Source organism: Phocoena phocoena, chromosome 2 (assembly GCF_963924675.1).
Source record: "Phocoena phocoena chromosome 2, mPhoPho1.1, whole genome shotgun sequence".
Classification (NCBI taxonomy): Eukaryota; Metazoa; Chordata; class Mammalia; order Artiodactyla; family Phocoenidae; genus Phocoena; species Phocoena phocoena.
The window spans coordinates 25,205,222-25,346,078 of record NC_089220.1 but is presented as its reverse complement, the minus strand read 5'-3'; the positions used below and the strand labels follow the sequence as shown (position 1 = coordinate 25,346,078).

General features: G+C 51.1%; 4 protein-coding genes across 6 annotated transcripts; 2 read left to right on the top strand and 2 right to left on the bottom strand.

Moving 5' to 3' along the window:
- The first annotated feature begins 24,537 nt into the window (after positions 1-24,537).
- Positions 24,538-56,420, top strand: TMEM63C (transmembrane protein 63C). Its single transcript, XM_065871877.1, has 22 exons — positions 24,538-24,687; positions 25,237-25,316; positions 25,728-25,809; positions 29,196-29,233; positions 33,639-33,781; positions 35,183-35,231; positions 37,037-37,145; positions 38,547-38,620; positions 39,230-39,310; positions 39,423-39,546; positions 40,300-40,433; positions 41,888-42,010; positions 42,462-42,615; positions 44,038-44,144; positions 45,175-45,261; positions 45,833-45,898; positions 48,598-48,760; positions 48,997-49,102; positions 49,449-49,616; positions 51,858-51,967; positions 53,285-53,353; positions 56,220-56,420. The coding sequence occupies exons 1-22, from the start codon at positions 24,538-24,540 to the stop codon at positions 56,418-56,420; spliced, it is 2,418 nt and encodes an 805-aa protein (XP_065727949.1).
- An 8,316-nt stretch (positions 56,421-64,736) lies between these two features.
- NGB (neuroglobin) lies at positions 64,737-69,879 on the bottom strand. Its single transcript, XM_065871620.1, has 4 exons — positions 69,717-69,879; positions 68,048-68,159; positions 67,306-67,425; positions 64,737-65,906 (listed from the first exon to the last, which is right to left on the bottom strand). The coding sequence occupies exons 1-4, from the start codon at positions 69,803-69,805 to the stop codon at positions 65,772-65,774; spliced, it is 456 nt and encodes a 151-aa protein (XP_065727692.1). The 5' UTR covers positions 69,806-69,879; the 3' UTR covers positions 64,737-65,771.
- Positions 69,880-76,944: 7,065 nt separating this feature from the next.
- POMT2 (protein O-mannosyltransferase 2) lies at positions 76,945-121,198 on the bottom strand. Its single transcript, XM_065871955.1, has 21 exons — positions 120,951-121,198; positions 113,102-113,186; positions 108,568-108,672; positions 106,700-106,808; positions 104,414-104,522; positions 102,787-102,946; positions 101,309-101,415; positions 100,425-100,507; positions 98,138-98,247; positions 93,922-93,988; positions 87,106-87,175; positions 85,326-85,404; positions 83,794-83,945; positions 83,257-83,348; positions 82,269-82,345; positions 79,708-79,779; positions 79,366-79,425; positions 79,169-79,274; positions 78,189-78,329; positions 77,900-78,014; positions 76,945-77,050 (listed from the first exon to the last, which is right to left on the bottom strand). The coding sequence occupies exons 1-21, from the start codon at positions 121,196-121,198 to the stop codon at positions 76,945-76,947; spliced, it is 2,253 nt and encodes a 750-aa protein (XP_065728027.1).
- Positions 121,199-121,680: 482 nt separating this feature from the next.
- GSTZ1 (glutathione S-transferase zeta 1) lies at positions 121,681-130,972 on the top strand. 3 transcript variants are annotated; one of them, XM_065872066.1, is made up of 9 exons: positions 121,681-121,695; positions 124,486-124,537; positions 126,358-126,425; positions 126,972-127,052; positions 127,423-127,548; positions 128,498-128,576; positions 129,125-129,177; positions 129,962-130,011; positions 130,782-130,908. In XM_065872066.1, exons 1-9 carry the CDS (start codon positions 121,681-121,683, stop codon positions 130,906-130,908), a joined length of 651 nt encoding a protein of 216 aa, XP_065728138.1. The 3 variants fall into 3 exon arrangements, with proteins under 3 accessions (XP_065728138.1, XP_065728139.1, XP_065728137.1); XM_065872065.1 differs by lacking the exon at positions 121,681-121,695 and adding an exon at positions 124,133-124,182 and having other exon boundaries at positions 130,782-130,972; XM_065872067.1 differs by lacking the exon at positions 127,423-127,548.
- Positions 130,973-140,857: the final 9,885 nt, after the last annotated feature.

Sequence of the window (140,857 nt, the reverse complement as noted above, 5' to 3'; positions counted from 1 at the left end):
TGGAACAGAGGTCTGGAATAGCAGGGAGACTTTTCATTCTGCATTATTTTGAATGGTTTGGTTTGTCCCACCGTAAGTATGTTATTTTCAGAATTCAAAAAGTGAATTTAGGAAAAACTATTTATACAGGGAGAATACTACTTAAAATGCTCCCTGAACTTTCTTTTTAAATTTACTTCTCAGTGGGTTCACCTCTCCTTACATTCATAATTTCACACCTGAAAGGGCCCAAGAGGTCATCTCCAATCTGCATTTTGTCCACGAGGAAAATGAGACCCAGAGGGGTTTTCAGGGGCTGCCCAGGGCCCCTGACTGGTCTGCTGCAGAGACTGGGCTCCTATGATGCTGCTTTTAGGGGAGGGACTGATGACCCCGTCATGCGTATGATCAAAGTTTCATCCTTGGACTTGTAGACCCTTTCCCAGCACATAGTGCAGCGAGTCCTAGTTCATTCGCACTCACGTGGGGAACCTGTTAAAATGCATGTTCCCAGGCACCTTCCTGGAGATGGGCTAGGATAGGGCCCTTAAACCTGCAGTTTAACAAGACCTCCACCCCAAGATGATCCTGGTCTTACTTGAAGTCACCTGATGGTTATGGGTCTCTCTGATCTCCCCAGCTCAGCCCTGCAGGCAGTGTCTGTGTATCTAGCTGAAGCCTCCACCCCACCGAGGGAAAGTGGGAGTGTTCTAGCTCACCAGGGGGAAGTAGCAGAGCAGACCTAGGTGCCAGGACTCCAGTGCAGTGTTCCGTCCATGGTCCCCCTCCCTTTGGGCCCTTGCCCATCTGCGGTGAAGGATGGCTCCCTGGCTCAGCCATCCCAGGGCTGGGCAGCTGGATGTGGAGGTGGGGGGCAGACTGGGGGTCATGGCTGCATCCGGGGTGCAGAGCTCCCCTGAGTCAGGCCTTGTGGGAACATGCTGACAAGCATGTTGGATCTGGGAGGGGCCTGGCCTGCTTGGGCTCGGGGAGGAGCCACAGGGAGGCTCAGGGAGGACTGGAATCCATGCCCGCCTGCCCTGAGAGCGCTTCTTTGTCCCTTTGCCACAGAGCCTTGGAGGACCCATCTTTGTGGTCAGGAATTAAGCAGGGACGCAGCCGGGACGCTTGGAAGCACCTGAGGACTGATTAAGAGGAGGGAGGGCCAGTGACAGCCCATCTCCCGAGTCCCCGACCTCACCTGCTGCTCCAGGTAGGTGCTGTTGCCATCACCCTGCCCAGCAGGGCAAAGCCCCTACCACCAGCTCCTTCCTCAAGCCCATGGCCCGTGGCTGTCTAGTCAACGCTTGAGCAAAGGCCCTCCCCAGCCCTCCTAAATCCATAGCCTAACCGGAGAGGCCAGGAAGGACACTGTCCCAGGTGACCCTGGCTCCTGAGACCTGGGAAAGGGGCCAAAGACTCTCTGGCCCTGGTTAGGGTGCCCCCAGCCCGAGCTGCTAGCTGAGTCCCGAGTGGCTCCTGCCCAGCTGACTCCAGTTTGGGAACGGGCCTAGTCCCAGCCTGACCAGGCTCTTCTGAGAGTTCCCTGCCTCTTGACAATTTTTCCTTGGGAAAAGGTTAAGACAGATGGTATCTTCATAGACTGTTGGAGCTGGAAGGACTCAGTGATATGTTCCAATCTCAGTTTCTTTTAACTTCTCAAGCATTACTTATATGAATAGTGTCATTTAAAATGGTGTAGGCGAACATCTCAGAGGAATCAAGCGTAATCTTGTTAAAACAGCACAGGAAGCCCTGGGTCTCAGGGCCCTTCCTGGGTGCAGCTGCCTCCCCCCCACACGGCCTCAGCCACCCTGAGCCCCTGCTCCCTCCCTCTCCTTCCATCTACTTGGTGGCTCCCAGAAACTCATCCTCCTTTTCGAAAAGGATGCTGGTGGTGATCAGACCTCCAAAGCTAGAAGGTGTTAAAGCCAGGTTAGCATCAAAGTGAGGCTTTCTCTCCTATTTAAGTAAATAAGTTAATACATAAAACCAAGAAAGGATTGGATAGTCAAGGGAGGCTATAACTGTGATAAGATTTCTTTGTCTGAGAGTCTCTAAAATTTCTTTTCCATGAAAGAAGTTATCCTGTATGGGCTCTTGGCCAAGAACATTGTGATTGTTGCTATTATCAATAAAAGTGATCTGAGCTATAGTTCTTTTCAGTTCAGATCAAAGCGCTTGATGGTCACATCTCCCTTATACTCTCCTGGTCTGGCCTTGTGAGAGCCCTCCAAGGCAAGGAGTCTAAACCGCAGGCCGTGTTTCACTTCTCTTCCTTTGGCCCTGCCCACTGCCCAGACCATGCTGGACCCTTGTTCCCCCAAGCCAGATCACTGTGAGAGGCAGCATCAAATAACGGTAAAGAAGGCAGGCTTGGGAGCCAGGTGAGTTCAGCTCCCAGCTCCACCACCTACTAGCCTTGTAATTTCTCTACACATCAGTCTTCTCATCTGTAAAATGGGAATAACAACGTACTACCCCCTAGGGTTACTATGAAGAGAAAAGTTGATATCTGTGAAGCACTTGAAACAACTCTAGCACTCAGTGAGTGAGTGTTTAACACGTTAGCTCGGATCATTACGAAAGCCTGTTCTCCCCCAACCATGATTTGCTGCCTGGTTCAACCTCCCTAAACCACCGCGCAGTCATCTCACTCCCCTTCTCTAAAATCATCCATGGCTCCCCATTGCCTATCTAGTGACTGCTGAATGTTTGCTGAGAGAGAGTTTCTACCCTCCAGGCAGGTTAACTGCGTTCCTCGGCTGGGAACCCACAGCTGGGGTTTTGATCCAAGCTCTTTGGCCTCCCCACTGGTGGGGAGCTAGATCTGTTGGGCGCTAGATCTGTACACAGGGGTAGGTTTGGTTTCCCTGCATCTGCTGGGGCCGCAAAGGCAGGGAGCCCTCTTTTGGACTCCGGCTCTCATGGTGCACACCGGAGTGAGGAGAGGACGCCTGGCCACGGGCCAGAACAGGCAGTGTTCACACCCTGATGAGCTCAGGCCAAGTGGCAGGTGTGACGTCATTGTCCTCGTTCATCATTGGGACGTGGCCAAAACTTCAGCTTCCATAGCTCAGGTGGGAAGCCCGAGGCCAACAGAGACCACCCATGATGTGGCACCTTGGACAGAGAACTCAGCAAGCTCCGCTCCACGCATCTCGGCTGCTTCTCTGGCAGAAGAGAGGCCGTGTGCCGTGGAGCAGCAAGCACTGGGTTGGAGGAGGATAGATCCATCTTCAAAATGGGGCTCCTCATCTGGTGGGAAGAACTCGGCCTTATCCATTAGCTTCTCTGAGCCTCTATTTTTCCATCTGTAACATGGGAGGATAATACCCACTCCATAGGGTTGATGGGAGGTCAGAATGGAACAAAATGCCTAGAGCCCCTGTATAGTGCACGCAGTGGTGGAAGCTCGTTAATGTGCTTATTCTGATGAGTCCATCAGAGTTGTTCTTCCAGGCTACTGAGTGGGGTTGCCTCAGTCCTGCAAGCTTCTTGCTTCCCTTAACTGAAATTTTCCTCGACTGGCCCCCACTCCAAGATGAAGGGAAGTGGTGGCGTTTTGGGCAGCATAAGGAAGAAGGAACAGTCCAAATCTTCTCAGGCTCCTGGCAAGGGTGAGAGGCGCAGCAGGGAAGAAGCAGAATTCTGTCTGATTTTCTCAGAGATTTTTCCACTCAGGCACTGCCAAGCTTAGGAAGCCAGGAGCGAAGTGACAGGGAGGAAACAAACCAGACTGTGCTGGTTCATGCAGGGTGGTATTTTTCTCTTGATTCATTCCACACATGAATGGACTTTTTGGGATTCCAGGCACTATGCTAGGCACTGGAGCATTCAACAGCAAGTAAAACAGACGTGGACCCTGCCCTCAAGAGGCCTCCATTCTAATGAGGGTGGGGCAGACAATAAACAGCATAAACCATGGATGAAGTATGTTAGAAGGCAATGAATGTGATGGGAAAACAAAGAAGGAAAAGGGGATGGGGAGTGCCGGGGAAATTGAGTTATTAAATAAGGTCATCAGGATAGGCATCACCAAAAAGGTGACATTTGAGACACCTGTTGTCTGCTCCCCTTGGGAACCCCTGAGAAGTCTGTGGACTCAGAATCAGGGCCGGCTGCCTTTCGGGAGCTCCTAGCAGAGGAGCAAAATCTAGAATCCCTTCCAATCTCAGCCCAGATAATGTCATGCTCTTCCTCCAAAACCTTCAATAGCTCCCTACTGCCTGCACAATTAAGTGCAAATCATTCAGCCTGAAATTCAGGACCTCATGGTCCCCAACCTGCCTGTTATCTTACAAGATTCTTCTCACCTCACTTCTGCAGCCAAGCCAGTCTACCTGCTATTTCTGGAATATTCCATGCTATGCTTCCCTTCTCCACTCGTTTGTCCCCTCTGCTTGAACTGCTCCTGCCCCCACTGGTTTCTGCCAGCCTAGAAACCCCACGTGCCTTTCTCTGAAGCCTTCCCTGGCCCCAAGGCTGTGGTCTTTCAGCCCCATCACCTTGGCTTGTACCTTTCTCGTTGCGTGGTCCTTAGGCTGCCTTGGGTGTGGGCATTGGTTTAACTGTCTGATCTCCCACCTGACAGGCAGAGCCCAGCAGATACAGGGCTGAGTGAACGAGTGTGCCCAGGCTCAAAGGCCCCCAGCAACCCTGAGACAAGCTGAGAGAGCCTTTGCCTACTCAGACAAAGAAGGCAGAAATGGGAGGTGAGCAGGAAAGGAGAGAAGGAACTAAAATGTAGGTAAGATTTGATGGAGAAGCTAGTGAAGGAAGGGGAGAGATAACTCCCCACCATATTTTTCCCAGACAGGCGGACTGTCAAAGACACAAGGTTAGGCCCCTCTTCTTCCCCAGAAGAAGGTCTCTCTTCTCTCATGAGCATCTTAGGCCTGGTTTCTAACTAGAATACCTCTTGCTGCGGCTGGAGCTCATTTCCTCTGGCTCCATCCTCTGGATTCAGGTCACTATTTGAGTACTCATTTAGCATGGCTCAGAGTGGCTTTCCTTACCCCTCACCCAAGGGGCAGGAGGCTGGCCCCTGGCCTGGGGGCTTGTGCTCTACTTGAGGAGGTCAGGGACCCCTAGAGCCACACAGAGACTGCCTGGGGGCCACGCGAAGTCATGGAGGTTGTGCCAGCCAGTCACCCCTCAGCCTGTCTTCAGGGCTAAACTTCATCACAAACAAGTCTGTACATAGGGGGCCGCACCCCTGCAGCACTGGGAGTCTCAGGCCCCTGTGTCCCCACTTCGGCCCCGGCCAAGTGAAGCCATGTGAGGCAGACCTGCAGCCTCTGCCATCAGGCTCCCACCCTTCGCTGGAGGAGCTGCACTCAGAGAGAGAGCACCCTCCCTCTGCCTCTCTCCAGCTCCTGCCCAAGGCAGCAAGGCAGCCAGCGGGCTGTCCCTCCCTAGTCTGCTGCCCCAAGGGAGGGGTGGTGCTTTTCCAGCGGGAAAGCCTGGACACAATCTGAGCCCACCACCCTCTCTGCAGGGATGCACACGTGGTCTCCTCCTGGAATGTCCTGCCCTGGCCTCCACACCACAGCTCCTCTTTCAGGTCGGGATCCCCATAGATGCTCGAGGCTGGGAATGAGGCTGCAGATTGGACTCAGATCTCCCTTCAGTGACAATAGTTCCCATTCTGGGATTGTTGTGAGGATTGAAAGAGCTCATGCTTGCAAAGTCTTAGCACAGTACCTGGCAGTAAGCTTTCAATTAGTGTAGCTACTGCTGTTCTTCCCTTAAGAGCTGCCTTGGCTGAAACCTGCCCCAGGCAGCCTTTCCAGATTGCCCCAGGCTCAGTCAAGGGCTCCTCCTCAATGCTCCTAGCATCCCTTCAGCAGGCCTCCTGAGTCCACTTGTGCAGACGTGTCGTGGTTTCTTTGGGGGTCTGTGTGCCCACCAGAATCTTGTGCCTAGAGTGTAAGTGCCTTGAGTGCGGGGAGCAGAGCCCATTATTTTGCTGAATAAATGATTTCCTGAGTGACAGGTGGGTAACTGTGAGAGACAGACTGTGAGAATAGGATTAAGCCTGCCAGCCCTGACTTGTCCAGGGCCTGTCCGAAAAGAGCTGGAAGCCTGCTGCAAGGCCTACGCAAGGGAGAAGAGGAACCCCATCCCCTGTTGTATGGTCTAACGCAGTGATTCTCAAAACGAGGTCCCAGGTCCAGCAGTGTCGGCATCACCCAAGAATTTATTCGAGACGCAAATTCTCAGGTTCCACCCCAGACCTAGTGCATCAGACACTCTGGGGTGGGGCCCAACCATCTGTGGTGTAACAGGCCCTCCAGGTGATGCTGACGTACCAAAGTTTGAGAACCACTGCTCTAATGTTTCAAAGTAACTCAGATTCACGGCAGGGGGTCTCTCTCTCTCTGTTCTGTTCTGCCGAAGGCTTCCAAGAAGGCTGTCAGGCTAGGCCCCCAGCGTACGGCTCCTGCTAGACCCACATCCTGACCTTGAAACCCTTAGGCCGACAGGACAGGTGCAATGGAGGACACTCTCCCCACGGACCTCCCCTTTCCCAGGTGGCTCTAGGCCAGACGGGGTGCTGCTCCAACCTAGCCTGAAGCTAGTGCCTCTCCACAGCCACTGGCCTGCATCCTCTGGAGGCCAGCCTCTACAGCAGGGGCCCCAGGGCAGGCTTCTGGAATGTTAGGGCTGAGCGAGACCCTAGAGATAGATCATTGGCTGTATACACATATGCCCGCAAACACACCAAAACACACATACACACATACATAAACGCACACACATAACTACACATATATGAACACATAAACACGCATGCACCCCAAAACGCACACAAGCACCCAAAATTCAAATTACAGTCATAAACACTTTCCCAAGCACATCCAAATACCCCCCAAAACATACACAGATACACACACATTCAAAACCCATTGATACACACACCTCAAAATACACAAACACAAATGCGTAGACCTATTGTATTCATTTCCTAGGGCAGCTGTAACAAATTACCATAAACAGGGTGACTTAACAGACATCTGTTCTCTCGTAGTTCTGGAGGCTGTAAGTCCAAAATCTAGCTGTTGGAAGGGCCACGCTCCCTCTGCAGGCTCTAGGGAAGAATCCTTCCTTGCCTCTTCCAGCTTCTGGTGGTTGCTGACAACCCTGGGTGTTCCTTTGCTTGTCTCTTCCTCTGTCTTCACATGGTTTTCTTCTCTGTGTGTCTCCATGTAGCCTTATTGTAAGGACACCAGTCACTGAATTTAGGGCCCACCCTAATCTAGTATGGCTTCATTTTAACTATCTCTGCAGAGATCCTATTTTTAAATAAGGGTGTATTCTTTCTCTTTAGTTGAGGTATAATTTTTTTTAATAAATTTATTTATTTTATTTGTTTATTTTTGGCTGTGTTGGGTCTTCGTTGCTGCGTGCGGGCTCTCTCTAGTTGTGGCGAGCGGGGGCTACTCTTCATTGCAGTGCGCAGGCTTCTTGTTATGGTGGCTTCTCTTGTTGCAGAGCACGGGCTCTAGGTGCACGGGCTTCAGTATTTGTCTCACCGCGGGCTTCAGTAGTTGTGGCTCACGTACTCTAGAGCGCAGGCTCAGTAGTTGTGGCGCATGGGCTTAGTTGCTCCATGGCATGTGGGATCTTCCCGGACCAGGGCTCAAACCCGTGTCCCCTGCATTGGCAGGCGGATTCTTAACCACTGAGCCACCAGGGAAGTCCCAGTTGTTGAGGTATAATTGATAACATTATATGAGTTTCGGATATACTACATAATGATTGGATATTTGCTTATATTGCAAAATGATCACCACAGTAAGTCCAGTTAGCCTCCGGTTAACATCCATCACCATATACACTTACATAAAAAAGGTCATATTCTGTGGTTCCAGGTGGACATGAACTTTGGAGGGACACTATTCAACCCAGTAGGTCCACACATCCCGAACACACAGGTACAGAGACAGACCCACACAGATACACACACACACCCCTTGCAGATGAGAACTCTGAGTCCCTTGATGTCAGAGCTGCCGGTTCCTCCTCCCCGAGCCGAGCACAAAGTTCACACCCTATTGTAGTACCTGTCACGTGGTGCTTTTCATCTTTGTTTTGCTTTTTTTGGTTTGGTTTGGTTCGATGTGAACTTAGTACAAAATTCAAAAATTAAAATGAAAATATCATGAAAAGAAAGCCTTCCTCTCCCTGCCTCGGCCTCCACCCCCCAGGTGGTATTCCTCTCCCAGGAGACAACCACTGTCCAGAGTTCCTTGAGTCTCCTTCTGGAGAAAGTCCAGACGCAGGCAGGTGCATGGGAGGTGGCACCTGCATCTTGCTTTCCTCACTGAACAGAGCACCTGTTCCTCTTTGTTCCGATTGTGTGCTCTCGCCTGACTGTGAACTCACCGAGGGCAGGTCCGTCTGCTATGTGTCTTTCCTCCCCACTTCCTAGTCCAGTGCCGGGCACAGAGCAGGTGTTCAGTTAAGGCTGGCTCTGTCTGCACACCAGCGAATCATCAACAGCTGGTTGGTCTGCATGGACTAGGGCTCAGCCTCCCGGCTGCAGAGCCTTGGGTCTCTCTGTCTCCCCCAGCATGTGGCACCATCCACCAGAGCCCATGTGGCAGCAGACACAGCTGGGGTAGGACAGCACCCAGTAGCGTCCTGCGTATTTGCTTCTGCTGCAGGCGCCTTCATCCGGCTCTAACTGGGGCTGACTCTGGGATGGACTGGGGCCTCTGCTGTGGCTGCATCTCCCCTGCCCTCCTCTCTCAGTCCACTCAGGACTCCTGCAGAGGAATCCATCAGGGAAGAGGCTGAAGAGAGAACGACACTGCTGGCATCTTAGGCTGGGGGATGGGGTCTTGCTGCAGACAAGCCTTTTGCCCAGTCTCCGCTAGCTGAAGGCTTAGTCTGGACTTGTTACCACGGAGACGGGAATTACGGCAATAACTCAGGTTGAATGGAAGCCTGCAGCTTCACAAGGCTGTGGTGGGCATGTATTTTTTTCCACAACCCTCAGATATGAGATGACGTGCCACTTTTTTTCCCCTAAATCGCTAGAAATGGACGCCTCAGTCCGAGATTTCACCATGCCCTCAATCCACTGAGGGAGCAGAACGCAGGGGGAGAGGGAGCTGGGCAGGAGACCTGTGAGACTGGAAGCCAGGGAAATGTTAGCCAGCAGCAACCTTCGCTCATCTGGGGAAGGAGGGGCTTAGGTTAGAGGATTTGTGAGAGCCTCTCCAGCCAAAACACTCTTGAGTTTGAGATCCTGGGGCCAAATGAGACCCGCCCTAGCCCCACTGCCAATCTGTTCCTTTCTTCAACAAATATTTGTAAAGCACTATGCTCTACCCAGCACAGCAGAGAAAATAATGAGCAAATAAAGCCCTGGGCTGTGTCATCAAGGAGCTTGCCATCCACTGGGGGAGTCAGCCATTTGCTGTGTCATCCCATAAATAAAATCAGAGGTACTAGGTGCTCACCAGGAAATAACACTTCACTGTATTGAGGCATGGCTATGTGCTAGGCACTGTTCTGAGTGTTTTCACGTGAATTGGTTCATGGACTCCTCACATCCACCCAGTAAGTAGATGCTATTAACATTCTCATTTTACAAATAAGGAAACTGAGGCCCGGGAGGTTAAGACACTCACCTCAAGATATGAAGCTAGTAAACAGCAGAGGCAGGATTTGGACCCAAGGAGTCTAGCTCTCCCTAGGGACCCACATCTAAATGCCCCCTATGTCTGTCTCCCAGGATGGAATGTGTAGGCTTGACCTGGTCTGGAGTTCTTCCCTAAGGAAGCAAAAATTGAGCTGAGATCAACTAGTGGGAGAACGAGTTAACTCATGGGAAGGGGAACATTCCAGGTAGGAGGACGAGCATATGCAAAGGCCCTGTGGCAAGAGGGAAGGTGGCATGCTGCAGGCATTGAGGGACAGGCAAAGGGACCAGAGGATGGAAATGAGGGGAGAGTTGGGTGAGATGAAGCTAGAGCCATAGGCAGGCCTTGTTGGCCAAGTTAAGGAGAGCTACAGAGAGCCCTTCCAGCAGAGTCCATCATGACCTGCAGGACAACTTAGGCTCCCCTGATCCTGGAAGGGTCCCTAGACACTCCAGATTGGGCTCAGCTCCCCTCACGGTGAGTCCTGCCCCTGTGGCAGCCCTTTTTACACACTGTATATTATAATTGCCTCTTAGCCAAGCAAGGCCTTTGTCACGTCCCTTCTAGAATGAGGTTGGCAAAGCGAGAGACACATCTCATTCTCTTTAGCACCTACTACCCTTAGAGAACTCAAGAAAGGATAAGTGAGGCCTCTAAGAGTCGAGGGGAGGATGAGATTGCTGAGACCCAGGGCGCCTGGAGGAAGCGGAGCTGAGCTGGCTCGACGGTGGAGCATCCTGTTGTGGGGAGGCTCACGAGGCCTTTGCACAAAGCGGAAGAACGGAGGGAGCAGAGGAAGCCAAGGCCTGTGAGGGACAGGGGTCTGTCCACCTGCTGGAGCTGAGGCTTCTTAGAGGCCTTTCCACAGAGCGGAAGAACGGAGGGAGCAGAGGAAGCCAAGGCCTGTGAGGCACAGGGCTCTGTCCATCTGCTGGAGCTGAGGCTTCTTAGAGGCCTTTCCACAAAGCGGAAGAACGGAGGGAGCAGAGGAAGCCAAGGCCGTTGAGGGACAGGGGTCTACCCATCTGCTGGAGCTGAGGCTTCTTAGAGGCCTTTCCACAAAGTGGAAGAACGGAGGGAGCAGAGGAAGCCAAGGCCTTTGAGGGACAGGGGTCTACCCATCTGCTGGAGCTGAGGCTTCTTAGAGGCCTTTGCACAGAGCGGAAGAATGGAGGGAGCAGAGAAAGCCAAGGCCTGTGAGGGACAGGGGTCTGTCCACCTGCTGGAGCTGAGGCTTCTTAGAGGGAGATGGGGGAGTTAACACTGGAGGAGTCCCTGGGGCCAAGGGGGCCTCGCCCTGGAGCAGGCCAGGAGTCAAGAGCTCAGATATCAGAAGGAGCAGTGAGCTGTGGAAAAGCTCAGGCGCTGGCTTCAGACCCCCACCTCCATCTGCTTTACCACTGCTGGCTGTGGGACCCTGGGCAGGCTCCTCACCCTCTCTGGGCCTCAGCATCCTCATTGGTAAGATGGGGACAGTCATCACTCCTGCCCCCACAGGGCTGTTGGGGGTCAGGTGGGATGATGGCTGTAAACACATTTCATAACCTGGAAGGGAGTGTGCACCAGAGCCTGTCAGGCACCTCAGAGAGAGTCCAGAGGTCAGGCCCAGCCCAAGAGGCTCCTCTTTCTCTTTTGTTCCCTTTCCCACGGGAATCTAGGTTCAGACCACCCCCCAAGTGGTCCCCATCTTCCACTGATTGATTGGGGTGGGCTGGGGAAGAAGGAAGGGGCAGAGCGGGGGCAGGGCAGGCTGGCCCCCGCCTGCCCAGGTGAGAACTGTGCTGGGGAGCCACGGAGCCCCCTCCCTGATCACTGCACCTGGGTCTTCACGCTGCGGTCAGCACCGCAGCTGCCAGAGGAGCTACTGAGCTGTCTTGGCTTCCAGGCTGACCCCCAGGGGCCTGGCGGCTACCTTGGCCCACGTGGTGCAAGGTCAAGCCTTGACCTTCCTGCACCTGGCCAAGCCAGGCCCTGTGCTTGGAGGGAGGAGAAGGTGGCCTCAGATTCAGGCCTTGAATCTTCTTTCTGAGCAGGCAGCCTGCACAGGAACCCCTGGACCACTTATCACCCCGAGGGCCAGGCCCCTGCACCCCGCACTACCCCCTCGACCCCCCTGACAAGCTTGAGTGGTAGCTGGTCAAAATGTGGGCACTTGAGAGGGGAAGAAGAAGGATTTGATGCCGAAGGATGAAGGGAAGCTGATTGTAGGTAGGCTTAGAAATATCAAGCCTGCCTTTTAAAATACGATTTTTTCTAATGATAAATAATAATTCATGCTCATATTCAATAGTTTTTCAAATTCAGAAAAATTTTTTAAAGACCAGTGAAAGAACATAGTCTCATCACCCAGGGATAGCTGGTCTTTTTTTCTACAGGCATTATTTTGGTTTTTTATTCTCCCCCCATCCCCCGCCTTTCGTTTAGAATTGAAATCATCTAGTTTAACATCATTATATCCTGCTGTTTTTACTTCCTACTTTGTCTTTTTGGCACAAGTAGGCAGTTGCCCCTCCATCTCCCAGTGTCCCCCTGTCACTGCCCAGCTCCCAGGGGCTGGTGTCGAACACATCCCCACCACTGCCTCGCCCCTGCCCCCAGCCCCATTTGGACATGATCATGGCTGCTCACCGACTTGGGGGCCATAGGCAAAAAGGCATGAGCCCTGGGTTGGGGTGCAGGGTCTGGATTGCAAGGGAAGGAACCTTCCCAGCAAGAAGAGGGCCTCCTATGGAGGTCCCAGAGGTAAGACGGGTGAGGGGGAAGCTGGCGCACTCAGCCTCCAGCCTGGGTCCAAATGGCTACCATCTCCCCTGGCTGTGCTGCAGCTCTCTCTGCCCACCTCAGCCTTTCCTTCCTGTTAGTGGAGAGTCCCTTGGATGTAGTACAGATGTGGGGGGGGGGGGGCCTGTCTTCCTGTACCCCAGGAATACAGCCCTCCTGGAATGGGCAAAGCAGCTCTCTCCCCAGTTGTGCCTTCAGAGGTCACATGATGTAGTAGAACCAGACCCTTAGATTGCAATCCTGCCTCTGTCTCTCTCCAGCTGTGTAGCTTTAGGCCCATTACTTGACCTCTCTGAGCATCAGTTTCTCTACCTGTAAAATGGGGATATACTGATGATACCTACCTTTTAGGCTGCTACCTCTTTTTTGTTTTTTTTTGTGGTACGCGGGCCTCTCACTGTTGTGGCCTCTCCCATTGCGGAGCACAGGCTCCGGATGCGCAGGCTCAGCGGCCATGGCTCACGGGCCCAGCCGCTCCGCGGCATGTGGGATCTTCCCGGACCAGGGCACGAACCCATGTCCCCTGCATCGGCAGGCAGACTCTCAACCACTGTGCCACCAGGGAAGCCCTAGGCTGCTACCTCTTAGCTTGCTCGTGAGGTGTGAGTGATGGTCAGTGGGATAAACATACGAAGGCACCAGTGCCATGCCTGGCCCTTCACAAACATCTGTGTCGTCTCCTTCCCCTTCTTCTTCTGAGGATTTGTCATGAGCTGTGTCCACTCGGGCCTGGAGTTCGTTTCCAGAATTCTCTGTCATCTTTTTCTTTTCTCCATTTAGCTTCTGTATTTAGCCTGGGGGCTTTATTCCTGTTTGCTGGGATGTTTGCTAGTGTTCTCTGCCTTGGGGGTGGCGCACAGCAAAATAATTAGGACGGGGCTGGGTGGGTGGATGTCCTGGGCTCAGGTCCCACTGCTCACGGGCTGCCTGAACTAGGCTAGTCACTTAACCTCTCTGTGCCCAAGATGGGATAATAATAGTACCTATCTGTTGTTAGTACAGGAAGCAAAAACCACTTTTAAGAACTTTAAGCAAATAGAATTTAAACCAGAGAATTACATGCTCATAAAATCACCAGAAGAGTTAGAACCTGAGTCTTTAAAACAGAACAGAACTGACCCACTAGACAAACTGCTCCTCAGCCACAGCCAGGATGGGACTACTGGAGCCATGAATTCACATCCTCTCACCTGCAAGCCAGGACCAGGGAGCCTCTGCAGCCTGCACCACAGTTTCTTCTTGCCCTCCCTTCCCCGGGAGCCAAAGACTGGGCATTGATCTGCTGCAGACAGCTCCTTCCCCTCCTCAACATTGCTTGTCAGCTGAGCACAGCAAGAACAGCAAGAAGATGGCCTCCGCCCCACTGCTGCCTTATAAATCTACCTCCAGTGCATCTAGCCGACTGAACCTGATCTGTATTCAGAACCTCAGCTGCAAGGGGGTGTTGTAAATGTAGTTTTCAGCTTCCCAGCTTCTGCAATAGAGGAAGGCGCACTAGAAAGAGGTGGGGCTGGATGCCGAAGGCCATCGACCGTATCCAACAGGCAATCCGATAGGTTTGTTAACCCAGATGATGCATCAAGAGACTTGGCACAGTGCCTGGCACATAGAACTCATTCAATAGCTGTTACCTGGCCTTCTTGTTATTGGGCCAGGGGTATCAGCAAGCACTGCCCACAGAGCCCCGGCAGAGAGCAGCAGCAGCGGAAATGAGTTGCTCTGTGTGGTGCTGTCCGTGGTGCTGAGTGCCTTTCTGATTTTAGCTGGAGTGATGGCAAAATGGAACACCAACCCGCTCACCCCGTGCTGGGGCTGGCCACAAGGGTGATTGAGGGGATCATTTAGGGGCTATCCTCAATCCTAGGAAGAGGATAGCAGAGGCAGCCACCCATATTTGGGGTACTTATAGTTTATAAAAATGTCTCCACTTACTATCTCCTTTAAGCAATCTTCATAACACCCTGGTATAGGCAGGATGGACATAATTATGTCCATTTTATAAAAGAGAAAACTGAGCAGCAAGAGGTTGAGTAACAGTTAGCAAATAATAGAGCCAGATCCACACCCGATCTCCTGACCCCAAATCGTACGTTCCCTTTCCTCTGTGCTGTGACATGAGGCGCAAGTCTTGTTAACCAACTATGTGCTGTGGAGAGGTGAAAATGAGTGACTCAGGTACTCTCTGCACAGTATGCAAGCATTTGCAAGTCACCCACATTTTATTTCCTGCCCCAAATGTGGCCCTGGATAAAGACCCGTCTATTTCATTGAGCCCCATAAATGTTGGTCATGGTGGGGGAACCGCAATGACATAGGCCCTGCCATCAAGAATCCCACAGAGGGCTTCCCTGGTGGCGCAGTGGTTGAGAGTCCGCCTGCCGAGGCAGGGGACACGGGTTCGTGCCCCGGTCCGGGAAGATCCCACATGCCGCGGAGCGGCTGGGCCTGTGAGCCATGGCCGCTGAGCCTGCGCGTCCGGAGCCTGTGCTCCGCAACGGGAGAGGCCACAACAGTGAGAGGCCTGCGTACCGCAAAAAAGGAAAAAAAAAAAAAAGTTGGGAAGGGGAGGGGAGCTCTCCGGAGAGAGGAATATAAGGACCGGTCTCATGAGCTGCCCCACGGTGGCACGATTTAAGGGGCACTGAGCTTCCATCCTTTATCCCCAAATCTCCTCATCCTCCCTGCTTATTTAGGGGGTGTCAGAAAACCTTTTGGATCTTCAAGAACTCCTTATCTAGATGCAAATAACCCTAGAAATCTTAAGCTGGTGTTTCTCTTTCTTGGCTGTGTATAAGAATTGAGTGGAGATCCTCATGCCTAAAGTCTGGAGTGGGGCGTGAGTATCTGGATGTACTAAACACCTTCCAGGTAATTCCAGTGTCCCCGACTCCAGGCTGAGGATCACAGGTCCAAGCCCAAGAGTGCTGAATGGGGAACCAGAAAACCCAAGTTCTGATCCCAAATCTACCACTTTTCCCAGCCTTCTGCAGATCTCTTTGCCTGCTGGTGACCCAGTTTCTTCATGTGTAAAGTTGGGCAAACCATTCTGTGAAGATATGAGGAGACCCGAGAGCAGTTTAGAGCAAGGAAGGGCTTACTGACACTTGGGGAAGAGTCATGGCCAGCTTGCATGGCGGGTGGGGAAAGACATTAACCAGAACCTCACGGCGGTTACACCCGCTTCCCTCCTCCCTGTCCTCAAAGCCACTGCCCCCTAGTGGTGAGAGCGAACCTGAGCCCCTGAGCTTTTGTCCTGGAAAGCATCGGGGTGGGAGCAGATCTGAGAGCAGAGGGTATGCAAAGGGGATTTAAGGAAAGACCCAGAGAGGAAAGGGAGATGGGAGGGGTGCCCATGGCCAGGAACGCTATTTTTTTAAGGTCCAGAACCATGGGAAATAATCTTTCTTGTTAACAAGAGGTGGTGAATTATTGAAGAGACTGAGAAGGCCAGATGGCAGGGGGTGCAGGGCAGGTGCTATAGCTTTGTGTACTCTGTGGGGGGGAGACCTGGGGGGGAATCAGGGTGACTTCCCGCCCACAGCTGCTTCTCCTAGGACGTGGCTTGTGACTACAGTGATTTGCTTCTCCAAATCAAAATGTGGGCCCTGTGGACCAGTTCCTGAGAGCTCATGGGGATGGTGGAGCAGAGTCGGCTCTGGCCAGTGCCGGGAATGCAGGCCGTGTGGCTGTAGGCTGTGTCTCTGGGACACCTGGAATCCTGGCTCCAGCCTGGACCTCGGAAGCCTCCTACAAAAACCCCAGCCCAGAGAAGGGAAGGCACCTGCCCAAGGTCACACAGGTGGCCTAGAGCCCAGCTCTCCTGGGATCCCTCAGTCCACAGTACCCTCCACTGCACCACCCTGAGAGGCTGGGAAAGGTTCTATCCCTGGACTAGGGCTTGAGCGAGGTCATCCCCTCCCTCTGACTCCTGCCCAGCAGTGCCAGCCCAGCAGAGGCCCAGAGGCTCTAGAGCAGAGGGTTATAAACTGCCCAGTTCAAGGCCCAGCTCTGCCACTTACCAGCACTGTGACTTTGGGCAAGTTATTTAACCTCTGTGAGCCTTACTTTTCTTTTTCATCTAGGGGAGATTCTAGTACCCTAGGGTACTTCTGAGGATTAAATGAGCTAGTACTTCAATAGGAAATATTTTCCTATAATAAATGCTCAATAAAGTGTTAGGGGTTAATAAGATTGGCCGCTTCTAGGGCTTCCTGGACCACCTAAACTCTGGGATTTGGACTTGGCCTTGAGATGGCCAAGTGGGGAGGAGAAGTGGGGAGCAAAGTGCTGGCCTGTCTAGTTAGGACGGCAGTAGCTGAAACCAGGCCAGATCTGGAAGCCTGGAAGTGAACGATGGACCAGAGGAGTAATAAGGGCAAAGCCAGTTCTTTCTGAAGCCTTTGCCCAGTTTCTGAGGGAAACTTTGGCCAGGCCTAGGACTGCTGAGCCTCCAGCTTGTGCCGCAGGAGACAGATGGGGCAGAAATGGGAGGGGAGGAAGGCCTCGCACTTCCTTATCAGATAAGATGTGCAACTGAAGGGACCTGAGAATCCTGACTCACCAATCACCCTTAACACCATCCCCCCTCCTTGGCCCGAAAAGCAAGGCTGACATTTGCTTTCCACATACAGGAAGGGCAGGAGCAGCCCAGCCACAGGCTGCAGGTTGAGGATATTGTAAGGTCCTTCCCATGCTCTGCATCTCTCCTTTTGCCTGTTCCAGAGAGAGTAGGGGGAAGGATGCTAGGAATGGTCCCGTCTGGGCCCCTCGCTACCGTCTCACAAAGAAGCTAATGGCAGTGATGACAGTGCTGGCTAATTTTGAACACATGTATTTCCAAGCACCATGTGAAGGGCTTTATGTGAATTATCTTACTTCATCTTCACAATAACCCTGAGAGGCAGTACTGTTGTTATCCCCACTTTCGAGATGTGGAAACTGAGGCTCAGAGAGGTGAAGTCACTGTCCATGCTCACACAGCTAGCAAGGGTGGATCTGGGACTTAATCTCAGACACTCTGGGTCCAGAGAGCCTACTTTTCCCTGATGCTCTGAACAGCCTCCCTGTGCTCTGCTGTGAAATTCATGCCCAGGCAGGTTGGTGTCCCTGCTCTGTGTTCCTTTAGTACCCTCCAAATTTCGAGTTTTATTATTTCCAGGGCCGATACTCTGGTCTCCAGAAAGCTTTCTGTCATCTTCTTCACACACAAGAGCTAGTTCCACCTCCAGAAAGCTCTCCTTCCGGAAAGAAGAGAGAAGGAAGGTCAAGGCATGGTTTAGGGGTGAGGAGAAAAGGCTGGGTGCTGCTCTGTGTTTCCATGGCAACGCGGCAGCCTTCCTCATTACTGCTTCGTTTGCTGCTGAGAAACCTGAAGAGGGTGGTGAGGTGGGGGTGAGGCTCTCTCTTCTTTTCTTTCCTTTCCTTCCTCACCACCCCTTCAGGCTGGGCAGCCAGGTGAGCTGAAAGCCTGCACCTGACACAACCTTGCTGGCTGGATTCCACCGGACTCCAAGCTTAGAGGCTGGGACCTTGTAGCTGGAGTCCTCCTGGGCAGAATGGCAGGCTGGGCCAGGCCTCTCAACAGCATTCCCCTCCCCAGATCCCAAAGGCTGTGGACTCCCTAAAGAGGACCGCATGTTTGTACTTCCAGGGTCTCCACAGGGCCTGGCAAGAGTAGACACTCGATGGATTCTTATTGAATGAATGAATGAACAAATGAAAGAACAAACCAGCAATCCATCCTATACTAGAGCTACGAGTATTCATTTTCACCTTCCCAAACCTCCATGCCCTGTCTCCCTTCTGGGTCTTTGCCAGTACGGTTCCCTCTGCCCACGCTTCCCCGCTGCGCTGTGCTGACTCTGACACCTCACGTCTCAGCTTGGAGGTCACGTGCCCACAGAAGGGTTCTGTGGCTGCTTGATGGTGGGCCCTCCCCATGGCCCCTGGGCTATGGGAGCGTGCTGGAGTACAGAGGCACGTGCCTTGTGTGCTTGCGTGTCTCCCCAGTGGGTCTGGGAGCCTCGTGCAGGTGGGAACCATGTCTGCCAGGCCCCTAGATCCTGACATGAGGCCTGGCCCATAGTAAGCATGCAGCTCTTCTTTGTGAAAGGTCAGGAAGGATGGGGTGGTTCTTTTGGAATAAGAGAGAATGAGAGAGTGGGAGTTGGTGAGTGAAAAGAACAGCATACAGAACCCAGACCTCCTTAGAGTCGGATGGAAGCCAGAGCTCTTCACAGCCCAGGACCCCTCCCCTGCCCTCATCATGGATAGTGTTAACCAAATAATAGCAACAGTCCCAAGTCCTTGTGGCTGTGCAGCAGCCCACCAAACCCTTTCACGTCCTTGGCCTGGTTCCAGTCCCCAGACAGCCTTGAGGAGAGGGCCTTATGAATTGTTCCTCTCTTTTTTTTTTTTTTGCGGTACGCGGGCCTCTCACTGTTGTGGCCTCTCCTGTTGCGGAGCACAGGCTCCGGACGCGCAGGCTCAGCGGCCACGGGCCCAGCCGCTCCGCGGCATGTGGGATCTTCCCGGACCGGGGCACGAACCCGTGTCCCCTGCATCGGCAGGCGGACTCCCAACCACTGCGCCACCAGGGAAGCCCCTGTTCCCCTCATTTTAAGGTGCTGGGCAACTGGATAGCCACATGCCCAAAGATGAACTTAGACCCTTACCTCACACCATATGCAAAAATTAACTCAAAATGGATCATCAACTTTACTGTAAGAGCTAAAACTATAAGGTTTTTAGAAACATTGAAGAAAATCTTTAAGACTTTGGGTTAGGCAGAGACTTCTTAGATACAATACCAAAAACATGGTCCATAAAAGAAAATTTGATAAATTGGACTGTCAAAATTTATAACTTCGGTTATAACTTTGGTTTCAAAAGACACCACGAAGAGAATGAAAAGATAAGCAAAAAAACTATTGGCAAAACACACACATGATCAAGGAAGAGCATTCCAAGCTTAAAGATGACGAAAGGGGCCCTGAGGGATGATGCCTCCAGCAAAGACAGTCTGGGTTCCTAAGTCTCGTGGACTCTTCACTGCATTTGTTCTTTTCCAGCAGCCCTGTAGCTGAGTGGGGCCTCCAGGCCTGACTGGGACTCTCGCTGGAGAACTGACTCAGGTAGGAAAAGGCTCTCCCAAGGCCTGCAGACTTACCAGATGCACCTTCCTCCTTTTTCCACCTGCTTCCGCAACAAGGGCTCCCCTGAGTGGCCACCAGCAGAACTGTAGGTTCCTGCCACAGCTGACCCAGAGCCTGGGATGGCTGAGATGCCTGTTCCATCTGCCAAGAGACCCCAGGAATGCCATCGCTGCTACTCTGACTCTCTGGCAGATGGCTTACTGTTAAAATGTACTGTGTTCAACGTAAACTATTACACTTTTACGTTTGGCTAAACATGTCAGTGTAAATGCGTGGAAACCAGTGACCTGGGATAACTAAACAACATGTAAGTGTAAATGCGTGGAAACCAGTGACCTGGGATAATTAAACTGTGGGCAACCTAGGCAGAAAGAGAGGGGAGCAGAAAGTAGGGAAACTTAAGAAGGTAGGCAAGAGGCTCGCTGCTCCCGTCAGATGCTGATCCGGAGGCGGGTGTTGTCCTCCTTCCTTTTTCCAGGACTAATCTCATTACACCCTTTTCCCCTATTTTTGTGAGTTAGCACAGGGAATCCAGACTCCCGGGCCACCTCTTGTCTCCTGTACTCCAGTCCGTTTACCTTTATTCCCTTCTCCATCCCCAGCACCCAACCATCCCTAGTACCTAGAACCATTCCAATGTGTCCCCTGGGACTCTGTGTCCACTTTTCACTTTACAGATATCTATGTGATACTTCCTGTGTTCCAGGCATTTTTCTCCATGACTGATAAACCTTAATCCACATATCCCTCTTAACAGCACTGTGAAGTGGGTACTAATTGATAGCACCATCCCCATTTTACAGATGAGTAAATGAGGCATGGATAAAGAGCTTGCTCCAGGTCGCTTGGCAAGTAGGAGTTGGAACTGGGTTTCAGTGCCAGAGCCCACGGTGCCCAGAAACACCCCCCAGATCCTCAGAGCGTCACCTTTTCACTGGGAACTGAAACCCAAGACTCCCCAGGACCCTTACCACCCTCTCCGGGAGTGGTTTCTGTTTCTCTCCCAATACCATGGACCTGGGGATGGGAGAGATGTCTTTCTTGCTCTTCTTTGTAACTTTCAGACTATTCTTCCCTCCTCCCTGCAAAAGCCCCCGTCTTGTACCCACGGGTGTCAGCCTAGATGTCCTGCTCCCCCTCTGTGTCATAGGCATCTACACCCCCCAACCCGGGTCACACCCCTCCTTCCTGGAAGAGTTCAGTTCCTGCCTCAATGTCATGACACTACTGCTCCTGTCTTCATTCTTGCTGATTTCAGTATCCACATATCCACAGAGATGGTCTAACAGTCTAGCCCCATGGTTCTTTGACACTACTCAACCTCTCACTCCATGGAAATGCCCTAGACCTTAACACTACCAATAACTGCAATCCCTTCTTAATCTCAACATCACCCAGATCATTTTCCAACAGCCAGTTCCTATCTGTCAACTCACACCCTCTAGGACTCAAAAATTCTTCTACCCACTGGAGCTCCAACAGCTTTCACCGTTCCTCGCCCTTCTCATGTTTCATTTCTCTCCTTACGTGCCTTAAATTCCACGGCCAGTCATTAAAATTACTCCTTTGCACCTTCAGTCCTCTTGTTTCATTCTCATACTTGCTTGGGAAAACCTCTACCCTGGTTAAAACTGCCTGTGTGACTCTTTCACACCTGTAAGCACACAGATGGATACAGTTGAGGGAAATGCACAGTAAGTCTGGCTGCTCTTGTTGGAAATTCAAGACCGTGAACCTCAGCGGGCCCCTAGAGCTGCCCGTCAGTCCTGCTACATTCCCCTAACCCATTCACTCCTCTGGATTTCTGCTTCTACCTTTCTTCCTGTTCTCAAACAGCCCACGTCTGCCTACCACCAGCATCACACACTCACCTGAGACCTTGTTCCCTCTCTTACTGAGAAAATAGAAACTGTAAGGAAAGCATGTCCACAATCTCCACCAGCACTCCTGCTACCGCGGGTCAGCTATCCGCCCTCAGCTCTCAGCAGAGGCCAACTTCTCTCCTTGGGCACTAGTTCCCAACCCCTCCTACATCCTCACTTTGCTCTGGTGATCCTGCATCTCTTACATCACCAGATTTTTATTTTCTATTGGATCGCTCCCATCAGCATACCATGCGCAGCTATTTCTCCCTTCCTAACCACTTCCACCTCTCCATGCTCTTCGAAAGAGTTGCTGACGCCCCTGGCTCCAAATCCTCTCCTATCATTCTCTCTTGCGGCTCTTCTAGTCTGGCCACCGATAACCTCCACGTTGCTTCAACTATGGCTCCTCCTCAGTTCTACTCTTCCTTGACCACATCAGCACAACTGGTCCCTCCCTTCTCCGGGAAGCATTTTCTTTACCTGGCTTCCAGGACAGCACCGTTTCCTGCTGTTCCTCCACCCTCACTGCCTGCTCGTCTCAGTCTCTTTTTCTGCTTCCTCCTCATTTGACCAACTTGTATATATTAGAGCAGCATTGCAAGGCTCAGAACTTGACCCTCACTCTCCACTCCAGTGATCCAGTCCTACGCCTCGAACCGTCATCTGTCTCCATGCTGGCGACTCCCATGTTGTGTGTCCAGTCTCTCCTCTGAACCGCAGACGCATATCCAGCCGCCTGCCTGGCATGTCCACAACCCAGCTCCCGGTCCCCCCCGCCGTCCTGCACTTCCCATCCAGCACTTCCTGTCTTTTTCATCCAATGGCAGCACCTCCAGTTGCTCAGTCCACAAGCCTTAGTCATCCTGGATTCCTCTCTTTCACGCTCCCCGTTCAATCTATCAGCAAATCTGGTTGGCTCCACCTTCAAAATATTGCCAAAATCTGACCACCTCCCAGCTCTCTTCGCAGTCCAGGCTACCACTATCTCTCTCTCTCTCTTTTTTTTTTGCGGTACGCGGGCCTCTCACTGTTGCGGCCTCTCCCGTTGCGGAGCACAGGCTCCGGACGCGCAGGCTCAGTGGCCATGGCTCACGGGCCCAGCCGCTCCGCGGCACGTGGGATCCTCCCGGACCAGGGCACGAACCCGCGTCCCCTGCATCGGCAGGCGGACTCTCAACCACTGCGCCACCAGGGAAGCCCGAGGCTACCGCTATCTCTTGCCTGGGTTGCCACAGAGTCCTCCCAAATGACCTCTCTGCTTGCCCTCACCCCCATTTATTCTCAGTGCCAGGGTCAAAGTGACCCCTTTAAAACATGAGTCACTTCATGTCACTCCTTTGCTCAGGTACCCCCCCATGCCCTTGACTCTCCCCTGTCCAGCCACGCCGGCCCATTAGCTTTTCCTCTGCTCCAGGCAAGCTTGCACCACCACTACTACTGCCCCCAGGCTTTTGCTCTGCCTGCAGTGTCTTTCCCCCACGGCTGCATGGTCTGCTCCCCTCTCTTCAAGTCTTCACTCAGATGTCATCCTCTCAGCGAAGCCTTCCGCAATCACCCTCTTTACAATCCTAATCTCACCCTGACCCCTGCACTGTTTCTCCCCACTAGAATCCCACGAGGGAGGGATTTTTTAATCTCGTTCACTGATATACCACCAGCATCAGTCTAGCACAAAGCAGTCGTTCACCAAATATTTGTCGAATGAACAAGCCTACTTCTCTTGAATGGGAGTGAAGAATTTCTAGGATGTGATGCAGTCTGGAGCCAAAACAAATGATCTTTTAAAATCAGAGCAACCTTGCAGATAAGTCCCAGCAGCTGCTGGTCACATCCAGCTTTTGCTCGTACTTTCCGCTCTTACCCAGGCCTGAAGAATACGGATGCCCGTGACCACGAGCTCTGCATCTGAGTCTCTGACTCACTGTATTGGCTCACGACCGTGAACAGGTGTTGATCTCCCCGGTTCAAGTTCTAGGTGAAACAGGGAGTCATTGCCGTGTGTCAGGCACTCTGCCTCCTTTCCTTACTTAGTCTTGGGAGCTATTGCCTTTCTTGGAAAGTAGATGAGAGAATCGTAAGACGTTAAAGATGATCGTCAGTGGCCCTATCTGCGCGGCACCCCGTGATGCAGTGGTTCCACCCTCTAAACTGAATCTTTCCTCTCTGAGACCTTTGTGAGGCTTGTTCATTTATATACAAGAAAAGCTTCACAAAGGTAGAAGTAGGAAGGCCCATTGGAACGACTGCTTTGTGTATTTTACAAGTGGTACAAAATAAATACTCTCCCAGGGAATCTGGGCTCTTCTGTCATCTTGGCCCTGGGTTTGAGGAAGTGGCGTCTTACGGCAGCAGTCCGCAACCTATTTGTCACACGGGACCGGCTTCATGGAAGACAATTTTTTCGTGGACTGGGGGCGGGGGTAGGGCATGGTTTGGGGATGATTCAAGCACATACGTTTATCGTGCACTTTATTTCTGTTATTATTACATTGTAATATGTAATGAAACAATTATACAACTCACCGTAATGCAGAATCAGTGGGAGCCCTGAGCTCGTTGTCACTTGCCACCCACTGATGGGGTTTTGATATGAGTCTGCCAGCGACTGATTTATTATGGTCTTTGTGCAGTCAGACCTCTCTGCTAATGATAATTTGTAGTTGCAGCCGCCCCCCAGCGCTAGCGTCACCGCCTCAGCTCCACCTCAGATCATCAGGCGTTAGATTCACAGAAGGAACGCGCAACCTAGATCCCTCGCATGCGCAGTTCACAGTAGGGCTCCCGCTCCTATGAGAATCTAATGCTGCCCCCATCTGACAGGAGGCGGAGCTCAGGCGGTAATGCGAGCGAAGGGAGCGGCTGTAATTGCTGGCCCGCTGTTCATCTCCTGCTGTGTGATGTCCCACCAGGGGGTTGGGGACCCCTGTCTTAAAGGACAGGGCTGCATGCCATCTCAGGGCTGAGCCTCCTGCCTTGATCATTTATAAGCTCAGCGCACCCCTCCCAGCTCCCCGGCAGGCTTCTGCGTGTTGCATAATGGGGGAGGGGGTGGGGCTCATGTTTGACCTGGAAACCCCTCTGTTCACCAGGGAGCCTCCCAGGATGACTGTCTTGCCGGGCAACCTGAATATGGTGGAAAAGTCCCGGAACTTCTCGGCTGACGACTGCTTCCACTCTCGGAGCACTGTCCTGCAGGGGCAGCCCTTTGGGGGTATCCCCACTGTGCTGTTCCTCAACGTTATCTTGTGGGTGGTGAGTTCTGGGCAGTGCAGTGGGCAGACAGAGAGGTCTCACCCAGGGTGGATGGTCCAGCTTTCACAAGTGATACAAGGGGCCCCAGCTGTCCGTGGATGCCAGCCACAGTGGTGGGAACTCTCTGAATGTCAGTCCTGCCCAGGGAGGCCCAGGGTGGGTGGGCTTGGAGAAGAGGAGGCTGCAGGAGCAGTGGAATCCCTGATTCTCTTCCTTGCACCCTTGTCCAAAGGTCCCCCTGGCCAGTGCCCTTGAGCCTCCCATCTGTCCCCTGGATGATTTATTCAACGAGTGCTCTGTCCACTGTTCTAAACATGCCACCAGCGCCTTCATTCAACCACTCTGAGCATCCACTCTGTGCTAGGATGCTGCTGGGCACTGGGAATCTAGAGTTGCAGAAGGCATGACCCCTACCCGGACAGAGCTGGCCACCTAGGGGGGAGCCCCTGGGGACCTCAGGGACAGTCTTCCCCATGGGAATTCAGGGGTCAGTCGAGGGGAAGGCATCCATGAGCTCTCTTGCGCCATATTGCTTTTCCTGACCTATAGGTCATCGTCTTGGTTTACTCCTTCCTCCGGAAAGCCGCATGGGACTACGGACGCCTGGCTTTGCTGATACACAACGACAGGTGAGGAGAGGCTGGGAGTCGGGAGTGAGCTGCTTGCTTCATTGGGGGTGTGCTGCCATGACCAGGACACGGCTCTGACCAGTGCCCAAACTGCACAGGTGTCTCGTCAGCAGGTGGCATCTCATTACCACCCCTGCCTGTGTTCTAGCCCTCCCTGCATTAGGGTGACTTGGAGAGCAGCCACCTCTGGGCACGAGGCCACTTTTTTCTCAGATCTCAGCCTTTCTGGATCTCATGGCTCCCAAGATGCATTGGCCACCTGTCTGTGCCCAGAGCTGTGTGCTCAGCAAACACGTTGAGGCGTGTCTGCTACTGGGCAGGAGGGGACCACAGCCCTCAGCCCAGGGAGCAAGGCTGGCACCTAAGAACTTTCTCCTTTTCCACCTCCGCACTACCCTTCCTGGCCGACAGCCTGACCTCGCTGATCTATGGGGAGCAGAGCGAGAAGACGTCTCCCTCGGATATTTCCCTGGAGATGGAACACAGGGACAAGGTGGGTGCTGGGGTGGTCCTGGGCCTGGTGAGGGCAGGGGCAGGGGTCCGGGCATCTGCAGGAAGGAGCGGGTTCATCAGCTGGGGCTTTGCAATCAGCCACCCAACCACTCCTAGCAACGTGACCTTGGACAAATGCCTCCACCTTGCCAAGCCTGTCTCCCCATCGGAAATATGGAGACACTGACTGTACTTGCCTCCTAGGGTGCCGAGAAGGTGGTGGCAGTAAGTGCACGAAGGAGAAAGGGAGCAAGGAAGGCCCTCCAGAGCGATGGAGTGGAGCTAAAGCGCTCTAGATGGTGCTCGGGGCTGGTCCGAGCTGAACTCCAGAAGAGAGGTCTGGCTTGCTGTCTCCACATCCTCACCTCCCTCTCACCCTCAACCCCTCACACGTGGCTCCCACCCAGACAGCCCCAGGGCCACCAACGGTCCCATGCGATGAAATCCAATGGGCTTTCCTCAGTTCTCATCTCTCAGAAACACCTGAGCCAGCGGATCATCTTCCCTCCCTTTTTTTTTTTTTTTTTTTTTTTTTTTTGCAGTACGCGGGCCTCTCACTGTTGTGGCCTCTCCCGTTGCGGAGCACAGGCTCCGGACGTGCAGGCTTAGCGGCCATGGCTCACGGGCCCAGCCGCTGCGCGACATGTGGGATCTTCCCGGACCGGGGCACGAACCCGTGTCCCCTGCCTCAGCAGGCGGACTGTCAACCACTGCGCCACCAGGGAAGCCCTCTTTTTAAGTTTTTTAGATAGCGTATATTTTATTTTAAAAAAATATTTATTTATTTATTGGCTGCGTCGGGTCTTAGTTGCGGCACACAGGATCTTTCGTGGCAGCGAGTGGGCTTCTCTCTATTTGTGGCCTGCAGGCTTAGTTGCCCCGCGGCATGTAGGATCTTAGTTCCCTGACCAGGAATCAAACCGGCATCCCCTGCATTGCAAGACCGATTCTCAACCACTGGACCACCAGTGAAGTCCCTGCATTCCTTTTCTTCAGCACTCTTAACCCAGTCTGTGATGATTCCTCATCTACACAGTTAATCTAGTGTGCCCACTTCCCCCACTGAGAGCTATACCGGTCCTACTCCCCACTGTCCCAGCACCTGGTCCAGCCTGTCATGTAATTAGTATCTGATATGTGTTTGTTGGAAGCAAATTTTCATCCCTCCAAGAGACCTGGTCCCTTTACCTGCCAAGACCTGCCCCTGACAAGAATGGGAGCCTCAGACAGGTTCACGTCCTGGAGGTTTCCTCTGTCGAATAAGGACAGTAACACCTACCTTGCAAAGCAATTCTCAGATTTAGCTTTAGAAACATCACTTCAGGTTTGTGTGGTTTTTTTTTCTGTACAACGACATTTTATTTTAAAAATATCTAGAAGATAAATCATGATGGCAGCAGTGGGGTAGTCACACAGAAGAGGGTAGGAATTAGACACGGAGGAAGAGTGCGCTGAGGTAGCCCCTGCAGGGCCCCAGGCAGATGGCGAGGCCTCAGCCAGGCTGAGTGGAGTGGGTGAAGTGAACAGGTCTCCTCATAGCACCCTCAGCAAGTCAGGGCAGATGTGGCGGGAGTGGGGACGATGGAGCCACCGAGGTGGGTGCAGTGAACTGACCGCTGTCACTCAGGCTTGTCAGCTGAGCTGGCTCCTGGGAGCCTGTGGCCATTTCCACGGGGTGGGGAGAAAAGGAGAGATGTGTCTGCTTCTCAGGCCCACTGTTCGGCTGCCAAGTTTTCTGAATGGTTTATGCCTTTCAGAGGTACAAGATGTATGCAGGGGAGTGTGTGTGTGCGTGTGTGTGTGTGTGTGTGCACGTGTGTGTGTGAGAGAGAGAGGGAGAGAGAAAGAGAGAATATGGGTCCATACCTGGTCACTCACACATCTGTGTCCATGTGCCTTTCATGGGTACATAGGCCACACTTCTACTCACTACCTCTGTCCTCCCACTGATACTCCTCCACTCTGCATATCCACTAGGGCCCGTCAGCAAACCTGCTTGCTCCCTTAATGAATTGCATGTTGGCCCAGAGGTGGGAGGTTAGGAAAGACTCCCCATGTAGGGAAGGGGTGGCCAGACTCTCAGCCCAAGTCTTGTCTAGCAATTCACCCCCTCCCTGGGACTTTCCCAGTCGCCACTGCCACCATCATGCCATTTCCCGTCATCGCTCTGCCTCATACCCGGGCTTTTATCCCTACTTTAGTTCCCTAGGATATAGCTGGGGAAATGGTCCCCCCACAGTGGACATTCCGGATGGGCATTCCCACTGTCAACCCACCCAGCACAGGGAGGAGGCCTAGAAGGTGGGCCTCACACCTAAGGGAGCAAGGAACCTCCTTCTGTTCCATGTTTGCCTGCCCCTCATTTTTTCCTTTTGGGAAATATGCCTTCCCCAATCCATGTGGTTCTGGGGGACTATCAACCAAGTGGGCCTGCCTGGGTCGCTGATGGGCTCGTGACCCAATCAAGAGCTGCAGCCTTTTCCAAGGTTTTGCCAAACCCCCTGGGATCCCAGAAGGAAGCATGCACCAGGGTAACTGAAGCAGCTACCACATCTGGCAGCTTTCAGAGCTGTGGCCCTCTGCCTACCCTATGCATACAGTTCCCGAGCTGACTGCCTCTCTAGCCCCTCCCAGCCCCCGGCTGAGGCCACCTTTTCCCACCACCCGGAAACTCCAGACAGCAAGACCCTGAGAGAAATGTATAATCTACAGGACCCCCAGATGCAGAAGAAGAAACCCAGCTCAAGTTAGCATTATAACAAAAGGGTGATGTGTGGCCTGAGTGCGGGGAAATCTAAGGGAAGCAGCTGCTTCAGGTACAGCTAGATCCAGGAAGTCCAGCATTGCCACCAGGATCCCCTCTGTGGTCCTCTCTCCTCTGAGCAGCCTTTTTATCTCAGACAGGCTCCTGCATGTGGCATCAAAGACTCACCAAGCCCCGCCAGGATGCCTGGTGTTGACCGAGATGCAAGAACTCAGAGGAAGACCCTTCTCCCAACACCCATATCAGTCCCCTTAAGAGCATTTTGCTTGGCCCCTCTTGGGTCATGTTCCCGTTGGTCAACTGACCACTGGTAGCAGACACCTTCTTGACGGACAGTCCACCGGGCCACATGCATAGGGGAGGGGCATTTCCCAGAAGGAAGCAACGAGGGACAGACAGAAAGCAATTGACGTCCACCCCGAAGTCCCTTCTCTCCCTCCAGTCTGAGGCCCACCCTCTAAGCCACCACTCGCTGTAACAGGATGCCCGACTTCTGAAAAGACATCTCCCTCAGCACCGATTCCAGTCCAGACCTTGCCGGGGGAGGAAGCCCCGGACACTGCCTCACTGCCTCAGATGCCCCAGCGCTGGGTTTTCTCACACTTTCTCTCCTTTTTCCCCAGGGCTTCTATTCCTGGTTTTTCAACACCATCACCATGAAGTAAGTGCCTGAGCTTCCTGAGCCTTATCTGGGGGAGGGTGGGGACAGGGTCTCCTGCCCTGCAGGACCAGGCCTTGGGCCTAAATTCTGTGCCCCAACGTCCACTCCCCGCTCCCCCTGCCCACCGCAGCCCAGCCCTGGCAGGGGACGCTTTCTGGTGTTCCATGCTTTTATGAAGCCCACACGAGGAAAAAGAAATCCTTCTCAGGTACTCTTTGCTTTACTTCCATGAACATCATTCCTCATATTTGCCTAGATGGAAAAAACAAAAACCACCAGGCGGAAGGGCAGGCTTCCTCTCCCAGCCTCCATGCCCATTACGGAGGGACAGCCCCTGGCCCACCACACCTTCTGGATCTCTTTAATGTGAGACCCCACTTGGCAAGGAGAGAGACCCCGAGTCATCTGTCATCTCCCGATGGCCTCATACCAGCCAGACGCCTCCGCAGAGCAGACACCTGTCAGAGCTCCATGCCTCCACACACATGCACACACACGTGCATACACACTTACATGTGTGCACACAGCTGTCTCCACCTCAGAGCGCTGTGTGTTCCTGGGCTCTCCCTAAATATCCCCCAGCTGGCCTGCCCTGCCTGTCCTTCGAACCCCTCGTCCAGGGTCCGTCCTTTCCTGGTGATGCCTGCCTTAGGGTGCAGCCTCAGTGCTCCCCAGAGGCCGCCTGCACCAGGGGCCTGCCTGGACCTGCACATCTGCTGCTTTGCCAAGGCCCTTAGGGTTTCTTCCTTCATGTACCTCCATGCCCACACCATTCAAGGGCCGTGCTGGGAGCATTCAGACATTGCCGCAAGATCCCATCCACCCACATGAGCTACACCAGGGCACCTGTCTTTCCCCAGACCTGTTGAAGGGCCTGGGACCCTTTGGGGGCACAAGATACCATGACTGGGCCTTGGGAATCCAGAGCTGGGCTTGGGACCAGCAGCCTCTGGGGTTTGAGCCCCAGCTCCACTGGTGGAGGACTCCCCATGGCCTTGGCCTCTCGTCTTCGTTCATCGTTCACCAGAGTCCCGAGGAAGTGATACAGCTAGTTTGTGCGTGGGTGGGAATCCTAGCCACATGTTGGGGGAGTGGAGGGGAGACTTTTATTTCTTGACACCTTCTCTGGTTTTGCTTTGTTAATTTTTAAAACGTGCACAAGCTTGCATAAATACATTTTTATTAAGAGAAACCTATACCTCCAGTCTCTCATGCCCCTCTTCATGACCGCCCTTTCCTGCAGAAGCCAAAGTCCCAGTGCACAAAGCCCACTCAGTCTAGTTAGAAAAACATGGGTTGACAAGACCTGCTACACATGATTGATAATGGGGAGAGCATAACTGCTGGGCAAAGGGCATTTGGGAGAGCGAGAAATTAATTCCAATTTGGGGGTTCAGAAGAAGCATAGTTTTGAGCGAGGCCTTGAGGAATGGGAAGAATTTTGACCGTTGTGATGTGGAGGGCCCATCAGAAATTAAGGACTGCATGAGCAAAGGTTTGGGGCAGAGATGGGCAGGGAGTGTCCAGAAATGGTAAATCTTCTGGTGTGGCTAGAAACAAGAGTACATAGCAAGAGAGGGGATGAAAGATTGGGCCGGAAGGATCAGCTGGGATCTTGACTACCATACCGAGAACCTTGGCTTTTGATTTAGAGGCAGCAGGGAGCCAGTGACTACTTTTGAGCGGGACACTCAGGTGATGTCTGTTTGTAGGCAGGGGCATGAGGGGTGAATGGCAGTAGAAAGAGTCCAAAGGCAACGTGAGCAGCTAAGAAGGTTTTTCCAGTGTCCAGGTGAGAGGTGGTGGTGACCAGGGAAACAACGCGGAGGAGACGTGGGGAGGGAGATGATGGGGTAACAACAGTCAATGGGTTGTTTCCACCTGGCTTCCACCTGGTTAGGAAAAAGGGAGAAATCGAGGTCTGGTTTCTGCGGAGGGTAATAATACCACCAGTTGGGAGATGAGGAGATATGATGAGTTGGGAAATTAATGACATAGGGCCAGGGTGAGCATGTGAGTTGACCGCAGGCTGTTGCAAAACAGGATTAAAGCTTAGGAGAAGGGTCGGAGCTAGAGATTTAGACTTGGGATATGGGTGCACAGAGGTCGTAGTTGAAGTCATGGGAGCAGACGGGACACCCAAGGGAAAGGGCCCAAGGAAGAGACCGGTTGGGACAAGAGGAAAAGGTGGCAACCTCTAGGGCACGGGCTCACTGAAGCCAGGCAGGCGCGAGGTCCAGACAGGGTGTGGTCAGCAGCCTCCAGCCCTACAAGGTTGAGTAGCATGAGCACTCAGCAGAGGATGTCGGCTTTGGAGATGCGAATCTCCACTGGGAGCGCAGTTCCAGGACGAGGAGATGTCCAGGAAGTAGAGGCAGAGAATGGAAGCCATCTTTTTCAAGAGGTGGGTGGGAGCAGGGAAGGAAGGATATTGGATGGAACTTGAAGGGAAACTGGTGAAGGAGTGGATGCTTAAGGAGTTTCTTGGGGTTTTGTTTTTTAAGAGCAGCAAATGAGCACTTGAACCTGGCTGTAGTTGAAAGGGAAGGAGTGTGAGCATCTGTAGAGACAGATGGATGTTAATTTAAAGATGAGACAGGTAGAGCAAGTCTCCAGCAAGAGGTAGAGGAGAGGAAGTGATTAGAGCAGAGATGAGCATTAATTGTGAGTAGGAGAAAGAGTGATGCCTGGAATGTCATGGGGCCGGCACTTTAAAGAGTGGCAGGAAGAGAACAGAATTGAGTAGAGGAATATGTATAGGCAGACTCAAAAATTCAGGCTTCCCTCAGAACTGTAAGATAGGCTGCTGAGTATAACCTGCGCTTCCGCTTCCGGTGCAGATGGAGCAATGGGCCCAGTGGGGAGGCGGGAATTGTCAGCCCAGAAAGGAGATTCTTGTGTTCTTCGTCCCGTCCAGCCCTCTGCTCCCTCCACCTGGTTGGAGGCTCTCACCCTGCCTCTGGCACACTGTTTCTATCAGGTGAGCAGATCTTGGCACCCCAAGCCTGCAGGGGGACATTCCCCCATTCTCCCTTCTCACCAGTTCTCATCCACCCCATTCTTGGGATTTAATTCTCAAGTCCAAGGCAGGAAGTATTTTAACTGCTTGAAGTTAAAAAAAGGTTGAGAGCTCTAAATAATTACCTAAATGGTGATACTGAAAGCCTTGAAGATATGCTCTTTGTAATATTGTTGAAAAATAAATCTGAATCCTGGACTGAATGCTAGAAGTTGCATGCAACCTTCAGGTCTGATCAGAGGGCAAGGGTGAGTAAACTATGGCACACGTACAGAAAAGTGCACAAAAAAGGTGTCCAGCTCAGTCATCACAAGCAAAGCCTATACAAGCACCATCCCGATAAAGAATTAGAACATTGCCAAGACCCCAGAAGCCCTCCTCCTTCTCCCTCCCAGTCTCCTATCACCTCCCGCCCCTCCAAAGGTAACCAGTATCCTGACTTCTAACTCTGTAGTTCAATATTGCCTATTTTAGAACTTTGTATATGAAATGATATGGTATGTATTGTTTGTGCCTGGCATCTTTCACTCAACGTTGCATTTGTGGGGTTCAGCTATGGTCATTCACTTTTATCTCTGTATGGTATTTCATTACATACATATAATGTGATATATATAGCTCACTATATATATATATATATATTTCACTACATATATATTTCAATTCTTGTGTCCATTCTACCTTTGATAGACAATTAGGTTGTTTCCAGTTTGGGGCTGTTACAAATAACGCGTCTGTGACATTCTTATACATGTCTCTTGGTGCCCATGTGCATGTATTTCTGTTGGGTATAAACCTAGGACTGGAATTGCTAGGTCATAGGGTATACTTATAGTCAACTTCTGTAGATAATGTCCACTCTTATCCAAAGCTGAGTAAGTGCCCATGAGTGTGAGAGAGCTCCCGGCATCCCACACCCTTGCCAGCACTTTCTCACCAACACTTTCCTCACCGACTTTCCAACTTTGGCCATTCTGGGAGTGTGGAGTGATACCTCACTGTGGCTTTAAGTACCCCTTTTTAATTTAAGGAACAACTTTTTGAAAAATAGGATGAATCCTGTTATCACTAATGGTTTATTCAGTGCCTGCGCTATAGGAAGCATTCAAAATGTTTGAAGAAGCAATGAAAGAGGAAATAAATGCCTGATTTAAGAGGGCTTCCGGATTCCCAGGAGTGTATCTGTAGCCTCTATCTTTGATATGCCTGTGAAATTCAGTGAAATACATTTCAGGCATAACAAGTTTTGAGAAGGGTGATATCTCTAAAGATTAAAAACTCGGGGGGAGGGTGGTCATCTTCTCTCCCTTTCCTCTATCTACCTCCGACTTCCGTTGTAGCCACACTGGCTCCTGAGCAATGTCCTTGTCTCTGTGTCTCTTCCAGGAACGAAGATCTGATTAGCAAGTGTGGAGACGATGCCCGTATCTACATCATGTTCCAGTATCATCTCATCATCCTTGTGCTTATCCTCTGCATCCCCTCCTTGGGCATCATTTTGCCCATCAACTACACTGGAAATGTTCTGGGTAGGCAGAGCTCAGCAGGTCCCGGGCCCGGCCCACTAGACCTAAGAGGCAGCCCGGTAGGCAGGACAGAGCTTGGGTCTTGAGCGTCTAGGAATCTAAATTTTAATTGCACTTCTCAAAATTAGTTATGTGACCTTAGGCAACCCACGCTTCGGTTCTCTCACATGGAAACCGGAGATGATACCTCTTTTGGTATAAATTTGGCCCAGGGCCTGGCACACAGAAGGCAGATAGTAGTAATTCAGTCTAAAACTGAATGTTTGTTTATGACCCCACACTGCACCTGTCCAGGTGTTCCTGGAGGCCTTGTTATGACATGTGACCCACTACAAAGATCTCTGGACCTGATCTCTCTCTGTACCCACTCTGATGGACACAGCATGCAGAATTTCTCACAGGGATTCTATCCACACTCCTTATAACAGGGTAAATTTTCACACAATAATGTGGTGGGTGAGGGCTTGGACTTCAAAGACAGAAAAATCATGGTTCCCCAACTTTTACCCACGTCTGCTTCCCAGAGAATTATTTCATCTTATACAGTGTCCTCAGGCCTCAGTTTCCTCAACTGTCATAGGGATAGAGAGACAATGTGTGTCAAGTGGTTGGCACAGTGCCTGATAGTGGGCACTTTGAATAACAGCCAGGGTTTCACTAGGAAATGCAAACATAGAGCTGTATGAGGCCCATACAACTAGGTGGTACAAGATAGCACCTTAAGTGCCCAGGTGGCAGCCAGGTGTACCCTGATTGCTCAAGTTTCCACCTATTTCTCCTCGGCCGGAGGTAGACCTCAGTTACTTCAAGGTAGCATCCATTTCTCATGCTACCAAATACCACCAACCAGAGTAAATAACTACTGAGCCCTGCCTTCCCAGATTCTCATCGTAAGAGCTAGTATGTTGGCAATGATAGTACGGCAACGATAGTATGATTTCATAAAACTTGGAGATGTCTAAACCAGCATACTGATACACTCAGCCAGAAGGATTTACTCTGTTTGAATGAGGCAGCAATGCATTTTCAGAAGTTCTGGGTTTTGTGATTGTTGCCAGCAGTAACAGTGTTGCTAATTTCATCATTCCGCTCATGGTGGGGCTGCCGGGTCCCTCCCACAAGCATTCACCGGTGTCTACCCTGAGTCAGTCATGCTCTGGGGTTGCCGCACCAATGCTCGGTCTTGCTTCACAGCCGAGGAGCCCCAGTCAGCAGTCCCAGGGAGGAGAGGAGGCTTCTGATGGGGCTGTTTGGAAGCTGAGGACAAGCTCTGGGGAGCTAGAAGGAAGACCAGGACGTAGACAAGCATCTCTAGACCCCGGGCATTCACTCAGGAATCCTGAAGTCTGGCACCCAACCAGTCAAGGTGCCAGGCTTGAGGTCAGCAACTTTCTTCTCTTTCAGACTGGAATAGTCACTTTGGTCGGACCACCATTGTCAATGTCTCCACAGAGTAGGTACCTGATCCTCTTACCTCCCATTCTACTGGCTTGGGGGCTGGGTGTTAGCGTGGAGAGATGGTCCAATGCGTGGGTCCGGAGCATGAGCCCCACTCTGCTGATAAGAAAGGCCTGGTTTCCTTGGGAGCCCAGGTTCCAATTGGGATGCCAGAAGTTGCATCCTCTTGGTAAGGAGGTATTCTTGGTGCCTCAGTGTCCCCATCTCTGTAATGGATGGAACTGCCTAAACCGGTCACTCCTGAAGATTTGCAAAGATGGTCCTATTTGCTCAGTATGTCCAGCTCCCAGCAGTAAGCAGAGGTTTAAGGTATTGCTTCCCTGCCCACAAAATGGTTCAGGTCAACCCTCATATAACCGAGTGAAGCTCAGACCTGACTCCCACAGCAGCGAGACTAAGGAACCACAGGAGCTGGGTTCATGTCCCGGCTTTGCCATTAGCCGGCCCTGGGTCTGGGGCAGTGCACCCTCCCGCTCTGAGCTTCATCCATAGTTCATGGCGGGGGAAGAGCTGTTGGACATGACCTCTAAGCCACCTCCAGCCCTCATGGTCCGGGAACCTGTGGATTTTAACATCAGCCAACCCAGTTGGTGACCAGATCAATCTGTACTGAGCCAGATGCGGCCCTGCCGGTCCAGGCTGAGACATCAGTCCTCCCCTAGATCTCATGGCCAGGCTTGGCCGACTTCCTGACAAAGCTGAAGCGCTACTTCCAGTACCTGAAGCAGGTGTGAGTGGGGTTTGCACGCTCCTGCCCCACCTCCCCTTGCCCCACCCCTGGTCCCCTGCCCCTGCACCCCTGCAAACTCCATCAAATTCCAGATCCATCAAAGTCCAAACTCAGCAGAATGGTTGGGCACCCTCTCGCCTCCACCTTCAACCAACTCTTTCCCGGGTACTGGCAACACCGGAGCGGAGCTTACCAGCCTCTCCCAGGCCGGCCACTGTTGTAGGTGTGGCACCTACAACTTCCCAACTAGAAGTGAATTTTAATAGGGCAGCGAAGAGCCTTCAACGTTTGTAAATCCATACTGGCAGAGAGCTGGAATGTCCCTTAGGGACCGTGTCACCTTGCCCCCTCTGAGAACACTGAGGAGAGAAACATGTAACTAGATGGGGAAGGTTAGGTGAAATGCCAGTGCGGGGACAGTGGTGAGGAGATATTTTGAAGCAAGGCAGCCTTTCTCTCGTCCAACTGCACCAAATAAGGCGGGCCCTATTTCCGAGCAGTCATCCTGGCTGGATGCCTTGGGACAGCATCACGTGAGCACAGAGCCCAAGGGCCAGCCCTCTTCCTACCCCAGGGAGGCGGGCCGAATCTGCAGGCCTGTGTGTGACCCCGGAGTCCCTTACCAGAGAGGCCGGGTGGCCCCTCCTGCTGTCCTCACGGTCGGCGGGGGCGGCCTGAGCCACAGCTGCCGGCAGCACGACACGGCGTGAAGAGTGTAAGTGCTTCTGCAGCTCCGGGCTCACCTCCCGGCACTGCCACAGCTAGGAGTGACCTCAAGCGGTCACTCTAGCCCTTGTTTCCCTACGGGTAAAATGAAGACATTCACAGTACCACCTTTACGAGGTACAAGAGTCTAGTGAGAAGATGTCCACAAAGCATCTAGTCCCACCCTGGGCCTGACGTATAGTAAACACTCAATTAATGTGAGCCTCTATTAATTGGAGTGGACATCCCTTTCTCCATTCCCTTCCAAGGTGCCTGAGGGTCTGGAGGCACGAGAGGGTGGCACTGGGGAGACCGTGTTGGGTGGAAGTGGGGGTCTCACGCCTCCTGTGTCTTGTTCTTGGCAGGAGTAAGTTCCTGTGGCTGCACAGCTTCTTCGCTTTCTTATACTTTGTCACCAACTTCCTCTTCATGACTCATCACTGTTTAGGGCTTGTGCCCAAGAAGAGCTACAAGGTGAGTAAGTGAAAAGAGCTACTAGAACAACACCCTCTCGGCTAGAGGCTCTCCCCAGCTGGACACCATCCCACTCCCATACTTCGGAGGCATCCCAGCTTGGTGTGTTCTGCATACCTGGGGGGGGGGGGCAGTCTCACCTGAGTAGGGCAAGCCTCCTCTGCTTATCCCTGGGAATCGTCACCTGGCACATCTGTCTGGGCTGTTAAACCACTAATACACTTCCAAACCAATTGGTAAATAGCTGCTCCCAGGTGCCTCCTCCCCCTGCACCCCTGCTGCCCTGGACCCTCTCCAAGGACCCCTGGACCTCCCCACCATCAGAAAACTAAAGGCTTAACTAAGCCCTGAACCTGCAGGGGGCCTCCATCTTCAGCGGCCAGTGCCCCTTGCTGACCCTCTGGGTAGATATTTTGACTTGCTGTGCCCAAGCTCCTTGCCCTTCCACCATCTCCCTGAGGTCAGAGACCCCATGTCCTGCCCCAGTGTTGTCCCCACTGTCTTGGTTTGTGTGTCCCCCATCCTACCTCCCAAGCAGACCCTGAGACAGGGATTTGAGTAGCGTTCACTTATTTGGGAGGTGATCCCAGGAAGGACCACTAGGTGGGTAGGGTCTTCTGCGGTGGACGGTGGCAGGTAAAAGCGAGATCAGCTCCTGCAAGCTGTCCATCCTAAAGGACGGATTCACTTTACCCCACCCCAGAATGCAAACGCACATACCCCTGAAAGGTAATCCCGAATGTTTCAGCCTGAGGCTTGGGCACCCCTGACCAGTCTGGACTCGGCCACTTCAGCTTTCCTTCTTGCCACCAGAAGCTTCTTCTGCCCAGACTCCCCTCTCTTGCAGCACAGTTTACCAGACTGTCGCCTTGAGGCGATGGCTCAGGAAGACATTTCCCACTCACAGAATAAAATGTGGACTTTGAGGGGCTTCCACATTCCCTCCCCAGAGTCCAGTTCACCTCCTAACTCCCCGGCGCAGTCTGATGAGAGAGACGACCCAGCGAGGTGGGACGTCACTTGGAGCAGCGGAGGTGCGGGGAGATTGTAAATCAGCAAAACAGTATGAGCAGAGCCCTTGCAGGGCGTGGGCTGTGGTCCTTCCCCAGGCCCTGTCTGCAGCCTCTGGCTCTTCCGCCCTCCATCACAGCCGTCTACGGCAAGGGGTCCACGGGGGGCACAGAGATTAACAGAGGTGTGGCTTCCCTGGCTGCAGCTTCCCACGGCCTGCTGACCTCAGGGACACAGGCTGGGGAAGCTGACACTTGGCTTACCCAGCAAGGAGGTGGCCTGATGTGAGTAGAAAACCGACTCCAGGTGGTTCTGGGCCACCTGAAGACCCAGACTCCAGGAGTCCTGTGTGAGCACAGGCTTCTTTCTCCATTGACCTTCCCCACCTAGGTCACAAGGACACTAATGATCACCTATGTCCCCACGGACATCCAAGACCCGGAGATCATCATTAAGCATTTCCAGTAAGTGGGTCGGGGGGGCTGAGGCATGGACTGCATCCTCCTGGTAACCCTGCCTGGGTCCTCATGTGGGTAGTGATGCACAGGACGGTGGAGTGGGGCTGTGGGTCACCCTAGATTCAGCTCAGGATCAACCTTTAAGAATGGGGAGGCCCTGGTTGGGGCCGGAGCAGGGTTTCTGAAGTCAGGGAATTTCTGCATGACGTGGGTGTGATGGGGGATGCCTTTCCCTTGTACCTCCAACTGTGGAGCCCAGCGAGCTGCCAGACCGCAGTTATCTAGAGCGGGTCATCTTGAGGCAACTTTTGTGACCCAAGTTCCTAGCCACTGGAGCCAGTTATCTCTCCGTGAGCAGCAGTTTCCAGCTCTGCTCCCTGGCCCTGTTCTGTGTCACCTGGGGAAGATGTGGCAACTCTCAGATTAACAGGGATCAACCCTGACATCCAGCCTTAGGAGCAAGGGGTGGATTCTACCATCCAAGCACCAGGAACCATGGGTATAGCTGAGCCCCCTAGCCCTGTAGGCTGTAGCTCTGGGTAGGGGGTGGGGGGTGGGGAGGGGGGAGGTCCCCAGCCCTACAGAATGGCTCAACCTCCATGTTTGTGGCTTCAGTGAGGCCTATCCAGGGTGCGTCGTGACCAGAGTCCACTTCTGCTACGACGTCAGGACCCTGATTGACTTGGACGATCAGAGGTGAGGCTGTAGCGGGACCTGTCTGAATCTGGGGTGGGGAGAGAAGGAGAGGTTGTGGCTCTGCTGGCACCCTGACCACAAGATCCTTCTCCCGTTGCCCATTGGCTGACAGGCGCCATGCAATGCGGGGCCGGCTCTATTATACTGCCAAGGCCAAGAAGAAGGGGAAGGTGATGATCAAGATCCACCCCTGCTCCCGGCTGTGCTTCTGCAAGTGCTGGGCTTGCTTTAAAGAGGTAACTGGCAAGGGCATCGGGGGACACAGTGGAGGGGCTAGGGCACCGGGTCTCCAGGCTTTGTCCAGGGCTCTGGGCAGCGCCCCTTGCCCGCACCCTGGGGCCACAGGCCTCATTCAGGTCTGCTCCGTGCTGCGGCACCTGGCTCCCGCTTTCCTTTCCACCCGTCCTATCTCGCTGTTGAGAGGAGTCTTCCTTGGGGCCCCCTCCAGAGCGATCCAGGGATGCTTGTTCTTGGCCCCCCCTGGGCTTGGATGGGAGGACCAGCGAGGACACAGCAGGCTGCTATAGGCTCCCAGGCCTCAGGCTTTCAGAGAGCTAGGACAGGAATATTTAAAAGCAGTGGATTCAGTCTTACCGCCCAACCACCGTGGCTAGAAGGAGGTCTTGGCAGGACTGAACTCCAGCGAGTCCAGAAAAAGAATCATCTCCTTTCCTGAAAATGCTACAGACACATTCTATCACTCCTCTGGAGGCTACTCGGAGTCCAAAGGCACCCCCTTAGCCCCAGCGATGCCTCGCTTTCGCTAGATCTAAGAGCAGGGAGCTAATCTCAGAGTCATAGCCTCTTCCTCTTCTAGAGCTGGGATCTTGGAGCCCACCTGGGGTCCTGAGCTTTTTGCCGGGCTTCCAAGGGAGCCGGGGATGGAACCAAGGCCTCGGGCCTGCCGCCTGAGTGGAGAGAGGCCTCACGTCCGGGCGTGAGGCCGGAGCTCTGGCTGCTCCAGCTCTGAGGGCCGCATCTCACCCCAGGTAGATGCAGAGCAGTATTATAGTGAGCTGGAGGAGCAGCTGACTGATGCGTTCAACGCCGAGCTCAACCGCGTTCGGCTGAAGCGTCTGGACCTGACCTTTGTCACCTTCCAGGACTCCAGGATGACAAAGCAGTGAGTGCCGGGGCCAGCTGCTTGCTGTGCCCAGCCCAGCCCTGACAGCGGGCCTCTGCTTCTCTGAAACCATCCTCTTTCACCCCCATTCCAGCCAAGGGGAGGAGGAGAGAGAGCCTCCCTCCAGTTCGCCATATTCTGCCCTCCCCTCGACCCCTCCATGCTCCTCATGGGCATGGCAGCCGCCATCTTGCTTTCTAGAGCATGGCCACATCCGTCTTCCCCCAGCTGCCAGGCTCAGCTTGTCTCCAGAGATGCCCAGGCCCTGGGCTCTTCACTCCCATATGTTCTTGCTCCAGCACAGAAGTGGTCAGAGTAGCTGTTGACCTCTTGGTTCCTCCTCCGGGCCTTGACAAGAATGGCACCCAGTTCTCCCTCATTGCACATCACCCCTCCCCTCACCACGAGTGACAGAGTCAGGGTAGAGAAGCCCTGCTTGCCATTTCTCCTCTCCTGCTGCAAGCCCCCCCTGATTCATAGCCCTACTGCCTCTTCTCTCCTCCACGCCAGCCTCTGGCAGCCCCACCTTGATAGGGAGTGGATGAGGGCCACTCTGGAATGTTCTGGAAGGAACCTTAGGACTGGGTCAAATAGATGAGAGCCTCAGAATCAGTCTTTTGAGGATTATGGGGCCCTCCTCTCCCCGAGGGAGCCTGATCACTCACAACATTTGTCCTCACCCACCCCAGCCCTACCAAGGAACAGTGGCACAGGCTAGAGTTTAGTCGCAAAAAAATTGTGTACAATTTTGCAAGTCACTTACACCCTCAAATTTCTTACCTATCAAATTTGATTACTTATATCTTCCCTGTCCTCCTCCCAGAGGGTTAAGAAGGGATATGTGTTCTAGTTAGTGTATGTGTTATATAAAACAATACACCTACATAGGACAGTAACTCTCTGAGAACACTCTCCGTAGAGAGCATCTAAGGTTAAATTACAGCAGATGTGTGAGTTAGAAAACCAAAGGTGAGGCTCCAGTGCCGGCACCCGCCCCTCTTTGGCTGTGTCTTCAGTAACCTGTGCGATTAAGACGATGTTAATCACCGATTAGCACAGTGTCATGCACTGTGTAGAACTCAATAGTCGGTAGCTACGGACACGAAGACGGGGCTGAAATGAGTACCTCTCCCGTCAACCTCACAGAAAGAGCGCGTCTTTGTGCTGTCACTACTGTTAAGGGGAAAAGACATGAACCGAGAACTGTGTGGCCCCCTTTTTTCCTGAACAGGCCCTCCCTCTAATGCCCCTTTCGTCCAGTGACTAGGCCTTGGGGACTGCCCACTTACAAGGTCGAGAGAGACATAGCCAAGTCTCCAAGAATTCCCAGGAAGTGGATGAGCCTCTACCTGTGGGACGGCCACAGCGGCCCCAGGCCCCTGGCATGAGCCCTCCCCCCGCCGCGGGCCATCGTCCTCACCCCCGGACCTCTGTCTGCTCCCGCATCTCCGCAGCATCCTGGAGGATTACAAGTTCATCCAGTGCGGTGTGTCGGCCCAACAGTCCTCGGTGACCACTGTCGTCAAATCCGACCGCTGGAGGGTTGTCCTTGCCCCACACCCCAAAGACATCATTTGGTAAGCCCTCTCTGTCCCTCCCCTCTCCTTTGAGCTCCTCTGGGACTGAAGAAGGCCGTAGGACGGGGAAGGGAATCAGGGCCTGTCCTTCTGCTTCACTGCCCACACACGGCCCCCACTGGGCTGTTTCTCTCGTGGGCATCACAGCCTCCTCCCACGCCCAAGCCCACCCCACCACAAGCGTGGAAGGCACCCAGCCTTTGGGGAAAGAGTTTTTTCCTGCAGAAAGAATTCAGATCGTTTTTTTGGCTCGCCTATGGGATATATTCAGAGGCTTTACAAGTGGTGTGACTGAGGGGAAGGCCCAGGGTTGTCTCATGCAGGTGTGGGTGGGCCCACGGGCTTGAATTAGACCAGGGCAGCCCGGTCCACACACAGGAAACAGCACGGGCTGTGTCTGAGGGCTGAGACCCGGGGTCCTAAGTGCGTCTCCCTCCTCCGTCCCGCCCAGGAAACACCTGTCTGTCCGCCGCTTCCATTGGTGGGCCCGCTTCATCGCAATCAACACCTTCCTCTTCTTCCTCTTCTTCTTCCTCACCACGCCTGCCATCATCATCAACACCATCGACATGTACAACGTCACCCGCCCCATCGAGAAGCTGAAGGTGCCTCCTCTGCTCAGGCCAGGCGCGGGGGCCCCAGGGAGATGAAGGAAGAACTCAGGCGAGGAGGGGGTGGGAGGCCCACTGGGACGTGACTCCGATGCCCGCACACTTGTGGCAGTGGCAGCGGTGTAAATGGTGGCACAGCGCTTCCTGTGCTCTAAAGGGCATGAATGTGGGTCGTTGCCCATCTTAGGGACCGGGGCTGAAGAGTGGGGGAGCCCCAGGCAAGTTCTGGGATGAGTTTGGGGGGTGGGCTTGGAGGGCTGCTTTACATTGGGCCAAGCTAGAGGTACAAAAGGGGCAGCAGAAGGTGTGGCGAGCGTGACAGCTCTGTTCTCCCCACGTTCTCTAGAGCTGGGCTCCCTGCTCTGAAGACAGGGTTGAGGGCGGGGCAGGCAGAGGTTAGGTCCAAGGCAGCCCTTCTAGAGGAGAAGGCCCTCCAGCTCTGTCTCCACTTCCCGCACTTCCAGACACACCCACACCTGGCTGGGCGTGTGCGCGGCTCACAGGAGTCATCCCTGGAGGGAAGGGCTGCTTCATATGGACAGAGGTGTTCCGAGGAACTGGACTGGCTCGTTTCCAAGTTCTATCGCCTCAAGGCTGTCGTAGTGATCCCAGAAGGCCCCTCCTTTCCTGTTATCCCTGTGCCTGTTCCAGCAAAACACACGCACCCACGCGTGCACGCAGCCAAGCCAAGCACTTCTGCTGCTGCTGCCTACCTTTGCCTCCTTTGTCGGCTTCACAATAGGCCCCAGGCAAGGGGACCACAGCTCTCCCTGGGAATTCTTGCTCCATACCCTCCCCCTCTTCGCCACTTCTCACACAACATCACAACAAAAGCAGCGTCTCCGGGGGCTTCCCTGGTGGCGCAGTGGTTGGGAGTCTGCCTGCCGATGCAGGGGACATGGGTTCGTGCCCCGGTCCAGGAGGATCCCACATGCCGCGGAGCGGCTGCGCCCGTGAGCCATGGCCACTGGGCCTGCGCATCTGGAGCCTGTGCTCCGCAACGGGAGAGGCCACAACAGTGAGAGGCCTGTGTACCACAAAAAAAAAAAAAAGCAGTGTCTCCCCCCTGAGGTCTGAGACATGAGTGACAGCAGCTGGCTGTGGCCTTAGGGCCAAGTCACTAGGGGCAGCCTAGGGCACCCCTCCAGTGACCTCAGCGTCGAAGGCCTGCACTCCTTGGGGATGTCACTTGACCTTGGGGTGTCAGCCTCCGGCCGCCCCAGCCGGTCAGACCCCTGACCAGGAAGGCGGGTCAGAAAGGCCAGACGCACTGTGCAGCCTCGGGGACACCAGGCCTGCTCTGGGACTGAGCTGGAGAAGAGGCCAGGGATGTGGGAGGAGGCGAGGGAAGACTGCAAGGAGAATGGAGCTTCTTGCATTGATGTCTCTCTGCCCTCCTCCGCTCCACCCCTACAGAGCCCCATCGTGACCCAGTTCTTCCCCTCCCTGTTGCTCTGGGCCTTTACGGTGATAATGCCTCTGATCGTCTACCTGTCCGCCTTCCTTGAAGCCCACTGGACCAGGTGAGCTGGGGCCTCCCCTCCTAGCCCTGCTCTTGGCAACTGCTTCTTCCTCTGCCCCCGCGAACCCCACCAGCTTAGTACTCTGGCTTCCTGTCTGGCCTCAGGAATGGAATAGATATGGGGTGGCTTCGATGCCTGAAACCATCCCAAAACACTAACGATATTTTTTTCTTTGGGAAGAGGGGACGGGTTTGCCTCTGGGCCTCTGGGCTCAGGGATGCTGAGATAGGGCCACCATACCAGGCATGTGGGGTCAAAACCCAGCCCTCCTCGGACTGCTCCCTCAGCCTCCAGCCACGCGCTGAGGGTCTGGAGCTGCGGGCAGAGATAGGCAGTGCCAGGAATTCCAGGCAGAGGGCAGAGGATGAGAATGAGAGAGCAGGACCTGTTTAGAAAATGTCAGAAGAGCTCCTAGGGCCATAGCAGAGGAGCCCCTGCACTCAATCTGACTGTAGACCCACGTAGCCTACACAGTGCCCACATCTTAAACAATTAAGAGCTATTTCCTATTTATTAGCACTAATAGTTCTATGGTAGGAGCTAATTAGTTAGAAAGGATTTACCGTATGCTGGGGCAGGTGGACCTGCTTTGGCCTGAAGGCTGCGTGGGTCTCAAAAGTTATTCCCTGCACCAAAAGTTTCTATCACCCTATCAGGCAGTGAGCCAGGAGGTTTATCTTAACAGAAGTCCTTACTGGTCTTTCCTCTGGCCAAGAACAGGGCTCATGTTGCTTATTGAAACTCTGCAAGAATTCTGAGTATCATTAGTAATGTCCCTTGAACAGAGATGTCAAGTATATGGTATGTGTGTGCCTTCCCTTCCTTTTCTTATGCCCAAGGCAGACATCACTACTTGATCGTGCTATTCTTTCCTGCTGCTCCCAGCCACAGCACAGCTCACAGTGCTCCGTGGAGATGGCACTGGTATGCACTGTGAAACCATTCTCTAGCCCAGGTGGCCGTCTCTCTCTCTCTTCATTCTGTAGTAAGGCGTTTGGTTCTTATCATGTCTCTCTTTGTTTCCTTCTAGATCAACTCAGAATCTGATCATAGTGCACAAGTGCTACATCTTTCTGGTGTTTATGGTGGTCATTCTGCCCTCTATGGGACTGACCAGGTACCTCACCTCCAATTCTCTCTCCTCTGTCAGCCAGGCTCACCCTAGAGTTGGAACCTCCTCTTTCAGACACTGTAGGCCCACCTCTGGTTGCTGCAAATCCATTCCTCACATGACAGTCCAGTGCCTGTCCTGAGCTTAGCATGAGTCAGGTATCATGTGAACTCTAGGCTGTCAGCCATGAACTCTGCCCTCAAAGGGCTTATCCTCCAGCTGGGGAAACAAGCCGTACCTGTCAGCTAACTGACAGCCCAAGGTGGGAAGAACGTGCAGTAGAAATTCAGAAGAGGGAGAGAACACTGTGGGAGCAATGGCTGGCGAAGGTTTGCTAGAGGGGAGGCCTTGAGCTGAAAGGCCAAAGGGTTAGGGCCCATCATTAAGAAGAGAGGCAGTGTGGATTGGCCAGCTAGAATATTAAGATGCAAGAGTCTTTGGGGATTGGGCAAGGGAGGTTGAAAGGAAGGAGGCCAGCCCAAGAGGAACTGAACCCCAGGCCTTAGGTCATAGATTCATTAACTGAAGGGTCTGCTTTATTCTTGTCCTTTTTCTTGTGCTTTATTCTTTATTCTAGTTTGGACGTCTTTTTCCGCTGGCTCTTTGACATCTACTATCTGGAACAGGCATCCATCAGGTTCCAGTGAGTACTAGAGTGCATGTTTCAGGTGTACTCCCAATGTGCATTGGGGCTTCACACCAGGTGGATATGTGTATCCTCTATTTGCTCATACAGGTAGAGATGAATGCATGTTAACACTCTCATTAGGCAGCCTCTTAACATTTCCTGTGCCATGGACCCCTTTGGGGGTAAAGCCCAGGGACTCCTTCTCTGAATGAAGTTTTTGAACTAATTGTAGATTCAAGGGAAATTGCCCCCCAAAATGTCCTATGTACCTTTTTTTTTTTTTTTTGCGGTACGCGGGCCTCTCACTGCCGCGGCCTCTCCCATTGTGGAGCACAGGCTCCGGACGTGCAGGCTCAGCGGCCATGGCTCACGGGCCCAGCTGCTCCGCGGCACGTGGGATCTTCCTGGACCGGGGCACGAACCCGTGTCCCCTGCATCGGCAGGCGGACTCTCAACCACTGCGCCACCAGGGAAGCCCCCTATGTACCCTTTATCCAGTTTCCCCCAATGGCAACATCTTGCATAACTATAGTACAATATCACAACCAGGAAATTGATGTTGAAACAATCCACAGAGCTTGTTCAGATTTTGCCAGTTTTACATGTACTCTGAGTAGATTTCTTTAAACGTACAAAATACCTGGGTTATAACAAAAACCAATTATGCTGAAACATAGTTATCAAAATATTTTAAAATTCAAATTTGTAATGCAATCTCTATTAACACATTTAATAATAGGCCGATGCATTCTAAAGGTAGGCAAGCAAAAGTTACATTTTATTGTTTTAAAGGCATCGGTGTGAAAGGTGATGTTACTTACCTAGAAGAAGAATATTAAATTGGGCAGGGGAGTGGATTTTTGACAAGGCAACATGCATGTCGTGTTAGATATCCAGCCACTTTCTTTCTTGTTTTGTTTAGGTTTTAGGGTTCCAAATGTTGAAAGTCCCAATTTTCAAAGGGATATTATTGCAAATGACATGCAAGCTTTCATAGCTTGCTTTATAGGGCAAGGACCAGAATTCTCCAAGCTTTCTACAATTAAACTATAACTGTAATAAGTTGATTTTTTCCCAAGATGAGTGAGTTCATGTTTGGCTAGGTCATTATCTTCAATACAGTTTGTATATGAGAAAGAAAAGAATTGTGAGTTCATGACTCAACTCTGATGCCCTCAAGAAAGAATAGTTTTTGAAGGAGTTATGAAATATGTCCAGGGGCTTACAGATTTCTCTTTTCAAGGAAGGTGACAGAATTGTGTAGATGGAGACACTGGAAAGCAACAGAGATGCCTGGGTCACCAACGTGAGAACAGGCAGTGTGACCATCCATTCAGGTGGCTGAATGACTACTAGTTGAAGTCGGCCAGCTAGCTATGTCAAACACACATGTGCAGACAGAAAAATCTCAATCATGTGAATTTAGCATGTCTAATTTAGCGGCCTAATAACTAGCATGATTTTGAAATGATGATGAGCACAAATGGTATCGTAAGAGCTCAGCAATAAGTACAACACGATATGAAAATACCTCATTTCAGCTGGTGACAGACTCATGGCTATGGCTGACATCGCTGTGATTTGTTGCCCATGCTCTTAATGGAAGGAGGTGCTAAATCGGAGAAAGTAAAGACGTAATCTTTTCCCTATTCAAGGTCACAGAGCTGCAAAATTCTACTTATGGACTCTCCAGGGTCTGTGGGTCCAAGTCCAACAGTCCTTCTTTATTATTTGTTTTGAATTTTATTTTAATTTATTTTTTATACAGCAGGTTCTATTAGTTATTTATTTTATACATATTAGTGTATATATGTCAATCCCAATCTCCCAATTCATCCCACCACTACCACCCGCCCCCCGCTTCCCCCACTTGGTGTCTATACGTTTGTTCTCTACATCTGTGTCTCTATTTCTGCCTTGCAAACCGGCTCACCTGTACCATATTTCTAGATTCCACATATATGTGTTAATATACGATTTTTTTTCTCTCTCTGACTTACTTCACTCTGTATGACAGTCTCTAGGTCCATCCACGTCACTACAAATGACCCAATTTCGTTCCTTTTCATGGCTGAGTAATGTTCCTTTGTATACATGTACCACATCTTCTTTATCCATTCGTCAAACAGCCCTTCTTTAGAGCAAGCCAGTGCATGTATCTCCTAACCCATCCACAAATGCCATAGACCACCCCCAGCCCTGCTCAGAAGGGCCCTTGTTAACTTAAACTGGTCTGAGAACACATGTATACAGTCAGCCCTCCATATCCACATCTTCGGATTTGACCTACTGCAGATCAAAAATATTCAGGAAAAGAATTCCAGAAAGTTCCCAAAAGCAAAACTTGAATTTGCTGTGTGCAGGCAGCTACTTGCACAGCATGTACGTTGTATCTACAGCTGTTTACATTGTGTTAGGCATTATAGGTGATCTAGAGATGATTTAGAGTATACAGGAGGATGTGCCTAGGTTATATGCAAATATTATGCCAGTTCATATAAGGGACTTGAGCATCCCTGGATTTGGTATCCGCAGGGGCTCCTAGAGCCAATCCCTCACAGATACCGAGGGATGACTGTATTTGAAAGCTATTCTCCTCATCTCTACCTCCACCCCATCCCCACTTCCTCAATTCGTTTCCTCTCTCTCCTCCTTCCTCCCAATACCTCTGCCCTTTCTCTCTTCCCCGGCTTCTGTGGCTGTCTTCCACCCAGGTGTGTGTTCCTGCCAGACAATGGCGCCTTCTTTGTCAACTACGTGATCACGTCAGCTTTGATTGGCACAGGCATGGAGCTGTTGCGCCTGGGGTCACTCTTTCTGTACACCACCCGCCTCTTCTTCTCTAGGTCGGAGCCAGAGAGAGTCCACATCAGAATGGTGAGGGCCAGGCCCTTCCCTGAGCACAGCCCTCAGAGTTTCCCTTGGGCGGGTGTCAGGAAGGGGGCCTGTTAGAAGCACGGAGGGACCGGAGGTGGGAGGCATGGTGAGGTGGGGCGAGGTGCTTCTCGGCCACCAGGGTTGGAAGGGAGGTTGCCATCCCAGACAAGGAGCACAGAAGCAGCCAAGCCAAGTGGACCAGGCCACCTGAGGAGGACCCCTGCCTTCTGCCCCAGAACCAGGCCATGGACTTCCAGTATGGGCGCGAGTACGCGTGGACGTTGAACGTCTTCAGCGTGGTGATGGCGTACAGCATCACCTGCCCCATCATTGTTCCTTTTGGTGAGTCATCCCTGAAACTCCCTGGGGACTGCACACCCTCGGACTGGGAGCCCTCCAGCATCCAGCTCCCTCCTAGATCAGGAGGGACAGCCTGTCGGAAGGGTGGGAGGGACCAGGTCAGAGCCAAGCCAGTCAGGGGTTGGGTGGCTGTTTACATAGGATGTTTGTTGACAGAATAGGTTCTAGGGGCTCAAGGGAAGCTGCCGGTCCCAGAGGTCAGCGCCATGGAGCTCCCACAGCCTGTTCTTGGCCCTTGCCACCCTGACAGACCTGAATCTAGCATCTCAGGCCTGGGTGGGGAGCCTTGGGACGGCCGCTGAGTGTGCGTCCATCTCCCGGCCCCCAGGGCTACTCTACCTGTGCATGAAGCACGTCACGGACCGCTATAACATGTACTACTCCTATGCACCCACCAAACTCAACGAGCAGATCCACGTGGCTGCCGTCCACCAGGCCGTCTTCGCACCACTCCTGGGTCTGCTCTGGATGCTCTTCTTCTCCATCCTGCGGTTAGGTAGGTACCCAGCCCGCCCCAGCATCCCGCCTCTGCCTGTTCCCCATGGCTCCGTCACCCCTCAGCAACAACTCTGGAGGAGCAGAAAAAGCCTGGGAAGAGCAAGGTGTTACTCGTGGAACAGGGCAAAGCCCAGTGCCTTCTCTAGGCCTTGAGGGCTCGTGTTAGAGTCCCGGCAGACCCTGGAAGCTAAGCGGAGGACCAGCGTGGTCCAAATCATATACATTTTGGTTTACAACTTTCAGGGCAAAACCAAAGCAAAACAAACAAACAAACAAACAAAAAATCCTATTCCTTCATTCTAACTCAAGACTGGCAGGAAATAAAATATTAGCTATCAGGCTCCATTCGCGAGACATTCCCTCTGGGATCCTAGAAGATGCCTGGTCTTATGTGTTGTCAAAAACCTAGAGGAGGATTCAGAGCCTGCCCCAGCAGCCAGCTTGGCTACACAAAGCTGCTGACCCCACCCAGCTGAGCTCAGAGACACCCTCACAGAGAGAGGCCCCACAGGCCACAGACTGGAACCCCCCGGCTCTCTGCCCTCAGAGCCACCCGTGCCCTAGGCAGCAGTCTCTGCCAGCCCCTTCCCAGTCTCAGAAAAGGCTCATGCTGACCTCCCCGTCCTCCTTCTTCCCCCTACCCCACACTTGCCTTCCCTCAAGACACTTGACCTTAACCTTCTCAGTGGTGTGGAGAAGGGAAAGTCCATGTTTTTTCACTGCCTGTCACAGGGGTGTCAGGCAACATTCAGCTCATGGTTACTTATATGCATTGTCCATTTGTTGTCGCCCCCGAAGACTTTCCTGCCCCAGCAGACTTCATTTTTTTAATAATGCTTTTTTTCTAAGTATGAAGAACTACATGTTTATTATCAAAAATAGAGAAAATTGAAAGATCAAAATTTGAATGACCTACCAGCTCCCCTACAGCCTCATGTCTACCGCTCCCACACCTCACTCTGTGCGTACGTTTTGGGGGACAGGGCAAAGTGGAGGGAGTTTATTGGCTTACTCTTACTTTACAAAATTGTGATATCTACTTTATACTATTCAGACTTGTATCCTGAGTTTCTTCACTGAACATTATGTTCTGAGCAATTTCTTGCATTATCAAAGTACTGTTGAGTACATGCCTTTTAACGTCTGCATGAAATTCTGTCACTTTTAGTCAGTTCTCCATGGTTGGGATATTGACGTTGTTTATCATTTTTTGCTTTTATAAAAACACAACAATAAACATCGTTATGCAATAACTTCTGACTGTAAAGACTGATTGTCAATATTCATGTAGTTAGAAAACTGCTACCATAAAAAAGTTACCAAACGTTCCCCAAACAAAAATTCTGAATTCCTTTTCCAGGCCGTTAGCACGCGTAACCGAGCACACTCACTCCAGAAGGGCTTACAAGGGCCAGACAGAGAGAGACAAATATCATATGATATCGCTTATATGTGGAATCTCAAAAAAAAAAAAAAAGATAACAAATGAACACATCTACAAAACAGAAACAGACTCACAGACTTAGAGAATGCACTTACGGTTACCAGGGCAGAAGGCGGGGAGGGATAGATTGGGAGTTTGGAATTGACATGTACACACGGCTATATTTAAAACAGATAACCAACAAGGACCCACTGTATAGCACAGGGAACGCTGCTCAATATCCTGTGATAACCTAAATGGGAAAAGAACTTGAAACAAGAATAGATACGTGTATATGTATAACTGAGTCACCTTGCTGTACACCTGAAACTAACACAGCATTGTTAATCAACTATACTCCAGTATAAAATTAAAAAAAAAATTCTTTTAAAAAGGGCTTACAAGAAAAGGTGTTGGTCTGAGACTGACTGTAGTTTGGGGCAGTGGCATAAATGAGTGACTCAGAGATACTTCCCAGGGACCGTGAGGTGGAAGGTAACTGACATCAAGGAGGACGTTTATTGGGCAGCTAAGTGGATATTTAAGTCAATTAATTTTTTTTCATGGAATCCACTGGATGCCAAATCCTAAACTGGCCAAATAGCACAGAGGGTTGATGTCCCTGTGTCAGGCTCATTGATCAAGTTGTTAAGGGGAGAACTGGGCAGGGACATCTCTGGCCCAGGCTCCAAACTCCTACAGGGGTGCTGAGCTGGGCCCCAGGCATCTGTCAGCCCGGGCGGCATCTCAGCCGGCACCCCTGCCCACAGCTCTGGTCCTCAAGCGCCACGCCCATGCCTTTCCTTCTCCTTGCAGGGCCGCTACACGCCATCACCTTCTTTTCCCTCTCCACGCTTATCGTTTCCATGATACTGGCCTGCGTTGGCACTTTTCTGGGGAAGCTTCGGAAAGCGTCTGACTATGAGGTGAGTCGCCAGCCTGGCTTTCCTCCGCAGGTTCTCCCGGTCCCAGGGCACACAGCTCCTGGACGCCCACCCGAAGCAGCACGATGACGAGAGGCTCTTGCCTTCCTCTCTGATGACGTGATGTGCAGACTCAGTGCCGGGTGTACGTGCTGCATGTGTCCTTGCGCTGGCCCCGGAATCACGCCTCCCAGGGCAGGGAGATCCAGAAGACAGCTGTCCTCTCCTCTTCTCCCCTCTTTCATCTCCTCCGAACCACAGGCTGCTGGCCCATCCCTCCTACGATGTGAGCCTATTCAGCCACTGAGCCGCGAGGGCCGTTCCAAGGCACGGAGGCTTGAGAGAGAGGATGGAGTGGAGTGAAAGAGGGGGTGATAAAGGAGGATAACCTGGGGAAAGGAGTCAGTCATCTCACTTTTAAGAATCTCAGGATATTGAACTTGTCTGGAAGGGAGGCCTGGCTCCCTGGGCCCATGAGTCTTTCAGCTCTTTGCCAGTGGGGCCGAGCCAATTATTAGAGAAGGGATCTAATCCATGCCAACAGGACTGTGTGCTCTAGATCAGCACTTCCTAAAGTGGAGTGACCGTAGAGGTGTACGGGAATGATTTCCAGTGGACTAAAACATTTTATATTTTTCATGGTCACACATTTATTTTTCTACTTAACCTTGCTTAAGGCAACTGACACAGGATTTCTGTTCATAAGAGCGAATTGTTTCCTTTTCAAATGAATTTAAATAAGAAAGAAAGTTGATTTAAAGTACTAGTTGATTTAAAGTACTAGTGCCTGCTGCCCTTTCTACCTGGACCCTCCTCCATCCCCTGGCCCGAGTCCACGCTAGTGAAGGACCAGAGCGAACGACGCCTCTGGCTCTGTCTTCCCAATACAACGGGATCTGGGATCTGGTTACTCAAGGGTCCATTGTAGAGACAGAAGGTGACAGGGGACCTAACCCCTCATCTCATTACAGAGATAGAGGGGAAATTCTGGCAGGAGAAAAGGTATTATGGAAGTCAAGGCTTCTCCCAGAGTCAAAGCAGTCTCATCTTTGAACCGCAGCCTCCACTCTGCTTACCCTCTCCCACTGTGGTCCTTGCGAATGGAATATTTCAGAAGCGTCTCCCCAGCTTCCCAGTATACTCTCTGTCCCCCTAGGCTTCAGCCCTGCCAGATGGACTGCGGGTCTGGAAAAATAGAAGATGAGTTGAGTTTAAGGGGAGCAGCAGGCCCCTTAAGCCTGAGTTTAAGGTCCAGGCTTCTCCGGACGTGGGGAGGGCGGGGGCACCCCGTGACCCTCCTTGTCTCTTCCGCCGCTGCAGCCCGAGGAGGAGATGGAGACCGTGTTTGACCTGGAGCCCAGCAGCACCTCCTCCACACCAACTTCCCTTGTGAGTCAGTGCCTTCGCCCTGGGACGTGTCGGAGGCGGGTGCTTGCGGGGGTGGGCTACTCCAGCAGCATTGCGGGGATACCAGCAGTTAGTGGCCACCCTGGGTACTGGGGAGGAGCCGGGCGTCCCTGGACCCCCTTCTCTGATGCAGCAGGACTTGGCCCAGGTCAGATTGCTGCCGTGGCCCTGGCTGAAGAGCCTTCAGAAAGATAGAAGATCCTGGATTTACTCCAGGACATTCTCTAGAAGGAGCTCAGAGAGGACAAGAACAGTCAGGGCGAACCCAGCCACAGGGAGCTCAGTCGTGTAGACGCAGGGCCGTGCTGGGGCTCAGCCTCAGGACCGAAGGCTGCCTCCAAGGGCACAGGGGCCAGGCAGAGTGGCGCAGATAGAGCCGCAGCGAGCTATTGGAAGTCTGCACCGCATGGTAAGGCAGGGGCCGCGCCGGATGAGTGAGTCCGTCAGCTTGTGAAGAGACGAGGCCGGACTCAGAGTGCAGGGGGTCCAGCAGGCTGGGCGTTGGCTCCCACACTGTGGCTCAGCCTGGAGGGGCGTGAGCGCTCTCCCGCAGCCCGGCCACAAGTGTGGCTGCAGGGCCACTGATGCATGCACTGAGCAGGGTACCGGGTCAGCCCGTGCCCCGATGCCAGGGTGCCTTGGGGAGCACTGAAGAAGGGTACCAGCCAGCCTGGGCACTCAGGGAAGGCTTCCCGGAGGAGGGAACATCTAATCCGACCCCAGGAATGGGAGAGTAGGGGTTACCAGGTGGAAGAGTGTGTGGGGGAAGAGCATTCAAGGAAGAGGATCAGCCTGTGCAAAGACCCCGAAGAGAGAATCTGGAGCACCAGGGAACCTAAGACAGTTGGTGCAAGCGCAGAGTGGGCGGCAGGGACCGGTGCGAGGGGAGGCCCTTTAGTCACGGCAGCGTTGGGTGAAAGCTCACAGACGCAACAGTGGGCGGATGTGCCCACGCCAGGTGCATAGAACTACAGGTCTGCCTCACTCTGAAACGAACCCTACAGATAGGGCCCGATGAGCTCTGGGAGGTGGCAGGCAAGGAGGAGCTCCAGTACCAGAGAGACAACAAAGGTTTCGAAGCAGGAAAGTCTCTCTTCACATAGCATCTCCCCTGGGGCCCTTCCAAGATGACCCCTCTGGAATATTGTAAGCAATCGGTTATTGAAACCTTACAAACTAGACGCTTCACCATTCTCGCTCTTGATCTTTATGATAAACCTGCACAGTAGGGGGTTTTTATCCTCATTTTACAGATGGGGAAACTGAGACTCACAGAGGTGAATTAGTTTAGACCCTAGAGCACCACTATGCAAGGAAGTGGCGGAGCAAGGTTTGAACCAGGTCTGTCAGACTCTAGAGTTTGAGCTTTAAAAAAAAAATTACTGGAATTGATTTTTTAAAAACCTTTCATTATTATAACAGAGGGGTCTGAGCGTTGTAGATAATTATGGGGAAAAAACAGAGAAGCAAAAATAAGAAAATTTAAAGTCCATGTTTCTACCACCTAGAGATGACCACTGATACCTTAATGTATATTTTTTCAGATATATAGATATTTTTTAAATGACATAATACTGTACACTATTTTATAACCTGCATTTTAAGTTAACAATCTCTGTCTTTCTACATATATGCACTTTTACCTCTTCAAATACCCAGTCATATTCAACTTGCCCTACATGTTCCAGAAATATCTTTTTCAGCTTGTCCAGACCAAGATCCAATCCAGTCTCTGTGCTAGATTAACCTGGCACCTGTGCATGTCCCTTTTATTTTAGCACCGTCTCTGTTTTATGACTTGTTGGAGAGACCAAGCCAGGAGTCCTGCAGAATGTCCCAACTTCTGGCTTTTTCTGGCTGTTTCTTCATGGTATCTTACAGGAGGTTACACTATCTCTTGTATTTCCTGAAAACTAGAAGTTAGATCCACAGGCTTGATAGATTCAAGTTCGACACTAGGGGCTAGATAGAACACATTACAGGCAGTGCTGTGAGTCACACCAGGCAATATATAATATCCCATTTATTGCCGTTAATGATGCTGAAGTGACTCCCTGATTCAGGGATGACTGCTGGCTTCTTCCATTGTTCAGTTACCATTTTTCCCCTAGGACCCAAAAGTCATCTATGGGGTTTATTTTGGCCTTATGAAAATACCTCAGTTCTTCTGTAGAAAGAGTGTTCTCTCATCAACTAGGGCTGTTTAGTTTCACTGAAATAAATTCCCACAGGAAAGGTTTAATTCTACCCAATAATTACCTATTTTCAAAATAAGGAGTTGGTTTAAAGTCCCTTCAAAGGGTGACAAACAGCTCTGACCCTAGTACTTCTTGTATTTTTCTGGTCTGCTGCCATCCCAGGCATTCCTGGGCCCATGCCTGGATTTCACAGGTCACATGACCAAGACCTCAGCTAGCAGCCTCAGTTTCAAATCCTGGCCAACCAATGACACAGCCCGAGGGAGTTGGATGCACCTCTGAAGCTGTGTTAGAAAATGCGCTAGCTCAGGAATGGGGGGGTCCCTCCAGACCCCAGTGTAAGGGAGACTCATGTCATCACCCACTGGGTTCAGCCTGACCTGGAACCAAGAACGAATGGCACGTGTGCTGAACGAAGAGTAGACTAGGAAACTCACACTAACCAGCCCAGGGAGCACGTAGATGCTCGATAAATGATCGAGAGCAGCTGGGCAGGCGGGATGGCCAGGACTTGGGCTGCGGGGGAAGAAGGGAGGAGCCACGGCTTAGAGGGGCAGAGGCTCTGCGTGTAAAGCGTGAGGGGGAAGCGTGTGCCCAGGGCCTTGCCCCAGATGTGACCTCACCCCATCTCCCCTCTCTGTCCCGAGCAGCTGTATGTGGCCACCGTGCTGCAAGAGCCGGAGATGAACCTGACCCCAGCCTCCTCCCCAGCCCGGCACACCTACGGCACCATGAACGGACAGCCGGAAGAGGGAGAAGAGGAGAGTGGTGTGAGGGGCTTTGCAAGGGAGCTGGACTCGGCCCAGTTCCAGGAAGGGCTGGAACTGGAGGGCCAGAGCCAGTACCACTGACCAGGACCCAAGGCCTCCACCTGGCGACGCCAGCCGGGAGTGGCGGCCAGGGGAGAGCCCAGCAGGGGGAGGCAAGGAGGGTGGCCTGGACCACCGCCCCACTACCTCCTGCAGACTTTGGGAAGGCCCCAACGGAGCCCCGGCTATCTGTCGGCCACGTGGAGGCCCCGACCTGCTGACCAGCTAGAACGGGAGATGACAGGCAGTGTCGAGGGACCCCAGGATGGGATGGAGGTTACTGGCGAGCACCATGTCTTGGGAGCAGGGGCTGGAGCCCTGAGCACAGAGACTGAAGGCTGGGGGACTTCCTGGGGTCATGGTGGAGAAGGTTCGCATCAGGGAAGAGGCAGGAGGAAGCCCACTGAAGACTCTCTGGGGTCTTCGCCACCCTTCCACCAGCTGCCCTGCCCAAGGAGCTTCTGCTGCTGTCCTACCCTAACCCTCACTCCCAGCCCACTCCTCTCCTGCAGTCTGAGGAAGCAAAGGTATGTATGCTGGGCCTCGCCAGCAAGACACAGACGGTCACCTCCTCCGGGTTTCCCTGCACGGGGATCTGTAAAGAGAAAGTCTCTGCACCCACCCGCAGGAAGGGGCAGCTGAGACCATAGACTTAAAGGAGGCGACTGAGCCCCTTCCTATTCCTCTGCCCCTCATCAGATGTCCCCAGGAGCAGCAGGGTAGAGAGCCTTCTCCTTTCTATTCCTGCAGGAGTAGCTGGGATGTGGTCACGCAGGGCTCATTAAATGGGACCTGTGTGCATTTTGATGAAGGCTGCTGGTTACTGTAAGTTGGGCGGGGCAGAGGCAGAATTCATGGAAGGAGGTCTTCTCCCAAAAAGCTGAGTGATGAGAAACCCGATATACCTCCCCAAGCCCCGGGGCCTAATGAGAGGACCCCCAAGGTCGAGGTTGTGGCCACTGAGAGCTGCTCCGGCCGCATACCCACCTGAGTGCCTAGGCCCCCAGGGTGACCAAGGTGGGGGGTAGCTGAGGGTGAGAAGCCCTTGCGGAAAACTGAAGGCACTGGCCTCTCCCCGGCCTCCGAGCAGGACCCTTCCTCTCCTCTCGGGGCCGCCCTGCGCTCTGCACTGAAGAGCAGTCCAGTGGCCTCCAGTGTGGTCCTGGCTCAGACACTGCGGATGCCCTGCGGGGGATTGAGGGGCGCAGGCGGGAGCTGCGTCCTCCACGGACAGGCAGAGTAAGGCTGCCCTCCCGGGGCGGCCCCCCCACGAGGCCTGGAGGAGCCGAATCCTGAGTGGGAACGACGCTGGTGCCACCACTGCTGCAGGCCGGGGGTGTGCAGGCCTCTGGGGACAGGCCCCCATCAGGACCACCAGGCAGCCAGCTGGGGAGACACGAAGAAGGGCTGGCCAGGGCCTGGGTGCGCCAGAATGAACCAAGTCAAATGGGATCTGCACGCTGTAGAGCTCTCCTGAGCGCCCTCCTCCAAAGATCTGGGCCCCTGCAGCCAACCTACTGAAGGTGGGCGTCCAGGTTCACCTCACCTGGGTGTTTCCCACCGGCTGCCGGGCACACACGTGCTCCTGAGCTCAGATCACCTGAGCCTCACTTCTGCTCCACCCGTGCCCACATCCTGGCTCCAGAAGCTCCAAGCTTGACCCCAGAGGAGAAATAGCACTTGAGGGGCAAATACTGCTCTCCCCCGAGAGCTCAGCCCAGACCTTGGCGTGAGGGATCTTTCCAGAGAGCCTGGCTCATCTGGGAGAAGGCTGTCTCTCCTCGTCCAGGTAGGAATAAGGAGGAAATACCCAGCTGGTCCCTCGTAAACCCAGGCCCCGCAGGGCTATCTCCCCCAAGCATTTCACCAGCCAACAGGGGGAAGTGGTCCTTTCCAGGACAGTCCAGCACGGAGCCCTGCCCACCATGGGGAGGTGGCAGCTCCAGGCCCTGCCCCACGCCCAGGTGTGTGGCGAGGGCCATCCTGCCAGAAGCTGGCCTGAGGGCTCTCCTTCACTTGGCACTACTTGCTGGCATCCGCCCCGGCCTCCGCAGCCCCTGCGGGACTGTTCCTGCTGCTTGTCTCGTCTCCCACTGCCCTGCTGGCAGCCTGTGGAAGCTACATATGGAAAGGTCCCAGCAGATGCTATGGCAGCATGGCTGGGGCTTCCCCCTCTGAATCTGGGTCAAGTGCAGTCTGGTTCTGAGAGAAGACGGTGAGGATGTTGGGAAAGTTGCTGCATCTACTGGCTTCTCTACTCTTCCCGGAGACCCTGGCCACAGCCGCTCGACCTCCCGTGGTCACTGCTGTGGGTGTGGGCGTACTTTGGCTCCTTACACGCCACATCCAGGCCCTCCTCAAGCATCTCCCCTCCAACCTGCTCTCTCGGCCCACACGCTTCTCACCCACGGGCCTCCACCTACCACCATCCACCCCATCCCACTGCCCACTTCCCAGCCGCCCCTGCCCCATCTGTTCCCCCAAGCCCCGCCTCTCAGACCTGATCCTCTCTGGAGGGGGCTGCCTCGGGGGACCAGGTATTGCCTAGAGCCTTTGAGAAATGCCCCTCCCGGGGCCTAGGGCAGCTCCATGCTTGCCTGCCTCTTCCTCAGACACTTCTGGAAGCAAAGTGCCTATCAGCAGCATTGCATCCTCTGGGGACCCCGGTGGGGAGTGTGGACTTGCCTTGGCCATCACCACTAAAGCAATGTGTCAGAACGCCGAACCTTCTTGTTACTAACGCTATGACCGTGCCTTGAATAAACAAGTCCTCCCAACCTCTGCTGGCCTGTGCCTCTGCATCTGAACCAGCCCAGCGGGGCTTTCCCTCCATCCAGAAGGAGCCAGAGCTCCCTGAGGTGGCCAGGCTGGAGCACCACATCTTGCTTTGTGGCTTTGGCCCCTGGGGCCAGAGCTGCCACTCTGGGACCCTTGACCCCTGAGGCCTTCCCTGGCCCCTGTCCTCACGGGGGAAGGCCTGGCAAATGCTACCTCATCTGCTGGAGAAACAGGAAGTGAATCTGCCTCTTTCCACTGTGGATGCTCTGAGAGTCCCCTGAGCAGTAGGGGAGAACTTTCCGGTCCATGAGCTACCCAGGAAGCCACCAGGGCAGCCTTTCCTGGGCAGCAGAAGCCCTGGGGTGAGTGCTGGGCCCTGAGAGTGGGCCCCCGGCCAGATGAGCAGCCGGACTGGACAAGACGAAGATTTCAGGTGGGAGCCCCCAGGGAGCAGCAGGCTGGGCCCAGGTCTGCACCAGCCTCCACCAGCAGCACGAGGGCAGGGGGAGGTCAGGGAGAGGTTGGGCATTAGGCGGGTATGTGGGGCTGTCACAGCAGGCCTGCACAGGAGAAGAAAACCCTCTAGCAAAGGGTAGTTATGTCTGCTGTCACACCTGTGGCAAGGTGGGTAAATTCCCTGCCCTGGGGGACGTGTACTGGCCCTTCCTCTAGCTAGCTCGCTGACCCTAGGCTGGTCACCTCATCCTGAAAGCAGGAGGACGGGAGGCTGACCACTCTGTCTCATTACTGAATAGAGCAGATTCAGCCGCAGGGACAGAGGGAACAGGGTGTGGAGGGGGGCTTCCTCCACCGCCGCTCCCTGTGAGGACAGAGGCCACTCTCGGGGCACAGTGCCCAAGGAATGCTCCTGAGCCCCCCTCGCTGGACCTTCTCCTCAAGCTTCCATAGTCCACCCATGAGCAAAGGCTCAAAGCCCCCCATGGTGTGAACCTGGGCAGGGGGCCAGGGCCCATCCCCTTGACCCCTCTCCCCTCAAAGCAATTATCTTCCAAGTTGAGTCAGATGAAACCCACAAGAGATGCTTCAGTGGAGAAAGGAGTAGGAAGACCACCCTGGCCGGGTGGGAGGGGCTAGGTCCTGCTGCCTGGGAATGGGGATCAGGGGGTTAAGGAGGTGGGGAGTGGGCAGATGGCCAAGAGGGAGGCCTGGTGCCAGGGAGGTCCAGGATGCCAGCTCCATGGGGCTCCGCCCAAGAGGGCATTGGTGCACCAGACTGAGCGCCAGGTTGGGCTCTGTGGGACTGGGGAGGAAGCAGAAGGGCCCTGGGCTCCAGGAGGCTGTGCCTGGAGGCCAAGCTTGGGGCAGCTCCCCGCCACCCTCCCAAAGCCGTCATGCTCGGGAAGCTCCATGCTGGAAGACTCTGGGTTTCTGAGCTCGCTCTGTGAAGGGCCCGGGGAAGCGTGGTGGAGCCTGGCTTACGGGAAGACAGTTCACAGGTGTTTTCAACAGAGGCTGTTTTTTGAACATCTGAGGTCCCACCTTGACAACCAGCAGCCCAGCATCTCTGAAGCTTCAAGTGCTGGGTCTCTAGCCCAGCTGCAAATTGGAGTATTCTGGGAGATTTTAAACATCCAGGCCCCCTCCGTGAACGAGCCAGAGTTACTGGGGAGGGGCCCGGACATTTCTATTTTACGAAACCCCCCCGGTGACTCTGGTGTGTAGGAGGGTTGAGTGAGCAAGGCTCTCGTGGAGCCGTAAGGAACCATCCCAGCCTCACGGCCCTGGAACTGGGCAAGCTGCTCTCAGCACCTCACACAGCCTCTCACCTCGGGGAGGGGGTGGCCCTGTAGCTTGTGCGTAGTTACAAATCCATAGGCTGGGAAACCTCTCCTCCCTTCACTCTGCCTCCGGAGAGCTCAGAAGGCAGGTGCCTGGTAGGTAAAGATTAGGCCCAAACAAGCATTTTCCTTTGGGCTTACAAGCAGTTAATGCCCAGCGTGGGCACAACTTCTGTTGTAATCATCTAAGTTTGCATTAAGTACTACTGTTGGGCCAGAGACACACACACCAGCTTCAGGGGTCACTTCTGCCTGTCTGGTCACCTGCAGCAATGGTTTGAAGCCTCTCCTCTTCTATCCAAACATAGAGCCCAAAGTGGCTTTCCTGACAGCCTTCCCATGTGGAATGCAATAGATTATAAGTACAGTAAACAAATTTACATAGTGGGAGGTCAGGATAGGTGCTTTGAAGAAAAAATAAAGCAGGATGGGGGGGGCTGTCTAGAGATGGGGAGGATGGGGGACGAGCTCTGTGGGAACACGACATGAGACACGTGAGCCAGTGGAGGCTGCATGAAGGGAGTGGGGACTAAATGCGGGCCTGAGGACCAGCGAGGAGGCCAGAGTGGCCAGAGCAGAGTGAGCGAGGGGAAGAGAGGAAGGAGGCGAGGTCTGAGGGGACCATGGGGCTCTGTGGGCTAAGCTACTGGAGGGTTCTGAGCAGGGCAGAGACATCTCCTTACTAGCCACTGGGTGGGGACAAGACGGAAGCAGAAAGCCCCGCTGGGGACTCGAGGCATCCAGGGGGCGACAGTACAGTAGCTCAGCCAAGGACAGGGCAGTGAAAGAGGAGACAGGTAGTGAAATTCGGAATAGGGCCTGGGGATCCCTGGATAGATTCGATGGGGGGGTCTGAGAGAAAGCAAGGAGGTAAGGATGACTCCTAGTTCTTCAGCCTAAACAACTGGGTAAGCTGGTTTACCAAAGCAGAGAACGCTGGGAAGGAGCAGTTCTGGGAAAAAGACCTAGTGTTCCGTTTTGGTTGTGTACGTCTGTGATGGTGCCTTGTGTGGACGTTGGGCAGGTGGCTGGATACAGAGTCTGGAGTAAGGGCGAGTTGGGCTGGAGGTGTAAACTCCAGAGTCATCAGCATCCGGATGGTGTTGAAAGCATGGGACTGGCTGCGACCTCTACAGGCGCAAGCGTAGGTCGGAGAGAGATGGGAAGGAAAATCTGCAAGGGAGACTGAAAAGGAGTGGCAGAGGGGAAGGAGGGAAACCAGGAAAGCCTGGTGTCCCGGAAGCCAAGGGAAGAAAGGGACTCAAAGGGGAAGGGGGACCCCAGCTCTAATCACACTTGACAACAAATACGGGGCAGAGAGGAATGAGCTCAAAGACGCCACCGAGAAGCAAAAGGCAAGTCAAATGCTGGACATGCCACTGAACAAATAAGCAGGTTTCACCCACAGATCAATAGCCTGGGGGAGGAGGCGAGAGGCTGGTAGAGAATGGGAGGTTTAGGAGACGCAACCAGATACAGTGTGTGGCCCTTGATTGCATCTTGAATTGAACAAACCAGCTGCAGAAAGACATCTTTGAGATACCAGGGAAATTTGAACATGAATTGGGTGTTCTTAGGTGATGTTGAGGAGATAACTGTTCATCTTGGTAGGTATGTTGATAGCATGAGTTAAAAGGTAAAAAAAAAATCAGCTAGAAATTCATGTGGAAGACGTTACGAGTGAAAGAACATGATGTCTGGGATTAGCTTTGAAACTGTCCAGCAAAAGAAAAGGGCAGGGGGAGGTCTTGAGTTGCTTCACTGCTGATTCTGGGTGAAGGGTACATGGAGATCTGTTAGGCTCTGACTTTTGTGTATGTTAACACGTCTCCGTGCTAAAAAGTTTAAAGATAGAAGAAGGGGTGATCAACACTTCCGGTGGTGCTGAGCAGAAGAGGAAGACGAACACGGAGACGCGGCCCCTGAGTTTGGCAGGATAGAGACTGTTGGTGACCTTGACGGTAAGATTGGTGGGTGGATGAAAGCCTGGTTGAAATGGGTTACCATCCTCTCACAGGAGTGAGGACGTGAGAATGGCGAGGAAAGACAACTCTTCTGAAGAGTTTTGCTATCAAAGGAAGTAAAGAAATAGGGTGGTAGCTGAAGAGGGAAAAGGGCAGTGAGGGAGGGGAGGTTCTTTGTGTAGAACGCGAGATATGGGCTGATGGAATGAGGAGAAGAGAGAGAGGATTCCAGGGTTGAGACCTGGAATGGAGGAGGAAGGAACTACCCGCCCCGCACACACACACACACACACACACACACACACACACACAGGCACATACATGCAGACATGCACAAGTGGAAGAGAGGCCTTCAAGAGAGGTGAAAGCACCCATGCTTAGGATGGCTTAAGACACATCAGAGGAGGCTGTTTGGCCTCTCCAGAGGCAGGTCACCCCAGTCTCCTGGGTGGCTGTCAAACATTCAGGAGCCCTAGGCCAGGCTTGGCCGCCAGATCCTGAGCCGCTGTTTGGTCACACAGCAGAGGAGGCCTCCTCACTGGAGCCTGTGTGGGCACAAGAAAAAGATACTTTTGATGCCCCAGTGGGAAAAGCACTCCTAACACGCTCCAGACCCAACATCTGCAGTCCCACAGCCTGGCAGGCCTGGACCCCTGAGCGCAACAAAAATGAGGCCCCAGCTGGAGCTAGGCAGGCTCTGCTGGTGCCAGTGGCATTGGTCTGGGCTGAGAAAACCGGACCTCGGGGTGTGGGTAGCTGGCCTGGGTGCAGTCCCTCCAGCCATTCACAGCCCAGCTCCAGGACCCCACCCCTAGGAGGCCAGGAGTACATGGCGGGTTAAGCCCAAGCCTGCTTGGAGGAAGCCCACTCTTAAAGTCACTCGCTCCCCGTGCCCCTGGCTATGTCTCTACCGTTGTCTGCATGTTCCTCATAACCACACACCCACACACACACTCACACTCACACCTGCTCTTCAACTCCAATGTGCACCCCGGGTTATCACGTTTAGTCTCCTTAAAAAGACCTCCCTGGGATTGGCACATACCTCTGCCAAGAGGATCTAGAAACTTTCCTCGGAAACACTGCAAGATTTGGTGCTGCTGTCCTGGCACCTAATCCATTCAATCCCGGGCCTCACCTTGTCCACCAGTAGGTGGGCTCCCAGACCCCTGAGCAGTGAACTGCTTCAGACTCTGGACTAGTGTGGGTATATGTTGTAACAAACCAACCCCCAAATGTACAATGGCACAAACACAGTAGAAGTTTATGTCTCTTTCCTGTAAAATTCAAAATCGGTGAGCCCCTGCTCTACATACTGGAGAAGTACTTGGACCCTGCAAGGCACTTCCGATTAGTGGGTGCTCTCCTCCAAGCAGTGATTCAGGGACCCAGCTCCTTCCACCTGTGACTCTGCCACGTTCAATGCGTGGCCCTCAAGGTCACTGTGAGGTCTGCATCAAGCTGGTGGAAGGATGACAGAGCACAGAGGGGCATGCAGGAGTTTGTGGGGACCAGGTCTGGAAGTGGTATACATGTCCACACATTCCATTGGCCAGAACTCAGTCACATGTCCCACCTAAATACAAGGGACGCTGGGAAATGTAGTCCAGTTGTGTACCCTGCCAGTCAGTTTCCACCACAGACCCCTGGCTCCATCTCGGCCACTGGCTTCCCCACACCTTTTCCTACTTTTCCACCCACTCTGGCCTTGGCCCTGCTGAACCCATCCTCCCACCCTGTCCTACATCCACCACCCTGCATCTTCATCTGGCCACAAGCCAACACCAAAGAAAAGACCAGTCCCAGCGGGTCAGAGGGGCACACAAAATAGGTTTATTTCTCATAAGTTTATACAACCACAGCACACAGCAGAAGATAAAAGTGGAGACAGCTCGGGGTGAGAGGGCAGGGGGCCTCTCCTGCAGCTTTGTCTTCTATCCATCCAGCTAACTACAGGCACACAGCAGGTATTAAATACGGGGATCTGTGGACCTGCCATCAGTATGGGCAGAGGCAGAAAGGGTGGTGAGGGAAATGAGACACAGGGTCTGACGGGGTCCGGCGTGACCAAGAGCCGCTGGGAGTCAGGTCTCTTGGGAATGAAGCCCTCCTCCTTCCTTGCCCTTCCGCAGCCTCGCCCCACCCTGGCTGGCTGGCTGGTTCTTACAGAGCGATAATAGGGGAGCTCCCACCAGACACTACAAAAGAAAAACTACTCTGTCGGGTGGCATGGGAGTGGGCCCCCAAGACGCAGATAAGCCCCATCACGGAGCCAGGTCTCCCTTCCTCAGCAGCTCTCCTGGCCCCCTGCTCCTGCTGCCCGTGATTCCACCATGAAGGCTGAAGCTATCCCACCTCTTTCCTTGTGAAAAGCAAACACCCCTGGGAGAGAAAAGCACTGAAGGCAGGCAAGCTGGGAAGGTGCCCGAAGCTCAGCCATGCCACTGCCCCGCTTGGCCCAAGCTCGCCTGGGAAGGCAGGGTGACAGAAGAGCCCATTCCCTCAAAGCCCCATACCCTCTGGATCCATGCCACCTCTGCTACCAAAACGCTGCTCCTCCTCCTGGAAGAAGAGGGGAGGCCGCAGAGGAAAGAAGGCCGGCAGGGAGGAAGCTACTGGAAATTCAAGGAAATCCGAAGGCCCCTTTCTAAGGAAAAGCCACCCTGTCTGCAGTTGGGGGTGAGGGAGACTGAGACGCAGTCCTGCTCCATCACCTCTCTGGCAAGGCCAAGGGGACAAGGACCATGATGCAGGGAGGCCTAGGAGAGCCTGGGCTACAATGGACACAGACCAACAGGTAGACACAGACCGTCAGGGGCCACCAGGCGGAGGCCGCTGGGCAGGGCTGCCTCTTAATCGCCATCCCAGCCACGACTCATGGCCTGTACCACGGCTCCGTAGAGCTGGCTCCAGGCAGCCCGCATGGCTGGTGTGAAGGCAGGGCCCAGGCACTTCTCCAGCATGTAGAGCAGGGACTCACCCACCGTCTGCAGAGGCAAGGGGCACCTGTCATTCCCAAAGGCGGGAAGGCGTGCCCTCATTCCACAGGTGAGAAAACTGAGGCTTGGGGCTGGTAAGGACTCCTGGGCTTTTCTTCTCTCCTGCACGGGGGTCCATGCTTCCTGAGCGGGATTCTGCCCCAATCCTTGTGTACACCTTAAAGGTGAGGCTTTAAAGTGAACAAAGCATTTCACTCCACTCCCAGCCTCACAACCACCCCATGAGTGGAGCCGAGGGACCTCCAGCTCAGACCAAGCAAAGTCATTGCCTCCAGGCCTGTTTCCTCCTCTGCAAGACAGCAGTCATGATGTTAAGAGTCCAGGCTCTGCAACCTGAGATGAACCTGAGTTCACTTTCTGACTCTACTACTTACGAGCTGTGTGACCTTGAGCAAGTTAGGTAACCTCTCTGAGCCTCAGATGCTTCATCAGTACAACAGGGAATGTAAGACTTGCAACTCCTCAGATTGTTGGGATGATGAAATGAGATCATCTGTGAAAAGCTCTTAGCACAGCATCTACACACAGTAAGTCTTCAATAGTAACGGTTCTCATGTTTTATTAGTAATTATAAAATACAGTTTATTTATTCCACAAATAGTTACTGAATATGCACTAAATACCAGATACTGTGCTAGTGCTGGGGATGGAGAAGATGACAAGACAAACTCAGTGCCTTCCTCAAGGTGCGTACGTCTGGCAAGGGGACTGTGTGGTAGGCTGTCAGGTCAGGGTCCCCAGTGAGCCACACCTCAAGGATTCACACCCTTGACACTGGGCTCATCCATGTGACTGGCTTTGGCCAATGGGACATTAGCAAGAGTGATGCATGCTGAGGCTGGCTTGTCCTCTTGAAACACTCCCTCTCGGAACTCAGGTGCCACTCTGTAAAGAATCTCAGCTAGACTATTAAGCAATAAGAGGCCACACGAAGAGAGATCCCAAAGGATGACAGGCCATCTTGGACATTCCAGCCCCAGCTGAGCTCCCAGCTGAATGCAGTGCACGCGTGGCTCCAGCCACAGCACGTGGAACAGAAGAACCGCTCAACTGAGCCCAGAGAAATCAGAAATCATTGTTTTAAGCCAGGTTGTTCTGGGATGGTTTTATACACAGCCATATAAAACTGAGCAGACCAGCTAATCCCAAAGGCTCCTTCACTTCCTATGGTTCTAAGGGAAACCATACCAGAGAAGAAAAATTGGAGGCTCAGAGAGGTCAAGGCAGTGCCAGGGTCACACAGCAAGTACATAACAATGCATGCCCCAGCCCTGGTCATCTGAGGGTATAGGAGTGGGAAGGATGAACAGGTGCATAGGAGAGGCCTGGGAGAGAGTGGTGGCCTCAGGCCAGGAGCTTTGGAGAGAGAAAGAGCCCCTTTACCCACCGAGAAGGAGCTGAGCTTCACACCCACTGCCCGGTGCTTCCTGCCCAGGCTGGCAAGGTACTCCTCCAGCGAGGACAGGTCCTCCACGTTGGTCACCGCAGCATCGATCACGAGCATCACCTGCCAAGGCCAAGGTGGTGGTGAAAGAGAGACCAGAGCAACTCCCCATCCCCACTCACAACCGTAATCCAGAACCTGGGGGTCCCAACCAGAAGGAAAAGAGGACCCTCAGTTTTCCAGTATCAGAGACGAAAGGCAGCCTGTGTCTGCATACAGTAGGCGCTCAACATATGGTGGCCAAACTACTAATGTTACACCATGGAGGAAGCTGCTTTCTTCTGAGGGGCTCAAAGCCCTAAACACACCTGCTGGACAGTGTTGTCCTCCTGGGACGAGGGGACACAGAGGCCCCGTGAGAGTCGCCAGCCTCTAAGAAAACCCCAGCTTGGTTTTCACAGGCAGATGGCCCCTGATGGATCAGCGCCAACGCCACCTACAGGAGCCAGGGGACAAGGCCAAGGGCAAATGGCAGAGCTGGGAGCAGCTGGCTGAGAACAGGGCGGGGGAGAAGGCTGACTCGGGTGCCCCAAACTCTGCCCAGCTCAGCGCAAAGGGAAAGGGGCAGATGCCTCTGACAGGAGGGAGCAGAAGGAGGGGCTAAGACCAGGGCTGGGGCAGGAAACGAAGTAACTCTCCCGACTTCCTCGTTCCCTCCGAGGAAGGTGCTCCGCCCACCCCTCACCTTCCTGATGTGGTCCAGGAACTCAGGGGAAGAGAGGCAGTCCTCTGGGCTGGAGAACTGGCGGCAGTTGTACTGGAAGAGGGGCAGCAGGTCTGGCTCCAGGTCAAACAACCTGTGGGTGGAGGCCCGGTGTCAGCCCTGGGGTGTTGCCCCTGTAGGCTCTGTGCGCCCTGGCTGCCCAGCAGCAGGAGAGGGTGGGCAGAGCCTTGGCTGTGAACTACAGCACACCCTCCAACCTAGCATGCACCCCTTGGCCAGCTTTGCCGGTGCCCCTCTCTCACCTCTTCCACAACCTGGAAGTGGCATCCTGGAAAAAACAATGTGTCCCCAGGCCTCTCATACGACCTGGCATAGGGTAGCCCCTCCATAAACCATTGAGGGGTGTGGACTGGGACAGGAAAGGGTTCTCAAACAGGAAGCCTGGAGTCCATGGTGGAGAAAAGAAAACCTCTCTCTCTCCCTATCTCCCCCTCTCTCCCCACCCACCCCCCTCTCTGCCTCTATCCCTCTCCCTCCCTCCCATTCTTGGGTCAGAACCTCCCAATGTCATCATGCCCAAGGGGGCGTGGGCCAGCAATGATAATTAGAGTATATAGAACCCCTTACACTTACTGAGAATTGAGTACTTTACACGTGGTTAACTCATGTATTCCTCACAATCCTAAACACTGGGTGTAACTGTTATCCCAAGTTTATAGAGGAGGAAACGGAAGCCCAGAGAGGTTAAGTAACTTGCCTAAGGTCACACAGCTTAGGAGTAGCAGAGCCACAGAGGGTGCCTGAGAAAACAGTGGGTTTGGGGAGAGCTGGGAGGCACAAGCAGAAGCTCTCAGCCACATCTGGGAAAGCCACTGGAGTTTTGTGTAACTCTGCAAATTTATTCCCTTTTTGTTTGGGGGAGGTTTTGCAAAAGCCTCTTCAGAAGTTCTGGGCTGGCTTAGGGAGCCAAGGCTTCTGAAAAACCATGGTGAGGTAGCATTGCCTCTTTGGTGATGGCAGAGGGGTTACCTAGATACCCTCAAGCTGAGGTTGAAGACTGGCCTCCCCTTCCCCTTTGGGGTCTGCACACCCCCTTACCCCTCTCTTTAGTGGTGAGAATTGGGCATCTGTCATCCCTTCCCTGGCAGTCCTCTGGTCCTAGCCCAGTCCTTTCCTCAGAAAGGTTTATTCTTCTGTTGGTTGCTGGAAGCTCACACTTCTGGGGCCCAGACCCTGTGCTCTGCAGGCCAGGCGCCCAGTACACCCTCCCCACACAAGCCTTCGGGACACCCCAGTCTACCCGTATGGGCAGCAGTGGGCATCCCTGCAGTCACCACCCAAGAAAAGACCACTCAGGAGGCACACAGCCAGGGAGGGGGTGCAGCGTGGGGACCGGAGCCCGTTGGCCCAAGTGTAAGGAGGTCCGCAGGAGCGGACCTTGCCGGCACCCAGAGAGCCCCATAGAGAGCGGGGCGTGCTGTCTCGCAAGACGGGCCACCGCCGCGGGAAGAGCAGCAGGGGCCGCGCCATCCGTCGCCCTGCACCGCTCCTCTGGCGCACATCTGGAGGCGCCCCAGCGCCCCAGCAGCGGGCTAGTTTCCCTCCTCTGGCGCCAGCTCAGCCGCCTCGAACCCATTCCTGGCGAGGCACCCCAGTACCCGCACCCCGGGGGCGCTCGGGCCGCCCTCACCTGGCGAACAGGACGGTGCCATGCTCCAGCGGGCTGCGGCTCACCTCCCGCCAGCTCTGCCGGATCAGCTCGGGCTCCGGGCGCTCCATGCTCGCCCGGGGACGCGGGGCGCTAGGCTGGGACCCTCGGGGCGCGGGCACCGTCACCGCACGTGCCGCGCCATCTCCGTGGCGACGCGGCCGGTCGGCACCTCCTACGGCCCCCGCGCCTCGGCCGGGCGGGGTCCTGCAACCGCTCCCTCCCCGCCCAGGTGGAGGAGCCCCCGCCGGGCCGGCCCCGCTGGCGCTTCCGGGGACCCCGCTCCGGCCGCTGCGCCCTGCACCCCACGGCTCCGAGAGCGCCCCGCCCCGCGCCGCCCGGGCTGGGGCGCTTTAAAGCAACCGCGCCCCCGCCCTCCTCTCGTCCGTAAGGACGCGCATCTCTGGGCAACTGGCTCCGGCCAGGGATGACCCGGTGGCCTGGGAAACGACCGGGCTTCAGAGCTTTGCAGAAATCGTCGAGCCTCTTGGGACCTCGGTTTCTCATCTGGTGACACTCCCTAGTTAGGGCAAGGAGTTCAATTTGATCGTCTTAGGTAAGCTCTGCGAGAGCCACCTCTCCAAGAGCCCCACTCAGACACTGCTTGGAGGCATCTGATCCCTTGGTACAGGGTCCCCTTCCGGGCCAGAGAATGCCAGGGCGCCTACCTGTGTGACAAGGCGGAAGCCAGGGAAGGGGGGGAGGAGGTCTGCCCTAGTTCTGGGTATGACTGAGGCACCCCGTGACATTTGGGAACCACCAGGACTCTCAGCTTTAGGGACAGGGCCAAGACCACAGCCATTTCCAGCCAGGCCTGGGTTTTCTTGAGAAATCTGTCAGCTGCCATCTTTAGAAATTTGTCAGCTCAGGTTCTAAACCCAGCTCTGCTTGGCCACGGTGGGGTCTTGGGTGCAGCAGCTGTGAGCATTCCACTACTTGGACATTAAGGGAGTTATGCTAGAACATTCTACTATTCAGCGATTTTTAATAGACTTTTGTAAACGTTTAGATAGAAGTACTATTTATTTCTTTAATTTGAAGTTCAGGATACAGAATCTCATGTTTGCCATTCAGGGTGTGAAGTCAATTAGACCTAAACCTTTCTCTTTTTTTAAAAATATAAATTTATTTATTTATTTATTTTGGCTGCATTGGGTTTTCGTTGCTGCACGTGGGCTTTCTGTAGTCGCGGCGAGCAGGGCCTACTCTTTGTTGTGGTGCACGGGCTTCTCACAACAGTGGCTTCTCTTGTTGTGGAGCATGGGATCTAGGCGTGCAGGCTTCAGTAGTTGTGGCTCGCGGGCTTCAGTAGTTGTGGCTCGCAGGCTGTAGAGCGCAGGCTCAGTAGTTGTGGCGCACAGGCTTAGTTGCTCCATGGCATGTGGGATCTTCTCGGACCAGGGCTCGAACTCGTGTCCCCTGAAGTGGCAGGCAGATTCTTAACCACTGCACCACCGGGGAAGTCCTAAACCTTTCTCTTTCAAGCATGAAAGTTCCTCAGGCCCCGGCCCAGTTCCAGTGGCCCAGGTTTTGAAGAGCAAGACCCTCATTTATCTTTCATTATGTCAAGTCTCTGAGCCTGTCTACTCTCAGTCTGCCCACCTCTCTTTTTCCGTTTCCTAAGCTGTATGGAGGGGGTTGGGAGCGAGGTCTCCAGGAGCCCCTCAGCCCGCCTCCTTCGGTCCCTGGGTACAAGGTGAGTGTGCTGGGGCCTTGGGTCATAAACAGGCTGAGGCTCCATGCCCAACCCTGTGCTAGGCCTGGAGTGTTGAATCTTTGCCTTCTAGAACTTCTCCTGCTGGCCCCCCTTCAGGACTGAGGGCCTCAGCAGAACTCCTCTTTCTTGCTCCCAGCCGAACCCGGTGACCATCCCGCTGCCCTCCCTCTTCTGGGGACTCGAGAGTTTACAGCTATTAGGAATTTAGCTAATAATATAGGAATATTACCCTATTCCTCTCTTCCCCATCCCTCCCCGCATCTCGGGGGGCTCTGGGCTGGAGCAGAGCTGTAAGGCAGCCTGGCTTGTGTCCTAAGGAGTCCAGGAGATCCCCAAGTGAGAACACAAAGGGCCTGGGGGCTGAAGGGAGAAGGCCAGGGTGCTCAGGGATTGGACTCCCAGGTTGGTGTCCCATGGCCCTGCAGCCAGGTCAGCAGATCACAGGGGATGAAAACCACGTATATCTCTGGCGACCTTTACCTTTCAGTGCCCAGATGCCCAGTGCTCCAGGCCACCTGGCTCGTCTAAGGCTTCCCACCCCACCCAGTTTGCACTTCCTGCCAACAGTCTACACTCAGGACCCTCCTTGCCTGTTTTCTCCTTTGGGCAGGGTCTGGAGTCTGATAGGTTAATGAGTTGATGGCCTTAGCTAGTAAGTGGTGAAGCCAGCACTCACTCTGCCTTTCTAGAGCCAGGAGGTAGGAGGAGAGAGCTGAGTACACTCTAGTCTCCGCTCCCCTTAGTGAAAAGGCCCAAGAACCTGGCTGGACCTAAGCAGTCAGTGTGGTGTTTTCCAGCCAGGAGACAGAGGGTCTGACTCCACATTTGAGGGGCTGGGGGAAAGTTACCGGAGCTCCCCTCCCTGGCACCTGCCCACAACTTGGGCAGGAGTTTCTAATCGAGGAGAGGGTTCAAGTGCTGTTCTAGAGCCAGTGCTGTCACTGAGGCCGATTTATCACAAACAGTAAAGGGTTAGCATTTATGGAGCATCCATGTCCAGACACTGTGCAAGGGACTTTGCATCACTAACTTTTTTCATTCTCATAATAACGCTGCGAAGTAGATCCTATTTATTATAGCCTGTTTTACTGTTGAGGAAACGGAGGCAACGAAGCTAAGTAACTGGCCCGAGGTCACGTAGCTAATCAGTGGTAGGGCCAGGATTTGACCTCTGGACTGACTCTGGCCCCTCCAGTGGGCCTCCGTGCTCCACTCCCTTCCTCACTCTAAGGGACTGTGCCTAAGAGCTGTGCCCAAAGTTCAGACCAAGCCAGGATCACTGGGTCTGGGTCAAAGGTGTGTCAGAGCTGGCTCTTAGATGGCTTGTGACAGCCAGCTGTGCTCACCTTTCCGGCTTCTCATTCAGGAACATCAGGCTGGTAGCCTGAAAGAGGCCATGGTGGAGTATATACACCATGAAAATTGGCATATATTACAAATCAGGGCTTTTTTCCTCGCAGCAAACCACTGGTCTGGGTGCACCAGGAAACACTGGGCCCTGGATGAGCTATTGATGCTTTAGGCAGAAGGTACAAAGGAACGTGCTAATCTGAGTCTAAGCCTTTTCCGCAGGGGATCCAGGTTGTCCTGGGCAGGTGCTCCTAGTCCCAGGACCAGGCTGGAGAAGCAGAAAAAGCCCAACTCAGCACCTAGTCCTGGATCTGCTATTTACTAACCAGGCAATTAACTGAATCTCTCCTGGGTGGAATGGGGACAAAAACAGCACGGACTTCACTGGGCCTTTATGAGGATTCAGTGTCACAGACGCATCACGAGCTGGTAAACTAGGCTGTGCGTCAAGAAGCATTTGGTCCTTCTCTAACCTTCCTGTCCTCGGCAGTTCCATCTCCTGAGGATCTGCGCGATCCCTGCTCTCCACCTCCAGCTACTCCTGGTCCTAAGAAGGAGGTCGGTCAGACAGCCCAGAAGATCCCCAGTTTCACAATGCAGTGGACTCCTCTCCTCTCCTTTTAGACAGCTTCTGTCTAAAACATGTCAGCTTTTACCTCCTTTGGACCCTTAACATGACTCCTGATAACAGGTGACCCCTGTCAAGACGGGGGCCTCTAGGACTTCCCTGGCGGTCCAGTGGCTAGGACTCCGTGCTTCCAATGCAGGGGGCACGGGTTCGATCCCTGGTCAGGGAACTAAGATCCCGCAGGCCGCATGGTGCGGCCAAAAACCAACCAAACAAACAAAAAAACTAAACCAAAATAAAACAAAACAAAAAAGATGGGGGCCTCTTTGTAAGCAGAATGGACATTGCTGCTACCATGCTGGGCCACTCAGCTGTCTCAGAAGTGGACAACCGTTACTCTCTCTCTCATTCCTTTCTTTTTTTTTTTTTTTTTTTTATAAATTTATTTATTCATTTATTTATTTTTGGCTGTGTTGGGTCTTCGTTTCTGTGCGAGGGCTTTCTCTAGTTGTGGCAAGCGGGGGCCACTCTTCATCGCGGTGCGCGGGCCTCTCACTGTCGCGGCCTCTCTTGCTGCGGAGCACAGGCTCCAGACGCGCAGAGCTCAGTATTTGTAGCTCACGGGCCCAGCTGCTCCGTGGCACGTGGGATCTTCCCAGACCAGGGCTTGAACCCGTGTCCCCTGCATTGGCAGGCAGACTCTCAACCACTGCGCCACCAGGGAAGCCCTTCTCATTCCTTTCTATACTTGTGTGAGGAGGTTAAAAGAGAAAAAGGTCCAGCTTCCTACTTATTTTAGAATAAGTTTAAATAAATCACAATAACAACCAACATTACTCAAGTAACCTTATCCGTGAGAGGGCCTAAATGTTCCCGGGGGTAATCAGGCTCGCCTGCCTAGCCCAGGGCCTCTGCTGGAATTAGAATGGCCTCAGACTCCAGACACAGCGGAATGGTTCCTGCACTCAAAACATTCTTCTCTTCTTTCTGGGAGCCAGAGGGCAAGTCAGCTTCAATTAAGTACAACAAGAACAACATGGCGTTCAAAATAAGCGCTATTTATTACAAAAGTAAACGGCCTCTGATTATCTGTGGAAAGTTTTTTTTAATATAAAATGTGGTTCAAGAAGCCGGCTGGAGGTTGAGCTAACAAACGTCTCCTTCCTCCGCCAGCAAGTCTGTGGGGCGTGTCACATTCTGCCTGCTCCTGGGGGCTGGAGCCCATATTCAGAGCACCACCACGACAGCCCCTCTCTCAGCATCTTCCAACAACAGAACCTGAGTACCTGAAGCTACATCAACCCATGCGGCCTTGTCCCCAGAGAAGTGTCTGCCAGTCTGGGCAAGGAAGAAGAGGAGGGAGTGGGCGGACAGTTCTTCTGCATCTTTGGAAAGCAGTGTAAGAGACAAAGGAAACTTTTGTCCCCAGTGTGGCCAAGTTAGGAGGGAGGGACAGGCAGGAAGCTGGCTGAGCTTTCTCCTTCCCCACCCTCACTCAGAGTGGCTGCCCTCAGAGCACCTCCCTTCCAACAAGTTCCTATTAGGAAGCAAGGCACAAGGGAACATCAGCCACCTTCCGGTTGTCATCGTGGGGCCGTTGTTCTTTGCTAAGAGCCAAGCACAGGTTCCTGAATTCCACCTCCAGGAGAGCCCACCAAGATGGCTGCCCCCACCCAGCTCAGAAGAAACGGAATTGGCCTTGGGGGAGAGAAAGGGAGAAGCGGAGGAGGAGGGGAGAGCAGGAGGTTCTCCATCCCAGTTCCCCTTCCCTTCCGGAAATTCAATTAAGCAAGCAGCCCAGACTCAGCACCCGGCAGCGCTTCCTGCTGGGGGAAGTCAAAAGGGCTGCAGCCCTGGGAAAGGGAGGTCATCAGGCCCCAGATCTAATTAACGAAACTGCCTTGCTTTTGACATTGCTGCATTTCCTCTATTAACTTCAATGATGGTTGGTCTGAACGTCCGAGCGTGGCCAGAAGCTTCCCTCCCCACCACCCAGTACGTAGCGCAGCCTGTCCTTGGGACCAATTTCCAGTCTCCGTGGCAACCGCCGAGCAAAGATGCTCTAAAGAGCTCTGACCCTGTCAGAGCTGGTGGGGGCTACAGAGGAGGGAAGATGGAGTGTGGCAGAGATGCATCATTAAACCTTGAAGCATGACAGTTCTCTGAGACAAAATAATATCTTGTCATGCACTGGGAGGACAGAGGCGGGCTGAAGGAGTGGCCTTGGGTTTGTTCAGTGCTAACCCAAGGGTTTTCTTTATCTCTTTCATATGGGGAGGAAGTAAAAGGAACAGCTCTGAGCTTCCTGCTTGGGCTTCAGAGTGGTAGAGAGAAGCTCCAAGGCATTTCTAGGTGCTCTGGGTCTTTGGGGAAAAAGAGATTGGTGAGACAGTGACACAGAGTAAGGGAAATGAAATGAAGTGAAAGGGAGGGGGGCTGTCAGCAGGCGAGGACTAGAGAAGTAAAACTGGGGAAAGCTTAGTGAGTGACAGGAACACCAGCCCAGAAAGGCCAAGGCAGCCCACACCCCAAGGCCCTGCTGGGACCCCAGCCCAGCACCGTACACATCCCTGCGCGGCCACACATCCACCTCAGCTGCTAAGAGAGGGGCCCCAAAGGCTCTCCCTGCAACCAGGAGAATGCATCGGGCCCACCCTCATGGTCAGGCTGGACGCAGAGGGTAGGGATGGGCAGCCAGAAATCACCTCGGCTCACAGGGCCTGAGAACACACAGTAGCCAAGGACAGGGTGCCACCCCTCCCACCAAACTCGTGATGTGACGTTCTCAGACAGCGAGGAACCGAGGGCTGAGGAGGGCCAACAGGGCTGGTGAGTCCTCAGCTGCCTCGCTCTGGGGCCCAGTCCTCTGCGCACATCGCAGGCAGAAGTCCAGCCGCCTGCGGCCGCGGAGGAGACTTCCCAGCAGCAGCCACGTGGGGAAGCAGCTGGGAGGCGGGCCCTCCAGCTCAGGGGCCTCAGCTGTATTTGCTTATTTGTGGGAAGGAGGGCAGCACAGCCGTGCCGATACCATCTGCTCTGCCCTTGGTGACATCCCAAGGTGGGGTCAGTGCTTTCAGCCTTCTTGGAGGTCTGAGAATTTTTGATGAATCTTACAAACCAAATCCAGTGTGAAAAAAAAACCCAGAGAATACTACTGTAGCCCTGGACGATTTCTTAGAGTTTATGACACTCAGCTGTCCACAGTCACGGTCTATCTTCCGCAGGTATACGGACACACGCACCCTCACACGCACACTCCCCCACACACTCACGCCCACCCTCTTGCACACTCATCCCTCCTCACGCTGCACACTCGAGGAAACGGGCCTGAGAGATGTTGTCGCCTGTTGCTGAGCCAGCCCCAGCGGAGGAACGGCTGTGGTTAGAGCAGAGCCATGGCCCTCTCTAGTGGCTTACACTCCGGGTATGCTCCCAGGGCATGGTCCTGGCAGGTGGCAGAATTCCGCGGGCTCCTCAGGCAGCTTCCTCCACAGCTGGGAGGGTCCAGGGACTGGCTCCACAGCTGGCTGTCCCCAGGAAGTTCCTGGACCCAGGCTGGAGTCCTTGCAGTGGCCTCAAAAGTCCCATGATTCCAGCCACCTTAGTCCTGCCATCGGACTTCGGGGGTCCGGGGCTAGCGGACCAACCATCCCATATGCCAGAGGATGGAAGAGGTAGAAGCTGAGGGAGAGAACCCAGGGGGAGGCAGTGGGCGCCCTGCCGCCTCAGTGGAGGCGAGGTGCCCTGCAGACCCGTGAGATTCAGCTCCTCCTGCCGGGGCTCATCGGACCCTCTCTACCTACAAGACCCACCCCTTTTGGTCACCATGTCTGCGTGAGTTTGCCACCTGGCCATACCAGAGGCTGTGAACTTGGAAGAGGTTGGTTTAATGCCAGTGAGGGAAAGGGCTCTTCCCAAGAGGCCCAGGAGACAGAGAAGTCCAGGGTCTGGTCATGGACTGTTCGGCCCAGACCTTTTGTTAAAATGTGGAAATGCTCCCGGGCCTCAGGCCCCCGATTCCCTGCTCAGGCTTTTATGTTGCCCCACCGCCCCTAAAGGCCAGTGATTCTCAGCGCGGATCTGTGAGGCCTGTGAGGTGGGGAAGAGGGCGGCTTACCAAACAACACCCCCTCCTAGTCATTCTGAGCCCTACCACAGCCCGGGCGCCCCTCCACCACCCGCTCCCTCACCCCACTGAGAGCTGTTCTGGCTGGGAGCCACGGGACTCAAGAGGGGCGCCCTCCCACGTGAGCCGGAGTGGTCCATAAGCTGGGAGCCACTGGCAGGAGGAAAGAATGCAGAGAGGTAGCCCGTGCTTCGCCCATCTGGCTGCACATTCGGGTCACGTGGGGAGCTTTAAAAACTGTGGCTGGACCACAGGACCCAAACTGGGCTCAACTGAATCAGAACCTCTGGAGATGGAGCCGGACACCAGTGTGCTTCAAAAGCATGCCAGGGGGTTCTAAAACGCACCTGGGACCGAGGCCTCAGTGCTGGGGGGCAGCAATGCAAGGTGCAGGGGGCGCTCACCTGTAGGCAATTCCCAGGAGCAGGCTCAGGATCCCCAGTGTGTGTACGTGCCCGGCCAGAGAAAAGGAGGCCAGGCTCCAGGCGCAGAGCCGCAGGAGTATGTCCCACAGAAGGCCTGTGGAAGGAAGAGAAACCTCGCACCGGTCCAGCAGAGGATGCCTTCCGGGGAGGCAGCAGACGGAGCACCCCAGGTCGGGGAAGCAGAGGGCTCCCTCCAGCGCGGGCACTCCATGGTGGCCTCCTCCCCGGCCCCGCCCTCATTCCCCAGGCCCAGGAGGGCAGCGCTGACCTGTCAGCATGCTGGAGAAGAGCATGGCGGGGAAGTAGTGGTGGAAGTAGAGGATCCGGCCCATCAGGAAGAACGGGAAGTAATGCATCATCCAGCCCAGCAGGAGCTGCCCGCCTCCTTGCAGCAGGACCTGGGACAGCCCTGGGCCCCAAGCAGCACAGCCCGGTCAGCCGACAGGGAGGGGGCAGAGAGCCTGGTCTAGCCCAGCTCTGCCCCTTCCTTGCTGTGTGATTTGCATAAGCCTTCCTTCTCTCCTCTGCCCAAGCTGAACAATCCTACAGCAGCTGGCAGGAGAGGAGCAACTGCTTGTTACCCGGCCCAGGGAGGCCTCGGCACCCACGGCAGGGGCGCCAAACCCCAGCAGCAGGCAGCCTGGCCTCCAGCTCCAGCTCCCATATCTCTGCTGTCACGCAGGTCTTTGCAGCAGCAGACGGGGCGGAGGTGCGGGCAGAGGTAAGGACGGAGGTGGGAGAGGGGGCGGTCGGGGACTATGTCTGTTCAGACGCGGAGCTGCAGAGGCAGAGAGAGCCTGTGTGAATGTCTCAGATGCTGTGGCCCACGGCCTGGGGGCTGCTCTCTACGTGACTAGAGGACAGGGCCATGGGACGAGGAAGGGGCAGAAGAGAAAAGGTGGGAAGCTCTGCATAGAACATAGAGGTCAAAAGTGAAGGCTCTGAACTCAGTCGGCTAGGGTGTGAACCTCAGTTCTATCCCTTACTGGGACAAGTTTCCTAACCTCTTTGTGCCTTGGTTTCCTAATCCATAAAGCAGGAGTAATAAACTCTACTTTATACGGTTGTTGGGAGGATGTAGTGTTTAACACAGCACTGGGCTTTTGGTGACTGAGTTCTAAAAAGCAAAAGAGGAGGGAAGAAGGGGAGGGAAAGGCAAAGGAAGGGTCATCAGCAGGCGGGCCCTCCCCGAGTGCAGGCGCCCTCCTGACTGCTAGGTGGGAGGGCAGGAGAGCCCAGGGACCTGACCTTCAACCTCGGCAGGCAGACGTGCCCCTCTCTGCAGAGCCACAGCAAAGATGCTCCCTGAGAGCAGGTAGAGGGCGATGCTCAGCAGATTCAGCCACCAAACCACCTGCAGGGAAACGAGAACAGGAGGGTGAGAGAAAGCAGCAGCTCTCCACGGGCACAGCTCAGGGCCCAAAGCGCGGTGCGCGGGCACTCACCGGGTTGCCGAGCAGATACACTCGGAAGTCGGTGTCATTGATCCCTGAGAAGCGCAGGCCCTGTGGAGCAGAGGACACGCTGCTGGCCCAGAGCTCAGCTCCTCCCAGCCCCACGAGTTCCAGGAGGAGGAAGACGAGTCACCCTTCATAGACAGGGAGCCCTGACGGGAGGCTCGGAGTGGGCGCCTTCTACGGGAGCTCCCTGGGAAGGCTGATCCATATCGGGGCAGAAGACAGAGCCCGCCTCTGGCCACCCCGAGCCAGGCGAGGCCGCGCCCTGCGCCCCCAGCGCACCCCACGTCCACCAAATCTCAACGCCCTCTTTCTTGCCTCAGGCCCTACCTGATAGTTGATAGGCCAGTGCCAGGGTTTGGACGTGAACTCGTTGTCTTTGGGTTTGAGGCCATTGTTCCCCTGCAGGAAAGTGGCAAAGAAAAGCTAGTCAAAGCAGAGCTCTAGAAGGCTGACAGGAACGTGAGGGATGGGGATCTGAGGTGTGGCCAGGTGTCAAGAGAAACCCTCTCTCCTCTCCCCTCTCCTTCCCTTGCAGGGAAGGATCAGGTGCTCATCCTCAGTCACTGCCCACCTGCTTACAAAAACTGACTTACTTTTCCCAACAAGCAAGCCTCCATGTCCCAGCAAAGACAGTCCATTCAGACCCTCTCTGCTCGAGAGAAAGAGGAATGAGAGACTTGTTTCCCACAGGCACAAAATACATATCCGTCTCCAGGCCAAGGATAAGGTGTCAAGAGGATGAGATGGGGCATATAAAATCAGGGCTGACTCACTTGTTCCCTTGGAAGGCCAATTTCAAACACAAACCCGGAAACACAAACCCAGAAACTCTAAGTTCCTGGACTTTGAAAAAGTTACTTTAGCCTAGTGTATCTCAGCGTTTTTTCCCATTATTGCCTGCCCCCCCTCAACCGTTTTAAGACATCTATTCCCTAAACACTCCCCCACCATGACATTTTAAAGAAATTTTTATTGAGGCATAATTGATATATAACATATTAGTTTCAGATATACAACATAATGATTTAATATTTGTATATATTGCAAAACAATCACCACAATAAGTCCCCTCATGACACTTTAATACCATAGCTATTCTGTATGTCTGTTTACATAATGCAGGAATACCTGTGCTTTATACATTAAAAAGTTACGGGCTTTTCTTCTTCTTCCAACCCTCCAAGAATACATTTTACCCCCAGGGAGCGATATCGCTCTGGTTGAGAATGCACACTTTAGCCTGAAGGACCCATTTAGTCCAACAGCCAAGAATACCCAACAACCTGTCTCTAAATGGCAAAATCAGGCCTTTCCTAGAACAAGAAGGAAAAGGAGCAGGATCCTGGGTCCTACCCAGCAGGATGGCGTCAGCCTCAGCATCAGGACAGACTGAAAGTCACTCCCAAGAAGGGCAGTGAGGTGCTAGGAGTTAGGCTGGGGTTTCTCCACCTCGGCCCTATTGACATTTGGGGCTGGAGAAGTCTGGTGTGGGCTGGCCTGTGCCGTGTAGGGTGTTCAGCATCCCTGGCCTCTACTCACTAGATGCCAGAAGCATTCCTAGCCCTCCATGATGCCAGCCAAAAATGTCTCCAGACATTGTTAAATATCCCCTCAGAGGCAAAAATCGCCCTCTATTGAGAACCACTGGCCTAGCCCGAGAAAGATCCAGGTCTGGTTCAGTGAACCACCACCCAGTGCCTTACTAACCCAACTCCTTGGGTCTTGGGAATCATTTGCAGGCCTCCCTACGGTGGCCGGATTGATCCTCCAGGGTTAAAAGTGCCAGTGGGGTGTCACGCCCAAAGGGGCCAGCTGCACAGCCCCTGAACCACCATGGCCATCTGAAGGGCCTTGGAATGAAGAATGAATCATTCTGGACCCCAGAGCAGCTGCTGAGGGCAATCAGTTCCTTCAACCAGTCCAGTCCAGTCCCAAACCCAGGCGCTCCAGCCAGAGCTATACCCAGCCAAGGGCATCCTACACATTAAACTCTTAAGAAATCCAGCTCCTTTAGTAAACCAAGAAACGGAAGGAAGGAAAATCTGTAACCATTACAGGCATGTGTATCTGGACATTGCTCTCTGTGCTTAATGCCTAGTGGGCTTATTCCAGCCAACCTCAGCAGGCTGGGCAGCCTTCTCCACCCAGGCCTTAGGCCCTCTGCTCAGCTGGCAGAAGCCCTGTCCCCTGCAGTTTCTATAGTCCAGACAATTTTGATCTCTCTCCCCATCCTGACTCTACATCAGTTGAATAAGAAAGGTTCCTTATGTCCCTTTTCTTCTTTGACTCTACCTCTTAGATAATGAAAGAAAAAATGAGACTATTTATTTAGACTTAGTCTTAAAATTCTACCCATCCTAACTAATCCTCATTTCATATGATGGAATCACCTACCAGTGTCTCATGAGTTTCAACCAAGGGCACTATGATTTTCAGGAGCTCTGCCACTTCAACAGACGTGAGACTCACTTAGAGACAGAGGAGTGTAGTGGTAACTAGCACTGGCTCTGAAGGCCTGGATCCACCTCTTACATTTAGCTGTGTGGCCCTGGGCAAGTTCCTTAACCTCTGTGCCTCAATTCCCTCATCTGTAAACTGGGAACGATAACCTCTGGAGGACTGTAATAAGTATTAAGTTAATATATGTGCAGTGCTTAGAGTCGTGCCTGGCACATAAGAGCTACATAAGTGTTCATCATCATTACCGTCACCATCATCGCCACCACCATTCAATGCCTTTGAAGACCAAGTAAGCCAGTACAGGTGAAGACACTAAGTCCTCCACAAGGGGGCAGTGGGTCTATACCAAGGTTACTGATCCATGATCCAAATTTGTGGATGCCCAAGAGCTCTTAGAGAAGCCACCAAATGGGAAGGGGCCACAGTACCCGGATCATCACCATGTGGGCCTCCAGCATTATCTCAGGAAAACTGGGCTGCAGCACGTCCAGGCTGATGTTCGGCACTAGAAAAAGAAATGACAGGGGCGTAAACCTTTCTCACACACCCCCTCCTCATGGCTGTCTGTCCATGGTATCCACACTGCTGTCAGGGTCTGAGTGTAGCCTTCCCGACAAGCTAACAAGCAGGTGAGAGTGTTGAGGAGACAGAAGGACAGGGACCGAGCCCGTCTCATTCACCAAGGCATCCCCAGGGCCCCACATGGCTCCCAGCATCTAAACAAAGAGCTGTTTAATTACTTAGTTAATTAGCTGGTTGGTTAAATTAGGTGGTAAAAAGAATGAAATGGGAAGCATGAAGAGGAGAAATCAAGCAGAAGCGCGAAGGGGGTAGCTTAAGAGGACAGATGATGAATCCAGACACTCGTTGAGTTGAAGATGACACAGGAGTGGAAATGTCAATTGGAGCCTGGTAGTATAAATATGGGGATCAGATCAAGGGCTGCAGCCATTGCTTTCTGTAAAAGCTTTGGCTGGATGTGGGGAGGGGAGGAGCCTACACAGGGGCAGAAAGGGAAAGAAACGGCCTGCTCTAAGCCTTGAGGGTGGGGAGGTAACCACAGAGGGGATAGAATAGCCCAGGAGGCAAGCAGATGGACCTGCATTATAGGCGGCAAGAGAGTCATATCCAGCGGGAGGCAAGGAAAGTAACCAGAGACAACCAGCTCTGGCCCCGAGTGAGGTCATAGGTCACTTTAGGGAGAGGAGTTTAAAGAGGATGGGAAGTTTGAGTGGATGGGGAGAAAAAAGGAGCTCCCTATCTAGACAATTCATATGAAGAGATTAGGTTTAAAAAAGGAAGAAAATGGCAACAATAAGATAAAGTGGCAGCAGAGTTTGTAAAGGTTTCTTTTCCTAAGATGAGTTACTTAGAAATGTTCCCTTCAGAGCCAGCCCAGGACACGGCCTCACTCACATTTGGGATTGATATGGTCTTCCACGTTCCAGATGGAGTTGAGGGTTTCCTTTAGGTATGGAGTGCAGGTGACTTCCAACTGCTCCCAGCCCCTGTGAAAAGTAGTCACAGATGTCTCTCAGAAGACCTGAAACCCACCGGAGAGTAACACTGCCAACTGCTCTTCAATCTACGGCGCCCCTCTCTTTCCAACCCAGTAGCCATGCTTTTTTCAGCCTCACACTTTCATATTCCACAACTATCCCAGGAAGAGTCGAGCACACAACATTCCCATTTTAGAAAGAGACACAGATCCAGAGAGTTATCACAAGCCAGATGTACAAATGCTCAACTATTACAGCACACGAAACACCAAAGAAACTCTGGAGCTCTGGGCTCCACAAAACTCCTGATGCCTTTCCTCCCTCCATTCACCACAAAGAAAAAGCAGACCTGAGGTGAACATCGACCACTGCGAAATGGAAGTTTTGGGTATACTCGTAGTGTGAAAGGAAAAGCATGAGCCACTAATGGGACATCAAAACCCCAGAGACTCACCACTTGGGCAGGACCTTTCCCGAGGAGCCCAGGACACAACCTGTCACCAGATGGATGAGGCGAATTCGACTTCTCAGCACTTTGATTCGGTTTCCAAATTTTCTGTTTACAACCTCAATCCTCCAGAAGTCATTTGAGTCTCCTGTCCCATTCTGCCACATAAATCAAGAAAAAAATACAAAGAAAGTAAGATGACTTTAGAGAAGACGTATCAGAAAAGGGAGATGGTCACCCTTTCAGATGCCATCATGTTACAGTTTGGTCAAAGACCAAACTGGCCTAAATGACTGAGGTGGGAAAGGGAACGAGAGGGCCATAGAAATATACCAAGTGACTGCCATTGTCCCAGCACTCGCGATTACAACCAAGAAAAGTAGTATAATTCCTCGAACCTTAAGTCTAATTCTTCACTTTACAGAACTAGAGTTTAAGTTCTAAATAAATGTTTTTGCCCTTAAACTAAACTCAAGACATCACCGTGTGCCAACAGAAATAAATTTGGGCTATTTGCATCCATTACTGGTGGCCATGGGGACACTCACTCATCGAAGAAAGGTCTGGCCTAGATATCGTACTGTGGAAATTAAGACAGTTGTGTCTAATTCTCCTCAGGAAATGCCCACCAGAAAAAGATGAAGTTCAGAGTCTTGGCTCTAGTATAATGTGGGATGAGCAAATAGAAAGAGGGTTGGGAATTCCACCTTAAGGAACCCAGAATCTTTACTGAAGCACCAAAGCCCTTGGAAGGAAACGTAACAGATAGTCATAAATCTACTTTCCCACTAGTTGTTTCTGTTTTCAAATTACTCCCCAAGCCATAAATACTCATAGAGCTTCCTCTATGAACTGCATCACCCCAGGGCAGTAAAAATTCAAAGCAATGGGGACAATATCCCTCTGTGGAACAGGGAAGTAATCCTTAAAAATAAAGCCAATGAGGGCTTCCCTGGTGGCACAGTGGTTGAGAGTCTGCCTGCCGATGCAGGGGACACGGGTTCGTGCCCCAGTCCGGGAAGATCCCACATGCCGCGGAGCGGCTGGGCCCGTGAGCCATGGCCGTTGAGCCTGCGCGTCTGGAGCCTGTGCTCCGCAATGGGAGAGGCCACAACAGTGAGAGGCCCGCGTACCGCAAAAAAAAATAAAATAAAAAAATAAAGCCAATGAGAATTTGGAATCTGGCAAAGGATAAACTTGTATATTCATCTGGGGTCATATTGTGGCCCTGTGGCTTCTAAGTATAATATGATTTTAAAAGAGACCCTTACAGTATTCATATTTGACATTTATTAAGTGTCAGAACATAAAAATGGCATGGTAATTATGGGAGGCAAGAGATGGAAACAAATAGACTTCATAGGCTGCCTTTCCCACAGCAAAAAGCCTAGCCAGAAAGTTCCTAAATGTTAAGAGTCCCTGTGCAGCCAATCGTTAGGAACATTCCAGAATTCTGGGGAGGATGTGTTCCGCCACATGGCCCTGAGCCAGGCCCCACAGTTTTTGACATCCTGCTGACACTCGAGTGGCTCACTTACTATGCCATAGCCTGTGACCTGATAGTGCTTCCGGGTCAGGGGGGCCTCGTGATAGTGACTGTGCAAGTTCCGAGAAGTCCTAGAAATTAAAAGAGAGAAGTGCCACTATCCTGAAGAAAAGAGATGTGCAATGTTTCTTCTTTCACCAAGGCTACTCAGAGTCATCTGTTTGGATAAGAAAAATTAGAATCCAAACCATTAAATCCAACGTATCGCAAGGGACAGATGGTAAGAGTACTGGACCATATGCCAAGAAAGGGGCTTCACTTCCTGTTCGCCCCACAACTTCAGGTGGGGGGCAGGGGGATGACTGAACACATTGGTGGCTTTGAGGCAAGCTAGCCTGACTTAAGAGGCAGGTTTAGGGAGAAGAAAATTAAAATTTGTAATCTATGTATGCCTGAGATAGGTAAACTTCCTCCCTACCATCTATGCTTTCTACTCCTATCACCAGTTTTACAAAGTAGGGATCTGTGGGGGAAGTGGAGGGTTTAATTTAGATTTTGTTTACTTTGTGCTTTTTGTAATAATCCTTACTTTTATCCATAATAAGTAATCAATGTTCATTATAAAAATATTGGAAATTTGCAAAAATAAAATTTAGTTAATAAATTTTAATTTATTTAAAAAATTAAAATTTTAAGTATCCATAATCTTACTGACTAGGGAAAAAACACTGCTCATAGCTTTTCTATATGTATATTTAAAAATCCCTGATTTAAAAAAAAAAATTCTGTATCTGACAATTCATATGAAATTTTTGCAGGGCTGCTTCTGTTGCCTATTTTTCCTGCTCATTCTTGCACATGGTGCCCTATTTCCTTGTGTGCTTAGTTATTTTTTACTGTGTACTATTCACTGTCACTGGAAAACTATTTATAGGAATGGATAACCATGTATTTCCCAAAAGAGGATTAACATTTGCTTTTAGCCAGGCACCTAGGGAACATTACCACAGTCTTAGGACCATGTTCATTTAAATTCATGGCCTGAAGATTTTGAGACCATCCAGGTGAAATGAATTTGGGTTGCAAATCCATGTGAAGATCAACTGGTAATTACAACTTCTCAGGAACCAGATTTAGTGCCCCTACCAACCTCACCCCCAGCCCTGCTCTCCCAAACACACTCTGGATATAGGTAGATAGGGCGGATTTATCCTAACCCTAAGCCTTTGGGGGTTACAAATTTTGGGGAAGATCACAATAATTTACCACTTCGGGTGAGCCTAGAGCTTTGACTTTAAAACTTCTTCTCTCTAGAGGCAGTCAAAACCCAAAAATCAAAACTCAAGATTGTGGGTTCAAGGCAGAAGTGGCCACAGTGTCCCACTTTTTCTCTGGATTCCCCCTTTCACTGAGATTTTGACCTAGTAACTCCTTACTATCTTGTCAGTTCTTTATGCTTTTAAGATGTTTCTACATTTTCCAGCATTTTTAGTCATTCTCAGTGAGAACACTGGTTAAATGAACTAGTTTGCCATATTCAGAAACAGACTCCTATACCTTTCTCAAGGCAGCCGCTTAAGAAAAAGCTTTGGGCAACTCAATTTTTTTCTTTCTTCCCCCTAGGAAAAGGGCAGTTGAAAGGTACCTTCAAAATCCAAAGCTTCCCAAAGCCAAAATAGGCAAAGTAATCATTCTCCCATTCTAGCACAGCAGCCTTGTTCCATTTACTAGAGCCTCATCCACATTTGACTTCTGTTTATTTCCAGCTTAAAAGAGCTCTGTACCTTTGATGCTCATGCCACTCATTTATCCCAAAGAGCAAATTTACTTACTCTTTGTGTTCTAGTCGAATGACGTCTCCATGTCTTACAAACTCCACAGGGAGTGAAGGGTCTAGGGGATCTGTCAAGAAGAAACAAGCATTGATGTCTGAAACCGTTCACTCATTAAGCTAGCATTAATTAAAGACCTACCGGTAAAGAGTTATAGTACAACGTGGTATGCGCATGAGGTACTGACAGAGTGCTGTGGGACCAAAGTGAACTGTCTCAGAGGATGAGGGAAGGGCATCCCAGAGATAATGACTGAAAAGACTCTCAAAGGAGAGGGAGAACTTGTCAGGTGAGCAAGTGGGGAAAAGCCAGAGAGGTATGAAAGAGCAAAACTCATCTGAATCAGTGGCAAATGAATTCACATGGTTAGGGAGGGTGGGCAGGAAGGAGAGTGGGAATAGGTGAGGGTATGGACAAACGGGGCCAGACTGTGTATGCCATGCTAGGAAATGTGGCCTTTATCTGACAAGCACTGAAGCCCCCACTAGAGGATTTTTAAGCTGAGAAGCTAAATAGTAAGATTTTCCTTTTAGAAGTAAAAATATAGTCTTCCAAATATGAATTCCATGCAAAAGACCATTTGCCCAGCTCTCTTCAAAATCAAATGTTAAACCCTGCATATTTGGCCAGTGATTATCTTGTCTCTGGCTATAGACTTGATAAACGTGAGGCAAAGAAAATGATGAGAGAAAAGAACTACTTCTGTATCGTCAAGAAGTCAAGACCATTGAGGATCTAGAAAAGTGATGACAGTGGAAAAGGAGTTGGCAGTAATCACAGCAACACAGAAGGTCCTTGCAAATTTCTGTCCCAGGCAGTAGACACTAACACTCAAGGTCAGGAAAGACAAATCTGCCAGGACAAATCACTGGCTCTCAAGAGAATTAGAGAACTCAACCGTAGAAATGCCCATTCCTGGGCTGCCTTCTAAGGTCTCTTAAGAAGAATAATCAGGACTTCCCTGGTGGCACAGTGGTTAAGAATCCGCCTGCCAATGCAGGGGACACAGGTTCGATCCCTGGTCCAGGAAGATCCCACATGCCGCAGAGCAACTAAACCTGTGCACCACAACTACTGAGCCTGTGCTCTAGAGCCCATGAGCCACAACCACTGAGCCTGCAAGCCACAACTACGGAGGCTGCGAGCCACAACTACTGAAGCCCACGCTCCCTAGAGCCCGTGCTCCACAACAAAAGAAGCCACTGCAATGAGAAGCCCGTGCACTGCAACCAAGAGTGGCCCCTGCTCACTGCAACCAGAGAAAGCCTGTGCACAGCAACGAAGACCCAACACAGCCAAAAATAAATTAATAAATTAATTTAAAAAAAGAAGAAGAATCAGCAAGATGACAAATCAAATAAGTCAAAGGGGAGGGAAGTTTTACTTAATATGGATCTGTGGGGGAGGGGCACTTATGGCCATCAAGAACACAAAGACCTTTGTCTAGAGTTCCCCCTTCCCAGAATGCCTGTAGTGATCTGCCTTCACATGAATCCTTAGTCACTGGAGTGATATGCAGCCACCTTAACCTGGAAGCCACAGTGGAATAACAGAACAGGGACGTTCAAAGACTTGGTCCGTGCCCACATGACTTTAGAAGGAAAGCTGGTCTTCCCTCAGAACCCCTCATTGCAACAGACCGCTTATGTTTGGCCTGTTGAATCAAAACACAATCTGTAACAGTACTATAAGGGACAGAAATAGATCCTGCCCAATGGTGTCATAATTTATATTACCGAGGAGTAGGATGCAAAGACAGTGGTCATACGGGCCACGTTTCAAGGCTAAAAACCATGGCAATAAAGGGAGGTGGCGAAAGAAGCAGAGAAGGTAAATTTAGATGAGCAGCTGCCCACTTCCCCACAAAGGCCAGGAGCAGCTGACTCGAGACAGGCTGAGCCAGGTGGTGTTTGCTGAGGAGAGAACACCTGTGGCATGAGACAATCAGAAGGTGAGCGGGAGATGCCCTCTGTTCTGTTCTCTTGCTGGCAGCAGCGAAAGGCACAGTCTGCAGGTAGCCAGCTGTCTGACCGAAAAACCAGAAGATCCAGACATAGCCCTTGTCACAAAGCCCTGGGAGCCCCATAGGTGTGCTTCAGAGCAGCTTCACCCTGGCCTGTCAGAGGCAGATGCGCAGGCATTGAGGGAGGTCCCAGGCACCAGCCTAGACGAGCCCAGCCACAGGGCTGGCAGGCCCGCAGATCTCCAACAGACTGGCCCAGGCCTGGGATGACCAGTGGGCAGCAGCCCTCTATCACATCCAGACAACCTGAGCTGTACCACATGCTGGGGTCTGCAAGGCTTGGTGTGCTCTAAATCAGAAATGAAAGCAGCCACAGTGTGCCCCAGGCACGTGTCCAGGTAACCTCTTCTGGATTAAGTCTGAGCCTCAGCTGTCTGAGTCCCATATATATGCTGTCTACAAGAGGCCCACTTCAGACCTAGAGACACATACAGACTGAAAGTGAGGGGATGGAAAAAGATATTCCATGCACTTGGAAATCAAAAGAAAGCTGGAGTAGCAATACTCATATCAGATAAAATAGACTAGAAAATAAAGATGTTACAAGAGACAAGGAAGGACACTACATAATGATCAAGGGATCAATCCAAGAAGAAGATATAACAATTATGAATATATATGCACCCAACATAGGAGCACCTCAATACATAAGGCAACTGCTAACAGCTATAAAAGAGGAAATCGACAGTAACACAACAATAGTGGGGGACTTTTAACACCTCACTTACACCAGTGGACAGATCATCCAAACAGAAAATTAATAAGGAAACACAAGCTTTAAATGACACAACAGACCAGATAGATTTAATTGATATTTATAGGACATTCCATCCAAAAACAACAGATTACACTTTCTTCTCAAGTGCACACAGAACATTCTCCAGGATAGATCACATCTTGGGTCACAAATCAAGCCTCAGTAAATTTAAGAAAATTGAAATCATATCAAGCATCTTTTCTGACCAAATGCTATGAGATTAGATATCCATTACAGGGAAAAAACCATAAAAAACACAAACACATGGAGGCTAAACAGTATGTTACTAAATAACCAAGAGATCACTGAAGAAATCAAAGAGGAAATCAAAAAATACCTAGAGACAAATGACAACGAAAAGACTATGATCCAAAACCTATGGGATGCAGCAAAAGCAGTTCTAAGGGGGAAGTTTATAGCTATACAAGCCTACCTAAAGAAATAAGAAAAATCTCAAACAATCTAACCTTACACCTAAAGAAACTAGAGAAACAAGAAGAAAACAGAATCCAAAGTTAGTAGAAGGAAAGAAATCATAAATATCAGAGCAGAAATAAATGAAATAGAAACGAAAACAATAGCAAAGATCAATAAAACTAAAAGCTGGTTCTTTGAGAAGATAAACAAAATTGATAAACCATTAGCCAGACTCATCAAGAAAAAGAGGGAGAGGACTCAAATCAATAAAATTAGAAATGAAAAAGGAGAAGTTACAACAGACACCACAGAAATACAAAGCATCCTAAGAGACTACAACAAGCAACTCTATGCCAATAAAATGGACAACGTGGAAGAAATGGACAAATTCTTAGAAACGTATAACCTTCCAAGACTGAACAGGGAAGAAATAGAAAATATGAACAGACCAATCACAAGTAATGAAATTGAAACTGTGATTAAAAATCTTGCAACAGGGCTTCCCTGGTGGCGCAGTGGTTGAGAGTCCGCCTGCTGATGCAGGGGACACAGGTTCATGCCCCGGTCCAGGAAGATCCCACATGCCATGGAGCGGCTGGGCCCGTGAGCCATGGCCACTGAGCCTGCACGTCTGGATCCTGTGCTCCGCAACAGGAGATGCCACAATAGTGAGAGGCCCGCGTACCGCAAAAAAAAAAAAAAAAAATCTTGCAACAAACAAAAGTCCAGGACCAGATGCCTTCACAAGCAAATTCTATCAAACATTTAGAGAAGAGCTAATACCCATCCTTCTCAAACTCTTCCAAAAAATTGCAGAGGAAGGAACACTCCCAAACCCATTCTATGAGGCCACCATCACCCTGATACCAAAACCAGAAAAAGATACTACAAAAAAAGAAAATTACAGACCAATATCACTCATGAATATACATGCAAAAATCCTCAACAAAATACTAGCAAACGGAATCCAACAATACTTTGAAAGGATCATACACCACGATCAAGCCGGATTTATCCCAGGGATGCAAGGATTCTTCAATATACTCAAATCAATCAATGTGATACACCATATTAACAAACTGAAGGAGAAAAACCATATGATCATCTCAATAGATGCAGAAAAAACTTTTGACAAAATTCAACACCCATTTATGATAAAAACTCTCCAGAAAGTGGGCATAGAGGGAACCTACCTCAACATAATAAAGGCCACATACGACAAACCCACAGCAAACATCATTCTCAATGGTGAAAAGCTGAAAGCATTTCCTCTAAGATCAGGAACAAGACAAGGGTGTCCACTCTCACCACTATTATTCAACATGGTCTTGGAAGTCCTAGCCACAGCAATCAGAGAAGAAAAAGAAATAAAAGGAATACAAATTGGAAAAGAAGAAGTAAAACTGTCACTGTTTGCAGATGACATGGTACTATACATAGAGAATCCTAAAGATGCCACCAGAAAACTACTAGAGCTAATCAATGAATTCGGTAAAGTTGCAGGACACAAAATTAATGCACAGAAATCTCTTGCATTTCTATACACTAATGATGAAAAATCTGAAAGAGAAATTAAGGAAACACTCCCATTTACCACTGTAACAAAAAGAATAAAATACCTAGGAATAAACCTACCTAGGGAGACAAAAGACCTGTATGCAGAAAACTATAAGACACTGATGAAAGAAATTAAAGACGATACAAACAGATGCAGAGATATATACCATGTTTTTGGATTGGAAGAATCAATATTGTGAATATGACTATACTACCCAAAGCAATCTACAGATTCAATGCAATCCCTATCAAAGTACCAATGGCATTTTTTACAGAACTAGAACAAAAAGTCTTAAAATCTGTATGGAGACACTAAAGACCCCGAATAGCCAAAGCAGTCTTGAGGGAAAAAAACGGAGCTGGAGGAATCAGACTCCCTGACTTCAGACTATACTACAAAGCTACAGTAATCAAGATAATATGGTACTGGCACAAAACCAGAAATATAGATCAATGGAACAGGATAGAAAGCCCAGAGATAAACCCACGCACCAACGGTCATCTAATCTATGACAAAGGAGGCAAGGATATACAACAGAGGAAAGACAGTCTCTTCAATAAGTGATGCTGGGAAAACTGGACAGCTACATGTAAAAGAATGAAATTAGAACACTCCCTAACACCATACACAAAAATAAACTCAAAATGGATTAGAGACCTAAATGTAAGATTGGACACTATAAAACTCTTAGAGGAAAACAGAGGAAGAACACTCTTTGACATAAATCACAGCAAGATCTTTTTTGATCCACCTCCTAGAGTAATGGAAATAAAAACAAAAATAAACAAATGGGACCTAATGAAACTTAAAAGCTTTTGCAAAGCAAGGGAAACTACAAACAAGACAAAAAGACAACCCTCAGTCAGAATGGGAGAAAATATTTGCAAACGAACCAATGGACAAAGGATTAATCTCCAAAATATATAAACAGCTCATGCAGCTCAATATTAAAAAAACAAACAACCCAATCCAAAAATGGGCAGAAGACCTAAATAGAGATTTCTCCAAAGAAGACATACAGATGGCCAAGAAGCACATGAAAAGCTGCTCAACATCACTAATTATTAGAGAAATGCAAATCAAAACTACAATGAGGTATCACCTCACACCAGGTAGAAAGGGCATCATCAGAAAATCTACAAACAACAAATGCTGGAGAGGGTGTGGAGAAAAGGGAACCCCCTTGCACTATTGGTGGGAATGTAAATTGATACAGCCACTATGGAGAACAGTATGGAGGTTCCTTAAAAAGCTAAAAATAGAATTACCAGATGACCCAGCAATCCCACTACTGGGCATATACCCAGAGAAAACCATAATTCAAAAAGACACATGCACCCCACTGTTCACTGCAGCACTGTTTACAATAGCCAGGTCATGGAAGCAACCTAAATGCCCATCGACAGACAAATGGATAAAGAAGATATGGTACATATATACAATGGAATATTACTCAGCCATAAAAAGGAACGAAATTGGGTCATCTGTAGAGACATGGTTGGATCTAGAGACTGTCACAGAAAGTGAAGTAAGTGAGAAAGAGAAAAACAAATATCGTATATTAACCCATATATGTGGAACCTAGAAAAATGGTACAGATGAACTGGTTTGCAGGGCAGAAATTGACACACAGACGTAGAGAGCAAACGTATGGACACCAAGGGGGGAAAGCGGCGGGGGGGTGGTGGTGGTGGTGGTGTGATGAATTGGGAGATTGGGATTGACATGTATACACTGTTGTCTATAAAATGGGTGACTAATAAGAACCTGCTGTATAAAAAAATTAATAAAATTAAATTTAAAAATTAAAAAAGAAAAGACAGCTCTAAGAGTGAGATCTTATCTGTCTTGCTCACTGCTTATCCCTATGCCAACAACAGTCCTTGTAACGTAGCAGGGGCTCAATAAATAACTGTTGAAAGGATAACTGAGATCTGTAAAGATGGCAAAGAATGCTCAGGAAAGCCCATCCCAGCACCATTCTTTTGGAGGCATGAGAAATGTTAAGGAGGGCTCAGAGTAAGTAATAATACAAGAAGCTCCAGTTCCCTACCGCATTACCTGAATTTGTATTATGTTTCTTGATAATCCACAGGTTGTTGTAGTCCTTGTGCAAATAGGTGGTGACCTGGGTAGGGTGGGGGAGGGAGGAGGAGGTGGGAGGGAGAAGACAGTCACTATCAGCACAGCTGGCCACAGGACAATCAATAGCAAGCCAATGTTGCTTAAGCCTTTTTCAGAATCCCCAGCCACCAACCCGAGGGGCTGTGTTTCCCGTCAGGGCTCAGAAGTAGCATTTGGTAAATGCTACTTTCTCTCCTTCTTTCTATATTTAGAGGTCTTTTCCCACAAAAGCCTTTTTGATTTGTCTCTGTGTACGCCTCTGCATCCTATCTTTCAACTTCCCACCTCCTAGAGGGAGGAACAATAACACCTTGTGTAACACAGTCTCCAGCACACAAAGAGAATTTAGTGCATTTTAAAAAAGTCATCAAGACCATGTCTCAAACTTTCTAAATGAAAAATTCATGGTATTTTCTAGAATATGGCCGAATATTTTCTAGAATATGGCCAAATGAAACGAAAAAAACTCTATTAATATCTTATCCTAGGGGCTTCCCTGGTGGCGCAGCGGTTGGGAGTCCGCCTGCCGATGCAGGGGACACGGGTTTGTGACCCAGTCTGGGAGGATCCCACATGCCGCAGAGCGGCTGGGCCCATGAGCCATGACCACTGAGCCTGTGCATCTGGAGCCTGTGCTCCGCAACGGGAGAGGCCGCAGCGGTGAGAGGCCCGCGTACGGTAAAAAAAAAAAAAAAAAAAAAAAATCTTATCCTAGAAGCCTGAAGTTTTAGACATAGCCATTTTGTATACACTGATTTTTTAAAAATTGTATGTGTGTGCATGTGTGTACACGCGTGTAATGCTGCAATTAAACTACCAGCAAAAATCCTGGGAACAATATAAATGTCCAATACTAAAGGAAGAGTTACGTGCTGGTTATGTCCACAGGATAGAATATTATACAGCCGCAGAAAATGTTTCAGGGCATTTTTACGCAGCACAGGAGAAGGTGTATAACATGTTGCTGTTGAAAATGGTTACCATTTATCACTAGGCACTGCTCTAAGCACTGGACAGGTCTTATCGCTAGGTTGTAGGTACTATGGTTACCTCCACCTTACTTACAAGCAAACTGAGGGTAAGTAATTCGCTGAGGTTAAGTAAAGGTCTCACAGCTTGTCAGCTGGGGAGACAGGATTCAAACAGAGGGAGCTAGCTCCAAGCTCCCAGGATAGAGACTGCATACATACAATTATGCTAATTACGTATACAAGCACATAAATACCCAGAAGCAACGGAAACAAAGGCATCTCTCTTACAACGTGAGTTTTAATAACTCTAATTGGACAAAACATGACTTATTTACTTGCAAAGAGATTTGGAATTAGCGTGTAGGAAAATAATTATGCGTGTATTATGGCTGCTTTGTTTCAGTGGTTTTTGCTTTCTCAGAAACAATTAGGAATAATGGTATTAAGAACATACACATTAAAAGTTGTGGCAGCCACAGAGAAATTAAGTCCACGCTCCCCATCAAAAGCTGCACACATCAAGCTCACCCAGCTTGATTTGCTCAAGGATGTTAAGCTTTTGTGGTGCTTGTGTGCACCCTGTGCTGTCATTTTGTTTTTTGTTTTTTTTTCCAAAAACCATTATTATTAAAATTCCTATTAGAAAAATCACTTATTGTGAATATAGTCCATGGCCTCTTTTTCCCCTTGAAACATTTATTTTTACAATGGAGTTTTATACCATGAGGTCTCCTAGGGACACAGGTATGCTACTACAGCAGAATGTTGTACATCAAACTACGTGGATAAACAATGATCCTTGGATTATGTGTAACTTTGGGGTTTTTTTTATACTTTTCTACACTTTCCAATCTTACTTTATAAATGTTATGCTTTAAAAACATTTAAAAATCGGGACCTAGAGCTGTTAACAAGACATTAAAATACAGGGCAGAGGAGGGCTACTAGAGGTTATTTAGTGCGGTCCCCTCAATTTATAGATGAAGACACAGGCTGCGAAAGGCTCAGTGACTCAGTCAGTGACAAAGCCAGGCTCTCTGTCCCTTGGCCTAATGTGCTCTCTCTAGATGACTGTCACAGCTTCATGCCTCTACCCATGGGCTTCAAGTGTGTAACACTAAGACCAGCTTAATAGGGCCTTTCAGAACGTGGCTCTTCTCTCCCTTTGCACAGTATAGATGTTCCTCGTCACCACATCTGTAACTTTATCTCCTACACGACACCAGCAGCAAGGTATCACTATGGAAGGGCTAGCAGTACATTAGACTCTTCTGGAGAGCTTAAAACCAAAACAAAAATGCACAATGCATGGGCCCCATCCTAGGTCAATTAAGTCAGAATCTCTGGGATGGACCTCAGGCATCAGAATTTTTAAAAAGCTCTCCAATGGACTCTAAAGCGCAGCCAGGGTTGAGAACCACTGCGCTAGAGAGAAGCGGAGAGTCAAGAATGGGAAACTGATACCAAAACCCAATACTCTGGGTCAACCTTCTAGTAAATAAGGAAATAATAACAATAAAATATTTTGAGAAGCAAAAGTTTTTCACGAAGTAAAGGTTCTGGGCATTTTGCAGGAAGAGAAACTTCACTTCAAGCTTCTCAGAGCAGCAGCCAGCCCTGAAGCCCCGACCTCCGCACCCTCCTCTCCTCGGGAAACTGCATCCGAGGCCTCCGCCCTGCCCACGCCATGGAAGCCACCCTTGTCAGAGCTGCCAGGCCTCCCATGTTGCCCTTCGAAGGCCTCTTCCTCTGTCCTCACCTTCTCCGAGGTCTCTGCAGCACCTGAACTGCTGGCGTCTCCTCCCACTGGAGACCCTCTGCTTGGCACTCTCCTCCCGTTCTCCTCCAACCTCCCCATCCACCCCTTCCTTCTCAGCCACTTCTACCAGCACCACTCTGAGCGCCTTTAATGCTGCCTTATGTGCTGCTGTTCCCCAGGGCTCCTCTGCTGGCCCTCCTCCCTCTGCACACTGCTTCAGGGCAATGTCACCCATCCCCCACTGTGTCACTGACACCTGTATGCTACACACTCATGTCTCTTCCCTGAGACAAGTCCCAGAGCTAAAATACACAAAGGAAACTCATCTCCAAAGCCATGCTTCCTCCTCCATTTCTGATTATGGTGAAACAGCATTATCACGCAAACACCTTGACCTCCAGACTACAGACCTGGACACGGCTCATCCCCGACATCTATCAGTTACCAGGCCCTGACATTCAACCTGTGAAGAGTTTCCTAAATCACTTCCCACCTCTCTCCCTGTGGTCTCTGCCTCCTTTCACCATCCGTTGTCATGATTATTGCCTCTAGTCTCCTCCTCCTTCCAATCCACCACACTCCTGCTAGAGCTGTCCTTCTAAACTAGAAATCTAAGCACATCTTATCCCTTAATAAGTTTCAATGCCTCCCCAGCGTCTACAGAACAAAATTAAATCTACTGTAACACGTAAGGCCTCTCCATAATCTGGCCCCACGGACCTCTCCAACCCCATCCTTCTCCCTCTCAGGCATCATCCACCACAGCCACATCCACCACTCCTTAACGTGGACGCGGACAGTGTCGTTCACTCGTTCAGATCATACTCACGGCTAATCCTCCAGCATGCACGTCAGACGGATTATCTCACTTAATCCTCACAACAACCTTATGATGGAGAGAAGTACTATTTATTTTCCCCAATTTAAAGATGAGCCCACTGAAGCACAGAAAGGTTAAGGAATTTGTTCAAAGTCACACTCTAGTGCAACCAGGATTCGAACCCAGATAAACTAGTCTGGTTCCCAGGCCTGTGTTTATAACCATTACGCTCTACCCATCATCCACTTCGTGCTGGGCACTGAGCCTTCCAGGAGTCAGCAATCAAACAGCAAAGAGACAGGAGGAAGGAAGCACTCACAATTCAATGCGAAGAGGGTTACCACACAAGCTTGTAAGGGTGCCGAGAAAGCCGCCCACACCAGACGCACCTAACCCAGGGGCAGGCAGAGGTAGGTCATGGTGGTCAGAGGGGAGCTCCCCAGCTGAAGCCTAGGGAAGCTGGAGTTAGGCAGGGGAAGAGGATGTTTCAAGCCGGGGAAACAGTGCGGGTAAAGGAGGGGAAGCCAGAAAGAGAACGGAGGGTTCAGTCACGGCAAACAGCTTAGTGCTGCCGCAACTCAAGCGCACAAAGGGCTCACTGACCTGCTGCTGGCGGGCGCCGATGCCCTCGGGGTAGAGGTGCCCGTGTGAGTGGAGGTAGCCGACGGCCATCCGCGCGCTCTTCACGGTGATCACAGAGCCATAGGCCAGGTCTGCGGGCAGACGGCGACGGTGTGAGCTGGCGCAGCGCTAGACCTGCCCCTGACTGCAGGGGCCGCTGAAGCCACAGGCCTCCCCAGCCCCTAACAGACTCCACTGGGTCCCGGACTGCCGAAAGCAAGATGCGCAGCTGCCTTCTCACCCCAGTGGAGTCAACTCAAGAGGATTTCACCAAATAGTCTCGCCTGTCCCCTCCCCTCCTTCCTAAGGACTTCAGAAGAAGCTGGGTATTAACAATGCTATTATCAAAGCAAAAGACTAGGAACAACTTGTCCTTCATTCAAGGTCTATCATACACATTCCATGGAATAAAGAAGGAAGAAGCATCTTATATCTTCATCTGGAATGTTCTCCAAGATATAGTGTTACTATAGACTGTTAAGAGAGACTTTTCACTATATATCCTGTTGTGCCTTTTGAATCTAGTACCACATGTAGTAACTGTTCAATGGTGTTTTGGGTTTTTACTCTGAATTTAAAAAAACAAAAACAAAAACCCAGAGTAAACAGCTTACCCAAGAGCATCCATCCCCTCCCCACACAGGCCCCGGCTTATGGAGGAGCCTCTTTGCCTTCTTACTGTCCCTCTTCTCCACGCCCTGCAATCTGGCTGCCCGCCATTCCCCACTCCACCGAAACAGGTCTCACTGCACCAGTGCTGGCTGCTCCTGTCTCCCTTTGTTCATCCATTTGGTCGCTAGACCGTATCGATTACACGGTGGACGCAAAGGTGGAGGAGGCCTGGCTGCAGACCTAGTGGAGCCCAGTCTTGGGGATGATGGCGCCACACACTGAGCAGCACGGGATGATCAGCAAACGCTCCAGCAAAGGTGCGACCAGGTGTGACATGGTGGGAGCCCAGAGTAGGGTAGAACAAATTCTTGCCCAAAGAGTAAAAAGAGGATGGCTTGATGGAAGAGAATATAGCTGAGCTAGGCCTTTTAAATAACGAGTAGAAATTTGCTAACGCCACCACTCCATCCTTCTAAGTCCTCGTGCTGGTCAACACACGCAGCCCCGCACGCTGCTGACCGCAGCTGCTTCTCGATTATGCTCTGTCCCCCATCTCAACCCCACACTCCCTCACGGACTGCTCCTGAGCAGCCCCTTCCTCCTGCATGCCCAGTGGCCTGACCGCACCCTGTCGTCTTCCTCTTTCTACAGTTTCCTCACAGACCACAGCCACTGCACAGCATCGACCATCCCTTACTTGGCTAGTCCTCCTTTGAAAGCCTCAGCCCCAAGCCCACTGGCCCCACTGCATGGATTTCCTCAAGCAACTCAAGGCTGACTTCTCCAATGTGGAATCCAGTGTCTGCCTTTCCAAACCAATTTTTGCCTGCTTTCCTATTTTTCATTCTTTCCACGCTCTGGGTGGGCCCACTGTGTTCTAGGCCCTGGAGAGACTAAAAGACATTGTCCTTGCCTCCAGGAAGTAATGACCTGGGCCCAACCTATCTTGTCAACCTTATCTTCCAGTACTTTTCTGCATATAACCTAAGCCTTAAATTCTGCCCTGCTCTTGGCTTTGATCACGCTCTCCCTTCTGCCTGATACGCCCTCTCCCCCATCTCCCTCTGCTGAAACCTACCCATTTTTCCAGGGCCTGACTCCAAGGCAACTCACTCACTCTGATCACCCCCCAACCCCCTAACAGAAGTGACGTCTTACACCTTTGATCCCCACAGCTCTGCGTTCCCTCTTTCTATACTTAACACGTACGGTCACATCATGTAGAGGTCCTCTACTGCAGACTCTACTCCAGACTCTCTACTCTGGAGGGCATCCGCTTACAGCCTCCGACGTGGCTAACACTTGCTCAGTTACCCGGTGTGAATAGTGAATGGATGCGAGTAGCAGGATACTCTGGTGGGAACTGACCTCTAGCCCTGAAGGGCCTTGTTCCTTCACCAGATTCTCTCTGTTGGCCTTCCCACAGCCACGACGGACAAGTTATTCTTTAGGGTCAAAGAGCTCGATGCTCAGGACGTCTTCCTCTGCACTTCCTGTGTTCCTACTCACTCTCTTGAGTGCTCAGACCAGATTTAACTGGATCTTTCTCCCACTTTGCCCATCTAAAATAACTCAGGCTGTCATATCATCTTTTCCAATACAACTCCCAGGAATCCCTTCTGTCCTTCTACCTTTGTAAAGGACAAGAGACACTCACGTTCAGGGATGGAAGCATTGTGAAGGTTGTTTCCTGAAAGCCGGGCCTGGAAGGCAGAACTGAAGAAGCCATCACCAGGACCACTGTGGGGAAAGGCAGAGAGAAGACAGACAAATTAATGGAGTGAAACTGTGATTTCCCAGGAGCCCTAGGAAGAGCTCTGCACAGCTGGTTTAAAAGAAGTACAAGGGAGTGGCAGTGTGGTACTGTGGACAGACATGGGGGATAGAGTCAGAGAAACTGGGGTCCAAATTATAACTTGGTCACTTACTAGCTAGGTGAACTTTGGAAGATACCTGGCCTTGTTTAGCCTCAATTCTTCATTTATAAATCAGGGATTTAAAAAAAAAAAAATCAAAAGAATTATTATGGGACTTCCCTGGTGGTCCAGTGGTTAAGACTCTGTGCTTACAATGCAAGGGACACAGGTTAGATCCCTGGTCGCGGAACTGAGATCCCACATGCCGTGTGGCACGGCCAAAAATTTTTTTTAAAAAAAGAATTATTATGACTAAATGAGATAACGTATATAAAATGCTGAACACAGTTCCTGACACATAGTCACTACCTGTTAAATGGGAGCCGCTGCTGGTGTTATTGTTATTATTATCCTCACTCCAACTGCACATGCTTATGGTGGCCCATCCCTGTTAAGCACAAGGAACTGTGTTTAGGGATAAGGGGCAGTTTGGCTATTAGAACATTCTCTTCTTCCTTCAGGCCAGGGTACCCAAAAGATAGAACATAAGAGGAAACCAACAGAAAAAAAACCCTGGGTCCCCTCCGAGCATCCCAACGAGACCCAGGAAATCACACGGCCCCTCCATAGACTTAGAGGCAAGAGGAAGAGCAGAAGTGAGACACTGGAAAGGCTCTGGCTGTACCTTCTATTCAGCACCATGAAGTGAACAGCGTATATGGCCGTGTAGAGAGCCAGCGGCAGCACTATGAGGCACAGGATGCGAGCGGTCAGATGTTTTCCCACAGTCACCTGCAAACCAAGCCAGTGCAGGGCGCTGGGCATATGAGGCATTATTTGCCTTATGCCTGACATGTGTGTTATCTGTAAGTTTTTATGTGTAAGTCATAATCAGAAACAATTGAAAAACTAATGGCTATCAAGAGAGAAAGACATGGGGAAACCCTAAGCCTTCCCATAACACCCCCCACCAACCAAGCACTGCAGGGGGCTGAACCTGGGCCAGCCCTCCGCTGCCTGTCCAGACCCTCACCGAGGACCCCGGGCTGTCCCCGCGTTACTGCCAAGGTGTGGCCTGCATCTTCAGCATCGTCACTCATCACTCCCTCTCCATCCTAGTCACACTGATGCCCTGCACTTTCCCCATGCTTCTTGCACTGTACCAGCCCCACCCATCACATTGATAACTGCTCCTTATCTTAACTTTAGGCCTCAGCTTCCTCCTAGAAGCCTTCCTGGATTGCCCGAGACTGGGCTTGTGCTCTCCTCTGTGCTCTCACAGCCTTTGTTGGCTGGACCATGACTTATTTTTTCTTTCCTTTCTTTCTTTCTTATTTCTCTCTCTCCATTGTCTCTAGAGGGCAAGAATCTTGTTTTAATCATCTGCATATTCTGTGTCTCACACTTAGCGGATGGTCTGTCTATATGTTCTGAATGAATAAATGAACTTGTTGGGACTTTGGTTCAGAGGTGCGTTACAGCAAAGTATCAATAGTTCAGGCCTGGAGTCAGCCTCGCCTGTTTGAATCCTAGATCTACCTCTTACTACTTGTATGACTTTGGGAACATTATTACCTCTCTAGGTCTCAATTTCCTCATTTGGCAAGAGGGTAATAACTACCTGCCTCACGGGTTTGTTATGAGGAGGAAATGAGATGATGAAAGTAAAGCATTTTGCATACTGCCTGACACAGAGTCAGCTCTTAATAAATAATATTGTAATAAACCATAAGGCCCTTACCAGCCTCCAGATGCAGAGACTCTGGGTCAGGAAAAGAAAATTTTAAGTTCAGGAAGTCAGTCTACCAATTTTACCTCAAGTCCCAGGCAGTCAGTGTCTGTCACACATTTGGCATGAGCCCAGATGGACAGAATCCCCTGGCTGGGTTGTTTGCAAAGCATTTAAAAACCGATGCAGGAACAAATGCCGAAAGAGAATCCCAAGGATATCAGTCCATCCTCTCTCTTTATACCTCTCCAGCCTGTCAGCCATGGCCCACTCCCTGATGCCCTGCTCCCTAGAGAGGGCAGCCGGATGCAGCCCACCTCGGGCCCAGAACACAGCTGTTCTGCCACCTGCAGCAGAAGCAGAGAAAGACCACTGGCTCTGCTAAGCGAGGAGCAGGGGAGCAAAGACATTTCTACAAGCACTTGGGTTCTCACCATTGAAAGACTGAGGTCTCCAAACAGGTGCCAAAGGTCTGAAACGGTGTTCCACCCCACTTGCAGGATGATAAAGAGGCCAACAAACTTGACCCCCAGAGCACCAGCTAGATTAACGCCAGTCAGGCTGAGCCAGAGCCACCAGGGGGCAGAGAAGGGCCTGAAAATCAACAAGGCACAGAGTTCAGTTTGGCAGCTGGAACCAAACTCAAAAGCAAGAGCAGCAATGGGGAAGGCAGAGGTCCTCTGACTCTGGGAGGCTGCACTGTGGCCTCTCTCTTGAGGGCTCCCAACCTCAGGGACCATGCATGGCTCCGAGGAGGAGGTGGTCTGTGAAACCCCTGAAACTGCAGGAAGCACAATGTTAGAGTCAGTAGGTGATTCTTCTGGGGAGAAGCGCCATCGCTTTCCTCGCTAAGTACAGGGCTTCAAGTAAGCAAGAGGCTTATTCTTCAGGGGTGAGCAATCAAGTGGAAGGAAAAGGAAAATCCAGAGAAGCCTGATGGATTCAGTCAGCCCTGTCTTTTGTGCCACCTCTGGACCCTGTAAAAGCCAGCAGTTACTGAGTGCCTACTATGTGTCAGGCACTGTTGCAAGCACTTTACACGTATTAACTCTTTAGCCTTCCCTACAACCCCCTGGAAGCAGATCCTGTCATCCGCCTCTTCTTCCACACGAGGACTCGAGGACTCGAGGTACAGAGAGGTTAGGTAATACAGCCAGCCAGCGGGGGAGCACAGTGCTATGCCCAGCAGTCGGTTCCCAAGCTTGCCGCACTTAGATCACCTGGTGCTCTGAGCTGCAGTCTCCTCATCCCCTGGCTGACCCCCTGCCACAGCAAATGCTCCTGAACAGCCAAGACCTATGTGTTCCTGTACCTCTAGCTCCTGGCACAGTACCTGGCACATAGTATGTATTCAAGAAATGACAGGTGGGGCTTCCCTGGTGGCGCAGTGGTCGGGAGTCCGCCTGCCGATGCAGGGGACATGGGTTCGTGCCCCGGTCTGGGAAGATCCCACATGCTGCGTAGCGGCTGGGCCCGTGAGCCATGGCCGCTGAGCTTATGCGTCCGGAGTCTGTGCTCCGTAGCAGGAGAGGCCACAACAGTGAGAGGCCAGCGTACCGCAAAAAAAAAAAAAAAAGAAATGGCAGGTGGAAGGGGATGTGGTGCAAGTAGAAGATAACCCAAATCCGGAGAGAGCTGGTGGTCACTGCTTGGTTGTGGCGAAACCAAGGTGACTTCTGAAAAAGCCTTAGCAGAGCCAGCTCTTTTGGTCTGAATAAAATGAATGACCTACTCTACTCTCTCAGAGGCAGAAGGATGATCTGGAAGGGACTATTCTGGAAGAAGGCCAGGCCCTCCAGAACAGCTTTAGAATTGACTGGGGCCTGCAGGGATCCTCTTGACTGATGTAGACCCTTCAAGCCAAACTTTATATACCTTATTCCCATCACCAAGTCAGGAATGGCTGCAACCACTGAGGGCAGGGAGACAAACAGTTCCCAGGCAATATCTATTCTGGTGCCCCCCACCCTAGGCACCACACCCACCCTGTCCCTGGCCCTTATATAAATTCTAGAGCTGCCACAGCTTCTGACACCCCCTCCCAAAGATGGTGTTTCTGACCTGTTGGCACAGGAGTTGTACTTGACCATGCTCAGCATGGCAGCCATGATGAAGAACATCAAGATGGGGTCAAGGAGGATGTACTGGGACAGAGTGAGGCATCCTGTGTCTGAAAAACATGAGCTCAGTGGTCAAAAAGTGGAATCAGAGATGGGCCCCCCTGAGAACCAAACACCCCAGTGGTAAGAAACAGTCCCCCTTGTGCTTAGTTGCATTTATGCAGTCAAGATTAGATGGGCAACTGAGTCATCTGGAAGGTGGAAGGCCACAGCTTTGGGGTACACCAAAGCCCAATGATATGAAAGAATATCTCACACTGCTTCCAGGCCCTTGACCCACAAAGGGATCACGTCATGCATTCAGATACAGTGATCCTGAGATGAGGGCTCCTGCTAATTTCCACCATCAAAAAGGGAGTTCTGCTACCATGCTTATGCAGCCACAAACTACATACACCCAGGAAAGAATCTTACCATTTCATATGAAGTCTCTGTTGGGAGTTGATTCTCCATGCAGGTGCTGAAGTGATTTTTCTTTTAAACAAAATTTCATTACATCATGGCCTGGCCTAAGTCCTCCAATGTCTTCCCATCTCATTCAGACTAACAAGCTCCTTCAGACAGCCTCAAGATGGCCACCAAAGCCTTCATGGTCTCCCCACCTATCCAGCCTCCTCTCCCAACACCCTCTGCCTCACTCACTCTTCTCTGGCCTCACTGGCCTTCTTGCTGTTCCCTGAATCCACCAAGTGCCGCCTTGCACCAGGACCACTGCACATGCTATTTCCTCTGCCTAAACACTCTTCCCTCAGACCTCTGCATGGCTTAATCTTTGGCTTCACTCAGGTCTCTGCTCAAGGCCACCTCCTCAGGGGGCTCTTCACAGACCACCCTACCTAAAACAAATCACTCCCCATTACTCCATCCCTTACCCTACCCTATTTTCTACATTGTACTTATTGCTTAAGGTGTTACATTACAGACTTAATTTACTTGCTTATTTATCATCTGCCCCACTAATGAGCAAGCTCCATGATAGCAGTGTCTCATCAGCGTATCCTCTGAGGCCAAGAAAGTGGCTTAGCAGAGAGTAGATGCTTGCAAATAGTTGTGGAATGAAAAATGAATAAACGAATAACTGAAGAGGGAAGTTAAAGACCCAAGGGAAAAGCCACCAGTCCTCTAGAAAGAGACCCTGTAGTCTTGCAACATTATCTGTCAAAGCAAAGCCAGAGGGACTTCCCTAGTGGTGCAGTGGTTAAGAATCCGCCTGACAATGCAGGGGACACAGGTTTGATCCCTGGTCCGGGAAGATCCCACATGCCGCAGAACAGCTAAGCCTGGGCACCACAACTACTGAAGCCCGCGCACCCTAGAGCCTGCGAGCCATAGCTACTGAGCCCACACACCGCAACTACTGAAGGCCACACACTCTAAGGCCTATGTGCCGCAACTACTGAAGCCCGAGCGCCTAGAGCCCATACTCCGCAACAACAGAAGCCACCGCAATGAGAAGCGCACACACCACAACGAAGAGTAGTCCCTGCTCACTGCAACTAGAGAAAGCCCACGCGCAGCAACGAAGACCCAACGAAGACAAAGAAAAAAAAAAACAAAGCCAGAATCGCCCCTAAATTAACCACCTAAACTGGACTTCTTCAAATGTTAAGCTCTATGAGGTCAGGAATTCACTTTCATATGAGCAAGGCTAAAAACAGGATCAATTTCTCTGGATCAACTCTCAATTAGCCATGTGAGAATTATCCACAGAAATAAAGTTCCCATTTTATCCTCTGCCACCCAGCTACTTCTGTGGCATCTACCTTTGCATTCAGTTGAAATTAGTTTAAGGAATGCAAACTAATCTTGACAGTAACCTAAGAGAAGCAGAATTAGAACTGTAAGCCTCCTTCAAACACACACACACGCACACACACACACGCACACACACGCACACACACACACACACACGCACACACACGCACACACGCACACATAAACTTGTTATCCATTCCAAACTCAAATGTGGATAACTTGCAGATAATCTATTCCTTGGGATTACCCATACCAACTCACCACTCCAATAAAATATAAAGGCTTGCTACATGTAAGTATTTATATATGTAAGTATTACTAGTGAATAAAAGGAGGCTTGTAGTACATTTACCCAATCCTCAGGTTACTTAAGAACTGGGCCCGTAGACAGGATCTTTAAGTATATTGATTTCCAGCTACATTCATAGCGTGGCAGTCAATATCCCAAGAAACGTGGTCTAGGACAACTTACCAAAGGTGAGGAGGGCAGCCGTGAGCAGCGCTGCCGGGAGGGACTGGGACAGCTCCAGTACAGTGAGGTAGGCAAAGGGGATCAGCAAAGCGCCGAGGAACGCACAGAACTATGGAAGGACAGGAGAAGCAGTCAAGTAACTAACTAAGCAAAGCATCAGGGACCTACTTGGCTTGGTACAAACTAATCTTTTAAGATGGAGGGCCCTGATGATGGCATGACTTGGTGACCTAAAATCACCTGCAATATGTTTAAATATCAAAGGGGTAGTGTAACAGTGAAGCATCAAATCAAGCAACATTTATGTTCCCATTAAGCACCAACTTGTGCACTGACAAGAAATCAGCAAAGTTCAGCCAGGGAGGTGTGGGCAAGACGGCCCACGATTTCAAGTGGGAGACTCCGGGAATGAACCGTCCCATCATTGCTAGCTGTGACCTTGACAAAGTCATGTCTCTGTATCTCAGCCTCTCCTTCTGTGTAATGTGAAACTTAAGAGTTCCTACCTCATAGGGTTTACTTTTTAGATTAAATGAGCTAAAGTTTATTACCACACAGAATGTTCTTGATAAACACTAGCTTCTGTTATGAAACTGGGTGCAAGTTGAGAAATACCTCTCTGAAGGTGTTTTAATATTTTAGAGAACTCTAATGTTATTTCTGTTATTTCTCCCTTGGTCCTTTTATTCAATCACACCAGGAATCACTCTTTAATCTATTGGTTGTATTTTGATTTTAGAAAAAAGACTGCTTGACACTTCAGCATCTGGAGGGTTGTTTTTCAGTTTTGTTTTGTTTTTAACCACCAGTGTTCTCTCCATCCGCCTACCCTGTCCATCAAAAGTAATCAGACAAACCCAGGGGAATGGAAATTCTCACATTTGGGTTGTCACTTTTTGTTAGCAGAAAGCAATGTGCTCTAGTGTGAAAGGGAACAGGGCTGATATATTTGGCCTTCTCATTTCCATAGCAAGTTCACAGTGAGTCAGGCCTATATCCAATTATGTATGCTATGTGGTATTCAAACATCATTAGGAAGACACAGAATCACTTAAGAATATGAACTTGAGGGCAGTGGACACTTCTTGTTTAATATGGAATGGTATGACCACACAAACAAGCCAGTGATGAGCCCAAGTAATCACATGGCATTTATCTAAACTGCTTTGATAAAGCAGTTTCCTTGAGGAAAGGGGCTTGTAAATGCAACCTGCTCTGAGAGCTCCACACTGGAGGACAGTTTCCACAGGTCTTATTAGCTCCAGGTACAAGGTGCCCAGACAGTTGGGTATTTAGGCCCTGCCATGCCCCATCAAGGCTGGTGTTGGGACTCAGAGCACAGAGGGACCAGGCAAACACACACTTCCCTTAAAAGACTGGAAAACCCCTTGTGTGCCCGACACCTTCGTGGGGAAAGAAAGAAGAACCTGATGACATGGGTGTGGGGATGCTGAAATGTTAATAAAGGCCCTCAGAGGTAGGCAACACCCTAGCAGTTGTGGCTGCAGGGGAAGGACGTGTAGCCTGCCAATGTGCTGAGGCCAATGTTGGGATTGCAGGAGATTCCTGGGTGCCTGAGTCCCGGGCTGCCCTCTGATCTGAAATCTGATGCCTCACGTTGGCAGGAGAACAGGTGACGGGGTGCGCTTGCTCCTGTCTGTGTCATCGCTGCATTATCTGTGGCCTCCCTCTCCCTTCCCGCCCACCCCAGCTCTGAATCTCTACTACAGGGTACAGGTCCAATCATCCTCCCCCACCAAAGTCCCCTTATCTACACCTGCCACCACTCCAGGGCTTCCAGGTGTCACATTTCTGACTGAGCGTGGCCCCAGGGTTGAGTCGGGCAATAGCAAGTCAGGAAGCCTTACTCCTCTCATTCCCAGGTAGCTGTGATGCTCATATTCGTCCCCAGGCTTCTGGAACAAAAAGGTGCCGTCATATCCACTCAGGTGGCCAGCAAGGCCTATCAGCATCTGAGGAGAGAAGGAGAGGCCTCAGAGAGAAGATGCTTCCGCCCCCTGAACTCCCCTCCAGCTGCGCCCAGACCTTGGCTTCCCTTGACAACTGCCCATAGAAGGAGCTACCACTGTGACATTTTCTCCAGCAGCTGTTGCAGAGCAAAGAATCTTTTGTCTACAGAGCTCATTGCCTGAAACAAATCCTCTCTTGTGTTAAGGCCAAGTTCTTGGGAACAGTGCAGACTGAGTATTTAGGAAGAAAAAAATCCCACAATGCGAAGGGCAGGGCCAGTGAGGGGCTCTCTCATTCAGCCTTCTTTCATTTGTTACGAAGTAAAACACGACAGCTCATGGGGGAGGCCATGGGCAGGGGCTGATTCCTGGGAGACTGGGCCACTGAAAAGAAAATGAGGTTCCAAGTCAGAATGAGGAGGGAGGAAAGTGGCCAAGTTGCTACACACCAGGAATAGAGAGAAGGGAAGAAAATGGGAAAGCAGAATGCAAACACAGATGCATTTCCCCAGAGGGGAAGAGAGAAGTCCCAGTGGAAACAGTGCCAAAAGGCCAGGGACTGGTTTCTCCTACCTCCAGTATTCCAAAGGGAGGCCACCCTGGCACAGCCCAAAACAGAACAAATCAACTGTAAACTAAGACTGTGAGTTATAAATCCTTCAAAACGTTCGAGAGGATCAGCCTCTTCATTTCTGTCTTTCCTTGACCGTCAACAGTGTAAAATTTTCTTTTCCACACACGTAATCAGAAGCAGCTAAAACATAAAAACTGTCAGCAAATATCAAGCATCTGTAACAGCCCCAGGCTGCCGCGGCCTGACCCCTGTGCTCGGGTTCGGCTGTGTGGAGGGGCAGAATACACTGGCTGTGTGGAGGGAAAGCCCTTCCCAGCGATGCTGCTTGTGGGGGCTTGGATTTGGACCACTAACCAGCTCACTTTTTTCTCTAAGTAGTTCTAAACACAGTCACTCTCTGTAGTTCTGTGTCAAGGTACAGAAGCCAAAGTTCAGCAGTAAATTACCATGAGGCCTTATTTAAAAAAAAAAAAAAAAAAAGGCATCCCAGGGTCCAGTTAATCCCAGTTAATTTAATATTAATTAATTTAACGTAAAGTAATATAAGGTATTGAGAAGACAGAGCCATCCGAATACCCAGGTGAACTTAAACTGACAAATGACAATCAAATGAATGTCCCTTCCCCCCTGGGATCTCAGAGGACATACCCGCCTGGTGCTGGCATAAATCCCCAGACTTCTTGGCTGGTCTGGTAGAGTGAAGAAATGCACAGATGGTTTGGATCTCAGAGCCCCCCATACTAGCTCTCTGATCGTAATAATCTCTTACCTACAGGTAGTAAAACCTTCCTTGCAGATGGTTGTGAGGCTTAGAGGTAATGTTGTAGGTAAAACACTTAGCACTCTGACAAGCGTTTAACAAGCACTCAAAATTCAGTTCCCTCTCAGTTTCCATAAGGTTAAAAGTAGCCCTGAGCTAATTTCCTAACTAAAGAACTCATTCAAATCAATAAGAATAAGAGCAACTTACTAGAAAAATGTTTTCATAGAAAACAAAACACAGATGGCTAAAAAACATATGGAAAAATGTTCAACGTAATTCAGAAAGACACGCAAATGAAAACAGTGATATACCAGTTTTTACTCTCAAATTCGCAAAATTTTGGAATTATGATCATACCACTGCTGGCAACGATGTGAGGGAAGCAAGCGCCCTCATACACTGTTGGTGGGAGTATGTATTATCACAGCATTTTTGCAGGAAAACTTAACAATGTCTAACACAAATCTAAATGTGCATATTATTTGACTCTTTAGTTCAGCCGCTGAGGTTCTTTTGGCTACACCTGCAAAACTATGAAAAGATAAATGTACAAGGATGTTCATTGCACTACCTTTTGTAATGGCTAAAAATTGGAAATAACATAAATGCCCACCAGTTGAAGAGAGGCAAAATAACTTATGGCGCAACTGTATAACAGAATAATCGACAGCCATGAAAAAGAATGGGGTACATTTTATGTACTGATGTGGAAAGAAGATATGTTATGTTTAAAATACAAGTTGCTCAACAATTTTAGCCTGATTCCATTTGCATATATAATGTGCTGTTCCCGTGTGCTAATATATATGTGTATAGAAATGCATACACACGTATATTTGTATAAAGTTTTTGAGAGGATATATAAGAAACTGTTAATAAAGGTGACCCTGGCTGCCTCTGAGGAATAAAAATGTGAGGGAAGGTAACTTTTGACCTTTTATTTCCTTCTGTACTGATCAAACTTTTTGCTACGTGCAGGTATTTTTACTTCTTTTAAAAGTACCTATTTCCTTGGAGGCCCTGGCGCCCAGGGCTGGGACCAGTGTGAAGAGGCGGGTATTGGGGTCAGTACTGTAGGAGAAAACGTTCTACTCACCACTTCATGGGGCTTTTTGATTCTTGGACTGACTTGGCCTCAGAACCTATGAAAGCTACTTTGCTTATCACTCTCTTTCATCCAGGTAGAGCACAGGACCATCAGGAGATAAATCAGAGGGGCAGATGGATCACACTCTCCGGGGGCAGCCTTAGAAAGAAGCCTCACATTTCTCCCTTCACACAGGGGCCACGTGTGAGGAAGGGAAGGCTTCAGCGAAAACAAATCAGCAAGTGTTTTCCACACGCCTTCACTGTGCTGAGCACTAGCAGACTCCAAAAACAGACAGGCAGTCCCCAGATAAAAGACCGGGCTAGGTTTCCCCCTCTACTGGCGGGCTGGGTCCCGGGCTAGCCCAGTGCAAATATTCAGCACGTTCTGTGGCTTAATTCTACAGCGGTAACAGATGTACTTGCCCGAATACTGGGGCAAGGCAAGTTCATTAGGCAGTGGTATAATGGTTAACAGAGCAGACTCTAAGCCAGTCTGAACCTTACCAGCTGCCACTTACTAGCTTTAATCCCTACGGCAAACTACTTATCGTCTCTGAGTCCCAGTTTCCCCTTCCGTAACATGAGGATACAACAGTACCTACTTCATAAGGTTGTCCTGAGCATTATATAAGTTAATGCATCTAAAGTGACTAAAAGAGACTGTTCAATTGCTCCAATCTTATTGTTGTTATTTTATAAAGGAGACAGAAAGAGGCATTACACTTTTTGCTCCTTCTCTGGGCTCGGAGCTAATTTTGAAATAGGCCACCCAGGGACTCCCCTGGTGGTCCAGCAGTTAAGACTCAATGCTCTCAATGCAGGGGGCCCAGATTCGATCCCTGGTCATGGAACTAGATCCTGCATGCCTCAACTAAGAGCCCACATGCCGCAACTACAGATCACACGTGCCACAACTGAGACCCGGTACAGCTAAATAAATAAGAAAGAAAGAAAGAAAGAGAGAAAGAGGCCACCTATCCCACCTTCCTCTCCACCCCTCCCACCTGCAGGGCCTTGCCCCTGGTCCCTACCCCATGCTCTGGTGCTTTCCCCCTAAGCCCACCTGTCACAGTCACCACCCCTGCCACCCCTCACCCCCTGCCTTCATCCCCAAGTACTCCACGCTCCAAGAACACTCCCCATCTTCATACCAGGCAAATTCCTGTCCCTTTAGTACCAGAGAGCTCAGCCTCCAGTTAGGAAGAAAGGAGTGAGCGAAATGCCAAGGCTAATCCATTAGCCTTCTCGGGGGTGTTTGTTTTTAAGAGAGTAAAATGAATTCTGATTGGTGGAATTTATAATTGTACATCATGTGAAAGGAACAAGCCAAACAACGTGCACGCTGGGAACGGGGAGTGGGAAGGAGTTTCAGGCCCTTGTGGACAGTCAGCTCCCCTAAGCTATTTCTGCTTTTTATGCAACACATTCCTTCTCTCCATCTCTTTTTTTTTTCATATACCATAAAATTCACCATTTTAAGGTGTACAATTCAGTGGCTTTTAGTTTATTCACAAGGTTGTGCGACCATCACCACTACCTAATTCCAGACTATTTCATCACCCCAAAAAGAAATTCCACACCCATTTACAGTCACTCCCCAATCCTCCCTCCCCCCAGACCCTGGCAACTGCTAATCTAGTTTCTGCCTCTGTGGATTTGCCAATTCTGGAAACATATAACATGTGGCCCTTTATGTCTGACTTCTTCCACTTAATATAATGTTTATGAGACTCATCCATGTTGCAGTATGTGTCAATATTTCACTCCTTTTTATGGCTCAATAATATTCCATTGTATAGATAATACCACATTTTGCTTATCCATCCACCAGTTGGTGGAATCTCCATTTCTGAGCCCAGAGGACTCCTAAAAACACCAAAGGTTTCCCATGAAAGCAGCTGTTCTGGAATGTCAGGGAATTCTTTCTACAAGCCCAAGAATTAAATCCAAATCTAAGACTTGGCTCCAACTCTTAGGAGAGCACTGCCATTCACCACACTGCTCACCTTTCCCAGAGGCGGGTGCACATCAAAGAAAAAGGTGCGGTTGATATAGTAACTTCCCATTTTTCCAAAGTGAGTTTCATCCCAACTAAAAAGAAAACAGAAAGAGAAATGAAATTCTTAAAATTATCATACAACCCAAACAGACTTAATAAAGCATGGTTAAAATTACAGTTAAAACCAAAGGTTATAAGTTTCAAGCAGTTAATGAGAAAATCTGGATTTAAAAAAAAAAAAAGCTTTTGACACAAGTGATTTGAGGAAGCAAGACATCAGGCTGTTCCTTAATCTTCGTTTAGATAGCTGAGAAAGGCTAGCAAATACTTACCAACCAGTTTCATAAATTTAAGTTAAATCTATACTTATACTGTATCTTGAGTTTCTACTTATTTTAAAAAGGTGAAGAGTTTCCTATACTATAAAAAGTTTTGCAATAAGAGTTTTCTTCCAAGTCTGCTAACTTTTTTTAAAAAATAAGTTTATTTATTTATTTATTATTTATTTGTGGCTGCATTGGGTCTTTGTGGCTGCGCACAGGCTTTCTCTAGTTGCGGGCGCTACTCTTCGTTGTGGTGCAAGGGCTTCTCATTGCAGTGGCTTCTCTTGTTGCGGAGCATGGGCTCTAGGTGCATGGGCTTCTGTAGTGGTACATGGGCTCAGTAGTTGTGGCTCACAGGCTCTAGAGCGCAGGCTCAGTCGTTGTGGCACACGGGCTTAGTTGCTCCATGGCATGTGGGATCTTCCTGGACTAGGGCTCGAACCTGTGTCCCCTGCCTTGGCAGGTGGATTTTTAACCACTGCGCCACCAGGGAAGCCCCAAGTCTGCTAACTTCTAACCCTAAGACTATTTTTGCTACTAGAAACTACATTACTCTTGCTGTTACAAACTACACTGTGGGCTACTGATCAGTAAGAGCCTATAGACCATGGTTGTGCCTGGAGTCTGATTTTGCTCCCAACCTTGTGATAACTAACCTGCTAACTATGAACTCACTGACCTTATTATAATGAACTAACAAGTATATAAAAAGTGTGGGCTTTCTTACTAAGTTAACAACCAGTCTAAAAACCTATCCTCATTATTTACAAATTATTTAAAAATTATTTTGCAAGTAAGTGATTCTAATACACTAGCTTTTAAACACAATGAAAAATCTTGTTCTTCTACACAACCACAGTAAACCTTTCACACCCTACACGGGGGCTTCACAGCGGCAGGCTAGTAACCCAGCAGAAACTGGCCATTTCTGTTTGTCAATCTCTCCCTGCAGCTCAGAAGAACAGTTGCTTTCTAGTGACTATCCATCCCCAGGTCAGCTTCTGTAAGTAGTTATCACTGTCCTACAGAATAAGGGGCAAAACATGCTCTTACCAAAAATGCAGGGTCTTTTTTTTGTTTGTGTGTTTTACACACTGGGTCTAATAAATAGGCAGAAGGGTAAATCTACTTCTGCGTCTGCTAAGCACATGGCTTGACATGAAATGAGGACAGTGACATGGCGATGTCAAACAGAAAAATAACTTCCAAGCAGTGTGACAAAATACATTTGCAGAAAAAAGAGAGATCCGGTCCCAGCTCCGCCACCCACTGTGGGAGCATGACCCGGCAAAATCACTCACCCTCTCCGGATCTCTTTTCTCATCTACGTGATGAAGACAACAGTAGCATCCGCCAGTCCACCTCGCAGGGAGGCAGGTATCAGGTAACACATGGGAAAGAACTCTGCAGACTATAATGTCCCACACATGCTGGGCACTATTTAAACTGTCCCAACATTTGTGGTTAGTTTTGAAGTCTGTTTGGAAACATATTGATAAAGGGGTGTAAGATTTTTACTTCAAGTAAAACTAGTAGCAATAGTCACACTTCCTCTTGGCTTTTACTGCGTGTTTGTGGAGGGACGGACAGTCTTCTCTGGCTCTCTCTTGCTCTACAGACCTTGCAGGCTACGCCAAGAATGCAAGGTCCTGGCTGCTCTTTACTCAGGCCACTTCTCAGGGTTATGCTTGCAGCAACCTTGAGGAAGACACCACGTCTCCCTCCGGGACAGAGAGCAGTCTTGTTTACTGCTTATTATAAAACAGCGGCTTCCCCAAGATCAATCCTCCTCAGCTGTGATTCAACCCCCTGCATGTGCAGGCATTCACCCAGACCCAGGGTATCACATGGGACACTGGGGGCAAGGGGAGCTGATGCCAACATACTGATGCTCATCCTGCTTGCTGTGCTGTGAGAAATAAAGGCCTCTGTCTGTGACCTAGGACTTTGTCTCCTGCCAGCATCCATAAAACAATGACAGGCTAACTCATTAGTTGGCAAGTAGCATAAAAATAAAACCCCAAACCCTGATAGTTTGGTGACAAGCATAGGATGCTGAGTCATAGCTTTCCTTAAGAGAAAGGACAAGGGCCATCATGGACTGGGTTAGGGGATAAGAGAAGACTCCCTGGAATCTGGTAGTTAATGCTCTTGCCCAAGTGGTGGGGAAGGCAGGTAGTAAGAATCCCCCACTGTCCTGCCTATGAATGAGGTTGAGGGGAGAGAGGCAGGATTGAAACAAACTGTCTGAATGCTGCCTTGGTTACTGCCCACGGCCTTCTGGGCAAAAGGAGGAAAGGATATAATCACAACCCTGGGGCGATAAGCTAAGCAGCCCCAGCCAAAAGGCAAGATGGACGGGCTGATGAATCTCGGAGGCCCCAATGCTTACACATGGTGCCGGCGGTAAGGACCTTGCTATTCAACGCAGAACTCTGGGTAAAATGAAAACATTGAAAGGTTCTCGGGTGAGCTGTGTGCTCAAGCTAAAGGTGTGCCTTGCTTAGAGGCTCAGAGCCACTCCCTCCGTGTCCCATGATCCCTCCCCCTCTGGCACAATCTCAGCTTCTTTAAAGAGTGAGATGATTACAGGTGGGGCTAAGGTCTCCCTGTCCCTAAAGGGGACTAAAGGCCATACACACCCATCCTAGTGTGGTGGGAAACTCTGGGGAAGAGAGGGACTCAAGCTCAAAGTCCTACTGGATACAGGAGCACCCTACTCAATCCCTTGGAGTAAGAGGATTTGCTAGGCACAGGGATTACCAAAGGTGCCGAGGACTGCAGGGAGGACCATAGCAGTGTGTACAGGGACTGAAAGAAAAAGCCCCTAAGCCCAGGTGCTCACCAGACACAGGAAAGCAGACTGGTAAGAAGTGGTGCCAAGCCTGCCGAGGGGCTGAAGGAGCAAAAAGGCCTCCTCCTGCGCCCTGCATCCAGCACTCGCCACACCTCCCACCTGGGAATGGCATAACCTCTAGGTGGCTGTCATTATAGCTCCTGATGCGGGCCTATTAGACTTGTTAGTTGAAAGGGGAAAAAGCACCCAAATTCAACTGATAGGGTCTGAGCCAAGTTCCCAGCGGGGACGGGAAGGGTAAGTGGCCTTGTGGGTAGGGCCCTTGCAACTAGTGTGTCTCCCACTGCTGAAGGCATAGTCGTATTTATCCCATATGTGTCCAAGATTATCCCATTGAGAGACTGCTAATTTAGTGAGAGGTGATCCTGTCCCCTCCCAAGTGGTCCTACAGAAATAATATAAATCACAAGATGAGAAAGGGACATTACAGCTTTAAAGATGGAATTTCGGGGCGAGGGGTTGGGGAGGGAGGCTTGAAGAGCTCCATGACAGCGCCATCTGCTGGACATAGGCACCAAGTACACACCTTTTTAAAGGGGCAACTGTCAACCTACTACTAAGCTCTTGTTGAACTTGAGGGCCTGAACCATGAAGACCTTAGGACTCTTTGGCCTGATACTGTCACTTTGGGTTGGGTCAACTTGAAATCTATGACTAACGAGGGAAAGGCTCAACAAGCCTCGCTGGTGAAATGGAAGTGGTATATTCAAGAGTATAGCCGGCCTGGCTCTAGAGGCATCTTGGTTTTTCAAGAAGAGGTGGCAGCTGCCCCTTTGGAAGAAACTATCTTCCACTCCACCACCTGAAGCAAAGCCGCTGACTCAGTGGGATCTTGATTCCCAGAGGTTTCTCCTAATGTTTGTGCCTGGTTCACTGGTGGTTATAGGCTAAATTAAAAGCAGATGGTATCCACAGAGCAGTAGCTATCATCCAGCCCCACTGACGTTTCTGGAAGACCGACTGCAATAAGGGTTGATTGGCACAATGCACTGAATTGAAAGTCATCACCGTTGCCTTAGACAATACTCCTAAGAAACAGACAAGTTATATTTTTATTTTCCCTTAGGCTTTTGCCATTGGCCTAACCATCTGGTGTGTCACTTGTAAGGCTATATACTAAGAAATGTAAAACACCCCTCTTCGGAGCCAAGAGCTGTGGAAAAAAATCATGGCTGCCTGCCAACGGGACAATCTGGATCACTCCTGTAGATGCCCCCAGTAAGGGCCAGTATTCTGATAAGACTGATTAGAATCAAGCTGCTGATCAAACCTGCACCATCCAGACTGCTGCCATTGCCACCTGCATACATCAATACGCCAGGCATGGAAACACATCTACCACCATGGACTGGGCACAAAGTAAAGGACTATACGTCTCCAAAGCAGAAGCCATTGCTACATTGTGGTAACTTGTGACTCCTGCCAAAAGTTGGCACGTTTGTCTTGCAGTAAAGGAAGCCACATTGCGTGGGGTACTGACCACTTCAAGGAAACTGATTGTACTAGGACTTTGTTCCGCGTTCCAGGCTATCACTGGTGCCCCACTGCTGTTGACACCGTTTTGGCTTAGTGCTGATGATGCTGTTCCAGCCCAATCATCTGACTCTAGATATATCACTGCGGCCCTTGAAACTAAACTGTGTTGTGTTTTCAGCTTTCCAAACCATCTACAGTCTAACAACGGTACACCTTTTTTTTTTGTTTTTGCAATGGCTGAATAGCCAAAAATCTGATGACATTCCACACTCCAGACCATCCACGGGTATCTGATATTGTCAAGCACTGAACAGTCTTCTCAAAAAGATTTCTGAGTCAACTTCCCTCACCTTCCTCCTTGTTCACACACCTTAGTCAAGTAGTTTGGTCACCTAACTAGGTGTTCATCTCCTCTCGGCCACCAACTGGGTAATGATCAGAACAAAAGGGGTGGAAGGTTATAAAAACCTATTTTGAAAATTTGAGATTCTTCCTTGACTATTCCTGGGCTCGACTGGTCTCCCCTAACAGCAATTCTGGATCAGCCTGGGGGTGCAGTTGGGGATTTATGGGATTCAAACTTAATTCCAGTTCAGTCACTTGGGTTTTCTTGTTGGAGTGACGTGGTTTTAGTGCATAAAGATCACCTGGTTGAGCACACTGCTTGTGAGGTCCCGCTACAGTGGCTCACATGGACCAAGATGGGAGACATAATAAGTCTCTGTCAAGTTTCTGACAGTGCCCATGACAGAAAGGTCTGGATATTAGTATGCAATAGTTGGAGTAAAGGTGAAATTACAGGTACTAGAGTGGGACACACTGATTATATGGCAGTGGGAGGAAACAAACAACCTTTCCACCTGGGGAAGGAACATCTTAGGCCCCTGGAAATGTAAAGAGAAGGGAAACAATTAATGCTCTCTTTGCCTCCTTGGCCCAGCACCCAGCCTGGCAAAATACTAACACGGTTCAACTAAGTCAGTGGCAGCTGCAGCTAGCAATCTGACCTATTGCGGACTCTGTTATTCCACTATGAAACCAGAAAAACTCATGTGGACGTGGCCGGTCTTGAACTATCCTCATGCCCCTGACTACATCAACATTAACTCCCAAACATGGACCTCCCTCGCATGTGCGCAAAAACACAGACTGGCACAACCTTCTGTTAGTATGACTGATATAAATTCATAAGCTTCTCCTGACACCCTAGGGACCTTAGGTTATGCCTTGTATAGTGCTTGAGGCTGCAACTACGCAGTGACTCTCACTGCCCGTGGGGCTTAACCAAATCACTGTAATGATGATCCAAATCAAAGCTGATGGAAATCCAAATAATATTTAACAAAAAATCCTGAACTGGAGCAATCTGCACCCCTTCAGGTAATATATTAGAATGCAGGGAAGAATGTGCTGTGGAATGTCTTTCCACTGGGCATGGGAGTTGCTTTTTAAATGGGAGAACTCATTGTAATTATTGGCAGTGACATCAAAAATCAGAGGTCAGTCTAAACACCTGTGTACAGACTATAATGGATAACAGACTGGCCTTAGACTACATCTCAGCTATCTGAAATAAGACTTTCCTGGTCCCTCCCCACCCCACTCCAGCACCCTGGAGGGCACACGTTAACACCACAGGTTGGCCTCACCCTGCTGTTTTTTTTTTTTTTTTTTTTGCGGTACGCGGGCCTCTCACTATTGTGGCCTCTCATGTTGCGGAGCACAGGCTCCGGACGTGCAGGCTCAGCGGCCATGGTGCACGGGCCCAGCCGCTCTGCGGCATGTGGGATCTTCCCGGACCGGGGCACGAACCCGTGTCCCCTGCATCGGCAGGCGGACTCTCAACCACTGCGCCACCAGGGAAGCCCCACCCTGCTGTTTTGACTCCTGGTGAGAGTAGCCTTAATTAAATGTTGTATGAGACAAACTAAACAGACTGGGTCCCTGCCTCAGCCAGGTTAATCCGAGTAGCCAATGGAGTTGCACATTCATGTGAAAATTTGCTAGAAGCCAAGAAAGTGTAAAATCAAGGAGTGAGACTGTTGGGAGAGACAGTCCTCCATGGGTCTCTTGTACTTCCACACACCTTGCTGGGTATGCGGAGAATGCAGGGCCTTGACTGCACTTTACCTGGGCCATTTCCCAAAGTTGTGTTTGCACCAAGCAGCCTTGAGAGATGAGGTAACATCTCTCTCCAGGGCAAAAAGTACGCTTGCTTTTTGTAAATTCCCCAAGCTTATTGCTCCTTAGCTGCAAGGCAACACACAATGTGTGCAGTCATCCATCTGAGCCCATAGCGTCCCCTTCGGAGCCATGAGAAACTGAATCCAACAGGCCGATGTTCATCCTGCTTCCTCTGCTACGAGTAATAAGTCTTTTGACTCTGACCCAGGAGTCTCACATCTTCCGCCAGCACTCATGAAATAGTAACAAGCTAATTCATTAACTTCCAAGTAGGGTAACCCTGATAGTTTGTTAGCCTGCTTGCTTTTTAGTCAAGGAGTTCCATTTCTAACAACCCCTACACTTTCTCCTCAGTGATACTGAGAAAACATGGTATCACGTCTTGGCCAAACAAATTAACCATTTTCAAACTGTATAAAAATTTTCCTCCTTCGAGCTGGAGACTTTTTAAGGCTCTTTTAACGAAATTTGACTCCTGCACCTTAGTCCTACAAAATAAAGCCTTTAAGAAAATACATCCTCACAGGATGCCCCCAGACCTGCTTCCTGGGACCCTTGTTATCATTCGTGGACACACAGGTTGTTCTGGCTCCCGAGAATGTGGTACTCAGATAGGAATGTTCCCCTCCGTGGAGGTCTGGAAATCCCGCAGATTAGGAACTCAGGCCTTAGGAAATTCTGTACTAAGAATTTCCAATTCTCCTGGGTCAGTTCAAGGCACCTTTAAAAGCTACCATTTGAGAGCCAGGTGAGACGCTGCAGCATAACCTGCAAGACATGAAGACTGCTTCCTCAGATCCTAAGGAATCCCACTCTCACACACACCGGAGCAAAAAGATTTCTCTCACGGAGACTGCACCTGGGCAGAGGCAACCACCAGAAACCTGTTTCACCTCCAGCGCGGCCCCGCCCCTCCACCTATGAATCCCGCCCTCTCCGTGCCTCCAGACCAATGAGAAGGCGCGCCCCTCCCTCCCAGTTGCCATGGTGCCTGCCCAGTCCCTCCCATCACTCACCAGATGTGCGGCGGCTGGTCCAGACGGTGGAAGCGGGTGGCGAAGGACATCAGCGTCACCAGGGCCAGCAGAGCCCACCGGCCGGGCGCCTCGAAGCGCCGCGAGCTCGGAGCAGGCCGTTTGGGGCTCCGCGCTGTAGCCTCGGTGGCCACGTCCGGGCCCACGGCCCTAGCAGCCTGGGACCCACAGCGGCCCCTCCGGGGACGCAGTTCGGACCCTGCCAGGCCTCCGCCTACGGCCGGCGGCATCCTTCCCCTCCTCAGGATGGCCCTCCGGCCCGCTAGCACGCTGGATCTTGCGAGCCGCCCCGCCAATAAGTCACCAAGCGGCGGCTCGGGGTGCCCTGGGAAATGTAGTTCCCTGCGCCGGCAGCGGGGTCCCTGGGAAATGTAGTTCCTATCCCGGACTCTGGGCTGGAAGGGGAGCGCGGTCGCCGCCCGGGCCGCTAGGAGGCGGCTAGGGGCGCAGAGCATGACGTCCGGGCGGGCCGGGGAGAAAGCGGGCTCACGGAACTGCAATTCCCAGCAGCGCCAGGAGTGGGGGCGTGGCGGTAGGGCGGGGCAAGCTAGAAGAGACCTTAAAGCTCATTCTAGTCCAATCCCTAGCTTTACCGAGACGAAAACGTAAGTTCTGACGTGTTGGGGTCTCACTGGGCCTGAATCGTCGACGACTCGGAGAGTCGCAGGCGCGAAGTTTCCTGGCCTGGAAGAGGGGTCGCCCAGAGTGCGAGATGCAAGTGGGGAAGGTCTGTGTCACGCATGAGGGGAGAGAGGATCTTCTTAGAAACACGGAGAGACCTTGGGGGGCGGGGGTCAAAGGGAGCCCCTCGGCCCCGCCCACAGCTCCTACGGGGACTCCCAGCATGCAATGCGCCGCGCTGGCACCGCTCTGCACCTGCGCGCTACCAGCTGTGGTCTGTGATCCCGAGAGGATTGGGCGCGAGGTGCAGGGCCCTCGTGGAGAGTACCTGACTTGGTTTGGTGGCTGTACCCTTGCTCTTCATCTGTCTCTCCACCCACCCCCAACCCCATTCAATCTGCTAGGGCTTCCGAGCGTCGTCCCTCGTCTCCCTGTTCCGCACAGCCCTGCCGGTCGGCCCGGCAGTTCTTAACAGTTAAATGGCCTTTCAGGGTTGTTTGCATTTTGAGAGAGCGCCAGGGGTGAGGGGAAACTGTGGCACTTACAGTCATCACAATCACTTGGGGACCTTATTACCAGTTTTAATTTGTATTTCCCAGGACCAACCCCAGAACCACTGTTATCAATCTCTATTAAAGATTGAGAACAGCTATTGTAGCTCAGAGGAAGGTGGCAGGCCCATCAGGTGGGATATAGCATCACTTTAACAGTGTATAGCCCTCCCACTCCCAAATAGGAGTTTAGGAGTCTTTCTCGAAAATCATGTGTAAGAGATGGTTTTAAAATAAAATCTGCTAGAGTGGTGACAATCCATATTTGAATTAAAAACAATTCTTCCAGGAGTGGTGATGAAACAGATATTTTACTTGGGCTTAAAATTTAGCCCTACAAATGCAAAAAGGAACATGGGATGGTTTATGCAGTTATCATTGGTAAGAGAAAGATCAGAAACCGCTCTCCATTACATCTCCTGATGGCCCATAAGTAAGAAACCTGAGGGCAGGGCATTTACAGTGATTCTGTGGTCACCCTTAGTCTAGGTCAAAGGTGTAACATTTAATAATTAGGTAAGGCATTTCTTTACGGATTCTAAGCTGATGTCTTCAGCTCTCTAGTGGTTCCATTCTGTTTCAGTGTGGCTGCCTCTTGGCCCCAGGGGCCCCTCCAGCCTAACCAAATAAGGAAAGGGATGCACCCTGGAACAGGGTACATCCAGTTGTAGCCTACGAACTCTTCTCCCTCCAAGAACACCTGCTGCCTATCACTTGACCTTTGTGCCAGAACTATCTTCACTTTCCCCACGAAAGTTGCCTTCAGAATAGACTGGAACTCCCAGGGTCAGGAACTAACTTGGGAGGGACTGGGTTCCGACTTGTGCCCTTGCCCACGTAGAAGATGGAGTCGAAGATGGAGTTGGTAGTTCAGGGATGATGAAAGCAAGGTCAGGTAGCAGCTTGGTGAGTCCCCTAAACTTTAGAGGAGAGGTCACACACCCTGCTGCCTTCAGGGGCCTCAGAGTAACAAAAATGAGAGAAGTGGACGAGGTGGGGGCCGTGGCAGATCTGAGAGGGCATGCCCTCTCTAAAAGGAGCCATTAATGGGCTCTGATCAATTTTGCTCCTCAGGAAACTGAGTTCACTATCTCCAGATTTTTTTTTTTTAAGAAAAAACGGACAACAGGATTGGTATATGAAACAATGTGACTTTTAATGTTAGCAATGAATTGAAACATTTTAAAATACAGTATAGACCAAACAGAACACTGTGGGCTGCCAGCTTATGACCTCAGCTTTGGAGTCAGTGGGCATATTCCCCAGCTATTTTTTTTTTATAGATTTTTTTTGATGTGTACCATTTTTAAAGTCTTTATTGAATTTATTACAATATTGCTTCTGGGTTTTTTTTAATGTTTTTTGGTTTTTTGGCTGCAAGGCATGTGGGATCTTAGCCTCCTGACCAGGGATCGAACCCACACCCCCTGCATTGGAAGGCAAAGTCTTAACCTCTGGACTGCCAGGAAAGTTCCCCCCTCAGAGTGTGGCCTGAGTTTTCCAGATGCTATTTTTATGAGATCAGCTGAGAGTCTGGAGGACTGGTGGGTGGAATGTTGAAAGAGATGGGCACCAAAGCACAGAAAACTAGATTTCCTGGTCTTTCTGCCACTGTTGGAAGGAAATAAGCTATCATTTTAGGGCAACCCTGCGTTTTACAGATGAGGGAGCTGAAGACTAGAGAAGGTAGGGATTTGTCCCCAGTCATGTGGGGCTAGTTCCTGCACTGGGACCAGACTCCCAGTATGCCAGCTCCCAGCCCACTGCACCACATGAACTACTGCTTCAAAACCAGGCCTCGCTGTCTGCCCAGGACACCAGACCTGACTCCACCATAAGCATAAAAAGCTTCCCGCAGATTAGAAAGAGATGCCCTTTCTGACCAGAGTCAAAGTTCTCCTCATGCCTGTTTAGCCCAGCTTCCCCATTGGCTCATGGGATCCACCCCTTTAGGGTTCCTCCCCCTGCCCCGCAGTTCTGTGGGAGGGGACATTCCCTGAGAGGCCAAGGGTCACCACATCATCATGGCTGAATCTAGGAAGGTAAGGAGGGCACTTGCAGTCTGGCTGCCCCTTTGGGGGCCCCCTGGACATCAGGAATGCATGACAGCACAGTTTGGAGCTGAGGGACCCCACATGACTCCCAAGGCCTCTAACCCAGAGAGCTCTGAGTCTGGCCTGAGTTTTCCAGACGCAGGCCTGAGGAAGGAGGCCTAGCAGGCTGGGAAGAAACAGTGCTGGCTTGGAAACCCCTGGCTGGGAGCTGTTGCCTCCCCTCCAGTGGGCTCCTGGGGCTGAGAACCCACCAAGCCTGGGTTAACATGCGTCCTCATCTTCTCTCCTCAGCCCATCCTCTATTCCTACTTCCGAAGCTCCTGCTCATGGAGAGTTCGAATCGGTAAGGGCCGTACCTCCACCGAGAGCTGGAGTTGGGTGGTATGGGGTGGAGGGAGGCCTGGGTGAAAAGCCTCTGTCAGACAGGGCACCAGCCACAGCATCCCCAGTCTCCTGGAGCCCTCAGCCTTGAATGGCACCTCCACCTCAGAAGTCCAACTAGAGGAAGGGGGGGAGGGGTGTTTTTTCTCTTGGGCCTGCCACCTCTCCCACTCTGCTCTCCAAAGCCCCTTAGCAACCATGCTTCAGGCAGGCTCACAGAATCCAGAGATCCTTGGTAACTGGCAGGGAACAGCTGGCCTTCCTCAGTTCTTATCTTATTTGATCTGGCAAATTAAACAGAGCTGGCCAGTATGGACCCCAGAGGCTTCAGAGAAGGAGAAACTGGGCCCTCTGGTTTAGTCCTGGTTCGACCCTTCTGTCCCTCAGCTTAAGTCAGCCCTCAGCCAAGGTCATAGTCATAGCAGCTCGTACAGAAAGAGAACAGTGCTGAGTGTTTTTGTGTACATGACTCCACTTAAACCTCAACGACCCTGGGAGGGAGGTATTCTTATCATCACCATTGTACAGGTGGGAAAACTGGGGCACAGGGAGGTTAAGTAACTTGCCCAAGATCATGTAGCTAGTAAGAGGCAGGGCTGGAATCTGAACCAGCTAGCCTAGCTCCAGCTAGTCCATGCTCTTTACTACCTATGCTGCCTGTCAGATGGGGAAACAGGCACAGAGGCTGACGTTACTTGTCCAGGGCCACACAGCTGGCAAGTGAATGTGGTGACATTTAAACCCAGGTAGCCTGCTGCCAGGAGCCTGTTCCTGACTCGGAAGCCATCCTCATGACCCTCCCCCTCCCACAGTCACTTGGTATTTGCTAGAATCAGTAGGCAAGAGCACTGGGGTGCCCGAGGACACATTTCTCCAAGAAGACGCCCTCCCTGGGCCCAGAGCCTCTGCCCTGACGGAGCCAGACCAGCAGCGTGGGCACTGTCTGCAGGGCCACCATGCATTGGCCTCCTGCCTGGCCCCGACCACTTCCACTCTCCAGGGTGGAGCTGACCGGCGCTGAGGAGGAGCCCCGCGTCTCCTGGGCTGTCTGCAGACTGTGACACGTCTTGCGCTCCTCCCCTCGCTCGTTTGCCTGATACCGGCCATCGCCGTGTTTTAAGGCACACGTGTGCACACTTACACAGTCTCCTCCACTAGGGTTGACCGAGTGTTTTGCCCTCACCTTGCTGGGAGGAAAACATCAAAGGAGAAGGAGAGGAAATCCAGCCACTGGGAGGCACAGCAGATGTGCTCAGGTCACCAGAGAGCCCTGATGCCTTGGGATCTGTCGTGAACAGCCCTGAGAACAGAGAGAATGGGTTAGAAAGGGGTTCTCCTCTAAACAGAACAGGAGTGTCCTCTGCCTGTGTGGGCCCTGCGTAGTCACTGAGCACCTTCCCTTGGCCCTCAGATGACCTTTATGGAGGAATGATTGCGTGTCTCCAACAAATAAGCCCTGCTTGCCACTGGGTAAGGCCCTGCCAGGGGCAGAGATGAAGGGGACATTTCCCTGCTGTCCTCCAGGAGCCCTCGGCGGGCTAGGGCACACACCCTCATAGCACCACCTAGAGGCATGAGAGGTCCGCTGGGGATACAGAGAGTCCAGGGGCAAGAGAGGCAGAGCATCATGGCCCTGGGGTAGGGGAGCGGGTGGTGATCCAGGAAGTTGGGAAGAAGGCGACAGGGCTACCCAGCAGTGTGGAGAAAGAAGCCTCCTTCCCTCTCGTCACCCTGGGAAGTGTGGTCAGAGGCTGTCACTGACTTGTCTGCTGTCTCTCCTAGCTCTGGCCTTGAAAAACATGGACTACGAGATGATAACCATCAACCTCACAAAGGATGGGGGGCAGCAGGTAAGGAGGCGTCCCCCAGGCCACAATGCAGGAGTTAGAGGCCTTGGAGAGGGGCCCGGCAGGGGGTGCAGACTTCTGCAGGCAAGAGATGAGATTGCGCCCTGTGGTCCCCATGGCCAGAGGAGGCTGCTGGCCCTGCCCTGTGGGACAGGGCGGCCAGCTGTGCAGCAAGAGGAGCCATGGGAAGGGCCCAGGTTCCAGGCTCCACACCACAGCCTGGCCTCTCCATGTCTGGCTCCAGAAGTGTGGGTGGTGAGCGGGTCCTCGCCCCATGCCAGGCCCTCTGGATGTGCCTTGTTGACCACATAGAAGGTGCAGGGACCAACACATAGCCGGGCCACTGGGATGAAACCTATATCTCAGCAGCCACTGGGGTTCAGGACACTTCACAGATCCCCCAGGTGTCACCCTGGGCCTAGGAGCCAGGGCCTTTCCCAGGGGAGGGAGGTACAGGTGGGCAGTAGGCGAGGGGCTTCCTGCTTGCCAGACTCTGCTTTAGCCAGCTCAGGCCAGGCTGCCCAGTCCACCAGGGCCTCGTCTCCACAGTTCTCTGAAGAATTCCAGGCCCTGAATCCCATGAAGCAGGTGCCAGCCCTGAAGATTGATGGAATCACCATTGGCCAGTCAGTGAGTGGCGGCTTTGGGAGGCCCCTCATGAGCGTGGTGCCCTGAGCAAGAGGACCTCATAGCTCTTCCTTGCCTGTGTCTGCCCAGGGCACCCAGGTCTCAGTAGGGACGAGCAGGGGAGGGAGGAAGGTTGCTTGCTTGCTTTGGGAAGTGAAGGGAGACTCAAGCATATGGGGGACTAAGTTCTGTAGGACAAGGGTCCAAAGTAATCTCATCCTCCTGGGGAGCCTCTTGGCTTCACAGGGCTCGAGGGGGGGATGGTAAGAAGGGTAAGAAGGGGGGTGGTGACGATGGTGGTGTTGGAAGTGGGGGAGGAAGAGGAGTTTACAGTCCCCCCATGGTCCCTGCCTCACGGCTCGCCTCCGGACAGCTGGCCATCATTGAGTACCTGGAGGAGACCCGGCCCACGCCGCGACTCCTGCCTCAGGACCCAAAGAAGAGGGCCCACGTGCGCATGATTTCTCACCTCCTGGCCAGCGGCATCCAGCCCCTGCAGGTGCGAGCCGTGCGCTTTCTCCCTCACACGCCTCTCACCCTCGCATCCCCACACGCATGCACTCTCCCCTCCGCATGCACGCGCACCCTGGCCAGCCCACCGTGAGGTGCCTTGCGGGGTGGCAGGAGGACAGAGGGGATTCTCAGGGGCTTGGCCCTGGCCCCTGTGGCAGAGGGAGGAGGGAGGCCAGAAAGCATCCACTCCCTGGGACGCCAGCCGCCTTCTGGGAAGCCCCAGGTTTCCAAGGACACATCCGGAGTTGAGTTGCCAAGGTGGGGAAAGGGCCAGGTGGCAGGGAGAGGCTGAGCAGCGGATGTCCCCGCCTCCCGCCTTTAACCAGAGCAGCCTTCCTTTTACCTGTTCTGTGTCATAGATTGGGATTCTCCTAAGATTTTTTTGGTAAATTTTCACTGGTAAAACAAAAAAGTATTAAAACAATTCATCTGTTTAAAAAAAAATTCATCTGTGCTAATCCCTGACTTTGCAAGTAAGGAAATAGCCCCAGAAAGGTGGAGTGACTGCAGAGTCACTCTAAGTGTGACAGACCCCCTGACTGTGTATCTGTGGCCCCCCGCCCCATGTCACTTTTTTTTTTTTAACAGAGGAAGTTGAAGCAGACGGACATCCAAATCTCCTGAAAGGCAATCCCATGTGCCTCCCCCATGCTGCCCTCCCCAACCCTGTGTCACACTCCCTCTCCTCACAAGGGACCGTGTCAGGGAGAAGCATTGGATGCAGTGGAGAGAGGCCTTGGGTTGTGCCTCCACCCTTACACATCTCTGCCAGAGGGACAGGGGCCACAAGGGCAGCCAGAGAAAGTGGGTCCAGGGTAGGACAGGTGTACAGCCAGGGACACATGAGAACCAAGCTCACCTGAGGGGACTTGGCTGAGTGCGCGGGCTCAGCCTGGCTCCCAAAGCTCATCCCAGATTTTTCTTGGGCTACACAGAACCTGTCTGTCCTGAAGCAAGTGGGACAGGAGAACCAGCTGACCTGGGCCCAGCGGGCCATCAGTTCTGGCTTTAATGGTGAGTCCTTGCCCCTGTGAGCTGCCCCCTGGTGACCTCTTAGAGAAATGGCCCTCACACCGGGGGCCCTGGCATCTGGCAGCCTCCTGGGCTCTTTGGCCTTGGCAGTGGCATGGATGAGGGTGGGAGGGCAGGGCCGAGGAGGCAGTGGGCTGGGCAGAATCCAACCTGGCCTCAACCCCTGGCACTTCTGGGAACCTCGTGCCTGAGGCCTTTTGGAGATGGATGGCCCAATTCTGCTCCATTGCCCACTCCAGGCAGGAAGCCAGGGCCAGCAAAGTGTCAGCACATCGGTGTGAGAACTGCTGCCTTGGCCAGTGGCAGGCCTTGTCCCCTCAGAGGAGGGAATGGTAGCTGAACTTGCAGAGCACAAGGAGGCATCATCTTATCCCCATGTGCCCATCAATCACCTCTCTCCAGATCTGACTGCCGTGTTCCCTCTAGCACACACTCCAGCCTGCCACTCAGATAGCTGCCATGTCATAGCTACGCACCAAGGCCCAGAAAGGCTGCTGTCCCCTTAGAGTATTCATGTTGCTTCCCTCCAGCTCTGGAGCAGATCCTGCAGAGCACAGCGGGGAAGTACTGTGTGGGAGATGAGGTAAGCTCTCCCCAGGCCCATGGGGGTGGCCTCCTCCCTCAGGCCTACCTCAGGCTGCCACTGTCTTCCACTTAGACTCAGCTACCTCCCTCCAGCCCAGGGCAGGCACAGCTCAGAGAGCTTCCTGAGGAGGCAGCTGTAGCAAGGGTGGGGAGTCTGCAACCCAAGGTCGTCCTCTCTGCGTTAAGCAGAAGTTAGCTCACGGGGAGCTTCTCAGCCCCTTCCTGGTCAGCTGCCTCAAGAGGAAGTGAGTTTCTCATTGCTGGAGGTATTCAAGTTGAAGACCTCATCTCTGAGATGAGGAGGTGGTCCGGCCATCAGATGAGGGATCAGACTAGGTGATGTCTCCATTCCCTTCCAATGCTAGGATTCTAGGATTCAGGTGCCCTTGACTCCTACAGGCTAAGGCCCTGGCTCTATGGTAATTCTGGTTCCAGAGTCCCCCACCTGCACCCAGAGGCTTTCCCTCCCTGCTGGGAGCCCTCACTACGTGCCTGTGGTGGCAATTTTGAACAAGCACAGTAACATCCACTGAGGCAATCGAGCCTTCTCTGGCCACCCACAGCGTTGGTCGTCAGCACAACTGCACTGCAGCCTGGGAGAAGCGCTTCCGCTGCAGGGACAGACCCAGCCGGCCCGCGGAGATGAGGAGGGGGTGGGGCAGTGGGGGTGGGGTAGAAGAGCCAGAAGCAGAGGGGAATGCCGGGGCCAGCACCCCAGTGCTGTCACTGGTGGGAGTCTGGGGTGCGCACCCTGATGCAAGCCCGCCCGACCCTCTTTGCAGGTGTCCATGGCTGATCTGTGCTTAGCGCCTCAGGTGGCAAATGCTGACAGGTAAGAGAGAGCCCTGCCACCCTCCCTCTTCCTCCTGGCTCCTCCCCTCAAAATGCCCAGATCCCTCCTACAGTCAGGCCCTGACTTCATCGACTGAGGTAGCATCTCACGCAGACTCTCCCCCACTGCCCCCAGCAGCCACTGTGGCCGTAAGAGACAGGCAGAAGCCGGTGTAACACCCTTCCCATGCCCACTGCAGCCCAGGTGATACCGCATAGCCCCCGCTCCTAAGAGGAGGCGTGTCACCTGGTGGACGCCCCTGCAAGAGTCCACTCCAAAAGCCTGCTCTCCCCAGACGTGGTGTGTCTGTGCCCGGCAGTGAGCTCTGCCTCTGCTTTGCTCCATCAGCCCTTCAGGAGGGCACGGGTGGGAACCTCTCTGTGGAAGGCATCGTGCTGGGCACTGTCAGGGGTATGGAAATGTGTGACACATTCCCTGCGCCTGAGAAGCTTATGACATGGGTGGGGAGATGATCTGTATATAAATGCCCAGCACTGGCCTCACACATAGTAGGCTGTATAGATAGCCATGGCCTGGAACAGGAGCAGTAGGAAACTGAGATGCCAGACGATACTGCACAAGACTGCCCCTCCCCAGAGAGCTACCTGTGAACAAGGACCCCCAACCTGGCAGAGCTGCCTTCCTAGGCCTTCCCTGGCCAGCCCCAGGGGCCTCATCCAGCCCTGCCTCTGTGCTTCTCCCATCGCCTGCAGGGCAGTCTCCCTGGGCCCCTGCAGGCCTTGCCTTAGGTGAATGTTTCTCTGCCACAGGTTCAAGGTGGATCTCACTCCCTACCCTACCATCAGCCGTATCAACAAGTCACTGCTGGCCTTGGAGGCCTTCCAAGTGTCTCACCCCTGCCGGCAGCCAGATACACCCCCTGAGCTGAGGGCCTAGCTCTCAAACCGCGCCCCACTGGTGCAGGGGAGCGGGTGCGGGAGCAGAAGCTGCATGGGCTGAAGAGGCCTGGAAGCCAGCGAGCCTTAACTGGAGAGGCGGAAGACCTGAACTCCTAGCCCTTGAACTTGAACTCTAGGCCCTGGATTTGCCTTCCCACTGAAACTCCTTCTGCCTCAGCCCCTTCATCTGTCACGTGCGGGCAGAATGGGATGGGAGAATGCCGGGAGGCGGGTAGGCAGGAAGTCTTCATGACTGTGTCGCGGGCAGTCATGAAGATGAGGTGAACGTAGACTAAAACGTATGCCGAGTTTACCAGAGAGCCATGAGGAAGTCTGAGCGCCTCTTCCCGTCCCCTCGACTGTACCTGACTCCAAAGAATGCCCACGCTGAAATCTGATAATTAAACTAAAGCCCAGGCCTCCAGGTTGTTCACTTAAAGCTGAGCTGGGTTCCAGAAGGTGAACGCTCTTCCTAGCTGGAATCTGTCCATGTCTGGACCAGGAGAGAAAGCCAGCCAGCCACTTGCCCACCCTGTGGTTGGCCTGGCCCCTGGGACCTAAGGGCAAGGAAGAGAAATAAGCCCAAAAGCCTGCCTGAGAAAATCAGACAAGATCCAGAAGAGAACAGGTATAAGAAGCAGGAAAGAAAGCCTCCTGCGACCAGCTGAGTGCCCAGCCCTGGGAGTGGTCCCGTTGCTCACTTCCATGGCAGCGCTGAGGAGACGCTGGCCCTCTCAGCCCAGTCCCTCATCTTCAGGGGCAGCGTTCTCTGGACCAGCCTCAGGATTAGTTGCTTAGGATACATCCGCGTGTGAGCGGTGCTGGGAGCTGGAGGCAGGCTCCTCCGTGGGCAGTATGAACAGCTACTGACCAAGCTAGCAGGAGGCCAGCCGGGTAACGGCTTACCTTGGGCTGCCCTGGAGGGAGCAGGTCCCCATGCCTGGCAGTGCTCAGCCAGAACCAGGATCACCTCGGGCAGAGATACTGTAGGGAGATGTGGGTCACTTCTGGGAGTGAAACAAGATGACATTTATGTTCCATATGTAAGATTTCATTTCCCCTGTGTAGCTGAGGTTTAAACAAGGAATTAAGATAGATGTGTCTGGTCCAAGTAGAAGCCACCTTTCTCGGCCATGAGTCCCTTTTCTTTAGCTCCAATGCCAGGGCACCTAGTTCTCCCCTCTCATCCCGGGCTCCTTAGTGGCCTCTCCTTCTCTCTTGGATGGCCTGGGCTCCAGGCTCTAGAATGACCAAGGTGGGCCACTCTTGTTCCCAAGGTGAGTTTGTCCTGGCAGAGCCCAGAGAGAAGCCCAGGAAGGTAGAGGAGACACAGCAATGGTGAGGGATGCTGTGCCTGCCCTGCCCTGCTGCCATCTGGACCTTTTCCTCAGATTACTCCAGACCTGCCTGGCTGCATAAGGCTCACCTGGGCTCTCTCCAAGAAACCTTGACTTGAGATAAGAGACTGTCTCCTTAGCTCAGGGATCAGTAACCGTCACCTGACTTGGACTTTTGAAATTGAAGGTGATTCAAGCTCCTGCAGATTTTAAAGAGAAAATGAACTCAGGGGAAAGGAGGGTAGCCCATACTTCAGGCGGTGCTCCTACAACTCCCACGGCAGTGTGCTCCCTGGCCCTGGAGAGACATGGGGCCAGCCAGGAGCAGCGGGCAAGCTGCAGGGCTAGCCTTGGCCAAACAGGGCGCTGCCACCACTCACCCAGATTAAGGAGGCAGCTGGCTCTGCCTGTCACTCACAGGTGCCTTTGGGAGCCCAAATCATCCAAAACAATTTCCAGTAGTGCTGAGGTCACCAGGTTCCCCTACTCCTCCCTCCTCCCAGTCTCGTTTCCAGGCAACAGAGGAGCACAGAGACTTCTGGGAAGTACAGGCAGTAGATAGAATCCACATCTAGGACAAGGTACAGGCGCAGAGACAACCTGAGACCACTCCCCAGCCCTGAATGATTCTATGGGGAACTAGGTCTAATGAGCGGGCAGACTGGGGTTCTTCCTAGAAGGAAACTATCTGGTGGCTGTCCTGCTCCAGCTGCTAATGCACGTCCCACTTCCCCCCACTCGGCATGCAGTGAGCCCTGCCAGGGGACTCCCCGCGCTGGGGGCTGGCGGGTGTGGCTGTGTGACTGGGGATATGGCAGACATGGCCCCTGCTCTTACTGAGCTTATGTCCCTCCACTTATTCCTGGAAATTGAACTGGCCGTCTCTATCTCCACCCCTCAACATCATGGGCCTGTTGCCTATCTGCTTGTCTGTCTGATATTAATTTGGTTAACCTGAGGCTCCATCAGCCATCCTAAAACTGGTGGCCAAAGCTGAGTTGGCCACCTTAACATTTAGATTTTAAGGAAATCTAAATCAAGTAAAGAGGCGATACAGCCTCCGTTATCAAGCATTTATAAAAGCCATCCTCATTTAATGCACAAAACTCATTTTCATATTTTCCTCATAGTTCCGGTCCTCTAGTTCAACAGGAGTTTTGTGATACATGTCCGAGTGTGAGGGGAAAACCAGCCGTGGGGAGGGGAGGGGAGGGATCAAACGCTGTGGCTTTTCCTCTGGGCTCAGTGAGATCCTTGGAGTCCATGACATTCCTGAGGCCCTCCTTTATCATCTGGTTTTCTCCAAACCCAGACAAACCTGTCCTTCCTCACAAAAACAGATGTGTCTAAGCCAAAGAAACTCACTCCAGGCTCCTCTGAGCTGCCTCACCTGGGAAGTGCTGGGTTCTTCAAGTGTCCCCACATCCATGACCTGAGCCACCCAGAGACACGGCTGACTAACCTTGGTGGTTCTCAGCTGTAGGAGAACCATTGCCCTTCTCCTTGTTTCATGATGTCTCAAGGACTTCACAAAGGAGTCCTTCTCCTTTGTGAAGGAGATTTTTGTATTTTAAAGCTAGAACCATGGGAATTCCCTGGCGGTCCAGCAGTTAGGACGCCATGCTTCCACTGCAGGGGGCCCGGGTTTGATGCCTGGTTGGGAAACTAAGACCCCGCCGTGCGGTTCGACCAAAAAAAAAAAAAAGGCTCGAACCTAAGCCATAGAGCTCTCCACACAGTGTGTAGCAACACAAACTGTTCTCCAGGCCAGGGCTGGGAGCCAGCCTTGCTGACTTCTTCACCTGGAGCCAAGGAGAAGACTAACGCAGGACCAACTCAGCTCCCAAGGGCCTGCTGGAACTTTCTGGAGTCTCCTGTGGCCTTTGGGGGCTGGGGCTGTAGAGGTGAGGGGACCTGGGGGGATGGATTCAGAAGGGCTGCCAAGAGAAGGCAGGCCCAGGGGAGCCACCGGCTCAGGACCCCCTGAGGGATGGGAAGGACTGGGGGGGCGGGGGGGCAGTGGGATGAGTAGAGTTGAGGCCTCACTGAATGACCACAGCTCATGAGAAAGAAGAGCCTCTGCGGATTTCTGGGCCTGCAGTTTTATGTCAGAGAGGCTATCACATGTTCCAGGCCCGGGGCCTCCATGGGGTCCACGTCATCAACATGCGTAGCTGCCCTGCTGCTTGGGAACGTGGAGACCTGAGATTTGGCCGACTGCAGCCCCTCCCTTTAGGGAACCATCCTCCCAGGACCTGGGGCTGGATACACGGGAGAGAAGAGAAGCCTCTTCTCTATTCCCAGAGGAACTTAGCTGTGCTCTGAGGAGTAAGAGAATGCAGTGTTACTAAGCCTTCTTCCCTGCGTGAGAGCAGAGCTCCCTCAAGCTCCTTTAGGGCTACACTCCTGACCTCTCTTGCCCCAGTACCAAGCAAGATGACTAGCCCTGCTCCATGAATGCATGTGAAACTGAGAGATATCCTTCCCGTACAACCGTGGCTGGCTACCCGCTCCCTCCCTGAATGTCTCTCTCCTCTTTCAGGGCCCTGGAAGATCATGAAGGAGCAAATATTTCCCCAAGTGCATAGACTTTTCTCTAGAGGTCAGACAATGGCTCCAAGGCTTAGCAATAATTAAGCTTCTATAAAGGGTTTTTAAAAACTTACCCCCCCACAATTCCCTCAAGTCTGCAAATAAATTCTTATTTTGGGGGGTCAGATGTATCTCTCAAACCAAAAACCATCACCTATTCAGAGGATGTTTTCCAGGAGGGGTTTCTCCCCAAAGGCTGACTGGATGGTGAAAGTCAGGTCCTTCTTCATTTCCACATCAGTTGTTAGATCTGTGAAGAACGATCCGCAGACACCTGACATTGGGACGCCAGGGACCGCAGGGAGATCTGATCTGCCATCATCCCGCAGTGGGCCTGGCCACAAAGGATGAAGAACAGACGTTGGAGTGGCCTGATGCTGGTAATTAGATGTGGAGGATCTTCCATCTCTCTGGAAGTAGTAAGTCCTGGCAAATAGTTTAGAAGGATGAAAGCAGGAAGGGGGTGCTGCCAGGAAATATTTGAGAACAAAGCAAAATACATACGGTTTTATTCCAAAGCAATTTTATATAACCATTAAGGAAAGTAGTAAACTTACTGGACCAGCAGGTGGTGGACCGTACCTGGACACACATTCATAAGATAAGTACTCACTCTACTGGCTCCTCCTAACTTTTAAAGATAACCTATTTAGCTCTTGATTCCAAGGTCGTAAGCAGGTGTCATCCCATTTGGGCGAATACCTGAACTAAGATGGCTGCTGAGTGTAGCCAGAACCTCATGGGCTAAGGAACATCAGGCTGGATGTCAAGGCTGCAATGTGTGGCCTGCACAAATTTATATGATCCTGAACTATGTCAGGGTCAATGATATGGCAGATATGAGTGCCTTTAAAAGTTAGAAATAATCTCCAATATGTTCTGTGTCAGCAGTGACACACTACATTTGGCTCACCCAAACACAATGCATTAAAGGTCCCCAGCTATGTGTAGTCTGCCTGGGCTTTTTATTATTGCTTGTGGTGTAGTTTGGTGGGAAGAGTATACTCATTTAACTCACAATTAGTTCAGATCTCTTCCTCCTTTATGTATCAGCCTCTAAAATATGTGGCAAAGGAAAGCAGGGAAAGATCTAACAGGCTCATCTTAGACCACAGATATCACCGAAGAAAATATTTAAATGGCACCCCTCTCTGCTCAGATGTGAGTCCTTCCTGTTCTGTAATAGGCACCAACGATGTGCAGAGGCAACATTTTGAGAGATGTCAAAGATATTTTATGGTGTCATTTCTGTAAATGAAAGTAGGCTGGATTAATATCACCTAGACTATGCTAAATGATTACCGTGGTGTCCAAACTACTAATTCCAGATTTGAATAGAGTAAGTCAGTAAACTGGAAAATGAACATCACTGGGGGCCAAATACTAACAAAACTCAGTAATATTCTATTAAGTAATCATTACTCTAAATCCAATTTTTCTGCCCTTGGGCCAAACCCAGATCCCAGTTCATACTCAGCCATAAATTTAAATGCAGATGAAAGATCTATCATTAATCTCATTCTCCATTTTTCTTAATTTTTCTAATAATAGATTATAAAATAATTGGTATAAAGAATACTTTTCTTAAGATGCAGACGAGAGATGAATAAAAAAATTTTAACTCTAAGTCACGTTCATTAAGATATAACTCAAGGGCTTCCCTGGTGGCACAGTGGTTGAGAGTCCGCCTGCCGATGCAGGGGACACGGGTTTGTGCCCCGGTCCGGGAAGATCCCACATGCCGCGGAGCGGCTGCGTCCGTGAGCCATGGCCGCTGAGCCTGCGCGTCCGGAGCCTGTTGCTCCGCAACGGGAGAGGCCACAACAGTGAGAGTCCCGCGTACCGCAAAAAAAAAAAAAAAAAGATATAACTCAAATGTTTCAGGTGCATAGTGAAAAAGTTTATTTATGACAGATTTCAAAATTCGGAAGAGAAGACAAAGAATGCACAAAAGCATCACGAAACTGTTACATAATATAAAACACAAGAACTGAGCTATTTCAGGAACCATAGCTCAGTATTATCTATGTATCTCAGCAACACATTCAGTGCCACAGGGTGGTAAAAATATGGTGTTTTAAAGGAAAAACCACTCAGCAGGACATAACAAATAACAATTTTGGTAAGAGCTCTTAGAAATCATAGGAGATGCTGACAGCATTCCTCGTGATAGGGTACATGTAAAACAAGTTGACCTCAGTAAACGATTGCTTGGGATACTTTGATTTTAAAGAAAAGACTGTGACACTGTTTCCCTTCCAGACCCCTTTTTGTAAAGTCAGCATCAGTGCATGATACAGAACGATAAGGAAAGAATGCCATTGTGGTTGCCAGTTGCTTAAATATTTACCAAGAAAGCGTGATCATCTTTCAATCAACTGATAGATCTCAGTGCATGGCACCACAGCAGGCCCTTCAGAAACATAAGCTAAATGGCATAAAGTAGTTTAGGAAAATCCTTACCCAAAGTCTGGCTTCCTTATAATCCATCACTTTAATTACAAAGCAGCTTTCTTCTGGGGATTTCAAAACACTTCCCATTATTAAGGGAAATGGGTACGCCAGATTCATGGGTTACTGGATTGCTTTCTCCAGACTCTACTTGCTCTTGAACATGGCTAAATGGAAATAATTCAACTTGATTAAATAAAAACAAATCCATTTATGGGACAATAATCTCAGAAAGGGCTGCTAGTGTTTTTAATACAGAATTTCTTAGTAAAATGTACTGCTTAGGACATGAGAGAAGGAATTAGGATAATGTTTTCCAGATGATTCTTGCCTGAACCTGAAAACCAACAATAACAGTCACTTACAGGTAACATTAGAGATGAGGCATTTCAAACCTGAGTGAGAGAAAGAGTTCAGGAAGAGAGCTCCTTTACATGACGGTGAGTTAAGGGCTCTTCTGTAATCCCATATACTATAATATTTCAAACCAAAACTTAACAATTGTTCATGACCCTAAATATCAGAACATTTAGAAAATACATTTTGTCCCCTGGAAATCATTTCACATATATTATTTTATCCCTAGATAAGTCAAAACTATCTGCTTAAAATGACATAAAACTGTGGAATTTAATTTTGAAAAAGCCTGTATCTCTAGACTTCTGGGGCACCTTTTCCTTATCTCTTAAGAGTGAAGAACAGCCATGAAATGAACTCTGGTCCACGTGCCTGGGGGACTAAAAGAAATCAGATCATGAGTTCAAACCAGTGACTGGGACTACAAATAATTTCAAAGCCAGAGTCTTGTGCCTTTGGACTTAGTTTTTGAGGGACTGACTGTAAATGAACCCCACTATCAAGGCTTTAGGCAATTAATTGGGTTTTTCCAGGTTGGTGATAAGACTTTTAAATAGGAGGAGTTTTGTTTGGCCTTCTTGGTTCCAGCAGGGACATGCAACACCCCAGAGGGAGCAGTGATTTCTGAAATCTGGCCACGCAATACTTAGCAAAGTTTCTCTCACCCTTTGGGTCCCAAATCCTACCCTAACCTCACTACCTAAATAACTGGGTAGATGTCAAAGGAATGTCCACAGGTGCTGGACTGGTTGGACAGAGCAAAGGGGCAACACTGACCATACAGGTACCAAAAGAGCCAAAGCAGCTCTTGCCGGGGTGTCTCCACCCATTCCCAGAAAAGAGACCACCAGGAACCAACTCCCAGAAGGTTCTCCTTTGCAGAAAGCCAGAGTCACTGCCCACAGAAGACTGCTTCCTTCAGTGGGCTCTGAAGCCAGACTCTGAGAACCTGCAGAGCTCACGCTCACTCTGAGATTCCACTCACAGCCGGTGACAGAATCTACTTCCCGCAGATGGAGGCCTTGCTCTGTTTCTTAGCCAACTCAATTTGTCGTCCTCAACAGCACAGCATTATCACATCCTCTGCACTCACCTGGTAAAGTTAATAAGAGTTCCAACCACACAGTCATACGCGAGTTACCCAGCTACCCCAATGTGGGACTGTAAGTCATAATCCCTCCTCAGCCCTACTTCCAACCTAGGTTGATCGCCTTTATCTACTCAACTCACGTTATTATTTAATTCTGATTAACCGGTAAACGGAGGCCTTGGATACCATGCTGCCAGTGCTAAACAATACTATAAATAAGAGAAGTGGAGGGGGGCCTCGTCCCTCTCTTTACCTCTCAGCTGTGTGGAAATGAAGGCCTAGGGACAGGATCCCATGTACATGAAAATTGGGACTTTGGCCATAGGAATATTCATCATCTACTAGGTTGCTGGAAAGTACCCAACTTCTGACTGGTTTTAGACACCTATTCCCTATTTACTCCCCAAAGAATCATGCATCATGGCTCCATGAGCACAATCAAATACGATGAATACAATGATTTGCTCTCTAAAGAGCATAAATCCCTTAACAAGCTACCCCTCACAACAACAAAAAATGAAACCACCTTCCTTCAGACGGAAACTCACTTTCCCTTTTCAACCACTGAGATTCTACATGGATGGTGCTCTTTCCTTTTCTAGAAAATTCAGGTTTCTAAAAGGTATACACTTTTGGCCAGGTGGAAAGAGACTAGTTAAAGTGGTTGATTTGGACCTTTTAGACCTGGGAGAAATTCTAAATGGAAGCTCTAAAAGGAAGAACAAACTGTGTCTGTTTGGTTGGTCCCATTGCCTGCTGGGTGTATGACTGTCCCACACAGATTAAAGAAGATGGCGATTCCTACACCTCACAGGGAAGTCAGCCTACAGAGGGCAGACCTTGTTCACAAACACACTCTTGTGGCTTGAGGCTCTTCTGGGATGTTGGTCAAAATTAACCTGTTTCATCCCTTTTTAGCCATAGTCAAAACCAACTGAGGCTCCAGTGACACAGCTGGAACTCCTCCTAGCCACTTTCTAAACTCACCATCTTTTTTCATGGCACTGGACTCACAAGTCTCAGAGAATATAGAGATGAAATCAATCTTCAGGTCAGGATTACACTTAGCAGAGGAGATCTACTGAAAAATATTTCTAAAGTCGATCCTGTTGGAAAAGACAGGTAGGTTTGGGATTTCTCCAACAAGCACAGTGAGAACCAGAGGCTTCTGGCCTAAAGAACAATTCCAACGGATGAAATGCAAACTAAAGAACTACACAAAATCAGGATATGAGCAGAATTCTGGGATACATTTGATAGCTTTTCTCTCTTCCTCTCATTGTTTTCATTCCTTACTATCAATATAAAAAGTCAGTTCACAAGCTGCATGAACTGTTTCACTCTTGCCCTTTCCTCTAAAACAATATCCTTTTGTGTAAATGTTAGGGTCACTCAGCTCTGTACCTTAGAACCTTATACTTTGGGGGTAAAAGGCAACCTTTTGCAGAAAAGCAGTCTTAAAATAAATACAAAAATACAGACTTCAGCGTTTGGGCTTCACCTAATTCTTTCAAAGAGGGACTGGATAGGGCTCATCAAAAACATGCAAACACATATTTTCTCTAAATGATGTTTTACAACAATATCTAAACCCAGTGATCAAGATAAGACAGTGAGCTTTCAGGTTTAACTCTTCCATATACATATTATAAGGGACAATATATACTTTTTAAAAGTCTAAGGTTTTCTTTCCTAAATAACAGATTAAAATATTTTTAAAGTGCATGAATCAATTAAGAAAAAAATAACTAAGAATGGCCTAATTTCAAGTTGCTACCTACTTCCCTTTTAAAGCTACATATTATCTGAGGATTGAGTTTTAATTTCAGAGTCCTGAGGATGTGTTGGAAAGCAACAGAGATTAGAACAAAGTCCTTCCAGAGCAGTTTCACAATTACCTTCACTCTGACATGCCAGGTAGAGAAGAAAACATTAGAAATTATAGCCTGAGGGAGAGAGGAAATACAGCATGAGTTTTGAAAGATGGAGACCAAGAAACATTTTTATGAGGACCACCTCCCCAGGTAACTGGCATTGAATGAAATAATTTTGCTAATAAACCAGGAGCCCTCTGACATAGGAGAGCTGATGTCTGTGCAGGGAACATACTCTATTGGATA

What these genes read in the sequence shown, in the direction of transcription:
- TMEM63C (XM_065871877.1), top strand. Translation starts at nt 24,538, where the DNA reads ATGACTGTCTTGCCGGGCAACCTGAATATGGTGGAAAAGTCCCGGAAC. An exon ending in TTCAACACCATCACCATGAA is followed by an intron (nt 29,234 to 33,638) that starts GTAAGTGCCTGA and finishes TGTCTCTTCCAG; the next exon opens with GAACGAAGATCTGATTAGCA. An exon ending in ATCATCATTAAGCATTTCCA is followed by an intron (nt 38,621 to 39,229) that starts GTAAGTGGGTCG and finishes TTGTGGCTTCAG; the next exon opens with TGAGGCCTATCCAGGGTGCG.
- NGB (XM_065871620.1), bottom strand. Translation starts at nt 69,805, where the DNA reads ATGGAGCGCCCGGAGCCCGAGCTGATCCGGCAGAGCTGGCGGGAGGTG. An exon ending in TCCTGGACCACATCAGGAAG is followed by an intron (nt 67,426 to 68,047) that starts GTGAGGGGTGGG and finishes TGGCCTTGGCAG; the next exon opens with GTGATGCTCGTGATCGATGC. An exon ending in TGAAGCTCAGCTCCTTCTCG is followed by an intron (nt 65,907 to 67,305) that starts GTGGGTAAAGGG and finishes TTGCCTCTGCAG; the next exon opens with ACGGTGGGTGAGTCCCTGCT.
- POMT2 (XM_065871955.1), bottom strand. Translation starts at nt 121,198, where the DNA reads ATGCCGCCGGCCGTAGGCGGAGGCCTGGCAGGGTCCGAACTGCGTCCC. An exon ending in CAATGCTTCCATCCCTGAAC is followed by an intron (nt 98,248 to 100,424) that starts GTGAGTGTCTCT and finishes GTCTGCCCGCAG; the next exon opens with ACCTGGCCTATGGCTCTGTG. An exon ending in TGTATCTGCTCGGCAACCCG is followed by an intron (nt 79,275 to 79,365) that starts GTGAGTGCCCGC and finishes GTTTCCCTGCAG; the next exon opens with GTGGTTTGGTGGCTGAATCT.
- GSTZ1 (XM_065872065.1), top strand. An exon ending in CAAAGGATGGGGGGCAGCAG is followed by an intron (nt 126,426 to 126,971) that starts GTAAGGAGGCGT and finishes TCGTCTCCACAG; the next exon opens with TTCTCTGAAGAATTCCAGGC. An exon ending in CATCAGTTCTGGCTTTAATG is followed by an intron (nt 128,577 to 129,124) that starts GTGAGTCCTTGC and finishes GCTTCCCTCCAG; the next exon opens with CTCTGGAGCAGATCCTGCAG.